This window comes from Pinus tabuliformis, chromosome Q (assembly GCF_031772625.1).
Source record: "Pinus tabuliformis cultivar Carrire ecotype Pingquan chromosome Q, CPIR1, whole genome shotgun sequence".
Lineage (NCBI taxonomy): Eukaryota > Viridiplantae > Streptophyta > Pinopsida > Pinales > Pinaceae > Pinus > Pinus tabuliformis.
In genome coordinates, this window is record NC_142296.1 from 1,125,777,771 (window position 1) to 1,125,921,949 (window position 144,179).

A 144,179-nucleotide genomic window follows, 5' to 3' on the forward strand; every position below is an offset into this window, starting at 1 on the left:
ACTGCTACAACATATTGCTTAGAGATGAGGGTAAAATCCTTCAAGTGATTTTGCCACTATTTCTCTCAAATTGGATAGCCAATTGGGCATCTAAAATTATTGTACTCAAAATTCACTACTGCATAATAATATAACCCTAATTTGCTGCATTGATTTTCCCACATTTGGTTTTTCCAAGGACAAATGTCCAAAAATAATTGTTATTTTTATGTATGTATGCTAACATTTCTCAGTTCCTACTTTTTCTTTCGCAACATTTTATTTTGTGATGCAATGTGATTAATTTGATATAAATTCAAAAGAATAATAAACTGCATAATTAATTTATTAATTAGAAGAATTATCTCCAGTTGCTGCATTTCAAGAAAATTTCACAACAAGGTGATGTTAATCTAGAAAAAATTGGGTTTATTATATGAACATTAACATAACAATATTAGAAATAAGAGGGATAACATCCTCACTTTACTATTCCCAAATGAAGCATGGTTCATTACAAGGTAATGACAACATGCTACAATGATTTCCTAATATAAAAATAAGTATATGAAAATAAAGTGCATGATGAAATCCTGACATAAAAATGATATTATACCTCTAGTCCTCCATTCAAGCTCCAAGCATATGATGTACGAATTAGGGAGAGCTCATCAATATCCAAAGTCTCAAAAACCATTACAATGGATAACAAGCTCCTCTTTCTAAAGAGAGTTTCTTCTCTCATACAATAAAAAGAAAAATGCTATCTATCTCCATGACAATTCAAACAAATACTGTAACAATGGAGTAGAAAATCTCCCGTCAATCCATGGTTGTCCACATCACAGCCTATGGACACAACCATCTCAAGGAGAATTCACCTTCCTCCAAAATAACAAGAAGATTTCACTGAGAGTCTCCAAGAGAGAGTGTGCAACTAAATTAGTCAAGATATCCAGGTCAACATGCAAAATGTCCACAAGAAATTTGCCTTTGAAGAATAGATGCATGCAAAATGTAATATAATAATGTTCAACTTGTGAGATTATGCTCAAGGGTCTATGTAATATATTTAACTTATATTAGTAACAAGTAAGGCTATGATATAATAATTATTATATAAAAAATAATAATCATTATAATAATAGTCATAAATCATTATTATGTAATTGTGAATATGTAATAATGAAAAGTTGTTCGGCCTGGAGTATGCCGTAAAACTGCTTCTGCTTGGCTAAGAGCTCGTCTTCCTCGGACGTAAGGAAACAGGTTAACGGCCCAAGACCCAGAGGCATCTGGCAGGAGTGAAAGCCTGCTCCCTTACGGACCACCAGCGGGTTATTACAGGTGGCGTGGTTTTCCTTGATAACAGTGATGAGTCAAACCGACATTGGATAGCAGCCAGAGATGGCTGTCCTCACTGTTGGTTTGACACCTGAGTTTGATAGGTTTTGCCACCTTCGAAAAAAAAATAAATAAATAAATAAAAAATGAAAAGTTGTGTCATTTTCAAAAACATGACCTATCACCCATTGCTTTTATATATATATAATTTAATAAGGGTATCATGATGTTTTCATGAAATGGAATACAATGACCTATCACCCACTGCTTGTATTTATGCATGTCTTGTATGCAATGAATAATGACTCTCATATATATATAGGTATCATGATGTTTTCATCAAGTAGACTACTATGACCTATCACCCACTACTAGTATTTATCGCCCACTACTAGTATTTATGCATGTCTGTTGTATGTAATGACTCTATGTAATCATGATGGACTACCATGTTTGGTTAAAATTCTCTAATTGTAATAAAAACTCTTACATGTGCAACCCACTTGCTCATTTTAGTAAAATATTCTTGCATAGAAATCTCACTTACAAGCTCAAAAACGTACTTCTTCATGCATTTACTTATTCGAACCAGTTTTCTTCAATACTACTCACTATGGTTGCGTGCAATTCCTAGCATTGGAACTCTTTTCTTCTCCTTGCCCTAAGATGTGAATTTTTTTCCTTTCCCCATTTGGATTTTCTATTCTTCATGCCTTGACTCTCACATTTCCCAAAATTGATTGCACTCATATCTATGCTTTTAATAACTATGTAGATGACTTTTCCCACCAAACTCCCCACATGCATTCAATGGTTTTGAAATACTCAAAAAGGCGGGTTTTAATAACTATGTAGATGACTTTTCCCACCAAACTCCCCACATGCATTCAATGGTTTTGAAATACTCAAAAAGGCGGGTTTTGAAATATTCAGAAAGGAGAATAAAAAGTTCATCATAAAAATAATTTAGAAAGATGATTTGGGATTAATAAACATCTATAATTTCTTCTTAACCCCACTTTAGCCCCCACCTCTTTTAGGAATACAACTTCTATATCTCCCCCAATGTTGTGGACCCCACTTTAAGCCAGCCTCTTATCGAAATATAACCTCCATGTCTCCCCAACATTATGGTGACTCAAAATGGCATGGTACACAATATACATCTCAACCAAGCTATACTAAGAACCCCAAAAAGAGCAGATGAAGCATATAAGACATATGCCCCCAAATGTTGTGGTGACTCCAAATGGCATCTTACACAAGGACATAAGAAATGGTCAAAGCATGTTAATTTGGTGGCTCTTTTCGCAATAAAGAAATGTTGTTCGATCAAAAAATGTAACATTCATATAGTGATATCCATGCAGGGATGAAACTCTATGAAACTTTATATAAGATAATGAGCAGGATAAGGTTTATTCAAATTGTACTATTTTTCTCGGCGTTTCATTACAAATTTAAAAAAAAACACAACCCCATGTTTGAAAAGCAAGTATTTCTCTCGAAAACCATTTGAATATCGAACTTGTTAATATTAAATTTAATAATTATTAAATTAAAATATTTAATAATAATTAAATTAATTTTTTAAATAAATGTCCTTTATTATCATAAATCCTTAGAATAAATCATTTTTATTATCATAATCTACATAAAGCTACATAAATAATTCCAAATAAGTTCCACTAAAACTGTTATACTTTGACACATTCACTCAAAGTCTCTACATATTTTCCCCATTTATAGAATTCACTCGAGTGTCAAAAATTTTAATATGAATAAGTATTATTCTAAAGCAGTGATGGACAATAAAAGTAAAAGAAACCAGCACTGTTTTAGAATGAAGCCAACACTACTTTCTGAACATGGTGAGGAAAAACAAAATTCCATTACTTTCTGAAACAAAAATCCATTAACCAAAGTGATTATGTAAGAACACACCATAATTCTTAATTTCTTACTACGTTTCTGTTTCTGTGTTATCTATCATGTAATCCCCGAATGGATACCCTCAGGGAGTCTGGCCCCAAAGGGGTTTTCCTATAAAACAGGCACTAAACCCTATCTATTGAAAATAATTAATGGGTTGAACTCAAATATCAAGCTGCTTCTGAACTTCAAAAATGGCATCTGCCGACATCTTTAGACGATGGGTTTCTTCTTCTGTCAAGTGAACGCTGGCAACGCCCAGTATTCCTCCTCTTCCCAGCTGAGCGGGCAGGCTCAGAAAGACCTCTTCTTGGATCCCGTGGAAGTCCTTGGCCATTACGGAAACTGGATGAATCCTTCTCTGATTTCGGAGCACGCTTTTCACCAAGCTTGCAGTAGAGTAACCGATTGCCCAAGAAGTGTAGCCCTTCAATTTGATAACCTCATAAGCACTGTTCACCACGGCCTGGTGAATGGCTTCCAGATGCTTTTTCTCATACGGGATTTCTTGTTTGTCCAAGAAGCTCAACACGGGGACGCCCCCCACGCTGATACTCGACCACAGAGCCACGGAGCTGTCGCCGTGCTCGCCAATGATGTACGCCTGCACGTCCTGCGCGTTCACGTCCAGATGGTCCGCTATCATGAAGCGGAAGCGCGAGGAGTCGAGGTTGGTGCCGCTGCCCATCACTTTGTTCGACGGCAAACCAGAGAGCTTCCACGCGATGTAGGTCAGTATGTCCACGGGGTTTGAGACGACCAGCAGAACAGTATCGGGGCTGTATTTCACGAGCTGCGGAACGATGGATTTGAAGAGATGGAAATTGCGCTCCACCAGATCGAGCCGCGACTCGCCTTCCCGTTGCCTGGCTCCGGCCGTGATGACGCAGATGTCGGAGCCCGCCGTGATGGCGTAGTCCGTGGCGGCCACGATGTTGGTGCGGGGCAAGAAGGCGGCGGCGTGCTGTAGATCCAGCATTTCGCCGCGCAACTTGTCGGCCTGGACGTCCACCAGGGCGAGCTCCGTTGTGAGCTCCTGCGTCAGGATCGTTTGCGCGACTGCCATGCCCACGTTGCCGACGCCGACAACGGTTATCTTTGTGTTTCGGGTGCCAGGAGAAGGCGGAGCGGAGCTGTGGATGGACCTGAAGAAACCCCCTGCCATGTCGATTGCCAGAGATGACCTTGACGATGAGTGGGCTATTGGATGTTTTTGCAGTTGATCCTCCATTATAATCTCACAAGATTTTCGATGCCTTGAGGGATTTCAGGGGGCCTGTAAATAATGGCTGAATATTGGGCAAAGGGAAAGCAGGGATTGCGGAATCCGGATGATAAGTTTGGAGAGTAAATGTTAATGGATCCCCTTTTTATTGGCAATGGTGTAGGCGACATGCCAGGATGCAAGTGGGAGTACATCGATGACTTGGTCTGCCACGTCGCCAGTGGCATGATTCATCCATGTTATTCTCCTCAAATTTCGCACTGGATGTTCTCTCAAGCGTTTCTTCCAATAAAGTCACCGCCAAAACAGAGGAAAAGAGTTCTGCTAGTCTTCTCTGCCCATCTAGAAGCTCAGACGTAGTCTTAAAAAAAAAATCCATAAATTAGCTTTAAAATAATGGAAATTTTGGTAGTATTATGATAAAATTGGTTGAATTTTTTGAAAATTTGGGTTATAGTTATCAAACTTCAAGATTTTGGGTGGTCAAAGGTTTTTTAGGAGTTGTTTTTAGTCTTATTTTTTGGAAGCTTTTCTGGTGGATTTCCAGTAAAATTTTTCTGTTTAATTTTTTTAAATCCTGCCGAAATTCATTGAAATCACAAGATTGATGGGCAAATCCTGCACAATAAAAGTGCCTTAGGGGTTTTTGGTGGTACTGAATTGATATATACAGTGGAAAAACTAGTTTAAAAAAACAAATCAAGATTTTACCTCAATTTTTTCCACCGGATTCAAGCACCGGAAACTCCAAAAAATTGCACTATAAACAACTCCCTTTTTTAGTACTTCATCTATTTCCACCATTAAAGAAAGAGTCGAATTGACCGACCACCAAAAGTGGCTGGAATCCAAGCAAAAAATTTCAAAACATTTTGTATTAGCAGTGTTTGAATGGTGTTTTTGATGGTGGTAATGGATTCAGCACTATCAAAAAAGTCTAAGACACCTTTGAAGTTTAACAACTATAACTTGGATTTACAAAAATTCTTGCCAGATTTTCTCTAAATATAAACGGAATTTCCATAACTTTCAGAAAAACTCCTCCGCTTCGCTAAAATACAAATATAAAAAAAATATACAAACACTGAATCCAATGAAAAAACTGCAAACCTAATGAATTTTGACGTCAATAAACAACGCCTATCAATTCTGCTGCAAGACTTTGAATAAGACTTTGCCCTACATGTGTGAGGTAGTTTTTCCTACACCGCCTTTGGACCCCGGAATGACGAATCTGAATAAAGGAAAAACTACTTCGAAACAGCAGCCAACAAAGACTGGCGTAACAACCGACTACTTTTCGGAGTAGGGTAACTGTCAGGAAGCGTCATAGAAGAAAAGTAGAGGCTCGAACGCAGAAAACCCATTTCTTGGCGTGCAGGTGACGCACGATACATATGCTTTGTTAAAGACTGGCATATTCTGTACAGTTGATTGTGAAATCCCCAAAATATATTAATATATTACTAGTCAAACAAGTTGGGTTTGATTTAAGCGTACCCTGATTATGGGATGTTTTCGTTTTTACGTGGATATTTTAATTTTATAATGTAATTTGTAAAATTAATTTTAAATTTATAAAGATGTTAAACTTATTTTTATATTTAAAAAAAATATTTTAAATTATTTTGGAGTTTTAATCTTTGGAATTGATCTGCAGTAGTTTCAAAATTTATAATTTTATTAAAAATTATAGTATTAAATTTCATTTTAAAAACAAAAATTCACTTGTAAAAGTAATTTTTAAATTTTAAAAAATAATAAATTTATTATGCTGAGAGGAGATGTTGTCATATAACATTACATTAAAAAAATTAATATATATATAAGGGTTAATATATGTATATGTTAGAAATGTGTATATAATGTTATTTTAAAATAATATGTAGGCAATAAATAAAATACTTTTATTTTCACTTTTATTTTACAAGGAGGAATTCAAACTACTAGTTCTCCAACTGGATATGAAACCGGAACAACTACAACTGCTGAATCAACTGGAACTGTCTATGCTTGCTTTGTTGCTTTCTCCGCTGTTGGTGCTGCTGCTTAAACTCTTGGTGCTGGAACCACTGCTCTTGCCTTTGCTATTGGTTTAGGTTATACTAATGAAACCCGGTCAACTGTTTAGGAACACTTGCAGCTGGAACTTTACTTCTAAGGACTTCATGGGATGCCGAAACTAAGCTTATAGGAACATAAGGTAATGCACACTATAAAGTAGGAACGCGTACGAATGCCGGATCAGATGCGATGCGATCATGCGACTGGGAATTGGTTCATTAAGCCCTTACCTTGGAAAGACAATCCGCCCACCAGAAAGACCTTTCTTTTGACCTGCACGAACTTCTAGACCTGGAGCCAGCCAGATATATGGAATCACGTAGTGGGTATGGAGATCCTTAGAAGCACCGGGTGTACGGGTATAGGACGGACGGATGGAACGAGGGGAAATTACCTTGCCCCCGGAGGGACAAGCGGCTTCGCACCTTAAATGCTATCAGGAATCGACTTGCCTATTGAGAATCGCCTGTTACAGATCGAGGTGGAACATGGGCGCCTCGACCCGTGCCAACAACTGGTTTTATATAGATAGAACCCTTTTTTTGTTACTCTTTACCTGCTAGAACTCACACTTTAGCCCTAGACCTGCAATCCACGTAGTTAGTCACAGACCTTAAAAGCTGCTGATGGGATGGAATGGCGGGACGGAGGGAGCTGGGTTTCATGGATGATGGATTTGTAGCCCACATAGATAGTTGAGGGCGTGGTGCTTTACCTTATGGTTAGATACTTGAACTGCGGGCGGGGATGCCTTGGGGAGATCGCTTTGGGACAGCCCACTCACCCACCTACCAGACAGAGCTTCAGGCCCCATTAGGTCTTCCAAAGGAATGCTATCAGACCTTACCTTCCCTTACTGCTATACATCCAGAAACCTGACTACTTACAATTTCAAACTCACTAGAACTTACCTATAGACACCAGTATACTTTTTAGATTCCATAGAACTTAGATGCGGAGGATGGAATCGTTGGATCGTTAGATCGGATTTTTGAATTTGCGTTTTGACATATGCGTTATTACATATATAAGAAACCTTTATTTACCTTCTTTGCACGAACCACGAACTTACACTGAGTTACTTATTATGGATGGGATGGATCAGACCCTTACCCTTCTTTTTTACTGCCGGAATCCTAGGCTAGGACGATGAAGTCACTTACCAACCCAAGAATTAGACCAGGAAGATCTTATATGTAGGGGACAGTATAAGAATCACTTACTTTGTTAAGGACTACCCACCTGGTATACATACATTCTATGGAGCAGCCCTATACCATGCTGACCAGGGAATCTAGAAGACCTTAGGAACCACAGATTGGATCGTTGGATCGGAAGTGAAATCAGTTCATTAGCCCTTACCTTGTTCATACAACCCACCTACCATCAATACATAGTTACTTAACCTATACCATTAGGGCTTTGGAGGGAATCTAGAAGACCTTTATAAGTGTCGGATCGGAGGGGTTCGTGAATGGATGGAAGGAGTTCGGAATTAGTAAATCGAAGGCGTATTTCAGCTTGTTAACGTTGGGTCGCGTCAAGCAAGGGGTATTATTTCGCTTGTCCCTTAGCATCAAGGGTAACATCAGTTTAGGTGGTGAAACCCACAACGAAGGGGAAGCCTTGAGCAATAGATTTCCCCCCCCAAGAACAAAGTCAGGTAGAGCGAAGGCATAGGCATCGTAGGTAGAGGCGAGAGAAGAAGCGTAGCTAGGACTTGAAGTCAGAGCATAAACCAAGCTTATAAGTATCAAAGGCTCAGCAGGAATCAGAACTATAATAGTGGGGAGGTGCACCGGAACTACTAATCTCGTAAAGGATCAATCGCAGCAGAATAAAACCCATGACCTTCCCTTTTACCATATTACTTGCTCTGCCTGTACTTTTCTTTTCCGGTCACTACCTTTCCTGTTCTGTATTACCGCCCCTATCTTTCCTATCCTACCGATGTATAGGTTCGACTGATCATGTAGGTTGTGCTAGGGAATGATCTGAAAGATCGTTTCTCTTTGATCCCGCGGATCCCATTGCATATCCACCTCGCCATCAGCGATAGGGGTAGCCGCAGTTCAAGATCGAGATTTAGATCTCGTGCCAGAACCCATTGATTCACCAGCAGAAGTGGTGGATGCAGATCTCGTTGCAAAGCTGCCAGTAGCAGATGCAAATCCAAATGCATAACCTATGGACCTGATCTCTCCGTTCATAGAAGGTATCACCTTATTGGGCCTTTATATCTTGACTTTATTCCCCTGTTTCATTCCATTTACGACCAACACCCGCCTTTTCTTCGTCAAGCTTCTGGTCCATTAAATTGAACTAGTGAAGCTTAAACTTGAACTTGCTCTGGGATAGGTTATGCTACCTCTCTAGTCTTTGCTCCTGGTATTGCTGGTTCAACTCCAACCTAGCCTCCGCCCCTGCTACCTTCCTTATGGGTGCCACTCCCTTTGATACTGGAGTGAAATCGAAATATGACACTATCTAAACTTAATCCACTGGTGCTTCTTCAACGGATGCTACTTAAACAGCTGCTCCTTCCTCTGCACCTGGAGGATCTCCTGGTATAGTTGCCTTTGCTCTACTTGATGTCCCCCATGATAATACTTTTGCGAAAAACCAATCCAACCACATGCTGGCATCGATGATGCACCGTACAATCCTGAATCAAACCTAACGAGCCAAATACTTAAGCCACACCTAGGCCCAGTCACCTAATCGTCGAAGTGCTAGTGGGATGTACATTGACGAGGCCATAGGTATAGGTCTCTGGTGTCCCAGCAGCTGGACCATAAAAAGTTTTGATTGGCCGGAAGGAACTAGCCGGTTGACTCAACAACCGGTTCAAAGGATGCAACTGTTAGGTAAACTTCAATGGGCGTTTCAACAGGTGCTACTTCAATTGCTTTTGGGAAAACAGGGTCATTAGCATAATCAACCGACACATTCACGGGTTCTCCCAATCAATCTGCTCGAATTGACTCAGATGCAACTAGCATTGCCGTTGGTGGTTCTGTGTGGTCTTCCGGATAAGACATAACGCTAAGCTAGACCAGAGTGACAGGGATGAGTCTCCCGGGTTGTCCACGGCTCAACCATCGACAGAGTACCGGCATATAGAGTAGTCCCAGCATCGACTCTTGGATTTCCTCTCCCTCTTGGGTTTACTTATTGGGTGGGGGGCTTATGGTCGAGCACCTGTAATTCCTTCATTGAGTTGAGATGTAATGTTTATAGTATGCTATAAATGTGTAACATGATGCAATGTATTATAAATGTTTTAACTTGGTGATAATAATAACAATAATAATAATAATAATAATAAAAACCATCCATGATTTTAAGAATTCATGGTATTGACACATGGTATTTTTGTGGAGGGGGGAATTAAACTAGCCTAAAACCATCTTAGTTTGATGTTATATTTAGATGCATAATTAGCTATAGAAAATGATGACATTGAATCCATGTGAAATATTAGGAAAAATGTAACTATTACATTTATCTAATATTTTTGCCTACTTACATCCACTTTTTACTAGGTTACATTGGATAAAATATAATACTATAATATTACATTTCCCCCAATATTTCCCTTCAACTAGTCCACTTGTTATTGTAATTTTTCTTTATATTTGAAAGTTGAAAGTAAACAAACTCATCTATAAAATTAGTAGGGGTTAGGGAAATATTGAGTAAAATGTAATATTTAGGTCGACACATGATGAGAAATATTAGGTCAAATGTAATAATATTACAATTTAATTAGTATTTCCCCACCTCTAACCACTTTTTATGAGTAAGAATGGTAATAAATATTGTAATATTATATCTTATAAAATTTCCCTTCACCCAATTTCAATAAACTTAATTCCCATATAAATCCCAGTATGGTAGAAATGTAATATTTAACATTTTAACCTGATAAAAATAAAATAATATAATATAATATAATTATAATTAATAACTAAATCAGTCTAAATTTATTTGGGTTTATCTTTTATTCTAAAAATTTTACATCTTAATTTTAATCCATATCAAATATCGAATAGATGTAAAATTAAAATAAATCTAAACTAATTTAGATATAAATAAGTCCAACCCGCATTCTACATATAAATGCTCTCTGCATCCAAGTCAAAACCTCGTTGGTTTCTATTTTCCTTTTTTATTGGAACCACTTGGCATGGCCAAATTTCTCAGCATTGTCCATCAGATATGTTAGTTGTCAAGTTGTTTGATTGCACTTGCAAACCAAATCACATTGTACACCTTGTTGACCCTTCCACGTTCAAGTCAAAACTTTCTAGACGTCCATATTGAGATTATGGGCGAGATTATGACCCCGCTTCCGAGACTAACAACTTTCGGATTCTCATCTAACCAGCTCTTCGAACGTTTACTTCGAAATTTATATGAGACGAATTTAAACGTTTTATTATTTTTTAACGGTGAATTTAAGTCGATTGTAGATTCTTGGAATATTCATATTTGACTGCTCATATCCGTCAGATTCCTAAATATTTTGGGAATTGATAGCCATTTTTTAATACAACTATTATGATCACTATCATAATCATGAATAATTCTTAATGAATTCACATTTTTATATTATTTAAATTATATATTTTTAATATATAATTTATAAACCAAAAAAATCATACTTTTAAATATATCATTAAGTAATTAGTGATAAATTTATAATTATATATGATGTCATATTTTAAATACATAAATTTATTTAATACTTTTAAAAATGTAATTCCCAATTAAATTTTAAATAAATGTATTTAAATAAAAATTTGAAAAAAGCATCACACGTCACTTTTAAAAAAACTTGAGTCATTCCCCAATTTGTTGTGAGTCATTCCCCAATTTGTTGGGATGCATACTGTACACATCCATACCAGGACAATTATATATATATAAATAAATATATAAGCCAAATCATATTTGGCTTTAATTTTACTATTAAAAATTACATTATTAAGATGATTCTAACCGCTTACCTCTTTGTTTTTTTTATTCTATGAATTACTAATTTATAAATAGTAAATAAATAATTCTATGATTTAAGTTTTAACATTGATATTGAAATTAAATTATTAATAAATAAAATTGTATCTCATTAATTTAGTATTATATTATATTATATCATTATAAATACTAATTTATTACATAAGAACATTGAAATTATAATTAAATAATTAATAAATAATCTACTATAGATTTTTTTAACTAATTCTTAATAATCTTTTTCTAATGGCTTGTTTATAAGGGCTAGTTCTAGGCAAGGCAAGGATGTTTCTCTGTTATTTAAACTTTTGAGAAGGTTGATTTTTTCGCTATTTGTCCTGAGGATAAATCACACTAGTTAATTAGAAATGTCAACCAAATCTCTACAATAAAATTAATCGAAAAAAAATTATTACTAATATTTTATATATTAAATAAAAATAAAAAATTAATAAATCATGTATTAAAAAAATATAATATATATTTCTTAATTAAATAATAATAACAGCTTTTTATAAAAGACCAAAATTTTGATTATCAATACATAATCAAAGCATTACATTTAATGTTTTAGATTGAAACATTAAATTCAATCACAACCGAAAACGTCGGAAAGTGTCAGGTTGGTCTTTTCATCGAGAAGCTCGGAGCTATTAATTCCGCTAGAAGACGTTGAAGAAGACTTCGCCCCACTTGAGATAGTTTTTCCACTCATCAATAACAATGTTTTGAGCAATATTAAACATGCCAAGTATTATGTGTGGCCATGTTTTGAGCAATATTAAACATGGCAAGTATTATGTGTGGCCATTCTACACTAGTGTAGATTTTAGAAATATTTTAGAATTAAATAGACAATAGTAGGGTTTGGAAGAGATTTTTCGGCGAAAATTACATGGAATACCATTTGTCTACGCGTTTCGAGCCAGCAAATGTGATTCATCGTCAAGACTAATTGTTTGAACTCAATGTTAAATTAAGTAGACAGCAGTACAGGACATATGCTTTGTTAAATTCTGGCATATTAGGTGCAGTCAATTGTGAAATCCTGGCAAGATACATCATTGGTCAAATAAGTTGTTTGATTTCAATCGCACAAAAGTCCAAACAGCGTTCTAGATTTACATGTTGTTGAATCCTCACCATTGTCCATCATATAATTTAAGTTAGTTGACAAGTTGTCTGATTTCACTTGCAGACCAAACCGCATTCTAGACATTCGTGTTAAAGTCAAAACCTTCTAGACTTCCATTTTCATAAGTTATTAAAACGTTAAAGTCAAAACCTTCTAGACTTCCATTTTCATAAGTTATTGGAACCATTATTGAGATTTTGACTCCCTTGCAGGGACTAACAACTTAGGTACCTTCTTCAAACCACCTGTTCAACGTTCACCACAAAATTAATGTGTATGTGAATATTTTCAATGCACGAGAATATCACACATCACTCCGGAAATGGAACTTGTACAACAGGAATAAAACAACCACATATTGAAATTATGTTGTTCAATAAAAACGCACATAACCCTTACTCTAAATTATGTTATAGGAAATAACGACAACGTGCGTAATGTAAAATTATATGGTATTCATAGTTTTGTTTTGTGACACGTAGTCTAAGGCGGGACCGGACCGACCTTTCATGACCAAAACTTAGGTAGAATTTTAATAACCTTCGATGATATTTTTTAGAAATCTGGGTTACAATTGTCAATCTCCAAGATTTTGGGTGCCATAGCTATTTTTAATGGTCATGATTTTCTTTCCACTATAAAGAAAACGATTCAAACACTTGCATGGACTCTCATGGTCAGATTAAACAAAAAAAACAAAAAAAAAACACTAGATTTCCATGCCAAGTGGCCATCCCAACAAAATTGTCACTTGAATAGACAATGTCGTTTTGTGAGGTGATTTCATATGATAATTTAAATATTATGGTTTTTTCAAGGTATATGACAATATCACTTCCTCTTTGGAACCTCGACTGTTTTGATCTTTCATGAAGAACAAATTATCTCTGCACCAATGAATTGTGCTAGACTTTTGCTTCGTCCTTTGAAGAGTTTTGTCTTCTTCTTCATCCTTTGAAGAGTTTGTGGGGATTCGCTTGTGCTAGAATTTTGCTCGGTCCTTGGAAAAGTTTTGTCTTCACTCGTTAGTTGTGTCTTTGCATTGTGTGGGATTCGCTTAGTGTTGTCACAATTATCTTTGTAGTGTGTGGGATTTGTTTACTGTTGTCATTACTATCCTTGTTCATCCATATTTTCTTGGTTCTATGGAGGTGTGGGTGTTGTTGGAATCAAATATTCATTGGGTTGTTACATGCATGCATAATAGGTGGATGTTTTTATAGTGTTATGTGGGAGTGTGAGTGTGTTGCTGGAGTTGAGGGTTCCTTGGGTTGTTGTTTCTACATTACAATTATCCTCCTTGTTGATGTCAATCTTTTGGTTCATATTGCATGGAAGAGAGAGAGTATTTTTGGATGCTTCTTAGGGATTATGGGTCGTTTTGTTGCTCTACTCATCAATGTTGTCTTTGCGTGTTGGTGTTATCCCTATGCTTGTTATTGTGTTAGAGTGTGAGGGCATTATTGAAGTCTATGGGATGTTGAATGCATGCATTATTAGTGGATTCCCTTGTATGGATATCACCCTCTTCATTAGTGATAGCCCTTGGCTTGACATTATGTGGGAGGGTGAGGGCATTGTTGGATGTTTATTATGGATTCTAAGATTTTTCTCAATGTTGTCTTTGCTCATTGGTATTTTCCTTTTACTCAATGTTGTGTGCAAGCGTGATGGAGTTGTTGGAGTCAAGGGTTTAGTGGGTAGTTTGTTTTCATGAATGGTTGGTGGATTTTTCAATGTGATTATTTTCCTCCTTCTTGGTGTTGTCCCTTTGCTCGAGATTGCATGGAGAGAAAGGGCACTATTTTTGGTTAGGTAGTCAATGAAATTCGATTTTTTTCTCTTCAAAACAATTGGTAGATGCTTATAAGAGGGTGTTGTGCAATTTGTATCATGGTGTTGACTAGGTTCTTGCGACTTCGAGGATGAGCATGTTATTGGTGACGGTTCACTTGGTTATTTCTTCTACTCTCTTGAATATGGTAGGGGAGAAATTTTGTGCAGTTATTGTTGATTTCATTCCTTATTTTATTAAATTAACAAAGGTGCTTATCTTTTTACATATTGATTTTTCTTTTCCCTTTTAATATAGGCTTTTTGTGGGCTCTTGCTTCAACTTTCTCTTGTGGAATCTAGAATCATCAATAGCAATGGTTTTGTCCTTGTGTAGAAAAAATGTTGAGTTTCATTTGTTTTCTTTATGTGTTAAATTTTTTTTTTTTTTTTCTTCTCATGTCGGAAGGATGGAATGAATTTGTGGTTGTTTGTTGGGTTTGGAAGAAAATGTAACCTTTGTTGCCGAAGGATTATAGGTGATTATTGTTTCTTTTCTCATTGCTATATTAACTATATTTGTTAGATTATACCCTAGGCTTTCACCTGTTATTGCATTTCCCATTAATGTTGTCCCTCTGCTTAGTGTTGTTTGTTTTGTTCCTCACTGGTATGTTTGTTTTATAGACTTGTTATTAGCAGTGGGTCTATTTGTGAGTGGGAATGGTGTTGGGTCTCTCATCTCATCCTTTCCATTTGTCCTTCTTTAGTCTGAGGTGACCTTTTATACTGCCACTACTAATATATGATGAGGGTGTTGTTGTTATTGCAATTCTCATGTGTGTATTCACATTCCTTGCTTGGTGAGATGTCTTCTTGTTGTGGAAATCATGGAATGAGAATGTGGTTATTCTATTGGTCCACGAAGTAAAAGCTAACTTCGATTGATGTTCTTTGCTCGAAAAACTACATTCTGGTTATGGGGCACATTCAATTATTAACTTCATTTATTTATGTGGTTGCACTTTGGCCAACCAAAGGTATGTAGTTGGTGTTTCCTTCTAGACAAGACATTTGTGTTAATAGTTGTGTTCCCATTAATTTAGTTTACCTAGAGATGTGTGCATGTTATCCAATTATATGTAAGAAAATGTATATGCTTGGTGTTGATTTGAAAAAGAAAATTGTTGTGCACTTGAATGGGTCCCATTTCTCCCCATCCATATATGTACTTTGGTTAGGTGCATGTATCCATAGGGATTTATGAAAGACTCGTTTATTGGTGTACATGCACATCACCTACCCTTTAGGAGACCCTACTATTTTTAGTATTTACTATTTATAATATGTCCATTTTTAGCAATAATTGCCATATTGTAGATGTGTGGTACTGATTGGGCATTAACTAGGTAGTGACATAGCTCTTTTTTATTCATTGATGTACACTTCCTTAAACCTATCCATATTATCCACAAGTGCTCACTTTCTTCATCTTTCTGGACACACACCTTATCCATAACCTTATCCACTTATCCCTTTATTCTAGGAAACCTTATCTCTTAAGTTTTAGTCCTATTTTTTTCTTTTATTCTATATTTCTAGAGTTAGGAATGGAATGTGTGAGTTATTTCTTCAATTCTTAGTTATTGTTGGTTCATCCTATCCTTAGTTAACTTTCTTATTGACCCTAACTATATTTTTCACTCCACAATTTTATTTTTGGGTTAGTTAACTAGAAATAAGGGAGAGTTGATTTTCTGTTGGTTTCCCGTGCACAAGAAACCAAATTTAGTGTGCATTATTCCTCTCTATGAGAGTGTTGTTTAACTATACTCAAGTCAAGCAATGTACTACATATCATTCAAATTGGTATTTCTGCTACTTAATTTATGAGAGTGTTATTTCACTCTCTTCTATCTTATTATCTTGCAATTTCTAGTGTAGTTTTTGCTACAACTAGATTCTTATGCTTGTGCTTAAAATCCTACATTCTATTAAATCAATTGAGAATTTTGTGAGGAAAATAATCATATTATTGGAGGTAATACATGATTGAACATTCCAAAGAGGATGGATCATCCTCACTATTAGTGTGACCTTGACTCTATTCAACTACTCTAAGTGGAACCTCAAGGCCCTACTTCTACTACGTAGTAAGGGACTTCATAGAATCACTCTAGTGATTGAAGTAAAGCCTATTTCAATTGTAAACAAGGCAAAGTTCACTCCAAATTCAATGATAGTTTCAAAGATGGCATATGGTTCCAGAGTTGTAGTTGGGGAGATGGATCATCTTTATAGGTTGTATTCATTATCTCATTTCATTCCAAAATCAAATCATGTTTCTCTTCTAACCCATGTAAATGAAGTAAAAAAATAAAAAGTAGATGACAAGTTTGACGAAGGTCCCTTGCATGTAGTCCAAGAGGAACCATTTGCCCCATTTTTACCTCTTCTTGAGATAGATATTCAAAATATTCTTACACGCTCTTCATATCATATTTCTAATCAAATTTCATATTTTGATTTAGGATTCCATAAGAATCCTATTGTAGATCTAGATCACAAGCCATAGAAGGCAGATCATACTTTATAGGTAACTAGCAAGCTAGTGGGTGATACTATCAAGATACAAAGAACTAGATTTTAGTTTTTTGATACTCAGTGACCACTCATTTCTATTGTAAGAAAGTACAAATCTCAACTAGCATCCAAGGACTTCACATGATGGGACAAGAAGGATTTTAGGACATATAAATGATGGGGTCGTTGATCAGCAACACCATCCTTCTTCATAGCAAAAACATAGTAGACACAATATGCATTATATTTTAAGTAGGACGGAGGGGGGGAGGGTAGTTTCTTCCCACAGGGTATTCCCCCTTAATGCCACCTATGTCATATTATGTTTTTCATAAGTTGTTTATACACTAGTAGCTAACATGATTGAAAATTGTTGAGACTCAGATTGTTATTTTGTACTTGAGTACTTAATACGGATGAAAATTTCCAAGACTCATTTATTGAGCACATACCTGTTGCAATTCGAGGGGATGTTGATGTTCATGCACATTACCAACTCTTTAGGAGGTCTTGTTGTTTTTAGTAGTTACTATTTGTAGTATGTTTATTTTTAGCGGGGACTACCAAGTAAGATGAATCATGGAAATAATTGGGCATTGAATGGGAAGTAACATGGTTATTTATTATCCATTAATCCAAAAATTTAATCCTTATCCACCTTATCCACAAATGCACACATCCTTCCTCTTTTGGAGATAAATCTTATCAGTTATCGCTTTATTCTAAACAACCTTATATCTTGAGTTCTAGTCCTATTTTGGGGATTTTCTATATTTCTTGAATAAGGAACAGAGTGTGTGATTTGTTTCTTCAATTCTCACTTATTCTTTATTCATTCTATCCTTAATCAACTTTATTTTTGACCCTAACTCTATTTTAAACCTTACAACTAAGAGAGGGTTATTTTTCTACTAATTGTGCATGCAAAAGGAACCACACTTAGTGTGCATTAGTCCTCTCAATAAAAACATTATTTAATTGTACTAAAATCAAGCAACACAATATAAGGAGTTTGAGTTGGCCTTTTAGCTAGTTAGTCTATTTGATATGTTTTCATTCTCTCTTATCTTATTACTTGGAATTTCTAATGTAGTCTTTTGTCATAAATAGATTTATTGTGCTAATGTTTAAAATAGTGTACTATTATGTATATAGAGAAATTTCCACGTTTCACTTGAATTCTTGTTACTAATTTGATTTGAATTTCCATAGTCCTTTTTTATGCATTTTAGACCTCATGAGTGTCTTGCGTTGACAATATAACACTTCATTATTCCCTTGTGTCTTGTTAATGTCTAGGCATTTCTTCGATGTTATTTTATTGCCTCTATTATCATTTAATCTCATTAGCTTCATAATGTTACGATTTAGCATTTGCTTGCCTTGTGTTATTTAAGCATTCCTTGCGTATTTTTTTTATGCCTTCCTTAGTATAGTTTTTTCTTCTTTTTTTCAATGAAAAACATATTTATATTTCATTAAAGGAATATACATATTTTAGTCATTGAGGGACTACTCAGACTCAACAACAAGGCCCAAATCCATTTCAACAAATCTCACCATTTCATTTGTAGGAGGTGAAACTAGGTGGGGAGGATTATAATCATTCCTCCCAAAAACCAAAGGTAAACATAATTGACACTTCCCTTAATATGGTTACTATTATGGTTATTGTCATTATTTTAAACTAATTTTAGTGTCATAGGATTTCACTCATTTCGTGACAAATTTTCTGTGATTACTTCACTATGCTTCATTGAGTATTATGTTATCACATTTTGTATCACATGTTTACGGGTGTTGCATATAGGACCATATTATTTACTGTTTTATTTCTTTAGCATGGATTGCTGCTCTTATTATTGAAATCCACATTCTTTTAGCATTATGTTACTATTAGTGCCATAGAAAAGTGGCATGTACTTTTATTTTTGTTTTGATAACACAAGTTTTGTGCACACTATTTCCCTTTGGTTGCTTGCCCTTTCATGGTCCATTTCAAACTTCTATAAAATAATTAACTCTTCTCAAGTATCAATATATATATATTGATTCATGAATGAGGTGCCTTGAGGAGAACGAAGTATTAAACTCCCATCACCCTCTAGTTTTTCTACCTTTCACTCATGTTATTTCACTTTTTTTTTGTATTTTGTAGTTTTTAAAATATTTTTTAAGAAAACAAAAACAAGTGGATTTAAAGTACCTTGGTTATATTCTTGCATGAATATCCCCATGCATGATTCATATGTTGTTGGGGTTCAACGACAGAGCCTCTAGAATTCATTTTTTGGGGCATTTGTTTGCATTCAGTTTTGGCAATTTTTGGCACATAATATTCACTTTTAGCAGTTTTATGACACATGGTGATCTAGTGCGTGGTTTTATAATTCCAATTAAGGAACTATAGTTTTATTCTAATCTAGGTTTAACGGATTGGGGGTTTATTGATACCACAAGGTATACATGTTGTATTGCAACATTGTAAAGAGATAATATATTGAAAGAATATTTTTGGTTTTCCTAGTTTGTGTTTTATGGTAAAAAATTATGTTAAATGTGTTTGTGCACCATTAAATTTTTTTGGTTTATATTAAAAATCTATTTGCAAAAATAACTATACAAGGTTATATCCAACATTTGGTATCAAAGCATTTTTTCTTCAAGGGGACACCTTTATGGCTAAGGGTTTGGCTTAGACCTATTGCCGCAAAATCTAGTAGACCTTGGAGAGGGGTAACCTACAAGTTTATTACCATAACAAGAGAAAACAATGGAGTGGTGGGCCACTATCACCACATCCAAAAACCTATACTTTACATATTTGCACCGATGAGAGGAGACTCGATATGTGATAAGGTCACCTAATGGATATTCTAGGTTTCATATACAAGGTGACTCAATGAGACATATGAATTGAAGGGTTCACCAAGGACATGTCACTTCCCCTTGGGGGTTGGAATCACCTAATAGGATGGCCTTTTAGCCGCTACTACCTAGGGAGGTAACATTATTACAGTTCAAATCCTTAATTTTGGAACAAAATCCTTATTTGAAGTGTCAAATTTCCTAATTTCAAGATTGTATCACTTAGATGCAAAATTGACTAAATGTGACTAATGATGTAGATGCTAACACTGGATATTTTGTGTAATTATTAGGTGGTCCCATAGTCATGGCTTGGGGAACTTAACTGGGGCCCAAGTCTCTTAAAGGAGCATATTGACACCCATAGGTGGAATGTTGAGAGCCATGGGTCTTCAAGCTATAACAAAGCATCAAACATACCATGGGCACCTCCAACACCCACAACGTTTAAGCTCTTTTACCTGAATGGATTAACTACCAATCTCTCATGATGTGTGAAGCCAATTCGGGACATGTTGGTATAGAGGAGGATGGTGTGACACCTTGAGACATGGTAGGGTTAGCACCACCTTGAAAGCCGCCAACATTAGAGCAGAGATCGACATTTTGACCACTGGGAGATCCATGAGACAACTTTTGTACCCCAAAATCCAAATCAAGGTCCATAGAGGGAGATTGATAGAGACTTAAAGGCCAACCCTTAGGATATTATTTTAGAGGAATTCTACACATCACATGACACCCCTAATCCTCAACACATGCCCTAGAAGGGCCTATGCATGGATGACATCAACATTCTTTGGTTTCTATGAATTCATTTTGACATTTGTAGCAAATCATTTGCATTTGGAGTTATTGTCTTAGATCAATGGATGGAATATTTTGCATGTTATCTTATAAGTGAACTCATTTTTTAATATTTATTTTCTCTATATATAATGCATGGGATATGTTGAATCTAGGGTTTGTTATTGTGCCCTAATTTGTTGAAAATTTATTAAATGGTATCTGGATGTCACTATTACATGAATTGATCATGAATATTATGTAAATGAATTTCCTAGTGGTGAAATTTAATTAGTTCTCCTATAAAGCTCCTTGACCAATTTTCATAGGTAATTGTTACGGTTTTTTGATGTGAGGGCATCAAGGATTTATCCTCCTTAGCAACTCTTTGGTAATTAGTTCTCCTATAAAGCTCCTTGACCAATTTTCATAGGTAATTGTTACGGTTTTTTGATGTGAGGGCATCAAGGATTTATCCTCCTTAGCAACTCTTTGGTTAATCCATCAAATCATAGACTTTATTCTCCTAGGGACCTGGACATTGACATTCCTTGTTGATGATCAAATCCATATTTTTTTTCTCTTTTCTCATGCCCTAATTAGACCCCTTTAAGGCCACGCAACCAAGCTAGGGCTTGGTTTGAATTCTTAGGGAAGAGGAACTTTCAGAGTGGTTGCCACAAGATCTCTCCTTTTCGTAGGCATTCACTTCAATTTCATCCATAAATTTATTTTCCCTAGTTATTATCCCTAACTTAACCCTAGTTTGGATTTAACTTCAACTTGGTGGCTTCTTGAGGGTTTAATGTGCCTTGTCCTTATTTAAAATCATTGTTGGAAACCCTTTCTCCATTCCTTAACCTTTTTCCACCCCAACATTCAACAAATCAATCAAGCCTTAGGTCATGTGCTCTTAACCCTATGCCTCTATGGATAAAGTGAATTGCCTCCGATTAGAGCACTAAACCTGAATTGTATCTTCCTTGTATAAGGTCTCATTGAGTTAATTTGTACCCTAAACCTACAATACCCATTAGGTGACTTTCTCACATACTGGGACTCCTCCCATCAGTGAAAATATGTAAAGAAAAGGGGGTTTTGGATGTGGTGACAATGGGCCACTAGCCCATTGTTGTCTCTTGTTCTAGTAATATCCTTGTAGTGTAACCCCCTCCAAAGGGTGCTACATTTTACAGCAACAAGGCCCATGAAAAACATTTCTATAGTGGGATACCTATGGTGTCAATTATTGTGGTTAAATGAAATGGTGAGGAGTTGAAAGATAGAAATCAAGAAATTCAATGGGCGTAATTTTGAGCTATGGAAGATATTTTGGTGGAGAAATATCAATGAATCATTATAAATCTAGGTACTACACCAATGGAGATGTTGATAAAATATTAGACCAAGTTAGATCTAAAAGCAAAGATCATTTTAAAATTGTCTCTTAAATCCAATATTGCTAAATTTTTTAGGTAAAGTCACAGTAAGGCATTGTGGAGCAATTTAGGGACTTTGTATAACCTAATTCTCTGGTGCACAAATTGTTCCTGCGGAAGAAGTTGTACAACCTAAGGATGAATGATGGAGTCTTGATGATAAAGCATATGAATGCCTTCAACACTGTGGTAATTCAACTATTATCTATTGATACTAAGATTTAAAATGAAGATAAGTGTATCAATTTGTTGTGTTATTCACCATACCCATGGGATAGTGTGGTTGTTACCATAGATAGTAATGAAACTACTTCAAGATTTGATGAAATAGTCTCATATATATTCTTGTTTGCAAATTTCTGTGGTGATTTGAATTTGAGGAATAGATTTCCTGATATTTACCCATGGTATTCATTTATACTCGATGTTTCAAGTCCAAACCAGGACCCATCATCATCATATATATTATTGGAGGAGATCAAAAGGAAAAACATGGAAATTAAAAATACAATTTCCTTATTTGTAAGATGACATTTCTAGGGTAGAAATAAAAATAAGTCCTCAAGCTGGATATCTAAATCTCCAAGAAAAATTGTAAAGGTATGTTGGAGATGTGGAAAAGAATGGCATTACAAGAAACATTGTACATCCAAAAGTGTTGAAAGAGGGAAGGCATATGATGATGCACCTTATATAAAAGAAAGAAACTCTCTAATCAAAGGAGGGGATGTGTACTTGTCTTCCTGAATCACACATGCGAAGTATGAGACATGGTTATTCAACTCAGATGCACCTTTTCACACAAGTCCTCACCAAGAGTGGTTTTGGAAGTATGAAAGTACGATGGAAGTGATGTTTTTCTAAAAGATGACTTGATGGCCAGAATCATAGGATGATGAAAAGTCAAGTTGAAGCTAATGGATGGAAGTATTAAAATGCTCCTTGGTGTTGTAGACATCTCAAGATTGACCATAAATTTTATTTCTATGAGGAAGATGGGTGATGTAGGCGTAAAAGGAATGTTTGAAAAGGAAACATGTAGGATGGTTCAAGGAGTAATAGTATTGCTAAGGAAAGTTCATATTGGAACTCTTGATAAGCTACTAGGAACCAATATTAGTGATGGGTGCAATAATTCCATTGTTCCCATAGTCTATGAGGAAAATACTCTGCTATGGCATCAAAGATTGGGACATATCAGAGGAAAGAGGCTTTAAGTACTACATGGTAAGGGTATTAATGAGGTCTATTACTTCCCTCCTCAATTGCACATTAAACTGCCTTTTCACTTAAAATTCAACCTGCCTTCTTCACCATTTTCTCATTTTACCTTGATTTCTACCACTTTTATACCACACATAATATGTTTGGATTATGTGTGAAGGAATGGTCCTTTTAATGGGAAATTAATGAAACTATATGTTCGAGTGCGTTTTAGATGGATAATGTGCGTTTTGTAGGTTCAAACATCTAATTACTTTTATGTTAGAAGAGACATTGTACAATCACATGTTAACAATTTATTGTTAAATTTTCTTATTAGCAACAATGCTTGAAGACTCTTTCACCAACATCAAGACATTCAATTAAGAATGGTAGTCTCTAAAGATTTTTTTTTGCATTGGTATAACTAGAGAAGAACAAAAATGATGTTAAGTAATAGTTTATAAGAGCAAAAAGACATGATTTCGTAAATATTTACTTTTACCATACTATCATATTAAATTGTTTTATCCATGTCATGATCCCTATGGAAATCTGTCCATGTTATTGTAAGATCATGCAATCTTCTTGGCCTGAATATAAGGAAAAATTCTCACAGTTAGTTCAAACAATTTTGTAGTTAGTAGTTGATAGTTTGTTTTGAAAGAAAAACAATTGTCTTCCTTCATGCAAGGAAAGAACTATTGGAATTCACTAAATCAGTTGCATAGAAATTAGTATTTTTTGGTATAAAATACGAAAGAGAATAACTAGAAAGAGTTTGATTGTTCTTATAACATTCTATAGTTGAATACAAAATAAATACAAGTTCATAATTCTTGTGTGAGTTGATGAGGATGTACCTCTTTGATCACGATGAATTGTGGAGCAAGGTATACTCTACAACCATGATGATTGTAATTGTCTTTTTATCTTATGTATTTATTTTGTTACATGTGCATATAATTATTTGTTGAAATGTGTACTCATTGTAACAAGCTTTTTGTTTCTTGTGCATTTAGGGCATGTTTCTTCCTAATATATATTTCTTTCTTAGGATTGTTTAATTTCAAGATAAGATGATTATTATAGTTAGTTTTTATTTTAATTGTTGTGGCTATAATTTAGTTTTTGTTTTTAACTTTAACCTAGGTTTATTATAGTTATAATTCGTTTTTATATCATGGGTTGTAGATAACTTTTGTAGCATTATCATAGTTCATTTCTTGAATTTATCTATTAGTCACTATAATATCATTTCTTGCAATTCACTAGCATTTATTTAAACTTCTATAATTAATTTATATAGCAATAGATAGTTAATTTTCTTTAGAGTTTAGTTGTCAAGTTAATAGTATAGTTTCATAATTGTACTTGTTATTTGTTTTTCTTGGTTACCCAATATAGACCATAATATCCATTTACTTTTCCATTAATTTTGTTTATAAAATATGTCCATACTATATAGTTTTTTTTGTAAGTAAATAAGGCTTAGGAATTTAGGTTATAAAACTACATATATAGTGCAAAATGTTTTTAAAGCTTACAATCCTAAATTGACATTTAAAATAGGGTTTTTCTTGTGTATTGTTTAAGCCTATCACATTTTGGTACCATTATTGGGGAAACAACAATATTTTGGGATCTTTTGTTTCATATTTTCCTTAGAGTCCATGAATAATGAATAATGATAAAGAGGTATAAGTTAAGAAGATTTCTTCTTAAAATTCCTATTGGCCTAGTTTCCAAGATAAGTGAAACTTGATCATCATTATCATCTAATATGACTTCCAACCTGATAAGTAAAAAAACATGGTCAACACACTTTTTAATGTATCTTCAATTTTTATCAATGTGGGTCCTCTCAAAAGTATGCATAATGGGTACTCGTTGGATGTGGAATTTAATTTTGCATCCAACGAGTGTCTACATTTGAAATTTGGGTAAAGCTATAAAGAGATAAGCAAGAAATACAATTAAAAAAAAATAGTTTTTTTTTTACCATCCAAAATTCGTACCTCTTATTTTATTATTTAACTATTATTTTATTATTTTTCCTTAGGATGCCACTTTTAGGCTGAAATTTCCTATAATGGAAGTAAATATATGGGAGTTACTTAAAAGGTTTAACATGAATGAATGTAAAGTAGTGTTTATTCATCTAGAACATAATGTTAAACTCTATAGTGATGATGAAACAAGAGTTGGATAGTAATTTGTATTGTCAGTCGGTCAAAAGTTAAAAATAACGCATTACAACCAAGCCAAATACAACATATTCAGTCAACATTTGTAGTCAATTCATGACCAAGCCTCATGAAAGCCAATAGAAAGTAGGAGATAGAGTCCTTTATATCTGAAAGGGACTACTATTTTTGTTAAATATATTAATGAGTTTGATATTGAGTTGGCAAGTTATTATGATTCAAATTGGCTTGGAAATATTAATGACTAAAAAACAACCACAGGATATTTATTTAGCTTTGGATTCGAGATTGTTTCATGGAGTAACAAGAAACGTCCAATTTTTTCTTTGTCATCAACTAAACCTAAGTACAAAGCCTTATGCAGTGTAGCTTGTGAGGCAGTTAGGTTGAGGAAAATTCTTGAAAGTGTGGGAGAAGAACAAAAAACATCAACAATTATCAAACATGATAATCATCAAATTAGCCAAAAATCCTATGTGTCATGCTAGATAGAAGCATACTGAGACCCATCATCAATTTATAAGGGAAAAGATATAGTCAAAGGAGATTGATATTATTTATTGTAATAAAGATGAAAATGTGACTGACATCTCTACAAAGCCTCTTGGAAAGGAAAAGTTTGAAATATGTAGAAATTAGTTAGGTGTTTTAAATAACTCATTTCTCCATTAAGGGGGAGTGTTAGAGATTTAATGGAGAAATTCATTACTAGACATTGTTAAAGCGTCATTAGGATTGCAGTCATAAGTAGTTTCCAAATACTATTTTTTAGGAGTTCGTCCAAATTTTTGAACCATATTGTACTCTTACAAATATTGGCATTGTCAATCAAATAAAGTTGTGTGAGAGTGATGGCAACATCACACTATGACAAATATCTCACCTATGGGTCGCATCTCATTGTTTCTTAGTATTATTTTTTCATTGTTTCCAAGTATTGTTTTTATTATTTTTTCTTAGTTACTAGTTTCTCGCCGCTTAGTACTTGATTTAAATTGCACTCTTCAAGCTAAAAGAGTCTAAGGAATCTCATAGATCATGATCATTTATGTAGTCACTAGTTTTCTGCTTCCAAGAAATATTGTACATATTCATTGATTTTACCCTTCCTAGTGATCTCACTCCATCTCTTACGATTTGCATGAATATGGCTCTCCTCATGTCTTCAAACATCAATGATCCACTCAATTATGGAAAAAGTAATAACAACATGGTATAAAATTAGTAATTGTTTTATACCCTAGCCCACAACCATATCATGGTACTTTTATTAAAATATTTTATAGGTGTGGGCTCCTAATAGATCTATCATTGAACTTACTCTTCAATCCCTTCGAGCAACATTCCTACCTACCAATCTCTCACTCACATCATAACAAGAATATATTCAAGTTATAACATGTATTCAATCATAAATCTCATTTATCAAATCATCCTCACCCATAATTATTCTATGGTCGATAGCAAAATAACAAGAAGGTTATGAGTGATATAAAAAGGCCCTAAGAGCTCATCTTAACAAGAAGAATAACAAGAATGTTATCAATGATATAGAAAGGCCCTAAAAGCTCATCTTACCAAGAAGAAGTGATTAGTGTTGGTCCTTGTCTTGAAAGGGGGCTTCACAAGACTTCATTTGATTACCAAATATATAACTTACTCAAAATAACTAAAATCATACATGTGCTATACATCAAGTTTCTCTTCATAAATATTATATACTAATTCACATCATGTAAAAATAAAAGTAAAAATTATCATTAGTAATGACATCTTATTATAATATATCATTATCTCAATATTAAACTTCTACACATTAAATAATATTTGACTTCTTACCGAACATAAACCATAAATAATAAAAAACACATTACTTAATTGTTAACATTAAATATTTAATTATAAATATAAACAAAACCGATCAAAATATCTCATTTAATAACCTAAAAAATAATTTACCAAAAACCCATCATCTAAATCCATGGCGTTTAATTCACCTATCCTAAGCAAAACAATGCAAATGAACCCCTATAAATATACAAGACAAAATATATATTAATGAATATATGATGCAGTGATAGAATTAGTTATTCAATCAGACTCATTTGAGAGACATGTTTATTCTAATAAATGTAACTTTACACTAATTAATTTATGTAATAAGTGTAACTTTACCCTAATTAATTTAATGTAATTTCAATTCATCGCAATGAGATTCAAAATTAGCAAATTTATGCTTGTTACATTGACCAATATCGTGTTGACGTGTTGTAAGATCTTTTATCAAAGAGGTGATCAAGAATCAACGAATTTACTAGTAATAAAATTGCAGAATGAAGAGAAATAAGTATGAATGCTGGAGCACTATTAACAACTAATTCTTGTATGTGGAAGAGATGCTTGGAGGTAACTTGGAACTGCATTTAGGGAGACATCTCGATCGGTGATGCTGGTGTCAGTGAGGATTTTGGTCTTTGATGTTTTGGTTTCAAGTTTTTTTTGGGTGAATAATATAATGTAGTATCTGTTATTCAAAAAAATTGAAAATACACTCATACAAACAAATGATTGATGTGAATCATTCAGATGTATTTTTCTTTGTTTTTTTTTAATTTATTTGTTTTGAAGGAAATATTTGAGGTGAAATTTTGATTTATATTATTTAAAATATTTTTTTCATTGTATATATGGATTCAGCAATATTAAAAACCTCTAAGGCACTTCTATTGTGCAAGATTTACCCATCAATCTTGTGATTTCAATGAATTCTTGGAAGATTTTAAATAAATTAAACTGGAAAAATATACCAGAAATCCACGAAAAAAACTTCGAAAAAATCACACTAAATACAACTTCTGTTTTCAATAAACAGCGCGTTAATGAACTCATAAATAGTGGACATTAAACACATAAAGCCTATTTCCAACCGACACTGTAAGTGGATGTTACCCGTCTATTCAAGTGCAAAAACACAACAATTTGAGATCTTTCAGTGTTCACAATATACAACTGAGTCAGCAATAATCCCTAAACTAAGAATTCTATGTTCTTTGGGATCTTGTATCAGCCTGAAAAACCAGAGTACCTTTTCCAAACATGCCCATAATATTCGTGCTTTAGCTACTGCTCGTCTTCAGAACCTGGAATTGTGAAGGCCAGAAAAACTATTTTTTCTTAGCCAGAATTATGAGACAGTACTTAATTATCAAGGGAAACATGAAGATCTCCTCCCTTGAGAGAGTTAATTAACGGAAAACACTTGTGAAAAAAAGGAGTATGTGGCAGCTAAACAAAGCAATGATGGCATTCATCTGATGGTGGAGAAAAAGGAATCTACCCACTTACCTGATCTGATGTCCTCATAAATTGTAGCTTTATTTTCCAACTGCCTCAAAACCATGGAACATATAAGATTCCACCAATACATATGAAACACGAGGAGAGTCAAAAGCAGCGTATTAAATACATAATAGATCCATATGTGATAGGGGTCTGGGAGATCTAGGCACTGAATACCATCATAACTGCAAGAGAAAATTGGAAAACCCGTAGTGTAAGTATTATTTTATATTCAATGAAGTAGCACACATTTGACCTTCAAAATAACAGTAAAACCTCATGAACTGAAAATTTGAGAAAGGATATCAGAAAACCTTAAACTCCGGAGGATCCGGAATGGGTAATATATCAAGCGGAGCAAAAACCATGAAAGGAAAAAAGCACAAAGCTCATTACAGCTGCAAAATCCTTGCCACCATGCTGAAAGAGCTTCGTTGTTTCCAATAAGAGATCACTTGTGTCATGCAAGGCAAAAATAATAGATCCGATGCGGAAAAACCTGGATTAATACATAAAGAAGAGTGACTTCTATCGAAGAATAAGCATTAAAATACTTAAATATCAGAAAAGTAATTTTCATTTGGAGATTAAGTTCCATATTTCATCCCACCTTTCATTATTAAAAGCAAGGGTTCATCTCATTGACCTTTTTCTAGATTTTCATTTTTGATTGGTTATATGGTTAGGGGAGTTTACAATTAAAAAAAAAATGAGAAAATACTTGATCATTGAATCAACACCCCTGTTTACAAAGAACATTTCCTCATACAGAGAACAAAAAGATTTAAAACTAAATCTTCTGAGTCTCTGACCTATATAAAAATTAAAATCAACGGTTAGGATAGAAGGCTTCCTAATACTGAGAACAAAAGGATTTAAAACTAAATCTTGTAACCTATATGGTATTTAAAATCAACATTTCCATAAAGAGATGCAGATATAAACAAAAAAAAATATTTGATTATTTATTTCTATAATTAAAAGTTAAATCATTTATTTATATAAGGAGCTTATAAAAAATGGTTAAATATTAAGTTTAAAAGGAAATATCATTATGTTGTTAGACATATTTATTTTGGAATAGGGTTAATTTTAATTTAATTATCAATAATTATTACTAGAGTGGCAGGAATTTAATTTCAATAGAATATTTTAGAATATTCTCAGTGATATACACAAATCAAAGACTGAAATTTATTTCCGAAATAATTATGTAATTTTTCCCTTTTAATTAAATTCATTAATTTAAAAAATATAACGATTGTTATATGAAAAGACTATAGCTTTTTGGAAGTGTTATTCATAAATAATGATACTAACAAAACCATTTAAAGATTAAGAATCTCTATAATAAAATGGAACCAATTTCATTATATATTTATTTTAAATGTATATATGTTTAACACTTATATTCATTTTTTAAGTTAATAATAAGTTTATTTTAAATGGTTGGCATGGGGTAGCTCAAGTGGCGATGGCAGTGGAATGAAGTCTCACCTAACCGGAGTCCTACCAAATATAATTATATTAATAATACTTAAAGCAAAAATATTAAATTAAAAACCTATCATTCTCCATCTCAAAATAAGGGGAGCTGTAAGGCAAACCTTTTCTATGTGGTGTTTGAGTTTCACTGGGAACTAGTTCTAATCTTGGGCTACCCTCCCTTATAGCGAGGTGAATAATAGACATGTAAACTCAAAAATAGGAAAGTCCTACCAAATATAATTATATTAATAATACTTAAAACACAAATATTAAATTAAAACCTATCATTCTCCATCTCAAAATAAGGGGAGCTGCAAGGCAGGAAACTTGTCAAAAGTCCTTCCATAGCAAACCTTTTCTATTTGGTGTTTGAGTTTCACTGACGGCTTCACCAGCATGGCCACTGTCACCACATCAACCTCTACATGTAATGCAAAGGAGAAGATTTAACACAAAATCATTTACATGTAATGCAAAGAAGAAGATTTAATACAAAATCACTTAAAGGAACTTTTCTATGTAGTGTCTGAATTTCAGTCAACCCTTCACTGGCATGACCACTGCCACCACCTCAATCTCTGCATGCTATGCACAGCAGAAGATTTAATTTGGAAATCGCTGAAAGTAACCTTTTCCACGATATCGACTTCTAACATTGTAGATATAAATTTCATGCATTATTGACAATGTTAAATAGTAAATTACATGCCGAGTATCATATGATGTAAGTAAATTGTGCAACTTGCATAATCCTCATCAACTTGGGATCGTTGATTTTATATATATATATCAATGTTAGGGAAAATATCGCTGCAAATATTAGAATATTGGGGGTTGTAAAGTTGAGAATATTGACTTCTAAATGAACCAAATATGCATCAACAGGAACACAGGTGAATATAAGTGGCAAAAACATGAATGATGATAACAAGGTTTTCAAATGGAAGAGATGGGGACCTCCGAAACATGGAACATAGATAAAGTATGCACTGAATAAGTTTTCTATATTATTTATTTTAAATGTTTTTATTAATTTTCATTTATTTCTAATTTTTTACAGAGATTTATACAAAATCATTAGAAAAATCAAAATATATTCAAAAATATAGCCAAATAACTTGCACATTAAAAGGCAGTAAAATTTGCCAAATTTTTATACTTTTAAGATAAATCTCCAAATTTCAGCGTGTAATAATAAGCTTGTGATAGCTCACTTTTACTGGAAGATTCTAGAAAGTGGGCCTAGGTTATTCCCCACTGCAGTATTCTCTATCTGGCAAGAGTTAATGGGCATACCATTGGGCATTAAATGCCCGGCTATATGCGTCTCCTATAGCTGTTTAGCGCACACCCGCGTGGTGATAGATAAATAAAAAATAAACACATGTATGTTAAACTATCAGAGGACACATGTAGCCAGACATTTAATGCCCATGCCCGTTAGCTCTTGCCTTCTCTATCCTGCCAGTGTCAGAAACTCAAACGGGTTAGATTTTATAGAGATAGAAAAGATCTTTCTATTGCCTCAATCCTATGGTTAAGGAGGAACCCTACTTTAACAGTCGTGCATAGAGGAGAAAACCTGTAGGTTCAAGCTTGGTGTCGTTCTAGAACCTTCACGGGAAGTTAGAGAAGGACTCTGTGCAAATGGACAATAACAATAAAACAAAACTCTGAGGAGACATTCTAGGATGTCCCACTTTTGTTTTGTTATGTGCAGTGGGTCCCTCATTTTTCTACTTGTTGAGCTTGTCAGGTTCCAGTGCCTTTGACAACCACACTTGACTTGTCAGGTTCCAGTGCCTTTGACAACCACACTTGTCTCATGGATGGATCACTAAGTGTGAGTTTGTCAGGCTCCAGTGCCTTTGACAGCCACACTGGTCTCATGCGTGCATCGCTAAATATTAACGGAGGGAGGTGGCGAGGGTTCGCAGTTACAGGTGTTTACCCATGCAATTTTAGATGTGGCTTGTTCTGCAATGGTGGATATGATTTGTTTTGGATGTGATTTCTTTTGTAATTTTATTTGGGATGTGGCTTGTTCTGCAATGGTGGATGTGATTTGTTTTCTAATTTCATTTTAGAGGGAAAGTTTTAGGAGTAAAATTTTTCTTGGCAATTTGTCATTTTATAAATAATTTCGTTAGAAATAATAATTACTCCTGTGAAATGCAGTTAGAAATAATAATTACTCCTGTGAAATGCAGTCCAGAGTTAGAATAATTTATATTATTTTATAAAGATATTGGCATATTTTATTACCGTTTAAAAACTAAAATATTTAGGAGTGAGATTTTATTGTAACAAAATTATATCTATATATACCCAACAAAAACATTAACTTACTTTTCTTTTTAATAATACTGAAAAGTTAAATAGACCTGTTAAAATGTATACCGTGTAATGTATGAATATACAATCAAGAGCACTGTAATCACATGATGCGACATCATGACAGTAAAGTCTTTCCTTCGAGCTTGCCGCATGAGAAGTGCAGGAATACTGTAAATATGAAATCCACACTGGCATATGTAGAAAATCTTCAGTGGAAACCTGCAAATAAGACAGAACCTACGTAAGAGAAATCCACCATATTCTACACTCCCTGTGAAGAAAAGTCCAATGTGCATAGCTGTGTCTCCTGAATTGATTAGCTAGAACAGCAAGTAAATCCAATTTGAGGATAATCATACGAGACTAATATACTTTATGTCTTCTTCCAAATTCCCCTTGCCACAAGGTAAGTATCGTGTCCAGCTATGCCAGAAGTTGCTCCTCCGAGGAATAAGCATGGGCTGGAGATTTCTGCCTATTTAGCTCTATATCACAGCCTAAGCAATAAAGATTTAGCCAAATTTCCCAATCTGATTAAAAAAACAACATAAAAATCAGAATATCATCAACCAAAAGGAGAAGGAGATGGGTGAGGCTTATCCTCTTACCAACCTATATACATCTTACTTACCTTCGAGACTTTGCATTCAAGAGTGATCTGCTTAGCCCTTCAGCAACTAAGAGAAATAAGTACGGGGATAAAGAACATCCTTACCGTAAATCCCCTGAAGGCTTAAATTAAAGAAAGGCAGAGCTGTTAGTTAGAACTGCCATCTCAACTAACGAAATGCAACCCAACATCCATCTAACACTTCTTAATGACGAACCAATCTGAAGTAACATTAAATACAATGAGGTCCAGGAGACTTGACCAAAGGCTTTAGATTCAAGTCAATTTTAATAATAGAAGGAGTACAATGTAACTTACATTGTTCAAAGTTTATTGAGAAGCCCCAACCACCTCATGAATATTCCTTCATTCAAGAAAACCAAATTGTTCCGTAGAGATAGTCCTTGGTTTGATTCTCACTGCATACACCTTTAAAATAATTTTGTAAACCATACAACATAAAGGAATTCACTTTAAGTCTCAAGGTGATCAAAATTAAGAATCAAAGCAAGAAAGTTAAATTTGATATTGCTTGGAACTCTCCCCTCCACTTGTACCTCCTCAACCACCTGCATAAGGTCCTCTCATAAAGTGACAAAGAAAGCGAGGAAGAATTCAATAATCCAACCATCTGGAATTGGACTTCTATCCTTCCAGAAGGTATGGAGAAGTGAAAGTAACTCATCTTTTGAGACCTCCTTAAACACCACCGCATTTTCCTCTTCGTCTACTAAACTGGGATATTTGCTAATCATGGTCATTATTTCTCCCACCGCATTTTCCTCTTCCTCTACTAAACTGGGATATTTGCTAATCATGGTCATTATTTCTCCAAGTGGTAAATGCTTAAGCTCCTTATAAATACTGCCAAAGTGACACACTCCCAGCTCAAATAACTGCTGAAAAGATTTCGCTTCTCTTTTATCTTCATCAAGCAACTCCCAAATTGTATTTTTAGTCCTTCAGTTAGCAAAAAAAATGAAAATATTTTGTGTTTTGATCACCGCATTCTATCCAAGTTGCACGGATTTTGATGCATCACTCCTCTTCCTACAAAAGCAACTTCGCTTTTTAGACTTTCAAAGACTTCAACTCCTGCATACTGACTTCATCCTTGAGACAAACTACAGAACCATGAAGAATCACATCTAGTTTTCCATCAATCTCTTCCAGAAGCGCTCCCTGTTGTCTGTGCTTAGTTGTTAACGACTCTGAAACCAGTTCCTTAATCAGTTTTAAAGAAAAACTGAGAACACGTAGACTCCCTACAGGTGGGATCATAAGGTTTAAATTCCTTAATCAATTTTAAAGAAAAACTGAAAATTTGTAGACTCCCTACAAGAGGGATCATAACATTTCCATAGGGAAACAACCATTTCCTTAAATTCTTCCTCATCTGGCCAGGATGGGATTAAGATTAAAGAACGTCTTTGGTTTGTCCACATTTTTTTCCACTTCTAAATAAATAGGAAAGTGATCTGAGAAACATGTATCTTCCAACCCGACTGCATAAGTTTTCATTGCACAAAAACTTGTCCAATCTCCTGGAAACTACTACTGCTCCTACTCTATTATTTACCGAAGATCTAATTTCTACTGGAGCAACGTCCACCAAACTAGCCATTTCCAAAGCAGCTATGAAGCTTGTCCTTATGAATAGTAGAACTTAATTCTCCCCCCATTATAATATTATGCACCATGAGGTAAGAAGAATTCAAAAAAAAATCCCAAGAAAAATTTTAACCTTCGTAGGGACCATAGACATTGAGGATGCTAAAGACCTTCCCCAAGATTTTGCTTTCAACTTTTATAAATAAACCTGAAAAAATGCGAAAAAGGAGTTAATTTGTCGAATAATTTCCTTCCAACCAGTGAGGATCCATCTTGAGTTACCACCTGAATCCAACGCAAGGAAATCCCATCCTTTTAACAAGGTCTTTAGGGCTGCACATAAGGGCCCTCCATTCCCCATTGTTTCCTACACCAAAATCAAGTCTAGATCAAATTAAGCAATAAGATGTTTTAGAGGCACTCTTTTGGCTTGGCTCCCAAGCCCCCTAGCTTTTAGGGATATGATCTTCATTGAGGAACAATGCAAGGCCCCAATGATTATGGATTGATGCCCTTGTTTGGCTTCTCTCGATGCTCTTTTTGGAGCATGTCTTAACTTCGACTTCCTTCCAGCGCTAGGTAACGTAGGGTACCCTCCTAAAATTCATTCATCCCTAAAGATATCATGTAACACAATGCTTACGAAGCCAAAAATCATAAGGTCTTCCACCTCGACCCCCGAAGATAGAGGAAAGGGACCCTACAAAGTTCTAAACAAAGATAGATCCTTTTGTATATTTATGAGGGAGGGTTTCCAGAATACACTCCAACCTTGTCATTGCGAACAAGATAAGGAAGAGGAAATGACTCAGGGCCACACCCCAAGGGCTTAAGATCCACTCCCATAACCCTAGTACCTAAATCTCCAAAATCCTTTAAGAAAAAACTAATTTCATCCAATGAGTGAGAAACAATGGATGATATAGAAGAAAGATATTTTAGCTTACCATTCTATGTTATATGCTTGCCCAAGGATTCCAAGTTAGCATTATCAAACTAGTTTGAAGCCTTTTTCACTTCTACAAAGAAACCTCTAACATGAATTGTGAAACTTTGCACACCATACCTATCACCTTTAATAGGCTTGATTAATGGATCAAATAATGATGACTTCCCTGAAACCATATACAGAGGAATTTCAGAAAGTGGATTAGTGATCTGAAGAGATTCTTGGTCAACACCATTTCTAATAGCAGGATCCATAGAATTTCTAGGACGTTTAACTTCTTTTCGGACCTGTTTCCTTTACACAACGGGAAACCATTATTTTCAAAATATGTGCCCAATCAAATGGAATTTAGCACAACGAAAGGACACATTTATATAATTTAGAGTTTGTACACATTTTCAATCCCCCACCACCAAATCAATGGATTCAAAGAGAACATTGCGAACATCTAACTCTACTAGGATTTGAGTAATGAAACAATGGGAAGTCATTAAAAAGATATTGTCCACCACCAAGGTCTTACCTATATTATTCCCTATTACCCACCAAAACTAGGTAACCCATTGGAGAAACTTTTTCTCCTCTTTAGACAACCAGCGAGCCAACAACCATATATGATTCAACACATAACATGATGTTGTGATCCTCCACCTATTGCACCAGTAAAATTTCTCTCCCTTTTGGCATTTCTTCTTAAAGGAAGTTGGCTCATCTATTGGTAGGTACTTTAACCATCTGGCAATCGTGTACTTTCATTTAATGTTATGAGAATATTAATGTGGATCGCGGGGAAAAACTAGATATTGACTCATCTCAATTGTATTCTTGTTCCCTTACTTCACCTGGGAGGTTAGTCTTTAAATCTAATCAAGTGGGACCTCCTGTGAGGCCTTAAGGTTTTGGAAGGGCACGATTGGGGAAGCAATGATTGATGTAGCTTGTCCAAGGAAATCCATATTTTACGTTTTCCATCTCTCCCTATTATTCATTTCCATTCTTCAGGTCGATGGTCATTGGGATTAGCACCCTTCATCCACATCCTTGAGTTTGAGCCCATAATATTGGCCCTAGAGGTTGATGCAACTAAAAGAAAGGTAAAAGCATAAGAAATCCCAAATAAAATAAAAATAAAAAAATGCAGAAGACGGTCGGGACATGCATTTAGTGCATGGGGAAAAGTCTTGCATGTGCTTTACCCCCCTCATTATCCATCACCTAGTTCCTCAAGCATTTAAAGCTACATCTAAAGAAAGGAATTCTTGAAAGTCCCAACCCTAATGAGTGATAAACCACCTCATCTGAAGGGGGTATTGGAAAATACAAAAAACAAGCTTAGGCTCCTAAGCTATGCATCTAATAACGATAAATCATAAATAAAAAAGCACACCAAAGGGGTGGAAAAAGCAAGATGAGGAAAGGGATAACTCATACCACTACAAGTGCTCCCTCCTACATCTATAAACTCAAGATGTTGGACCCCCATTAGCTGGTCACATGGTTGTGATACCTACCTTGATGTCCTTCCCACTCTGTATCTATCATTATATCACACACCTATGGATTGGTGGGCTAACCTGGGACATGTCACTCCCCTTGGAGGCCAAAAACACCTAATAGGGTTGTTTACCTGATCCTCCCTAATATAAGTAGGGTAATTTGTTTGGATGTATGATCTAGTTAGAATTTTGAAGGTGAGTTTTGTGTGAAGTTTCTTGTGCCCCTAACATTATATATGGTCCACTATGATGAATTAATATTTATTGTCACTAATTATTATTGATTTTACTTGATGTTGAGAAGTTTTTGTCAGTTGGCGTTATCACAACAGTAAAGAACCCTTGAGAGTTGGTCTTGATCCCATTCAGCAACAGTAAAGACATCATTGTATCTCATCTAGAAATCATTTTTTACCTTGATCATGTAGTGTTACCCCTCTAGAGAGTAGTTCTGACCTTGATGATGTGGTCTCTCCCCTCCATAGATGAGTGTTGGGATATGAGATAATTCTACATGGTACTTGACACTCATGTCGCAGATGCTAAAACACTCAACCATTGATGTTTTAGTGTGGTGTTTATTAATAATGTGGCTAGATGGACCCAGGATGCCCACATCTTGACCTTGACACTGTTTTATGGGTGTTTCCTACTCTAGAGCTCGGATGATGATTGGTTATCTTTGAGATGACATTGGAGAGCTTGCACATGACTTTTAGATGCCCTAGTCATCCCCTTACTCCAACAATATCCTCCTCATTGACCTTTACCTTAGAAGACTTCATCAAGCCCATTTAGGACAAGTCAATAGTCATAGAAGTGTTGGTAAACCTTCTTTATTACTAAATTTCTCCTCCTTTCTTTTTCCTATACACCTATGGTTAGGGCTAGGGTTTTATGTGGAAAATTGTTAAAAAGTAGATTGTGTTTCATGTTTTATCATTCTTAAAATCGGAAATACATTAATATATAATACAAAAGAAAATTCTAGAATTGTTGCATGTTAAACCCTTCTCTTTAGGGTTGATGTCATCACTTATTTACTAATTTCAACCATAAAACTCCATTAAAACCCCTAAATCCTTGGTATTTGTCTGAAGGTATTTCCTCCTTTATTGATTGACCATTGAAATACTTTTTCTTTAGGTTGTTATATGATGTCACGTGCCCTATCATTGAAAATATACAAAACCCTAACTTATAACAACCCTTTAATTTCTCTAAGAATAGAGTACCTGAACTTTGGCATTGAAAATTTGCGCCTTCTAGTTCATTAATACCATATCCCAATTAGTAGACCTCGTACCATTCACCTTGTTCCATTCTCTTTGAATATCCTTTAGGTGAGAATTTAGGGAAGCCTCCATTGTGGTCAAATAACACTAAAAAGAAGGAGAAAGGTTGTTGAGGTGACAATGAAAACAAATTCTCTCATTGCCTTAAGGTTTGGTTATGCTTAGTGAAGCTTTGCAGTGTTGCACTAGGCCTGCTAGATTTTTTTGGCAACATTCGCAATGGTAGTTAAACCCCAAATAGTTCACCATTCAAGTGGTAGTCTCGGGAGCTTGATCTATATTGAAAATTTTTCCATAATTGAGTCCGTTGGATTTAATAAAGGAAACAAAGGCTTAATGGAGAGAAAGGAAAAGTCCCATAACCACAAACCTTTAAGAATCTTCTCAACATCTATCTTTTCTTTGAAGGCAAAACCCAACTAGTCATGTGCTACGCTATGATAGCCTAATGTATATCCTAGAATAAACAACTAATTCACATTGATCCAATGTCCTGGAGTTTCCATCAAAATTCGTCGACCCATGAAATTTCTAAATAAAGATTTTCCATCGAGCACCATTATATCTCCTAGGTCGATGTCCTGCCCACAACTAGTGAGGTATTGCCCCTTTTTTATTTGAGGGTTTTCTTTTGCCTTTTCCAAGCAGAGATCAACTTCTTTTCAAAGCTACCTTCCAAAAGCAAAGTGTTAAGGGTGTTTCCAATCAAGCCAATAGGGTTTTCCAAAGCCTTACACAATGGACAAGTTAAATCTTTATTATTAGAAGCACCTTTTCCCAAATCCAAAGGTACACTAGAATCCTTGTCACGGAGTTGAAAGGTATTAAAACCTTCGTTAGAGATTATCTTATTATTATTAACCAAAGTCCTTTATCCCCTCAATGTGATGTTACTAACTTTAATAGATTTGAAACTTGCATTCTTCCCGCCGATATCCACATGTGGTTTCTCCTACGAGGGAGATCTCCTAAGGTTGTCACATATACTCGACGAGTTGGTACTCATGGTTTTCTAAGCGACAACTGGGTAGTGCACTGCACTTCAAAGACTATCATACACTGGAAAATGTGGCCAATCAAATCATCAATAGTGGGACCTAGGAGGTGACAGAAGATGTCTCTTTGTAAGACCAAATCTATTCATGGTTTTCTAAGCGACAACTAGGGTAGTGCACTCCACTTCAAAGACTATCATACACTGGAAAATGTGGCCAATCAAATCATCAATAGTGGGACCTATGAGGTGACAAAAGATCTCTCTTTTTAAGACCAAATCTTCTGAATAGTTTACTGGGTTTCCACAATCATCTTCATTGTCCTTCTAGATTCAACAGTATATATCCCAACCTGTACAATGTTTAATGTGTGGCTGCAAGGTACATATTGTTTTCTATGTTGGTTTGGCAAGGAAAAGGATATTAGCCAAGTTCCCAAGGGTACTTCTCTCTATAAAGTGTTACTTAAAAAAAAACATCATTTGAAAAATAATTGCCTTGGGACTCTACACTAAATGTAATACAAGTACCATGGTCTTATCATGGAGGGTTTCCTATATATTGTTGAATGAGAAATTAATGTTTTTAATTCAACTAATATGAGAAATTAATGTTTTTAATTCAACTAATATGAGAAATTAATGTTTATGATTCAATTAATAATCAGTGTGTATACCATCAAATTCATCATCAGTAACACAGATTTTTCATGAATCCAGTATCTTCCACTTAGACCAGTGAATTCATCCATTTGCCAATTTAACTTATTTAAAAGTGGGTTATTTTTGTATTTATCATCCATACATTTCATTAATCAACCAATATAATATCCAGAAACATATGAATGAATTTAAAGAAAATCAGTATCCAATATATCATACTTACTTGAAAAGCAGAATCCAATTTAGAGAAATACAACACTTACTTGATAGTTTGATCTGGCCATCCTTTAAACCATTGTTTTCTATCACCAAACCAAGGCTCCTCGTAGAGAATAATGAAAATATAAATTTGTACAGCTGTATAATATGTCAACTCCCAGATTGATTCCGTGCATTTTGTAATCTTCTCTGGTTGAATTTCCTTTGCAACAGTTTCCCTGTTTAAAAGCCAGATGGCAAGCTTCTGGAAAACATGATAGAAACTATTTTAGTAAATAGCTATGTTACAATGTACACATAAACATTAAGTGCAAGTCCACTTCAAACCACTACTGCATCATTATAGAAGATTATCCTCTCGTAAGAAACAAATATGCCAAATTCCGTATTTTATAATATGGAATAATTTTAATACACAAATGATATAGCTATTTTCCATATTCTGTGTACTAGTTGGAGATCAAGCCCAAAAAGTATATGGCCATCTATAATTAATTCCAAGAGGGGGAGGTAATCTTTTTCATGGGAATCAAAGAATTTTTTTAAGAAAGGATTGATTTCTATATGCTGTTTTCATAATTTTTAAAAAATAATTTGGAGCTATTTTATTAATGTAGATTGATTCCTAACCATGGGTTGTAAATTGATTTTTAACAACGTATTACATTTTATTTTTATATTTATTTAAGAGTGTATAAAGTGCATATTTATTACCTAAGTTATCTTTTTTTCTGGGTTATAAACGATTTATAAAAAAATTACATCACTTTATCCCATAGTGTATAACAACATTTAATATAAATTTGCTGAAATGAATAGGAATGAATAGCATCATTTTTACAGAAATTTGTTATCCAGTATTTAATCAACTTTGTAAAGCTTCTGCTTTCAAGTATTTAATCAACCTTGCAAAGCTTTCAGTGATGAGTGTAATTGAATTACACTTTTAAATATATATATATATATATATATATAAAACGGAAATCAGTTAATTGTTTTTTTTATAAATGTATGGATTTTTATTTGTGGATTTTTATGAATTATTATGTTGATAAGTGTATTTAGTTTGGAGTAAGGTTTTTAAAAGTATTTAATTAATAATAATTTTTTAGAATATTTTTAATAATAGTGATATTAAAGTTGAGATTTATTTTAAAAGTGTATTTTTAAATAAATTGATTAAATACTATATGAAATGAATTATAGTTTTTTAGAAATGTGGTATTGATAAGTCATAGTGTTGGTCCATAATATTGTAACAAGCCTTATTTACATGTTAAAATTTAATAGTAAAATGAGAATAAATCTTTATGGTTAATCTTGTTACATGTTTTCTTAAATGTATATATATATATTTAACTCATATCTTTATTATTTTCATAATTAATAACACTAATAATAATAATTTAAAATAAAATTATAATTTAGTTAATTTTATGATTTTTTAAATAATATGAAATATATCATAAAAATAAGTGTTTTGATGATTATCATGAATTAATGTTTACTAATTGTTTAATTTATGTGGTTATGTTAGTATTATCTCTCTTACCAGGTTAAATGTATAAATACCTTAACTATGTTTTAATAATATGGTTGGCCTCTATTATCATCTTTATCGAGGCAAAAAAGCTCAAGAGACTCATTAATGTGAAGATCATTTCTTTTCTTTTAATAATATAAGTGATATTTAAGTAAAACAGTGGAGATCAAAATAACCTGTTATGAAAAAAGTATCTGATTAAACGATAAAGATTAAAAAACTTGTTATAAACAAAGCACCTAATTAAAAAAATAACTTATTAATAAATAAAATTACTTTGATAGTTAAATAAGAAGAAGAACGAGTGAGAAGGAACCAACCTCAGCAATACCATATACACCCTATGAGAAAACCAACTATAATTGCCCCCATCCCGCTCATACAACACATGTATCTTGTCTTTAATATTTTATATTATGTATTCGATCGTGAGTTTTGATTGAACAATTACTAAAATTTATTGTTAATAATCAATACTTGTTATATCCTTTTGCATCTTATATGTTTTCTTTAATGTAATTATTATATATTCTTGTTAGTTTATATTCTTTCTATTATTTCCGTGGTTTGTCCACTTCTGTGATTTATTTTTTTCGATGTTTTCATGTTTCACAAGACTCTTAACAATTTAGCACTAATCACAGCCTTTGTAATATCTAAATTTAATTATATTTTCCAAATGATTTAACAATAAAGTTACCGTTTTACAAATGAAAAAAACAAAAAATTCCTCAATAAAATTTTGATGGAAAACATGCGTTGATAATCGAAACAAGGATACTCCCAAATAAACGAGACAAGATGAATGTATGGAAAACTATTCAACCTGTGAATAATAAAGGAGACAAGATGAATGTATGAAAAACCATTCAGCCTGTGAATAGGATTCTTTGTTGTTCGATAGGCAAGGGAACGAATTTATGAAGCACAATAATATAAAGCGCATAAAGGAATTATACAATTTATAATATTGTGGTCCATATGATTTGAGTAATATTATTTTCTTTACATTAGGAAAACATTATTGGTTAACTCAATCATGCTGACTGTTAGTAATTAGTAATAAACCATTTAGTTCAATTTTGTGTTTGTAAATGTTAAAGGAGAGTTCTTGTTTCGTTATAATATATTTTTATAATCAAAATAAATAATAAAATATATTTGTATTAGGTATTATGAAAGAAGTATTATGAAAAAAGTATGGTAAAGTTATTCTATATATTTTTTTAATTCGAGTTAAATATGTAATTGTTGGATGGTGAGTATATTTTTTAAAGATTTTAGAAATTTTTAAATGATGTACAATTTTATAGATATGATAAAAAAATAGCAAATCAAACTATTATTCAAATAGGTTTAATCAGGTCAATGACATTTTTAGTTGTTGGTTTCACTGATGGGGATTTGAACCTTTAAAATCATCATTTACGTTGGTTTCACTAATGGGATTTGAACCTTTAAAATCATCATTTACCTAATACTTTATAACTCAGTGACATTTTTAGTTGTTGGTTTGACTGATGGGGGATTTGAGTTGTTGGTTTGACTGGTGGGGGATTTGAACCTTTAAAATCATCATTTACATAATACTTTATAACATGATGATCATCAGTTGAACTGCCCCCAGTGGGCTAACAAGTTAGCAACATTACATCAAGCAAACATAATTAGAAAAAAATAAACAATAGATAATAATGACATAGAATAGAGTAGTATAATATAGAAAAGTAATATAATGGAGAAACCATTGATGAAATGAAATAAATTCAAGATAAAAAAATAAAAAATAACAAGATACCTTGCCTTGAGACATCTTTTTAAAGCAACCTTCTAAGACCAAAACCAAGACAACTACAAAAGAAGTAATTCACAAGGCTAATGGCATAGTCATTGTATCTCATTGCACAACAACGAACAAGCGATTGTTAGAACAAAATCATATTAAGACTCAAGCTTATACATTCAAACACACCTACAACATTACAAAACCTTATCGTAAGTCATAAAGACATTGTACAACACATTATCATTAATCTTTTAAATACAAATTATAATTATAATGTGCACTCTTGAGCACTTCTTGGATTTTAATTATGGCTTCATTATCCATATCCTACACATGAAGGCACTAGATTCATTTACTCAAGATCTCCCTTGGTTGGTTATGGGGTTGCCTGAAATATTTTAAATGGAGATCGACCTCCATAACCCACGAAAACACATGATTGCCCAAATGTGTCACTTACAAGAGCTTGAGATGGAAATGTATCGCATTTTCAGTATTGACTTATTAGAGGTCATTACTACTACCTATATCAAGATTCAAGGGGTTTCCTCTCCACTTTATTTCAATATTAGAACCATATATATGTAGATTTCATCATGAAATAACTACTCTCCACTTAGCTCAATTTTTTCTTACCCTCACTCCCCCTAAAAAAAACAAGAGGATCACCCCACACTTCTAGGTTTCCCTATCTTGTTAGAGTAACAAGATATCAATGAGGCTTAAAGCCTATTCTTGATCTCCCACCTAAGTAGCAAACCAACATCAAGACCTATGAGAAAGTATTGTGCTACAAACCATGCACCAAGAGGCAGATAAATGAACTAGCTCTAAATGGATCGAAGGGAGGGAGCCTCCTACCTATGAAACTGCACTTACAAAAAGCCCATAACAAGAAGTTGAAACTAAATTTTATAACAATGTCAAAATACCTATGGTAAAACCCTAAAATGAAACAACCTTGACCCTGACATGATTATGGCTTAGTAGGAATGCTAAGATGTCCAAAAAATGGAAACATTAGTGAAATCATTGCTTTCCACTATCTGCTCCATTTTTTGTCTTTTTTAGCTGATATAAAAAGAACATTAGAAGATTGAGTTGGTCCCTCATCATTTTCCATCGTTTCCTTGAAAATACACATAAGAATCGCTGAAAAAATGTGTTAAAAAGCCATACCTAAAAATTGTTAGTATTAGGATCATTTTTTAGACAATTGTAGATGGCCATCTAGATCAAAGATATATCATGTCCATATTTAAAGGGATCAACAAGTATGTTTTTTTACCATCAAAATAGTTGTAAGGATGCACTTATTGTTATTGGGATGTATGGAAGAGATTGTCTCAATTACTTTGTAGCTTAAGTATGTGTGCCTCCTAAAATTTGTGTCTTGTTTCATAGTAAAATTATTTGACATTATAATGTTTTTTTTATTATTATATTGGTTTTATTTCTAGTTTTTATTTCCTAGAATAAGTGGTATTAAAACAAAAACTGATTCCAATAGGAAGCATTAAAGAGAACAAGAAATTCAAGTCTTACAAGAAATTCTTTTGAAAAGGAGCAAGACAACACCAAAGAAGAGAACAATTTTATTGAGGTCAATAATTTGGAGAATGGGTTTGGTTTTATGAAATAAACTTTGGATAATGAGAAGAATATGATTGATATTAGTTTGCAAAACCAAAGTAGCTCAAGAACATCAATTGTTGGAGGAAGTACTTCTAGTAGTAGGGGAGGCATGTTGTCAAAATTTTACACATATGGCAATGGCAAATAACATAATGTACAAAAGAAGGGAGAGAGAAAGATGCTTTATGATATTATTCCAATGTGTTGATTCAAAATTGCTCACTAATTTAATGGTTCAAAACTTGCAAATAAATTTTGTGGCCTCTCAAAATTGTTCTACACATCAAGAACTTTCCAATGGTGAAAAGATCATCTTAATAGAAACGTCAAATTTAGTTGTGATGGAGCTCCTCCCATATGTAGTGGCTAGGGTTTATCCCTAACTATATGTGTTGTATCCCCCTATGTTGCCTAATCCACTCACAGTTGTATCCGACTATGGTGTTTGTTCTCCCCTTCTACCCTACACTCTCAAAGCAACATTTTTCCATGTCATTCTCCACACCTCCAATCCCTTTTGGGCTTGCAGCCTCCTCAGACTTGCCTCTTCATGACTAGTTGGCACCCAATCTCATCAATAGATGTTTAGGAAGTGTTTCCTTCAATGAAGTAGTGCCGCATCAGTATTCAACTCGCTTTTCTTCTCTTTTGGTGCCTAAAGCCCCTTCCATTTCCATCCCCCTTGGCTCTGAGGCTGATGAGGAAGAAAATTTTCTCATATTTGGTAACTTAGTTTGTCAGTTTTTTGGGTATTGACCACAACTTGCAAATATTCACGCCTGGATAGAGAAATATTATATTCCAATGATGAAACAAAATGTTTTCATCCACCCATGTGCAATGGAATTTTTTGTTGTTGAGCTTGTCAATTCTAAAGATAGGGACCCGATCCTCAACTCTAGTTCGTGGTTTTGGGGAAATGTAGGCCTGTGCTTGAATCCTTGGTCTCCATGTTTCAATCCTTTGATAGAGGCTCTAACCACAACTCCTATTTAGGTGAGGCTTCTAAATATTTTGCTACATCTTTGGGGTTTACCTCTCTTCAAGCCATTAGCTCTACTCTAGGAAAGTTCAATTTAGTTTCGCATGAAGCTCAAAGGTGAAGTTTGGCAACATATATCAAGAGCTATGTGGAAACAGATTTCGGCTCAGGGTTCCTATCTGAAATTATTTTGACTAGTAATGATTTTTCCTGGACTCATAAATTAGAAATTGGAAAGAGATGGATCCTATTGAGTGGTGGAACATGTATGGCTCCGAGGGGCCTTTGGAAAAATTGACAATTAAAGTGCTTTCACAAGTGGTTAATACTTCTTCTGCAAAGAGATGTTGGAGCACCTATAGCTTCATCCAAAATGTCAAAAGAAATTGCCTCCATGAAAACCGGGCAGAAAGCTTGGTTTATGTACACTAGAACTTGAGGTTGTTGACACATTATAGTGAGTGGGCTCAATACGATAATGCATATGTTACTTGGGACAACAACCTGGAGGAAGTCAATTTGGAGGACGAAGCCTTACATTTGGAACAATTGGAAGTGGAACTTATGAAAGGTGATGATAAAGAAACAACAACAACATCAACATCCATACCACCCCCATCATCCACTTGAAGTGCTCGAGTTGCACTAGCTTTGCCGCCACCTCTATCTATAGCCTCACGTCTAGGTCATGTACCTTCTAGTTTTGGACGCAGTCATCAAACTATGCAGGAGGAGTCTCCCAATAAAACACAAGAAAAAGAAATTAGAAATTTCTTTTGGCACGAGGAAAACGTAGTAGATAATAGATTTACTTGTCTTTTGTAGTTTATAGTACTTTTTATAAATATTGACTCTTTCATATTTATTTTGGTATTTTTTGTAAACAATATATGACAATTTAAGTTTGAAGTTGGAAATATAATTCTTTGGTAATGAACTATGAATATGATGTTTTGTGAACATTGAAACATTTCATTTCATGTTTGATATTCTTTGTTATATTTTGGTAATGGTTACAAGTACAACTTTAGTGATGACAAATGCTATATAATGAATTTTGAAACTTTGAAACTTTAAGATTCGTGAATCATGAGACTCAATATGTTGTAACACGTAACTTGTGGACATGTGGTTAATGAAGATTATAACTTCTATAGATTGATGTTATATGGTTTAATCCATGTTTTTATACTTTTTATATATAATTCATCATTCTACATGCTTTTGTTGACATATATGCATCAAAATATATAAAAATATATACTATATAAAAATTTCTTCCGACCCGGAAGCTTCTAAAAATTGTCACTCCTCGCTCCTGCTTCTGCTTCCAGTCCCACTTCCAAGCATCCTTGGTCTCCTTTGTATTATTTCATTCTATGTTTTATTTCCGCATTCATTTTTATTTTTATTACTATATGATTTTATTACTAACAACCAATGCCTCATTAGTGGATTCAAAAGAAACATACCTCACCTCCTCTAAAAATAAAGTAGCCACAACCTCGTCAAGCACCAATATCTATAAGGTGCTTCCAATGGCCATTACTAGGTTGTACCATGAATCTAACAAAGAACACAAAAGAGTGATACAATAATCCTCCTCATCCATCTTCACTCCAACTGAGTTCAACTAGATCACAATCATATTGATTGCATTCAAATGATCAGCTACAAAATCATCATCACCCATTGTCAAAGCAAACAAATTTTTGATATAAAAATCTTATTAACCACAAATTTAGCCTCATACAAATCCCCCAACTTCTTCTAGAAAAATGTTGTTATTTTTTTCTTCAGAAATGTTCAATAATACGGAATCAACCAAACAAAGTCTGGTAAGGCTTGTCCCTTTTCTCTCTAACACCGCCCACTCTTCATCTTTCATACTAGTGGGTTTGATTTTAGATATTGCAATCCATAGATCTCAATATACAAGAATATCCTCCATCTTCCACAGCTCAAAGTTAGTGCCGCTAAACTTCTCCATTTCTAATCTATTATTCTTACAGTTCCCTACAACAAGATGTCATTCCATGTAAACTCTCTCTCAAACAAATATTGAAACAAAGGACCTTGTTCCTCATATATTGGATCGGAGGCGATCAAGCTCTAATATCAAATGAAAGGAAGCAAAGATGCAAAATACGCTTCCTACACTAATAAATGAAAGAAGAATACATGGAAAAAGTTTAAAACAAAATAGTTTCAAACAAATTCAAAAAAAAACGAACCATTAACAACATGATTTCTTAAGTAAAACCCTTCCAGGAGAAAAACCACTCTCTCTATTTAAAGCACACTCAATGTAGTATTCAACACTAAATGGTTTCAATACAGAGTCTTTATCCTCTCAATAAGAGTGTTCAACAATAGCATAAGTATGTAAAAAAATTAGTAACATAATAGTAAGATAAAACGTACACACTTAACTTTCCTCCAGCCCTAGTGTTGAATAAATAGGCATAATAAAACCATAAACAATTTATGGTTTTCCATTTACACTTGCTGGAAACCACCAGCAAACTATTCCTTGCCACTGGTCTTCATTTAATCTCAGCATTGATCTGCATTTATTCCTTACTTCAGTACACCATTGCAAGGTGTATGTTGGTGCCAAGGAGGAAAAAGGAGAAAATTTTGAAATTTTGGCTAAGTATGGAGAAACCACGTGGTAAAGAGGAAATAAGGAATACCATGTGGTAAGGAGGAAATAAGGAATACCACACACAACAAAGGCTAGTGGACACCACGCAGATGTGCAATGAAAGCCACAAAGACCACGAAATAACAGAAAGATTCGACAATCGGTATCACGCTCTCCAACTATACGAGTTAGTTAGTTATGGATAAGAAGTTGGTTGTGATTTGGCCCGGTATGGTGAAGCAATAAATTGCGACTCGACACCAATGAGGACAACTCATCAAGGTGAGCTCATTAGCAAAGTTGGTTGAAGATTCCCAAGTGTGCGGTGTCGAAAACTAAGGTTATATAAAGAGTTGTTGTTGACTATGAACGATTCTGTTCGATGGTATCTCTACTGATATTATAATGTTCTATTGGTGTTTTTCTTTGTTATGTTGTTACTCCGGTATCGTTCTGTTGTTATTCCATTATGAGCATGATGATGGCTCTCTAGATAGTTACGCATAATGCTTATTCTCTATGGGACCTTTTTGAATATTGGCTCTGTTAATTGTAATAATGTTGGCTAGATAATACAATATGGATAGTGATGGTCATATTTCTCTCATTGAGGTGTATGATATCTCATTGTAATGTGTATTGTTATTAATTGCTATTAATATGAAGTCTCTAGAGGTTATGTGTCAGTTTCTCATGGCCTTATTGTATCTGCATTTTGTACTAATGGTTGGATAAATGACTGAATGACAAAGCCTTTACAGAGAGTTTGGCGAATGTCTTGTGTTAGTAGTTTGTAGTCGAAACATAATGTCAATAACCATGTCAACATATGAATGAAACTATGTTTCCCTTGTTTTTTGTTTGACTTAGCTTTGCACTTGCATATGGAATTTATGTCGAGTAATCACTTTGCTAGATAGACAATGTGTTTACCTTTGACCAATGTATGCAATAGTTTATGATGAATGTTTCCACTCATGTGGTAACGGTGTTTGACTGTATTTTTGTTTAATGGATATATTTGCAACAGATGGAAAATACTATTTTTTGGGGGTGGGTTCTTTTGAACCAAAGTTGTCTCTATTTCCCCTTTTCCCTTGCATAGCCTTCAAAGGTTCTTGCAAACACATCAGCATACCTCAATGAGACCTCACCTACTCACAAGTGTTGAAAATTATGGTATTTGAGGGGGTTTTTTTGGCTAACCTCTGAACCCCGGGTCACCCACGCTCACTAAAAAATGGTTTTGTTGTCAAGACTTGAAGTTTTGTGTCAATGAGGGGATGTGTAGACTGACCGAAGAAAAGGTAGAGCAGTGGTTGGACAATATACAACACAAGTTTGCAATGAAACAATCAAGGAACTTGTGTCTCGGTCCAAAGGAATGGATACAGAGGTACCATTTTTCTGATTTCCATGATATTTTCTTTGTGGAGTTCCCTGACATCCTGAGGGAGTGGTTGGAGAGACAGGTAGAGAAACAAGGACTCTAGAGACTACTAGAGTCATATAACCAAATATCAAATTTGCCACGAAGGGTGAACACGTTGAGAAATACAGTATCTCAAGCTATTTATTTTTGGCTAGCTAGTGTTTTAGAACGTTACATAGTAGATTTGGCAGCAGAATCTACTCAGTCTTTCAGCGCAGTGGAAAGAGATTTCTTCCAAGGAACATGGGGTCATTATTTGATAGTACTACGTATATGGATTAAGATGTTTCCAGTGAAAAAGAAGTGATGTCACTGGAGTCTAATGCGGCGAGAAACTAAATATTTGTGCAACACGAGGAAGCAAGGAGCTTATCAGAGGATGACCTAGTTTGAAGAAGGGACAAGGAATGCAACAGGAGGTAGAAAAATATATTTGTGCACAGTTGAAGAGTTGAGGATTTAGAGGAAAGGGAAGGCAAATATGTTGAAAAAAAGAGAAGTGGTGGGAGATACACTTGATTCGATGTGAGAATAGGATCTACAAAGGAGAAAAGATCTCCTAAGAGATGTAAGGGTGTCAGTGATGCAATCAATATAGAAACAGTGGAGGCATGTATTTCATCGCTGAGAGGGAGCAAGGTTAGCAACGCAGTTGGCACCCTGTGCGATGGCACCAGATATGTCCATAGTCTGGGTATAAGAAAAGGAATTGTTATGGAGCCTATCTATGATAGAAAACCCAGGAAGAAGTATCTCACACAGGATCAAAGTGTGCAAAATAGGGAAGATATAGGTCATTGGGAAGATCGAGAAGGAGAGAAAGCAGATAGTGGTGTGGAGGAGGAGTTCCTCCATCGAGAGTGTAGCATTTTCGTGGAGAGGGCCCTCCACCCAAGACAAAGGAGAGAGTTACTATGACAAATAATTCATTAGGGAAGTACACAGTCAAAGTATTAACAGATAGAAGACAAAGGAGGAAGAGTATTAGCTCAACGCAGAAGATCCGTTGCATCCCATTATCCAAGCCATGGCCATCCCCTGAATCAAACCAATGACCTCGCATGCACCTTCAGAGTAAGAGGTAAATTCTTCATCGTTTATCATATTTTTCTCAATTGACAAAGACATTTCATCATAGAAAGCTAGATCGTGAGGTTGATAGTAGGGTAGAAGGACAAGAGATTGAGGAGAAGAATAGAAAGTGCTTGTAGTAGAAGCAGCAGAAGTTGCCCCACCTACGACAAAGAAGTTGAATTGTGAACAAGAGACCATAGGATGATCAACAATGGCTGGTGTTGATCCTACACTAAGGTTTCGAGTGTTCCATGGAACTGAGATACAAGATTCTGAATAACATTGGTTCGTATATCAAGCAGTCTAGAAAGTGAAGCATATTCTAGAAGAGTGGACAAAGATTACACAATTAGAGACCACTTTTTGGAACCGCACATTGGCGTGGTATATGAAGTATAAGGCTATAGTGCCCCTAGGACAGCCTAAGACATTAGCCGATATTAAATAGGCATTGTTAAAGTTTTAGAAGACAAATTTTGAATCACAATGCATCACAAAGATCAAGGAGAAGAAGCAAAATGTTGGTGAGTCTATATGTGAATTTGACCAATGATTTAAAGTATTGATGAATAGACTAACATTTTAGATTCTCATTGCACAACACCAGGAGTGGTTTATAGCAGGGTTGTTACCACATATTAGAATTCATTAACACAACAGAAGGCGACATCCTATCCATTAGCATTGGAGATAGAAATGTGATTGGAAGATGCGCCTGCAAGTGGAGAAAGCAACGCAAACATGGAATAAGTGCAACCACAACTCGTTGTTCTAACTTTATAGTTACAGGACCTAGCGAAGGGCAAGAAAAAGCATGAGGTATGGTGTACCATATGCAGGAGAGAAGGTCACCACCAAAATTAATTCCAAATAGTGACAGACTATATGGGTATGGGAGTCACAAATCCCTTAGCCCAAAGGAGAGGATTGTGATACGAGATTTGTCAAGTATGGGGCCACTTGCCTGCTATGTGCCCCATGATGCAAAAATATCAAATTTTGATGCCGACTCCATTTTATGACTTTTGTAATTCTACTAAACACGATGTTCATTCTTACCGCACACTAGATTTGATGTGTAAGAGGATTTCGGACGCTTACCGCATGCAAGAGACGGAGGGGGATGATGGTGGTGCACAAGTATATCAAACCAGAGACTACCATGCACCTACTAGAGGACAAGGTCCACCTAGGAGAGGGAACGGCCTGCCTACATGAGGACAAGGAGGTTATGGGCGAGGCAGAGGAATTGTTATTTGCTACAATTGTGGGTAAATGAGGCATATGGCCAAATACTGTCAAAACCAATACTTAATTTGTACATACTACAAGTAGTTATACCATGCTATAGAGGATTTCCCACAGCTATTAGTAAAGTGGAAAGAGAAACAAGGACCGAATTTATAAATGACCATAATTGAACCTCGGCGTGACTGCCCTCAAGAGTGTGTGATAACGAGAGGAGAGAGTATAACATGCATGGATACTGTGAATCCACCAAAACAACCTCACCATTGGATTCAAAAGGTCATGGAGCCTCCTCCTAGGTTCGACCCTATCATAGAAAGACATGTCAAGAGGCCAAGAATGATTTTCTGGAAACTGAATGAGGCACGTAGAATTCAACACGACAACTGCAAGGGGCACTAGTTTATGATCAGTCTCCACCCATCTATGACGAGCCTCTACTTGAAGTGACTTCAATGGAGGTAGGCCCCATTCAAAATTTTCTAAAATTTTGTTTGGACTTGATGAAGGATGAGTGTGCCCTGGAGAAGCTATGCAAGATGATTGACCATTTCACATAAGAGAAGGAAGTTTTTCCTGCACGGGTTCCCCAGAGGACAGTGAAAAAAGTGTTCCATAGGAAGTGCACTAATGGAGAATTTTGGTTTAGTACAAATATTACAAAGTACAACACCAATAGTATCATATTGGATCTAGGATATGACGTGAATAAATTACCAAAGAAGACATGGGAATTGATGGGTAAGCCAAAGCTTGTATGGTCTTTAGTCACGACTTGCCAATCAATACTAGATATTTCTGATCGAGATATAAGCAGATGTTGAAGTCAACATCAGTGAAGTAAGGAGCTTGGGAAATTTGGAAGTAATTTTAATCATGGATGACATAGACCCTTATCTGGCATTGCTTGGGATCAAGTGCCCTGTTGATAATCAAGACATGATTAATCTGAAGAAAAGGAAAATGATATTCAAGTCTGGATATTTGCAAGTAATCGTGCCCTTGGATCTTAAAGAGGGGGAATACTATGTCAATCCTGTGAGAGGGGACCTCGACGCAGCAGACCTCGACAAAATTTACAATGTGACAACCTAGTGTGATGACTACATCAATCCAATAGCAAATGACAAGTTGAGTTGGCATAGTATCAATTCTTATTCGTCAAACTCAGACGAGGCATTGGAGAATAGGAAGCAACACCTTCATGAGGTTTCCATGAGGAGATGTGCACATATAACCAGTTCAGTATGATGGATTAACACAAAGGTTTGGGAACCTCCTAGGTTCGATGGGTTAACTGATGTATTTACTTTTGTCAAAGAATTTGAGATACAAGTGCCAGATCACCTCAAGCCAACAGTGCTATACATCACTTTCAAAGCCACTCCAGTGCATTGTTGGGCAACGCATAAGGAGCAAACAAGGTCTTTGAAATAGTGCAGAAACTTGTTGCAAATTAGGTTTGGATTAGATGTTGTAGGCTATGAAGAAAGATATACAGGTAAGGAATTTATGACCACTCATCTCGATAAGTGTATTGTAGGATGGAGAGAAAAATCGACAAAATCTTGAAGATTGAGTGGGTGCACCATTTTATACATACTTTGTATATTGTGCCTCAAAATTGGTATGCACAGCTGGAGCTATGATAGGGTATAGTGGATTGGACAACGATGATAGAAATTTTCATATTCACTTTTCATTATAAGTCTAACAATCCATCGACAGATGAGGCATTCCACAATATGAAAGAAAAGATATTTTTATTGGGACCAAATATTACGTAAAAGGAGGTACCACTCTGCACATTTCACTAGCATTGTCAGAATACAAATAGGTTGACAAAGTGTTACATTTTGGAAAATTGATCGATGATGATGAGGATACTAGATACCTACACATTTCAATCTGAGGGAGAGCGCGAGGTAGTTGGACAACAGATGGACTCCACTGTGCGAGATTCCACCAAGACAATCAAGATTCACAAAGTGATTATTAGCATATAGGAAAAACAAAAGTTCGTAGTAATTGGTGATTACTAGGATGAATCAATTGTCTGAAAAATCTCTGCCTTACTACGAGAATACTAGGACCTATTCCCCAACATTTTTTTGAATATGAAAGGCATAGTGGGTGAGTTAGGGGAAATAAGAATATCCTTGAAGCTAGATGTTAAACTGATGAGACAAAGACCCTACCGACTAAACCCAATATATAAGCAGAAATTCAAGGAAGATCTCGACAGGATGTTGAGGATGGTATAAAAGAATCTGTCGAGGAGTCTGAGAGGGCTAGTCCAATGGCCATACAACCAAATAAAATGGGAGAGATATGTATCTTTGTATATTTGAGGAAATTGAATGGTGGTTGTGTTCATGACCCATTCCCCACAACTCTTATAAATGAATTTTTATAAATTGTCAATGGACAGGAGGCTTATTCCTTCAAAGATGGTTTCTCAGGATATCATCATATTAAGATCGCCAAGGAGGACCACTATAACATGACATTTTCTATGGATTGGATATATTTCCAATATATTGTCATGCCTTTGGGATTGAAGAACACACCAGAAATATTTTCTTGGGTGGTGGTTGCATCTTTTAATGATTTTATACACAAATTTATGGAAGTTTACTTAGATGATTGTACCATCTTCAACCTACTCAAAAAACACATTGAGGTACTGCGACTCATGCTAGATAGGTGGAGATAGCAATGGATTTCTCTAAATCTAAATAAATGCATTTTTTGTGCACCTACGGGAATACTAATACGACATGTTGTGTGCAAGCAAGGATTGTTGGTGGATCTGGTGAAGATAACAGTGATAATGAATCTTCCACCTCCAACTTCAATCTAACAACTGCATGCAAGATTGGGGCATACTATATATTACAAAAGGTTTATGCGTGAGTATGCACAAATTATTGCACCGCTAGAAATATTACTGAAGAAAGACATCAAGTTCCAGTGGATTGAAGAGTGCTAATAGGCGCTAGATACCCTAAAGGAGAAACTGGTCACTGTGTCGATATTAGTATTCCCTAACTGGAGAAAACAGTTTCATGCTCATATGGATGCATCATTAATTGCACTAGGAGCAGTACTGGCATAACCAAGAGAGGCTGAGATGGACCACCTAATAGCTTTTTCCAATAAGAAGTTATCTTCAGCAAAGTGAAATTACACCAGAACGAAGTGAGAAGGAATGGAAATGGTCTATGCTTTATAAAAGTTCAAACACTACCTGTTGGGATCACACTTCAATTCATATACTTACCATTTTGTATTGTGCTACCTCGTTAACAAGCCAGTGTTCAGGAAGAGAATATGCAAATGGTTGTTGTTGTTCCAAAAGTACAATTTCGAGGTAATAGTAAAGCCTAGTAGGCTAAATGCAAGGTCAGATCACTTATCCAGAATACTTTCCAACAAAGATGTAAGTAATGTGAGAGATAGCATACCAGATGCATAGTTATGCAATGTCGATATGGTATATGATCACTTTGCATATATTGTCCACTTCCTTAGCATGAGAACAACACCACAGGATTACATGGTTGCACAAAAGTAATAGCTGGTAGTTAGGGAAACAGAGTATTAGTTGATTGCATGTTGCCTATACAAGATGGGTGCAAATGGTATACTCTGTTGGTGTGTAGTAGAACATCAAAGACCAACGATATTGACAGAGGCACATGAATGGGTCGTTGGAGGCCACTGTGCCAAAAAACCAACCGTACAGGCAATTTTGTCCATAGGTATTTGGTGGTCAATATTCCACCACGACACGAAGGAGTTATGTCGCAATTGTGATGTGTGTTAAAGAGTAGTAAAACCCTCGTGTCAAGATGAAATGCCAATCCATCTACATATTACACTACAACCATTTGACAAGTGGGTAGTGGATTTCATTGGGCCAATTAATCTGTCGCAAAAAAGAAGTGAAACATGTTATATCATAACTATAATGGATTATCTGACCAATGGGTTGAGGCAGCACCTATCAAGGATTGTAATGTAGAGGCGGAAATGCGATTTTTATTTGAGAATGTTGTCACTAGTTTTGGACTCCCTAAAGTTTTGAATCTTGATGAGTGACGAGGGAGCTCACTTTCTGAATCAAACTATTAAGGCCTTAATGGACGAGTTCTAGCTGCACATAAAAAGAGCACACCTTACCATCCATAGGAAAATGGAAAAGTAGAGCCCTTCAACAAAAATTATGAAGAACACACTGACAAAGGTCTGAAACGTGAACAAGGATGACTGGGACTTGCAAATTCCAACAGTGCTTTGGGCCTACTTGTTGGAAATAGCAACAAGAAATGCTATAAATAGCATTTCAGGTACCAGTGTTGGACATAGTAACAAGGAATCAAAAATGGAACTGCTAAAAATAGCATTGCTATAAATAGCATTTCGGGATAGATTCCAATTTTAGTTAGTCCCTGAACTAAAATTGAGAAGTTAAATTCGAATTTGATCTTAGCACCTGTTTGTAAAATAATTAATTAATTCATCTTGAGTTAATTAGTTGTAGAAAATCAAACATGAAGTCTATGTGAAGACATGCAACAATTTCTCCATTGATTGAGGAAGTTATCCCTTGATTAAAGGAGATCAGGATGAGTTGTAATTAGTTAGCTCAATCAACTAAGTTAAGTCCAGTTAGATTAGTTCAAATAGTTTATTGAACTAATTGTGAGTTCAGTTAGTTAATGCATGCATGCATGTAACTGCTGCACTTCAGATAACTAAATATTCTCTCATAAATAACTCATGCATGTCAGTTTAGTCAGAGACCCAGTTGAGATCAGAGGAAGGGACAGTGTACTATTAGTTGGAGGAATTTTCCTATATAGAAAACTCATCCATGCAGAAGGAATTATCTCCTTCAGGATTGCGCAGTTACTTCTAAGTTTGGTGACTTGTGCGAGAGGTGAATTCACACAGGTGGCAACATTGGACCCCAAGAGAAACTGCGCAAGGAAATAGGAGGCTTGGAGGGCAGAGGAGAAGGTTTGTGAGAAGCCTTTGACTGTCTATGAACAGCAGAGGGATTGTACTGAGAGCTAGCTAGCTTGTGAGCTAAAGATTTGTGTAATATGAACATATTTCCACTTGTATGATAATACAGAGATCGGGGTTTTTAGCTGAGGCTTTCCCCAGAGTATTCTTCTGTGTTCATGTGTGATTGCTTTCTCATTCTCAGTTATATGTGTTCTATTTGATCTTTCTCAAATTCGATTAAGCTTCCACAAGTTTGTTGTAGAAGTAGATCTTGTATTTTGCTTTAGTATATTGCATAATATGTTGATCCACAGGGAGAATTTCTACATGGTATCAGAGCAAAGGTGATCAAAGCGAAGAATTGTATACAAAGAAGGGAGAAGTTCGAAGTTTTAAGTTCCTGATTATAGAATTTGAATTCTTATCACATCTCAAATTTCACCAATGGCGTTCAACGGTTTGAGACTCGAGTATGCCCTTGATGGCAGCTTGAATTATATAGCCTGGAAGGATTGCATGGAAGCGGTATTAGAGGACAACGGTTTGAAGGACTTCATTGATCAAGAAGTCCCTAAGCTAGCAGCAGCTAATGCCCAAGAATTGGCGGAATGGAAGAAATGTGTGGCTAGAGCAAGGAGAATCCTTCTGGAGGGAGTTCGAGATCACATAGTCTAAAGTCTCCATGGGAAGGAGACACCATTTTCAATGTGGAAAACATTCAAGGATCTATATCAGAACAGCAGCGATTAGAGGAAGTCAACACTGAAAGATAAGCTTCGGAAAATCAAGTTTGAAAAGGGCGACACAATCTCTACATATCTGAACAAGCTCATGACCTGTAGGGATGAGCTTGGAAGTGTAGGGATAACGACAGCCGATGATGACATGGTGAGTCTTTCTCTCCTCAATCTTCCTAATAGCCAGCATAGCTACCAAGACTCAGTAAATGGAAGAGAGGAACTACCAGATTGGGAACAACTTTGGTTGGATCTGATGCAGGAGGAGATAAAAAGAAGCACCAGAGATGGTTCTTCATCCAAGGAGGATGCAGAAAACTGCACCTTAGCAAATAAGGCAAAGAAAGGGAAGGAGAAGGATTCTCATCCCAAATCGAGTTCTTCCCATGGTGGGAAGAAGTTTGACAAATCGAAAATGCGATGCTTTCATTGTCATGAGGTGGGCCATTTTGCAACAAATTTTCCATTGAAGAAATCCAAGATGGGATCCAAGGAAGGATCTGAAGGTGAGGCATTGGCCTCACAGTTCGAGTTGGATTTAACCCTCTTCGCATGCATGGTTTCATCCATGGTGGGATGTGGTTGGTTTCTTGACAATGGAGCTTCATTCCACATGACTGGTGATAAGAGTTTGTTCAGTACCTTGGAGGAGAAAGATCTCCAGATACTCATAGCGATGGGTAATGATGAAAAGTATAGTTTCTCAGGAGTAGGCACAGTTGTTTTTCAGAGGGAGCATGGAGCTCGTACTACCTTGACAGATGTGAAGTATGTGCCAGGACTAAAGAAAAACTTGGTATCGATCACAATGCTGGAAGACAAAGGCTATGATGTAGTCTTCAGTAAGGGAAAGGCTTTCCTTAAACACATCACCACAAGACATATGAAGCAAATCAGTTCACGAGTCAAGAACCTGTATGCTCTTGAGGTTCAAGATGCATGCAAAGCCTTGAGGAGCAAGGAAACTGTTGGAGACTTGGTGGTTGAGAGGGAGATTACATTATCTCTCAACATGCAACGCCAGAAGAAGTCTCAGACAATTGTGGAGGAACCACAATTGGAGAGGCAGCTTCAGGAGGTTGTGGAGTAGCCACAACTAGAGAAGCTGAGAGGAGACCGAGTGGAGGTATCCACTCATGCAGAGACCTCTAGTAGGGGGAAATTTCGAGCCAAGTGGACAGAGGGATCACATGCATCCATACCTCCAAGTCGAAGATGGGGCGATGTGGAGTGACAATCCCAAGAAGGCTGGAATAGGGGCAAGATCATTGAGGTACCCAACCTCTTTAATTAGACCTTGCTACGGGAGCCCGACAAGGAGTAGCAAGACTAGCTGAGTGGGTAAAGGCAGATGTGGATGGAGCAGTAGAGAGAGCTACAGTGCAGGAATCCCAAGACAATGCAGAGCTAGCAGGTTGCAACAATGCGAGAGGCACAGGAGTGTTGCACTAGTGCAGGATGGCACAGAGAGGTGTGCAACGGTGCGAGATGCATGGAGTTTTGCAGCAGCTCAGAGATCATAGAGGGAGCACTTGTATGCGGCAGAGGAAGCTTCAGCATTAGAGGGTGTTTCTAGCCCAACAGGGAGGTTAGTTGGGAGATCAGTTACTTACTTCTTAGTAACTGAGTTGCAGTGTAGTAGTGGGCAACACGATGCAACATGATGAGAGGAGATGCAGTGCGGATGTAGTGCTGGGAGATAGGACCAGTAGCAGCGCGGATGCAGTAGGAGGAATCAGTGGGATTGATGCAGTCAGAGATCAAAGTGACAGAGGCTAGAGCAGTGAGATACTGAAGAGCATAGAGGTGCAGAGTTTTCAGTCAATAGAGGCATAAGCAGTCCAAGACTTTGATCATAGAGGCATCATTCTGATTCAGGTTGGATATTTTTTGTTTCTCGAGTTGCTGGAGCAACAACACTCGAGAGAAGTGTTGCATGCAGAACATTCCAAAGGTTCAGGATTAGGTTCGAGTTGAATGCCTTTTTTGTTGAGAGGGAGTGTTGGACATAGCAACAAGAAATGCTAAAAATAGCATTGTTATAAATAGTATTTCAAGTACCAGTGTTGGACATAGCAACAAGGAATGAAAAATGGAAGTGCTAAAAATAGCATTGCTATAAATAGCATTTCGGGATAGATTCCAATTTTAGTTAGTCCCTGAACTAAAATTGAGAAGTAAAATTCGAATTTGATCTTAGCAGCTGTTTGTAAAATAATTAATTAATTCATCTTGAGTTAATTAGTTGTAGAAAAGAAAACATGAAGTCTATGTGAAGACATGCAACAGTTTATCCATTGATTGAGGAGATTATCCCTTGATTAAAAGAGATCAGGATGAGTTGTACTTTGAGTTGTAATTAGTTAGCTCAGTTAACTGAGTTAAGTCCAGTTAGATTAGTTCAAATAGTTTGTTGAACTAATTGTGAGTTCAGTTAGTTAATGCATGCATGCATGTAACTGTTGCACTTCAGATAACTAAATATTCTCTCATAAATAACTCATGCATGTCAGTTCAGTCAGAGACCCAGTTGAGATTAGAGGAAGGGACAGTGTACTATCAATTGGAGGAATTTTCATATATAGGAAACTCATCCATGTAGAAGGAATTATCTCCTTCAGGATTGCGCAATTACTTCTAAGTTTGGTGAGTTGTGTGAGAGGTGAATTCACACATGTGGCAGCATTGGACCCCAGGAGAAACTGCGCAAGGAAATAGGAGGCTTGGAGGGCAGAGGTGAAGGTTTGTGAGAAGCCTTTGACTATCTATGAGTAGCAGAGGGATTGTACTGAGAGCTAGATAGCTTGTGAGCTAAAGCTTTGTGTAATCTAAACATATTTCTACTTTTATGCTAGTGGAAAAACCTGTGAACAATTTATGAAACCAACGTTTCGAACTAGCTATGTGAGTCCATCATCAGGGCAATGAGATATGTATGATAATACAGAGATCGGGGTCTTTAGCTGAGGCTTTCCCCAAAGTATTCTTCTATGTTCATGTGTGATTGCTTTCTCATTCTCAGTTATATGTGTTCTATTTGATCTTGCTCAAATTCAATTAAGCTTCCACAAGTTTGTTGTAGAAGTAGATCTTGTATTTTGCTTTAGTATATTGCATAATTTGTTGATCTACAGTGAGAATTTTTACGCTACTCGACTACGTCAAAAAAGATTACAAGCCAAACACCATTTCGGCTAATATATGGGCAGGAGGCAATGATTCCCATGGAGTTCATAGTCCCAAATATTTGCATTATTGTTACAACAAAATTGGCACATTCCAGGAAGTAGAACAAATACTGATAGAGTTACTACAACTAGAAGAAGAAAGATTCATGGTAGGGTTCCACCAAAATGTGAAGAAGGCCAAGGAAAAGACATGGCACGATCGTCTCATTAAGTAGAAACAGTTCCAAACTAGTGCAGAAGGCCAAGGAAAATTCATGGCATGATCGTCACATTAAGCAGAAATAGTTCTAAACAGACAATCTCATGTTGTATGATAGTGAATTTTTTAAGCACCCTGCAAAGTTTCAAATGCATTGGTTGAGGTCATATTGTATCAAGTATGTCACAGATGTGCGGGTTGTCGAGCTGGAGAAATTAAATGGGGAGCCCCTCGAGGGACTTGTAAATGGGATTCAACTCAAGTACGGTCAACCCACCTCCCAAAGCTTATATTCTTTTACTTGAAAAAAAAGGTTCAAAGTCTTGTTTTAATAACTTTCTTTATGTTTGTAGGTAGAAGTAGAGAAGAAGAGAACCCCAAAGACTCCATAACCGCGGGAGAAAACATGACAGATTTGAGATAGAAGAACTTTCCTGTCATGATGAGAAGTTGACACATCACACAGTAAGAGCATCATGCAACCAGGTTAACAGGCAACCAAATGGAGCATGTGGTACTGAGAAGAACAAGAAAGGTGGACTACAGCTGGAAGTTGACAACAATAAAGGGAACCAGAATGGTGTAGACAAAGTCCATGGAAAACGTGTGTGCCCCGCACATGGATTGGACATCATGGAACTTTATTGAAAACAACATTAAAGTTATTAAAGGAAAAAGGTGTTTCAGACTCGTGACTTCGAAAGACAGGTTGTTGACATGATTTCTAGTGTGGTCAGGTCCACAAAATGAAGTTCCCACCTATAGAACCATCCCGTGTGAGATCGACGATATTATTATGGGATTGTGCCAGAATCACCCAAAGCTATTGCACCAGAAAGGCATGTAGGGCACGTCAGTAGCCATTATTTCATCCATCTTGACTTTCCTTGTGTGTATTTGCAATTGTAAAGCCAAAGTCTAAGCGCAAACCAAAGAGACTAGCAAGTCTTGATACTAGAGAGAAGTAAGCATTGCGAAAGGTCTTTTAGCTATCAGACACAGAACTTTAGCCTTTCATCGGTACCCAAGAAGGTGAGGACCAAGGGAAATGGTGTTGTGCCACCTCCACAACTAGCTCCAAAATCCAAAGCTCAACCACCTAAATAGTTGAAGTATAAAATGTTCACATCTCTAATTCCACTAGGAGTCATCAAAGAAGGTGACATGCTTAGCACGGTAGATAAACTAAAGTACAATGACCATGATGTGAAAGACTTGAAGAAGTTCCCATAATTTTCAGAGAATAAGTATGTCAGGATGATCGAGCAACCAAGCCAACTAGTGGTCGTTGAGGTTCGGCAGTGGGCCGTAGGATTGGAAAAGTTGGGCATACTCAATTTATTGGATATCCTGCACTTTGGTAGGAACGCAAAGGTCAAAATTTGCGTTAAATTGTTGTCAAGCTATGTGCATGGCATATTCTTATGGCTAGATGAGCCAATTGAGATCGAAACTCGCCTCATCTCTCAGATTACAAGGCTCCCCATTGACGACGAAGATCCAGATCCCCTGTTCGAAAAAAAAAAGAACGAGAAGGCAATCACAAAGGAAGTTGAAGAAAAATACTTGATTTTTCGCGGATAGCAGGGGTAAAAATATCCACTATAGATGAAGATCTTGTGTGGTTCACCACACAACTTATGGCCTGCAAACTATTGAGGAAATGCAAGAAGGATCAGTGCCATGCATGTGCAATCATATCCATTGCAAAGTATGTCGAAGGTGTTCAGATGAAGTGGGTGACAAATCAAGACTTAAACAAGAACACAACAAATTACAGAGATAACCATAAACACAAATATGCAGCGGAAATAATACTTCATTTCATTAATGTAAAACACTGAAATATGCTTACAAACAGTAATGGAAATAAACCAGCTAGGGCGATGGTAGCTTATCTCTAAGAAGAGATGTGGTGGCTACATGCCTCTGAACTGTGTTACAATGAGGCTCGAAGGCCTATTTATTGTTGAGAAACAATGGAAAACCCTTAACATTCCAAAACCTAACCCTAGAAGATGAAACGCCAAATTGTGGGCCCCGTTTGGGTAAATTGGTACATCAATTTCCCGGGGTCGTAACTTTGGCATACGATTTCTGTTTGACGCGTACAATAGCTCGTTAGAAAGATCTATCCGAGCACTACCACTTTGGGAAGGGCAACATCGGTCCATGGATGGACCGATGTTGCCCCCAGATTTCCCAAAAAATGTTGTTTAGGGCCTCAAAACGGCTCCAAAAGTTCAGGACCCGAAAAACTACTAAAAATAGCAAATTGTGCTACAATTTAGGAAACTGAAAAGACTGAAAGAGACAGTTGTAGGGGTCCAAATGGGATAGGTGGGTGGCCACCAACATCCACCTGGATCATTCCTCCCCCCTTAGGAAGAAATGGTCCCCATTGTGTTGAGTTCCTCTCTGAGATGAGGAAGCTTATGTTGAGCTGGGTCTCTGGTGAGTTGTTCTGCAATCTCTGATGTGTCCAGAAATGGTGGAAAGCATGGTCGACGATGGTCCACATTGAACACCCGGTGCAAGCGAAGGAATGGAGGAATGCTGTGCTTCAAAGCATTGTTGCCCGTAGCCTTGGTACTGGTGTAAGGACCATGTCGGAGTGGTCTGAGTTTCTGATGGGTTCTGGTAAGGCGTTCTCTCTGCAGATGCATCCAAACTTTATCGCCCACCTGAAACTTGTGTGGTATCCCTGTGGGTGAGGAGAAGTTGTTCCTGTATTCTGTCATGACCATATCCCTTTGCTGCTGCTACTACGTGGAGGAACCCTTTGCAGGGGTCATGGATGTAGCAACGATCTTCCCCTTACTTTGGGAGCGAACCAGATAGAAAATAAATTTCCTAGTTTGTGAGATGAGCTTGCTGCCTTTCTTAGCAGTGATCAAAGAGGTGGCAGTAGGTGGGGCTACCTCCAGTATCCTGTATAATGAATTATCCAAAGAAATAATGACAGCGCGAGGCCTTGACTCATACACAGCATGTTTCCTCCACAAGTATGGTTGGCCTAATAGTCCATCACAAACATCCAGAGGTGTAACATCACACAATACCTCGTCTATGAAGGGCTTGATGCTGTAGGGAAGGTGGCACTGCTGGCGAAATTTGAGATCTCGCCCTTCATGAAGCCACCTGATACTGTATGGCTGCGGGTGTGGTGTAGTCGGTAGGCCCAACCGCTTCACGACCTCTGCTGAAACGAGGTTCTTTTGGCTGCCACTATCAACAATGAATTGCAGTGGCAAACCCTTCACCCACATCTGTGAGTGGAAAAGACGCTCCCCTTCCTCTGGATTTTCGGGCTCATTCTTCTGGATCTTGGCGGTGGCAACAGTGGCGTTGGGATCCGCATCAATGATCTGCTTCCCTTTGCCATTCCACTTGTCGGGTTCTGGCTCAGGGTCGGAACATGCATCTAATTCAAAACCTTCAATTCGGCCACCAGCGACTGCTTGGTCCGACACTCACTTTTGTTGTGAGTGGGGCTCTTATGGAACTCACACCACTTTCCTGTGTCCTTCTTCGGTTTTGTGGTGTTGTTCTTTTCTGGTGGCTTCGAGGGGTTGTCTTGGGTCACCCCGCCTTGGCTTTGTCCTTTGGGCTTTGGATTTGCAGATCCAAAGTCTCGCTTCTTCTGTTTGAACTTTTGCTCGATTTTGACAGCGTATCAGTACGCCCTGCCGAGCGAGGAGATGTTCAGGAACTCCATCTCTTCCTGGATGTATCTACGTAGGCAGTCGCGGTATTTGACCAGATGCAGCTCAGAATCTTTGATACCTAACTGTGTGCGAAGGGTATGAAAAATGTTTGTGAACTCCGGCACATCTTGGTCTCATCCCTGCCGCAGTGTGGTCCATTTGATGTATTTGTCCTCATAGCTTTTGACAGGGTAATACAGCTCCTTGATGGCATCCTGGAAGTCATTCCAAATGGGTGCGGCTGAAAATAGTGAGCCTGTACTTTCATCCTTCTACTCGCAGTCGGTTTCCCACCAATCCTTGACGTGGGGGGCTGCTTTGAGAAGAGCGAAAACAATCTTTTCCCGACTTGAAAATTCGTGAATAGAAAAATACCCATCTAGCAGATTTAACCATTTATCTACGGCATCTGCATCTATTTGACCCTCGAAGATGGGGATTTCAAAATTAACGTGTACCTTAAATGGTGTGGCATTTCCAGAGTAGCTATTGGAAGCCGATGCATCGCCTCTAGGTAGCCGCTGAAGGATCTACGCAAAGCTGTCCATCATCGTGTTCCTTTGTCGCTCGAGGGCTTCTTCGAGCAAGATTTTAATAGGATCTCCTACCCCCTCGCCTTTCTTCTCATCCGCCATGGGAGGACGTCGGGATTTGCGAGGCTGGTCTTGCAAAGGTTCGACCAGTTCAAGCCCTAACTCCTTATATCCTGACCTCGTTGGGGACATGCAAAGAAAAACAGAGAAAAAGCAGACCGCTCTGATACCACTGATCCAGACTTAAACAGGAATGCAACAAATTACAGAGATAACCATAAACACAGATATGCAGCGGAAATAATACTTCATTTCATTAATGTAAAATATTGAAATATGCTTACAAACAGTAATGGAAATAAACCAGCTAGGGCGATGGTATCTTATCTCTGAGAAGAGATGTGGTGGCTACATGCCTCTGAACTGTGTTACAATGAGGCTCGAAGGCCTATTTATTGTTGAGAAACAATGGAAAACCCTTAACATTGCAAAACCTAACCCTAGAAGATGAAACGCCAAATTGTGGGCCCCGTTTGGGTAAATTGGTACATCAATTTCCCGGAGTCGTAACTTTGGCATACAATCTCCGTTTAACGCATACAATAGCTCGCTAGAAAGATCTATGTTGCCCTCAGATTTCCCAGAAAACGTCATTTAGGGCCTCAAAATAGCTCCGGAAGTTCAGGACCCGAAAAACTGTTAAAAATAGTAAACTGTGCTACAATCTAGGAAACTGAAAAGACTGAAAGAGATAGTTGTAGGGGTCCAAATGGAATAGGTGGGTGGCCACCAACATCCACCTAGATCAGTGACATTCTTATTGACCCAGTTTATGCAATATTTTCTCAAGGCACATGACAAGAATGCAAAGTTTCACTATTCCTGGCTTCTGACTCTGATAGCCCTCACAACTTGGAAAATTTTGAAGGATATCTTGTTTCCACTACCGTAGAAGCTACAGTTTGTCACACTAAGGTTTGGGTTTTTCTGGTATACCATGAACAAACATCAACAATAGGACAATAATGTTGTATTCTACATCTAGAAGGAGTTCATTAACCATGTTATTAAAAGGTACCTCATATCCCTATCCAAACTAATGAAGCTTACAAAGTCATGGCAATATTTTGCGCCACACCACATTCCATGTATGTTCAAGACCGTGTAGACCCAAACAACCAATGGCTGACGTGTCGATACAATATCGATGAGCTAACAATGTTGTAGATCTTAAATGATTAGCTTGTCGAATGGCACATATTTTCCAATTAACAACAACAAGAGGCACAAATTATTGATAGTGGAAAGGACAAGGAGCACCAAGATCCTCAACAGGAAGGGTCATCTACACCATAATAAGAAGAATGCACAAAACCCCCACCATAGGTACCTGAATAAGAGCAACCCAGTGCATTGCAATCAGAATCTACAGAAGAGGAAGCCACACTAGGAGGTGAAAAGAGGCCACTAAAGAGTCACAAACAAGGCGTGAGGAAGAAACGAAAGGCTAAGAAGTCGATCAATCTAGAGACACCTCTGTTGGAGGAATTAAAAAAATTCGCTGAGCAAATCAAAAGGGTGACAAAGTCGGGAACTACTCCTCTCGTCATGGTCATTCAAAAAACAACACAAGAGAAAAGGGAACTATAGGACTGAATGTAGAAGCAGTTGGAACAACTGCATCTCCCGATTGAGTCACCAAGGACAACCACTCCTATGCCAAGTGCAATGGATCCAGTTACTACAACAGAGGCGACCAATGCACCTCCTGCACTAGAGATTCGACCAAAGAAGCCACATCCATTGCCTACCTCAATGGAACTTCGCACCCTAACTATTCCCCTAGTTATAGTGTACTTTACAGACATTGATATTCAACAACGAGCCCAGACATTTCCCCAGGTATATTTCGTTATATCACAATTGCCTATGAATATTTTACATCTTTTACAACAATCCATTACATAGGAAGTCCAGTTCATAGCACAATTGACTTTGATGAACCTGGTCCAGCGCACAAGCGAGCATGAATCCCTGCATGTCACATCCATGAGTCGTGCGGGTGATGTGCGACGAGATGGGGCGACGTGTCCTTGGTTAAACGTGACGAGCTAGCATGCGACGAGTCGGTGGGCGATGAGCCAGTGCGACAAGTAGGAGAGCAGCGAGTCAGTTGCGACATTCGGACAAGTTGGCGTGTGACGAGCCAACGAAAGTGGAAAATTGGCTAAGTGTCAAGACTTGTGGGAAGGCGGCCTTATACAATGTGTGGTTAGGCGAGTGGACCCGGCAGGGCGACATGGTGGGCGAGCCGACCTTGAGTGGGGGCACAAACAACCGAATTAGGAGGTTGGCCTGGGCAGGCCGACCCACGTTGAAACCATGGCGTTCGGTATAAGTAAATGGATGCATGGGTGGAGATCAATCAAACTCACAATAAGCATTCACAAGGCGATTTGGAGGTGCAAGTGAGTGGCCATATGGAGGAGGCCGAGGTGCAGGCAGTGTGAGGCCGAAGTACTGAGGCAAGGCGGAGAGCGAACTTGACCGCAGGTTGGATGAGCCGTAGTTTGGGCGAACCGGGCGAGCCGCAGGTCGGGCGAACCGCAGTGTGGGTGTGCCCGCGGGTGGATGCAAGCAAGTGAACCGGGCGGAGGCGAGTCGGGTAGGTGGATGGGTGGATGAGTCGATGAGCAGACTGACGAGTGGGTAGGCGAGCTGGCGCGGTTGGAGAGTTGGTGAAGTTTGGCGAGCGGGCAGGGCGCACGGCACGACAGCGACGAGCTGGGCGGGCAACCCGAGCTTGGGCAAAGTTGCACGACCGCTGAATGGTGAGAATAGGAGTGTGACCGGTGGGAGGTTGGCACGGGCGCCGGGTGACATGACCCACGACCGGGAAAACGTGGGTGTCGAGCAACATAACGGTTGAATGGTGTAGCTACACGGTAGCTGAGCGACACGATATTTGTTGAACAGTGGGCAAGGCTGCATGAAGAGCGCGCCGCCTCGGGGCAAGGCTGCACAACAGTGCGGGTAGGCTGAACAGTGGTTCAAGGTGATTTTTCCAGAATTGTAGTTTGGCCTTGTTTGGTCAAGGATATTTTGGGGTTGCCTTGGAGAGGTTGTTTGTATATGAATTTGTAAAATATATTGTTATATATTGTGGGCAAGCTCTTACCAGGGAGTTGCCCCTCCCTTTAAAAAGACTAAGTGTACTTGTATACTTGTGCATATGAATGAAGATTAAAATGAATGTTTCCACTGTGTATTATAACTTATGAATGCCTAGTAAAGTGAAAATATTCCAAGTATTGGATGTTAGGCATAGTCTACACTTGAAAGTATTAGTGAAAAGAAATCGGGTGGTGGTGCTACACCTGCCTATGAGCGGTTGAAAGACTACCACCAAGATAGGAGCGTGACACTACAAGTGGCACACACACAACTAGTAGAAGCGCAACCACAAGCCAAAGGGAGAGAGTGAACCCTAAGACAGGGTGTGAAAGAAGTTTACCGTAAGTTGTTGGGTGTTCTAATGGAGATCGATACTTCGACAAAAGGAATGCTATCAAAACTTGAGGAGGTTGTTCGAGGCTTGAAAGCAAAGGTGGAAGAGTTTTAACTACATGTCAAGCCCGCCACTCCCTCAAAAGAGTTGCAAAGAAGAGAAAAGGTGAATGATGCCTCCGCATCATTCGAGATTATTTGAGGCTGTAACACAAAATGCGGTCGATTGTGCGAGGCAAGCTTGGACATATGGAATAAGTTACAAGACAGCGCCGAGTCAAAGGATTTTGAAAATCAAATTCAGATTGCGCATCATAGGAGCGAAGTCATTCGTAGCAGTTTGACAACTCTGTCACAACCCAAACGACGACTGGCTATGGCAGAGAGCGCAACTTTGAGTAAGAAGATTAATCAGTTAAGGGTAGGTCAACAGGAGTTGGCTCAAAGATAATTGACAGCATCATAGAGGCACAAAACACAGTAATGGAGATAATTGAACGGAATCAGATTTTGCTCTTAACACCCATGCTTGTCGAAGTTGTGGAACAAATCCTTAATCAGGAAGAGGAAGCAAAACAGTAGGTAACGCCATCAAAATAGAGTTTTGAACGGTTTTTTTCAAAGACCAAGCAGGTACTCCCTTCACTCGGCATGTCAGAAGAACAGGGTGGCTCGCGGCAAGCCATGAATAGTGTTGGGGGCTTGTTTGGGCCAAGGAGGAAAAAAGAGAAAATTTTGAAAAATTGGCCAAGAATAGAGAAACCATGCGGTAAGAAGGAAATAAGGTATACTGTGCGCAGAAGAGGTTGGTGGACGCTGTGCAGATGTCCGACAGATTGCACAAATGTGGAATAGAAGCCACAAAGACCGTGACATAAACAAAAAGATTCGGCGGTCAGTATCGTACTCTCGGGCTATATGAGTTAGTTAGTTATGAGTAAGTTCTTGGTTGTGATTTGGCCCGATATGGTCAAGCAGTCAGTTGCGGCTCAACATGAACGAGGACAGCTCATCATGGTGAGCTCGCTGGGTGTTTTGGCTGAACATTCCCAGGAGTGCCACATTGAAGACTATGGTTATATAAAGGCTGCTCTCGACTATGGAAGGTTTTGTTCGATGTTGTCTCTACTATTTCGATGTTCTACTGGCGTTTTTCTTTGTTAAGTTGTTACTCTGCTATTATTCTACTGTTAGTCCATTATGAGCGTGATGATGATTCTCTGGATATTGTGTTTGGGTTAATGTTGTTTTGTTTAATGCTTATTCTCTATGGGACCTTTTTGAATATTGATTATGCTAATTGTACTGGTGTTGGATGGATAATACAATATGGATAGCGATGGTTATATTTCGGGTGTACGATATTCCGTTGTAATGTGTATTGTTGTTAATTGACGTTAATATGAAGTCTATGGAAGTTTTGTGTTAGTTTCTCATGGTCTTATTGTATCTACATTTATGTACTAATGGTTGGATAAATGAATGAATGATGGAGCCTTTGCAGAGTGTTTAGCGAATGTCCAGTGTTGGTAGTTTGTAGTCGAAGCATAATGTCAATAACCATGTCAATATATGAATGAAGCTATGTTTCCCCCGTTTTGCAGCGGAGATAGCTTTGTGTTTGCATATGGAATTTATGTTGAATAATCGTTTTTCTAGTTAGACAACATGTTTACCTTTAACCGATGTATGCCATAATTTATAAGGAAAGTTTCCACTCGTGTTGTAACGTTGTTTGATTGTAATTTTGTTTAATGGATAATTCTGCCACAGAGGATAAACACCATAGTTTGGGGTGAGTTATTTTGAAGCAAAGTCGTTTCTATTTCTCTTTTTCTCTTGCACAACCTTCAAAAGTTCTTGCAAACCCATCAGCATACTTCAGGTGAGACCTCACCTACTCGCAAGTGTGGAAAATGCCAATATAGGAGGGGTTTCATTGGCTAAACTCTAAACCCTGGGTCACCCTGCAGGCCAACAGTGTATGACACATATCAATACAAATTTTCACTACTTTCATGCACTATTCAATCTTCCTAATCAAGGAATCCATCATTCTCAGTAAGGCCATCACCATTCCAATCAAACTTTCCATGTTTTCAATAAAAACACAATCCGCTAGCCAAACATCTTTGCCAAAATGCAAGGGACTAGTTGCAACCACTAGTCACCAAATCCCCAAAAACCTAAAGTACACACTTTGAGTTGAGGTTATTCCACCCACTTGTATCATGAGTAGTGTATGCATTCATTTCAAGCCAAGGGTCATATAAGACAAACATTATGAACTTGGAGTCGTGATTATTCCACTAGCTCTTGTCGTGATTATTAGATGCATTCATTTCAACTCAAGTCTCATGTGAGACAAACATTATATAATAGTAGCAATACGTGTATGATAAAAACCTGAAATTTGATTTGATGATATTATAATGAGATTATTTTTCGAATTAATCATATCATGGATATTTGACGGAGGATTCATACCATCTAATGTGGTTGATAATATGTATTTCAACATATTTTGCATTAATAAATTTAATATTGATAGCTTATTATTACCATCATAACTTCTCAGATAATAAAGTAAAACTTTTTTTTTAATAATTCCTCAATTGCTTAGTCTTAAAATAGAAAACTTTTTATCATCTTTAAATGGTAAAGTACAACATTTCTAACTTTTCAACTTTCCCAGTTACCTTCAACTAGAAATCTAACTTCTTATCATTTTTGAATAATATATTATATCATCTAATTTTTTTTATTTTCAAACAATACAATATATTATTGAGCCAAGAGGCTCATTCTACAACCTAAAATGATGTGTAAAAAAAAAAAATTGAAATAACTATATAAAACATCTAAATAATATCTTATCATAAAAAAATATGCACGTGAAGAAATTGGATCCCTCTAAACTCATATTAAATCTGTATTTAAAATAAATATATGTTGATATATTGTACAACTCTTATGAGCTCATATTGTAAAACCTATCTTTAAAAAGATATTGAGAAAGTACAAAAAAATGATTAAAAAAAATATACACCACATCATATATTCCTCACCTTCCAAATACAAAAAGCGATCAACATTTTCTTTATTCGCTAGTAAAACAAAACCATATTCAACCAATCTAGAATTCCTTTCTCTTGTTCTTCCATAAGTTTCATAATTAAATCTGCCTCAGCAATACCAATATAACCATTCAACCTCTGAACTTATTAACATGATTGGTCTAATCCCTTTCGGCCGAAAGGGTAACTCTCACTTCTATTTTATTTTCATTCTTTTCCTAGGTCTTCTCTCATAACATAATGTCTTGTATTATTTCTTTTATATTTTTATTTTCATTTTGATTCAATATAAAAAATTATTTATTATTTCCATTGGTTTAAGAATAATATGTGTTGACTGCATTGTTAAGGATACGATTGAGGATATTTTGCCTACACCTAAGGCTTAATTCTAGGAGATTAGATTCTAGGAATATTTGTATATAGTTTCCTTCTAATTCTCCTCTAATTGATTTGTAATTATTCTGTCATTATTTTGTATTATAAATAATATACACTCACCACGATTGAACGTGTGGTGGTTTGATACAACCTTCTCATGGTATCAGAGCTTCCCATCGGATTAAACATCCTCTCCTCGATCCTGTGAGACACCCATGGCCACCGAAACCTCCTCCAATCTTCTTCCTTTCAATACCTTAATCCACATGATCACAATCAAGCTTTCCTCCACCAACTATCTCCTCTGGAAGAGTCAATTGCTTCCCCTTCTTGAGAGTCAAAATCTTTTTGTGCATGCTGATGGCACCATCATCCCTCCCCCTCAATTTGATTATGCCACTCCTCAAACACCCAGTGACAAACACTTGGCGTGGAAAGCTGCTGATCAGAAAATCCTCTGCCTCCTTCGTTCCTCTCTCACCGAAGAAGCCATGGCAGAGGTTGTTGGGCTTACCACAGCACGAGAGGTCTGGCTTACCTTGGAGAATACCTTCAATCACCGATCGAAGGCTCGAGAAATTCATCTCAAAGATGAACTTCAATTGATGAAACGCGGTACCAGACCTGTTGTTGAATATGCCCACTCTTTCAAGGCTCTCTATGACCAACTCCATGCAATTGGTCGGCCTGTGGATGACACCAACAAAATCCACTGGTTTCTCCGTGGTCTTGGCACTGATTTCTCGGGTTTCTCCACTGCGCAGATGGCGCTCACCCCTCTTCCTTGCTTTGCCGATCTGGTTTCCAAGGCTGAGAGTTTTGAACTCTTTCAGAAATCACTTGAACCCACTGCCCCTCCCGCTGCAGCCTTCACTGCCGCAAATCGAGGTTCTGGCCGATTCTCTGCAACTCGTGGCCGCAACTCCGAGGGCCATAGCACTGGCCATGGCCACACCTCCTCTGCAACTCGTGGCCGCAACTCCGAGGGCCGTAGCACTGGCCATGGCCGCACCTCCTCTGCAACTCGTGGCCGCCCCTCCTCTGGTTCAAGTCACCGTCCTCCTCACTGCCAGATATGCCGTCTAGATGGTCACTATGCCAATCGGTGCAACCAGAGGTATGCCCGAACTGAGAATAGCGCCCATCTTGCTGAAGCTTTTGCAAGCTCCTGTTCTCTCAACGACTCAGCAGGCCCTGATTGGTTCTTGGACACTGGAGCTTCGGCCCACATGTCTACAAAACCATCTATTTTGGATCAGCCCACTCAGTACACTGGTAAGGATTCTGTAATTGTGGGCAATGGTGCCTCTTTACCCATTACTCATATCGGTACAGTCTCTCCTACCCCAAATATTCATTTATTGGATGTTTTAGTTGTTCCCCATCTCACCAAAAATCTCCTTTCAATTAGTAAATTAACGTCTAATTTTCCTTTATCCATTACATTTACTAATAACCTTTTCTCTATTCAGAATCGTCAAACGGGAAGGGTGGTGGCAACTGGTAAGCGTGATGGCGGCTTATATGTGCTGGAGCGTGGCAACTCTACTCTTATTTCTATCCTTAAAAATAAGAATTTACATGCTTCCTATGATTTATGGCATGCTCGTGTTGGACATGTAAATCTCTCTATTATTTCTTATTTAAATAAAACAGGACATCTTTATCTTACATCTTTATTGCTCTCTCCTACACTGTGTAGTACATGTCAACTTGCGAAAAATCATCATTTACCCTATTCACGTAATGAACATAGATCATCACATGTATTAGATCTTATTCATTGCGATATATGGGGTCCTTCCCCGGTCAAATCAAATTCAGGATTTACCTACTATGTTATCTTCATTGATGATTACTCACGATTCACTTGGCTTTATCCCTTGAAATTCAAATCTGATTTTTATGATGTTTTCACTAATTTTCAAAAATTTGTGGAAAATCAATATTCTGCTCGTATAAAGATTTTTCAAAGTGATGGCGGAGGTGAATTCACTAGCACTTTCTTTCAAGCTCATCTTCGTACTTCCGACATTCACCATCAGCTTTCCTGCCCCTATACACCTGCCCAGAATGGTCGCGCTGAACGCAAACACCATCATGTGACTGAAACTAGCCTTGCTCTTCTTTTTCATTCTCACCTTCCTCCTCGTTTTTGGGTTGACGCTTTCAGCACTGCAGCTTACATCATCAACCGTTTGCCCACACCACTTCTTGGAGGTAAGTCACCTTTTGAGCTTTTGTATGGTTCTTCTCCAAATTATGAAAATTTTCATCCCTTTGGCTGTCGTGTTTATCCTTGTTTGCGTGATTATATGCCTAACAAATTGTCTCCACGCAGTATTCCCTGCATTTTTTTGGGTTACAGTCCCTCTTATAAAGGGTTCTGTTGCTTTGACCCCATCACCTCTCGCCTCTACATCACCCGACATGCTCAGTTTGATGAAAACCATTTCCCTTTTCTCGATTCCTCTCAGGCTCAGCCCCTTTCTTCTCTAACCTTTTCCAATTTTCTGGAACCCGATCTGTTACATACCGACCCTCCTTCCCCGTCCCCTGCACCATCTTCTCCACATATTACTCAATCTGATCCATGTGCTATCTGTACTGATCCAGTGGATGAGTCCTTGCAGGCTACTGATTCTTTTGTAGGTCCCTCTTCATTGCCTCCGAGCTCGCCTCTCATTGAGGCACGGACCTCTCCTCCTGTTCCTGCTCCTGCAATTTCGCTCGGCTCTCACCCTATGGTCACGCGAGCTAAAGCTGGTATTTTCAAGACCCGCCATCCAGCGAATCTTGGTGTCTTGGGCTCCTCTAGACTTCTTTCTGCTCTTCTTGTCTCCACTGAGCCTAAAGGATTCAAATCGGCTACTAAGAATCCTGCCTAGCTTGCCGCCATGGATGAAGAAGTTCAGGCTCTGCAAAACAATCGCACCTGGATTTTGGTCCCTCGGCCAGCAAACACCAACATTGTGGGCTCAAAATGGGTGTTTCGGACCAAATATCTTCCTAATGGATCCGTTGAGCGACTCAAAGCTCGACTTGTTGCCAAAGGATATACCCAGGTTCCCGGTCTTGATTACACCGACACCTTCAGTCCTGTTATCAAGGCCACTACCGTCCGTGTTGTTCTTTCTCTTGCTGTTACCAACAAATGGCCTCTTCGTCAACTTGACGTCAAGAATGCATTCCTCAATGGTACTCTCACTGAAAATGTTTATATGGAACAGCCGCCTGGGTACATTGATCCTCGCTTCCCTAATCATGTATGCCTGTTAAAGAAAGCTCTCTATGGTCTCAAGCAAGCTCCTCGTGCCTGGTTCCAGCGCTTCAGCTCTTTTCTCCTTCGACTTGGTTTCTCTTGCAGCCGCGCTGACACTTCTCTATTTGTCTTTCATAAGAACTCTGATGTTATCTATTTGCTTCTTTATGTTGATGACATTATTGTTACTGGCAACAACTCATCTCTTCTTGACAGCTTTACTCTTAAACTCAATTCTGAGTTTGCCACTAAAGATTTGGGCTCTCTCAGCTACTTTCTTGGTCTTGAAGCATCGCCAACTGCAGATGGTCTTTTTCTCAGTCAGCTGAAATATGCACGGGATATTCTTACTCGCGCTCAGTTACTTGACAGCAAACCTATCCATACTCCCATGATTGTCTCTCAACACTTGTCTGCTAATGGCCCTCTGTTTTCAGATCCTACTCTTTACCAGTTTCTTGTTGGTGCACTTCAATACTTGACCATCACACGCCCAGACATTGCTCATGCTGTCAACTCTGTTAGTCAATTTCTGCATGCTCCAACTGAGGATCATTTTATTGTTGTTAAGCGTATTCTTCGCTATGTCAAAGGCACCCTCCATTTTGGTCTTTCCTTTCGCCCCTCTGCTACTCCTGATGCTCTGGTTGCTTACTCTGATGCTGACTGGGCCGGTTGTCCAGACACTCGTCGCTCTACTTCTGGTTACTCTATTTATCTTGGTGACAATTTGGTCTCTTGGAGTGCCAAAAAGCAACCTACTGTCTCTTGTTCCAGTTGTGAATCTGAGTATCGTGGTCTTGCAAACACTGCTGCTGAACTTCTTTGGCTTACGCATCTCCTTCGTGACCTCCAGGTCCCCATTCCCCAGAAGCCTCTTCTCTTATGTGACAACAAAAGTGCAATTTTTTTGAGCTCCAATCCGGTTTCTCACAAGCGAGCCAAGCATGTTGAATTAGACTATCATTTTCTTCGCGAACTTGTTGTCGCTGGCAAACTTCACATGCAATATGTGCCATCTCATCTACAAGTTGCTGACATCTTCACCAAAAGTCTTCCTCGACCCCTTTTTGAGTTTTTTTGGACCAAGCTTCACGTTCAATCCAATCCGATGCTCAGCTTGCGGGGGGGTGTTAAGGATACGGTTGAGGATATTTTGCCTACACCTAAGGCTTGATTCTAGGAGATTAGCTGACCCTTGATTCTAGGAATATTTGTATATAGTTTCCTTCTAATTCTCCTCTAATTGATTTGTAATTATTCTGTCATTATTTTGTATTATAAATAATATACACTCACCACGATTGAACGTGTGGTGGTTTGATACAACCTTCTCATGCATGTCTCTCCTTTGCTTTGAGTTGTCAACCTTGGAAAACTGAATGCTTCATCGAAAATAATTCTCTGAAATTTCTTTTGGAGCCTTCAAACATTGTTGGATGATATTTGTTACAAGAATTTACACAAACATCAAAAGTGTCTGAAGATAGAATGGAGGGGTTCAAAAGAGAGAGATATAAAAATTTATTTATTATTTCCATTGGTTTAAGAATACTCTGTGGTGACTGCATGTCTCTCCTTTGCTTTGAGTTGTCAACCTTGGAAAACTGAATGCTTCATCGAAAATAATTCTGTGAAATTTCTTTTGGAACCTTCAAACATTGTTGGATGATATTTGTTACAAGAATTTACACAAACATCAAAAGTGTCTGAATATAGGATGGAGGGGTTCAAAAGAGAGAAATTTGATCAACTTGCATAATGATTCCATTTTAAACTGATAGCAGGGCTTCCATATTCCCTTCTGGGGTTTCAATATATCATAATTTCATAATTTCTGGTGTGTATCTTTTACGAACTTCCTAATCATTGCAGTCGGCATTTGCCTTCAAATAAAGTATTTAATGTTGTGACAACGATCTAGACTTCAGAGAAAGCTGTTTGGGTTATACAACCCAAGACGGTATTTTATTTCGCTGGGCGCAATTGTGACCATGGGGAAAGTACTTTTACATCAAGCAGATGGTAGAGCTCTCGGGCAGATACTTATACATGATTCACATGCTAGAGATCGTAATTGACATTTTGGGAAGGATAAAACCTGCAAGTTGACAAGGATAAGCAACAGAATATTGGCGAATACCAATGTTTGCAAGTAATAATAACCTTATACGGATACTGCGTTGGGTGGTTTATGAAAGGTCATTTTTTTTGGTTGGTTGCAGATTTTAAAGATATTTTAAAATGCTTTAAAATGTGATAGACAAGAGAGAATTATTGTCAAATTTCAAAAATTTCTAGGGTACTTCGATTATGTAGGCGTTACTCATCAAACTTGTAATTTCAATAAATTATATGTAAAAATCAAATTAAATTAAATTTTCACCGGAATTCACCAAAATCTGGCAATGTAATTTCAAGATCTTTTGTTGTTTAAAATACATTTTTGAATGCATAAATCGATTCAGCACCTTGAAAAAACCTGGGCACCCAAATTATGCACATTAAACAATTTAAATTCAAGTTTTTAAATAGGATTTTGATTAAAATTAGAAAAAATATTGTGAAAATGGTCATTTCTTTTATAAGTTAGACTACGAGGCTAGAGTATGTATGCCTTAGTAGACTTAGCAGTCAAATCGCTGAGTAGAGGTAGATCCCTTGTCTCACAAACAAAAGATTCCATACACCAATTTGATGTCTAGCTTGGCAATAACCTTAAAATTAAATAATAATAATAATAATAATAATATTATATTATAAATTATATGTATAAATTAAATTAAATTATATATAAAAAAGATAACGGTAAAGCGAGATTGTAGGCGGTTGACCTGAACGGCACTCCAATTCCGACTGCTAACGTATTCCGATTTCAGGCGTATGATTATTTTAGGGCTATGTAGGTCGTGAAGCAGCATATCGACTTTCACTACAGTCATACTCTGATTTTTTTTCGGATAAGGCTTACGATTCTCTTTGCGCAAGCAAGACTCCAGGAATCTTATAGAGTTTATCAGGGCACTGATATGCTAAGGTCGAGCCATGCTTCTGCCAAAGAAATTAATATTAAACTCATTGCTTATAATCAATCAATGTAGCTCTTGAGTATAACAAGGCTAGGGCAAAAGGGCATGCCCATGCCAAAAATCTTCAGATCTTGACCTATATTAAACTATAGATTTGAACAACACATTCTCACAGTTATGAGAATTCAATAAATTTCAGCGAATTCCCCTTTAAAAGAATGAAATTACTGGCAATCTAATTGCCAAATTATGAAAATGAAATTAAGCCGAATATAAAGGGAGTAATTCGCCCTCTCATGAGATTCTACGAATTTCATGGATAAAAAGTAGCCGAACCCGGTGACTAGGTTTATGCAACGTTTCGCATTTACTATTTTTCACTATTTTTTCCAGAGGAAAAAAATATCATGGATTTATATTAAGGAAATATAAAGATCTGCAATATATTACATTTTTTTGGGCTATGAGATGTCCAAAACCAGATACTATATAATGGAACAGATTTATCCAATTCACGGAACCCTGAAGCAAAACCTTATCCATATCTTTTTAACAGATTAGATTCAGTACATTCAGCAGCAGAAGTAAAAAGACACTAAGGAAAACTTGATAAGTCACATTCATATAGAACTGAAGCTCAAAGAACTCGCTTGCCTTACTATGGGGAGGAGTCACATTCCGTTGATACTGAAATCCTGAATAAGAATGGAGATTCCATCCTGCATCATTAATAAAGAACATAGACCTGGCGGCATGCCAAGACCATCCTTAGAAAGGAGATCAGCCTGGACGTTCCTGGAACAGAGGATATGCTGAAAAGATATTCCGTTTCGCATTTACTATACGCAATCCATCATTGACAGAAATCAGGATTTTCTAAAATTCGAGCGAACAGTTGAAGATGTTAGGGAGATGACTTCAATTTAGTCTGATACTAACCGGAGTAGTTATTCGGATTGTCTGGCAACGGGCCAATGAGATATGATGCTGTTGTAATATAACGCTCCAGTACATAGATGTAATATTATATATTTAGAGATTTCTATTGTGTATGTAGATATCCGATGCATATGTATGATTAGAGACTAGATTAGCTATAAGTTTAAGATTAGAAAAAATGAGTCACTGTTGTAGTTGGAGTCTTTCAGTGGCCCGGCTTTGCTCGTCTATTTGTGCATATATTAATGTATTTGTGAAGAAAGAATGGTGATGTATTTGTGTATATTTCTTCTTGTATTGTTACGTTCCTTAATGAGATATCAAAGCGGGACTTTGTGCGAGCCCTTTTAAGTTTTAAGTGTCCAGGAAGATGGAGGCATGTAAGATTTAGTCCTCCTGAGGATAGATAGGAATAGAATAGATTAGAAAAAATTTCTCTGTTAAGAGTATGTGGGTTTAGAGTATAGTATGTAGGTGTAGAAGATAGGTAGTTTGAGTTTAGAAAGTGTAGATTCTGTGGGAAAGGAGTGCAGGGTTGGTTTGAAAGAGTGTTTTTTATGTGAAGAGGTGAGTCTTGTTAGAGGGTTTTTTTAGATTTAGATTTAATGTCTCTACTTTTTCTCGGATGAAGTTCTTTATTTCCTAATCTCTGGATGGACTTGAGCACGGGATGTTTCTCTTTATATCTGTTTGCATGGTGCCCTGTATCATCATATTTTCACTTTTCTCTGGATCGCTGGAGGCTTTCAGATCCACGTATTAGTTTTGTATGAATGACCATCTTTCATCTCTGTTGATTTTTTTGTCTGGGAGAATCTCTTTTTTGTGCTAATGGATCATTGCAGGGCTTTCAAAGCAGTGAAGTTTCCCTGTTTCTCTGTTACATCTAGGACTAAAGTTTGGACTGAATTTCTGTCGGGGAGAATCTCTTTTCTGTGCTAATGGATCATTGCAGGGCTTTCAAAGCAGTGAAGTTTCCATGTTTCTCTGTTACATCTACGACTAAAGTTTCTCTGATTAACATACTCTGTTTTCAGTCAAAACGCTGATACAAGTTTTCTGTTGTAATCATTTTTTTTATTATTAATAGAAAGAGTTTTTTCTGATTGGAAAAAAAGAGTTGGTTTTTTCCTATGTTGCATGAGTTTGTGGAACATGGGAACTTGGGTACGGTGTCGGGAACGGCTAGAGGTTTCTCCAAATTTAATATTATATAATAAAAAAATTAAAAATTAAAAAATTAAAAATATATAATTATATAATAATCAAAATTAATATTAATCAAAATATTCAAATATTAAAATCAATTGAAATATATAATCGCTCTTATATATAAATATTTTCTCTAGGTGTCTCTCTTCCTAAGTCTCTCCCTTTTATATATATAAAATATTAAAATGTCAAGTTCATTATCAGTTCTCTCACACATGACGAGTATTTGAAACAATCTCCCTTAAAAATACAAAGGAACAATTTTACCTATGTTTCTCTAGTTATTCTTATGAGAAAAAGTAAAGCGACTCTAATTGTAAAGACCTGCAGTCCTTGCACGCATTCCGGCTTGAAGGGCGAGCTCACGACTTCATGTGCGACGGGTTATAATGCGCACAAGGGAGGAGAGCGCGTTGTTATATATAAGCGTGGGAGCTTGGTTGAACACCCACGGGCCGACCAGCAAGCGAAGGCAAGCCGACTTGACTTGGGAGCATTTGGAGGATGGCCGACGAACGTTTAGTAGCATATGCGATGGAGTTTGAGGGTGTGGGCAGGTCGGCTAGGCAGCCACGACCTTGCCTTACCGCCCGTATAAACTAGCAAGACGCAAAGCTCATTTGGACAACTTCGCTCATCATTCAACAAGAAGAAGTACGCAAGACTTGGTGCAGCCGCAGCGAAGGAGAAAGGCGCAGATTAGTAATGCGCCCGTTCTTGGGCGAGGCCACACGGAAGTAGTACGCTGTCTTGGTTACTGGGTGAGGGCGCGAGTAGGCGTGCACGACCAGCGGCCGGGTGAGGGCGTCCGTGCAGGCGTGCACAACAGGGCGACCGAGTAGGGCATCCGCTGAACGGACAAACCGAAGTGTTGAACAGCGACCCGGGTAGGGCGCGCCATGCACGAAGGTGAGTTGGTTGACACGGTGAGGGCGTGCGGATGGGTGGTCGGGTGAGGGCGCACTGTGCACGACGGAACGGTGGAGACGAAGGTTGGAACCGGAGGTCGTAGAGTTGGGCAGGCAGTACTACGTGCTGTTTCACACGATTTGGGCGTTTGCCAAGGGTTGGCAAGTGGGACTGCGTGTGGGCAGGTATACACAGTTTGGGCGTTTGCGGACCAAACGGAGAGCGAACCGGTGAAGACGTGCAACAAGGTGAACGAAGGGTTGGTGAGTCATGCGGCGACCGTGCGGAGGTGCCGACGAGCTGGGCAACCGAGTTTGCCGAAGTTGGAAATTTGGCTAAGTATAAATTTGGGGTTTCCCAAGGACTTAGCCTATACTTTGTAAAAGTGGAAAGATTGTATAATATATTGATTCGGGCAGACTCATATTACAGGGAGTTGCCCCTCCCTTTATACTATTGTGCATTTCTCTTGTATAATGTTGTTTATGTGAATGTTATGGGCTTTCACTTGTATAAAGGATAAACGAAATAATACTTGGTAACAGAAAAATAAACTAAGTATGGAATGTTAAGCGTAGTCTACAATCGTAAGTATTGGTGAAAAGAAAACAATTGGTAGTGCCGCACCTCGCTATAAGCGGTTGAAAGACTACCGCAGGTGTAGGGGCATGATAGGTGGTATCAGAGCTGATTCAGGTGGAGTGCAGATGAAGGAAGTTGATTCTACAAAGGCTGAAGACTTGAAAGGGAGTTCAAGTTTTGCAGGTAACAGGTTGAATCAAGAGTTGGTTCAATTTTGTAGGGAGAACCTGGTGAACGGTGAAGATTCAAGAAGGATGTCTATCTTGCAAGAAATGGGTTTTGCAACCTTCAAGGAATTTGAAGGGAGTCTACTTGAAGAATCAAGGGAGGTTGAACAAAGATTTGCAGAATGGGGCAAAGGCTTGTTCAAAGCAAAGGATGCTCTTCGTGCCTTGGTCAAAGAAGGGATTTCTGACGGGAATAGGGACGAAGCCTATCGACTTGCGAAGGAGGTGGACTTGTTTGATGCAGAACTCAAGGAATTGAAGATAAGGCAGGTTTTGATTCGAGAGAAGTGGAAATGGCTAACTCTTGAGGAGAAGCATTCCATAGCTTTGGCTCATAAGGAGAAAGCTTCAGAATGCGATGATAAGGAAGAGGAAGCCGTGATAGTTGAAGATGTTGTAGATGTGACAACGATGGAGGATGAACTTGAGGTTGATTAAGTTGGACCAGGATCGTGCAGTTTGCAGACATGGTTGGATGAGGATACTCACATGGAGGAGTCTCATGATGATGATGAAGTAAGTATTGATACTTGTGTTTCACTTGAGCATTTGGTAGATGGACCATATGCAGGGAAGAGCAAAGCTAGTTTGTCGATGCAAGGGAGCATCTTACCATGGATGTCTATGATGAGACCTTGTATGGAGAAGCAAGGATCGTTGACTGTTGCGGGACTTGTTGGGGTTGTTTGGGACCTTATGGTAGAAGGTGCAAAGGCCCGTGACAAGGGAGGAACACGATGATCATTGTGGAGGATTGGGTCATGCTTTAGCCACATGGAGAATTGGCTAAGTGCCCGGCATGACTCATGGACAGATTGGAGGGCACACACTTGAGTATGATAATGCTTGGGTGAACTTCTCATGGCCGAGACCAAGAGCAAGTCTTGGTGGAACCTTGAGTGGGGGAGCTATGATGGAAGGGACTCATGATGCGATGATGACATGGTTGGGTGATCGAGTTCACTAGACCGAAGATTGCAGACTTAGATGAGGATGACTGATTGTTGTGATGGGTCTACTTGGTTGGACTACATGGGAAACTTAGTCATGGACATCAGGTTGGAGACATGGAGCATGGTAGTCTTATGCAGGGACGTTGTGCAAGAGCACTTATATAGGTGTCATATGGGCATCCAATGAGGAGTGCCAAGGCAGAGATGTTGTGCAGGTGGATTTGCTGATGTGACATGGAGATGTTTTATGTTTGAGCCGATGGAGAGGTTGTGCACTCTTGTACAACAAGGCCATGGACTTGGATAGAGTTGTGAGCAGACTATGGAGCATTCCTACTACATGGAGAGCTGAGGCATCTTGCAGAGACCTTTGGGCTGAGACTTGTATGCTTGCTGAGATGTTGGTTGGAGATGACTCATGGAGCTCATGATGACATGAGGTTGTGACTTTTGGGGACTTCATATATGGTGGACTTAGAGGATCTGATGCATTAAGGAGCTGAGGTCAGAGACTTTGATGCGGGATGGGGTGCATACTTTCAAGTACATGTATGGGAATGGCTTGAAAGAGTGACTTGATGTGGAGGATCGATATGAGACACTTTGGAGTGATGGAGTTACGACGATGATGATGGCTTGGTGGCAACACTTGGGCATGGGTTGAGCCGAGACTTAACCACTTTGACACATGGGAGCTGATTGATCTATGATCATGGGCATCATGTGGATAGATGAGACATGTACATACTTGTTTCTATGGTAGACTTGAGGGATGGCACATTACGGATATGATGGAGGTTGCTTCATGGACCTGGATGTGGCACATCGAGAGTCGGTTCGATGAGATCGTCTCTTCATGTTGAGGAGGCACACATATGGATGATGATGTTGGGATAGGTGCGGCTGATTTCATGCAGCACATTAGTACCAAACATCATGGATAGCATGTTGCAGATGAGATGAGGGTTACTTCATGGACCTGAGCATGGCTTACACTTATATGGAGATGGATTCTTGATCGAGTTGAGGATGTGACGGGATGTTCTGAGAAACGACTGATAATGGCATGAGGATGTGCATTCTCATGGTTTGAGCGGGACAGTTGGATTAGCTACCCAACTAGTTTAGACATGAGGGCTAGCGATGTACAGAGATGTGTTAGCATTGTGTCAGAGTATCATGGCAGCAGTTCACACATGATGAGGTTGACACGAGATGTTGCAGGAAGCATGTAGCTTGAGATGGAGGGACCAGCCTTCCACGATAGGGAGCAGCATGTGGCGATTGTGATGAGATGGTCAATGGTCATGGATTGAGATGATTTCCGATGTATGACATATCGATAGGGTGTATACCTTGGTATGGTGATCTTGGTGACAGATGGTTGCCGAGACGAGACATGATGGAGACGATGGGTCTACATGTGTTGCAGAGATGGTTGCAGTATGTGGAGGAGTTGACATCATGGATGAGACAGACATTGATGATGGTCTTGGTGGATGGCTACCAGGATGGTATGTTGTCGAGGACAACAACGACTTCAGGTGGAGGAGGATGTAAGGACCTGTGGTCCTTGCACGCGTTCCGGCTTGAAGGGTGAGCTCACGACTTCATGTGCGACGGGTTATAATGCGCACAAGGGAGGAGAGCGAGCTGTTATATATAAGCATGGGAGCTTGGTTGAACACCCACGGGCCGACCAGCAAGCGAAGGCAAACCGACTTGACTTGGGAGCATTTGGAGGATGTCCGACGAACGTTTAGTAGCATATGCGATGGAGTTTGAAGGCGTGGGCAGGTCGGCTAGGCAGCCACGACCTTGCCTTACCGCCCGTATAAACTAGCAAGGCGCAGAGCTCATTTGGACAACTTCGCTCATCATCCAACAAGAAGAAGTACGCAAGACTTGGTGCAACCGCAGTAAAGGAGAAAGGCGCAGATTAGTAATGCGCTCGTTCTTAGGCGAGGCCACACGGAAGTAGTACGTTGTCTTGGTTACTGGGTGAGGGCGTGGGTAGGCATGCATGGCAGGCAGCCGGGTGAGGGCATCCGTGTAGGCGTGCACGACAGGGCGACCGAGTAGGGCGTCCGCTGAACGGACAAACCGAAGTGCTGAATGGGCGACCCGGGTAGGGTGCGCCATGCACGAAGGTGAGTTGGTTGACACGGTGAGGGTGTGCGGACGGGCGGCTGGGTGAGGGTGCGCCGTGCACGAAGGAACGGTGGAGACGAACGTTGGAACCGAAGGTCGTAGAGTTAGGCAGGCAGTACTACGTGTTGTTTCACACGATTTTGGCGTTTGCCAAGGGTTGGCAAGTGGGACTGCGTGTGGGCAGGTATACATGTTGGCATTATGATTCTGGTATGGCTCTATGTTTCAGATGTTGTACTTGATGGCAACACCCTCAAGTGGCAATGCTCTGATCAGGATCTCAAAATGTTGAAAATTAAGAAGTATGCAGGAGAATAGTTCAGAAAATGCATACACGCAGGTACACCATGAAGGAACTGTGGCCACTCACGCAGGTCACCCGTTCAGAGGGTGCGTAACCCTAGTTTCACTTACTTCAAGGTAGAAGCGCGTTCACGTGGGGTTTCCTATGTTTGGCCCATGGTATTTAGCCCGCCGCTCTTGATTCTATGGTTTTGGCCCGTGGTATTGTTTTATATTATTATTATTATTGAGCCCCATGTTTTTGGGCCCCTGGTATTGGTTATCTATGGTATTGATCCATGATTTTAGGAGGAGCTTGCCTATATAAAGCAAAGGAGATCACTTGGCTAAGTATCTTTTGAAAATTGAATATCTTAAGATCTGAAATATTGGGTTATTGTTTTAAAAAGCTTGATCTATATGAAAGTGAAGTTGAAAGTGAATCTGTGAAGGGTGATCTCTTGAGCGCATGATCAGATCTGGGCATCTGACTATCTGTGGCACACTGGTGGACTGCCAATTCGGCCCTAATCAGAGGTACACAGGTGATTAACCGTGCAAGTACGTGGGTACGCAGAGCAGAAACAGGAGAGCTGCGTGGGTACGCAAAGCAGAAGAAGGAGAACTGTGTGGGTACGCAGAGCAGAAGAAGGAGAACTGCGTGGGTACGCAGCGCAACAGAGTTGCAGGTGCGTACGCACAGTAAAAGTACGCAGCGCGATAGTATTTGTGAGTGTGTGGCTACAGTAGCAGTACGCGGCGCGATAGTGTCTGTGGGTGCGTACCTACAGTAACAGTGCGCAGCGCGATTGAAGAACCAGTGCGTGGGTACGCGGTGAAGCAGAAGGCTCTCTGCGGGTATACGCAGGGGAGCAGAAGGTGGAGTGCGTAGCGACGCAGACCAGTGAAAGAAAAACTACGTATCTGTCTTAAGATCTTCTGTTGACTGAATTTTTCTGTTGATAAGGTGTTCTAGGTTTAGTTCTGTTATTGTTGATCTGGTTATTGCAGTTGACTGTGTAATTTACATGTACTTGATGATCATTTGATGTTTATGGATCCAGTTTGAAGATTTATGAAAAGTGGTCCTTGAAAGAAAGGAAGTAGGGGGTTGTAGCTCCCTTCCAGGAGAGACTGGAAAACGAGAGAGAGTTGTAGCTCTCTGCAGGTTGCAGCCTGCGTACTGGTAAAGGACTGCACCAGTACAAAATCATTGTAAAAGGAGTTTCTAATTTGAAAGAAGATACAGACATATTGTAGCAGGTGGTTTTCACCCACATTGGGTTTCCACCTTATATCTGGTGTTCTTTGGTGTGACTATCTATTTTTCTTGTTCATGCTCATTATTTTATAGTACTGATATGCAAAAATAATTCAAAGTATAAATAAGGAAGATTTGTTAAAAGAACTTGATAATACTGATTCACCCCCCCTCTCAGTATTATTTCCAACAATTGGTATCAGAGCCAGGTCCTTCAGAGAAGCTTGATCGCTTGAAGGAAGATCACTCATCATGAGCAACTACGAGAGGGAAGCATCAATCAGGCCACCGATTTTTGATGGGACAAACTTCAATTATTGGAAGGTAAGAGTTACTGCCTATCTTCAATCTCTTGGTACAGAAGTTTGGGATATCATAGATACAGGCTACACCTTTCCTTCAGCTACTCCTACAGATTCGGCCGAAAAGAAGAAATATGAAACAAATGCTAAAGCAGTCAATACTTTGCTAGGATGCTTATCTCAAACAAAATTCGTGAAGGTTATGCAATATAAATCCGCAAAAGAAATATGGGACAAGATTGTCTTGAGCTACAAAGGAGATGAACAGGTAAAGCGTGCTAAACTTCAAACCCTCAGGATTCAGTATGAGAATCTCAGAATGTATAATGATGAAAGTGTGGCTAACTATTTTCTTCGGGTAGATGAGATTGTTAATTGCATGAAAAATTTGGGTGAAGAAATAAAAGAGGCTATTGTGGTTGAAAAGGTTCTAAGATCATTGTCCCCCAAGTTTGAATCTAAAGTGTCTGCAATAGAAGAAAAGGAAAATCTACGAATTCTTACTATGTCTCAACTACACGGAATTCTAACTGCTTATGAAATGAGAAAGGGAGGTCCATCAGACAGAAGAGAAGCTGCTTTCAAGGCTTCAGGCAAAGGAGACTATTATGAAGCAAGTCACGTGCCAGAAGAAGAAGAAGAAGAATCAAATTTTGTCAGAAATCTTCAAAGGGGTTCTGGAAGGTTCAGAGGTAAGTTACCTTTTAAATGCTTTGCTTGTGGAAGAGTAGGTCACTATGCTCCGAAATGTCCTCATAAGGATAAAGGAAAGGAACCGGCTAGATGGAACAAGAAACAGATTGCAAATAAGAAAAGCTACTACACTCATGAAGATAGTGATGGTCTATCAAATAGTGATGAAGATGAACGAGGTAATGACTATAAACTTTTAATGGCATTTGAAGATGATGATTACATGGATGCTATAGATGTGGATAACTTTTGTGAAGAAATTTCTAGACTCAAGACATGTATAGAAGAAAAGAATAAGATCATTGATACTCTACAACTTCAAATTGATGAAAAAGAAAAATATCTTGAAAAGTTAGAAGGTGAAATTGTTGGTCTTAGAAAAGAGATTGAGAAAACAAAGGCTATTAATCTTAAGTTTGTTAAAGGATCTGAAACTCTGGATGAGATCATCAATGTACAACGTTCTCCTCTAAATAAGACAGGTCTGGGCTATAATGGAGAAACTTCTCAAGCATCCACCTCAAAGAGTTATCTTGATGCAGCAAGAAGGAATGAGCAAAAGCACAATGGAGATCACCAGGTAAAGCAGGGATCAATTACAAACAAAGACTATCAGGCAAATCAGGGGCAATCCGTCTTAAGGATGAACAAAAGCTACAACCAGCCACAGGTAAAATCCTCTCAATTTGCTTCAAGAATGAATGACAATAGAAATTACAATCGTTTGGCTGGAAGATTTGATAACCGCAGAAGTTTCTTCAATGGACAATGCTTTTCTTGCCATAACTTTGGTCACAAGGCAGCTCAATGTGTTGCATATAAAACGATCATGACTAGAGAAGCTCAAAAACAAAGAAGTATGACCGGGATTACAAAAAGGACCTATAACAACTTTTCGGTTCTTGAAAATGAAGTTGAATGTTCTATTTGCAATAATTTTGGTCATGAAGATTCTGAATGCAGGAGCAGGTTTCAGCAGACAAAGGAACAAGCATTAAGCACCAAAACATGGAGAATAAAGGAACCACAAACAGAAAGATGTGGGATAGCATTTTATGCAGAGGGACAGGAAAATCTATGGTACATTGACAGTGGATGTTCGAAGCATATGACAGGTGATAAAGAAAAACTTGAATCATATTCTGCTCTAGAAAAAGGAAAGAAAGTTTCTTTTGGAAATGATACTCCTGCAACTATAAAAGGTAAAGGCATTGCTCAGTTAAAAGAAAAGGTCAAAGCTGGAAATGTTTTGTATGTTGATGGATTGAAACATAATCTTCTAAGTGTCAGCCAGATGTGTGATCAAGGAACCGAGGTGATATTTAGAACAAATGGATGTCTTGTTCGTGATCTTGATACAGGTAAAACGGTGATCAAAGGTAAAAGAACTCCAAATAATCTATACATATTTGAAGAAGGACAACAACAATGTTATCTAAGCAAGGATGATGAACACTGGCTATGGCATCGGAGGTTGGGGCATCTAAGTTTTTCACAAATAAGGAAAGCATGCAAATATCAGGCAGTTCGCGATCTTCCAGATATCAAAATTCCAGACAACACCATATGCAAATCATGTCAGTTTGGAAAGCAAACCAGAACTAACTTTCCAGAGAAGGAAGGATCAGCTAGCATGCCTCTTGAGTTAGTACATACAGATACATGTGGACCATTCACGAAAAGGACACCTCGAGGAGAAGAATACTTGATATTATTCATTGACGATTTCTCCAGGTTTGTCTGGTTAGGACTTATGAAGCACAAAGATGAAGCATTCGAAAAATTCAAATCCTTCAAAGCCTTGGTTGAAAATGAATTAGGATACAAAATTAAGTGCCTCAGATCCTACAGAGGTGGGGAGTTTACCTCAAATGAATTTTTCGATTTCTGTGAAGAACATGGGATAAGAAGAGAATTCTCTACAGCTAGAACTCCTCAGCAAAATGGAGTTGTGGAAAGAATGAACAGAACAGTCCAACAAATGGCTCCTGCTATGCTTGATGAGTCGGGAACTCCCGCAACTTTCTGGGGTGAAGCTGCACATGCTGCGGTTGTTATTCTCAACAAAACAAATGTCCGGGTGAACAGCACTCAAACCCCTCATGAGCTCTGGTGTGGTGAGACTCCTTCGGTAAAGCACTTCAAAATCTTTGGGAGCAAATGTTATATTAAGAATATTGATGAGCAACTTGGCAAACTTGAACCTAGAGCAGATGAAGGCATTCTTCTTGGTTACTCTCCACATAGCAAAGCATACAAGTGCTACAATAAAAGACTTGGCAGAATTGTTGACAGCATTGATGTAGTGGTTGATGAGAAGGGATACATTCCTAGGCAAGTACATCATGAAGACATCGAAGAAGATGAAGGCTACCCTCAAAGACAGAATGATGAAGAAGAAGAACCTCAAGAAGAACCAGAGGAGCAGACAAGAATAGAAGAGAAGACTCCATCCAGATATGTTCAGAAGAATCATCCAGAATCTCAGATTGTGGGGCAGAAAGAAGCAGGTGTACAAACAAGAAGAACAATTGCAGAAGCTTCAAGCTATTTGGCATTACTCTCTTCCACTGAACCACAAAATGTGAAAGAGGCATGCAAAGATGAATGTTGGGTCAAAGCAATGGATGAAGAACTTGAGAAGATCGAAAAGAACAACACTTGGGAGTTGGTTCCTAGACCAAAAGATAAGAATGTTATAGGGACAAAATGGGTCTTCAAAAATAAATTGAATGAAAATGGAGAAGTAATTAGAAACAAGGCCAGACTTGTTTGTAAAGGGTATGCGCAGCAAGAAGGAATAGATTTTGAAGAAACCTTTGCTCCTGTTGCAAGACTTGAGGCCATCCGAATGTTCCTTGCTCTCTCAAGCTTTCAAAACTTCAAAGTATTTCAAATGGACGTGAAATCAGCCTTTCTGAATGGAGACTTAGAAGAAGAAGTATACATTGAGCAGCCAGATGGTTTCATTCTTGGGAATGATCCAAATCTTGTATGCAGATTGAAAAAGGCTCTCTATGGTCTCAAACAAGCTCCAAGGGCTTGGTACTATCGTTTGGACAAATATCTTCATCAACAAGGTTTTTCAAAAGGATCAGCAGATAGCAATCTTTATATAAAAGTTGAAAATGACAAATTGCTAATACTTGTTGTGTATGTAGATGACATTATCTTTGGCAGCAATGAAGAAGCTATGAGTCAAAGCTTTGCCTTGGTGATGCAGAAAGAATTCGAAATGTCCTTGCTGGGAGAACTGACATATTTTCTTGGTTTGCAAATCCAACAAAAAGAAGGAGGGATCTTTTTGTCTCAAACCAAGTATCTCAAACAGATTTTGAAGAAATATGGCATGGAAGATGCAAAACCAGTATGTACACCCATGGTCACAGGATGTAGCCTCAGTGCAAATGATGAATCTGCAACAGTGCATCAACCAACCTACAGATCTATGATTGGAAGTTTACTTTATTTGACAGGTACCCGACCGGACATCATGCATGCAGTTGGAATAGTTGGAAGATTTCAGGCAAATCCGAAGGAGACTCATCTTCAGGCAGTGAAGAGAATTTTCAAATATCTTCAAGGGAATCAAAATTATGGCTTATGGTATCCTAGAGATACAGATCTCACACTTCATGCGTATACAGATGCAGATTGGGCCGGAAGCGTGGATGACAGGAAAAGCACAAGTGGTGGTGCGTTCTTTATGGGTTTCAGACTAGTATCTTGGTTCAGCAAGAAACAAAGTTCGATTGCCTTGTCTACAGCCGAAGCGGAATATGTTGATGTTGCATCTTGCTACACTCAACTCCTTTGGATGATGCAGACTTTGCAGGATTTTCAAATCACTTGTACACCACCTATCCCCATCTTATGTGATAACACAAGTGCAATCAGCATCTCAAAGAATCCTGTCATGCATTCAAAAACCAAGCACATACCAATCAAATATCATTTTCTCCGGGAACAAGTACTTAAACAGAAGGTCAAGTTGGAGTATGTTCCTTCTAAGGAACAAGTTGCTGATATACTCACCAAACCATTGCCCAGGGAGACTTTTGAATACCTCAGGCAAAAGCTGGGGGTAGTTGATGCATCATCTTATTGTTGAAACTCTTCTGATTGATGGTTGTACGCATGGTTCATCTCGGGTATATGCGTACATATTCTGGGGTTGCGGATTGGTTGAAGATTGAATGGCACAGGTTCAGGGGGAGCATATAATGCATTTTTGGCATTATGGAGGATGTACAGAAGGAGATCATGGATGCTGGTCTGATTATAGCTGCAATATGTCTCTATCTCTTTCATGGTCATTTATGGTGTTTGGTGGATTATGGTTCTTCTTTGCAGATCTGGTTCATATTCAGGGGGAGCATGTTCTTAGGGGGAGCATAACCCTTTGCCCTTGATGTCAAAGGGGGAGAATGAAGCTAAAGATTTTGAGGTTGCCATCAAGTCCAAAGGGGGAGATTGTTGGCATTATGATTCTGGTATGGCTCTATGTTTCAGATGTTGTACTTGATGGCAACACCCTCAAGTGGCAATGCTCTGATCAGGATCTCAAAATGTTGAAAATTAAGAAGTACGCAGGAGAATAGTTCAGAAAATGCGTACACGCAGGTACACCGTGAAGGAACTGCGGCCACTCACGCAGGTCACCCGTTCAGAGGGTGCGTACCCCCAGTTTCACTTACTTCAAGGCAGAGAAGCGCGTTCACATGGGGTTTCCTATGTTTGGCCCGTGGTATTTAGCCCACCGCTCTTGATTCTATGGTTTTGGCCCGTGGTATTGTTTTATATTATTATTATTATTGAGCCCCATGTTTTTGGGCCCCTGGTATTGGTTATCTATGGTATTGATCCATGATTTTAGGAGGAGCTTGCCTATATAAAGCAAAGGAGATCACTTGGCTAAGTATCTTTTGAAAATTGAATATCTTAAGATCTGAAATATTGGGTTATTGTTTTAAAAGCTTGATCTATATGAAAGTGAAGTTGAAAGCGAATCTGTGAAGGGTGATCTCTTGAGCGCATGATCAGATCTGGGCATCTGACTATCTGTGGCACACTGGTGGACTGCCAATTCGGCCCTAATCAGAGGTACGCAGGTGATTAACCGTGCAAGTGCGTGGGTACGCAGAGCAGAAACAGGAGAGCTGCGTGGGTACGCAGAGCAGAAGAAGGAGAACTGCGTGGGTACGCAGAGCAGAAGAAGGAGAACTGCGTGGGTACGCAGCGCGACAGAGTTTCAGGTGCGTACGCACAGTAAAAGTACGCGGCGCGATAGTATTTGTGAGTGCGTGGCTACAGTAGCAGTACGCGGCGCGATAGTGTCTGTGGGTGCGTACCTACAGTAACAGTACGCAGCGCGATTGAAGAACCAGTGCGTGGGTACGCGGTGAAGCAGAAGGCTCTCTGCGGGTATATGCAGGGGAGCAGAAGGTGGAGTGCGTAGCGACGCAGGCCAGTGAAAGAAAAACTGCGTATCTGTCTTAAGATCTTCTGTTGACTGAATTTTTCTGTTGATAAGGTGTTCTGGGTTTAGTTCTGTTATTGTTGATCTGGTTACTGCAGTTGACTGTGTAATTTACATGTACTTGATGATCATTTGATGTTTATGGATCCACTTTGAAGATTTATGAAAAGTGGTCCTTGAAAGAAAGGAAGTAGGGGGTTGTAGCTCCCTTCCAGGAGAGACTTGAAAACGAGAGAGAGTTGTAGCTCTCTACAGGTTGCAGCCTGCGTACTGGTAAAGGGCTGCACCAGTACAAAATCATTGTAAAAGGAGTTTCTAATTTGAAAGAAGATAGAGACATATTGCAGCAGGTGGTTGTCACCCACATTGGGTTTCCACCTTATATCTGGTGTTCTTTGGTGTGACTATCTGTTTTTCTTGTTCATGCTCATTATTTTATGGTACTGATATGCAAAAATAATTCAAAGTATAAATAAGGAAGATTTGTTAAAAGAACTTGATAATACTGATTCACCCCCCCTCTCAGTATTATTTCCAACAATACACAGTTTGGGCGTTTGCGAACCAAACGGAGAGCGAACTGGTGAAGACGTGCAACAAGGTGAACGAAAGGTTGGTGAGTCGTGCAGCCACTGTGCGGAGGTGCCAACGAGTTGGGCAACCGAGTTTGCCGAAGTTGGAAATTTGGCTAAGTATAAATTTGGGGTTTCCCAAGGACTTAGCCTATACTTGTAAAAGTGGAAAGATTGTATAATATATTGATTCGGGCAGACTCATATTATAAGGAGTTGCCCCTCCCTTTATACTATGGTGCATTTCTCTTGTATAATGTTGTTTATGTGAATGTTATGAGCTTTCACTTGTATAAAGGATAAACGAAATAATACTTGGTAACAAAAAAATAAACTAAGTATGGAATGTTAGGCGTAGTCTACAATCGTAAGTATTGGTGAAAAGAAAACGATTTGTAGTGCCGCACCTCGCTATAAGCGGTTGAAAGACTATCGCAGGTGTAGGGGCATGACACTAATGGTTAAGCATTCGCTGCCACATACAATATGCACACAATCTTCTGCGATACATATACATAAAAAAAAAATACTCATTAGCATGACATCCCAGATATCACCCTTACATTGAGGTGTCACACGCTTCCTTAACCCATCAAGAGATTGCTCCAGTTTCTCAATTAAGGATATCAGTGTTAAGGATGTCTTTGGTCTTTCTTCCTACCAAGGTTTCAACAAAGCCTCATGCCTTGTGGGCAGTTCAACATATTTGTCTACATGCTTTGTATTCCCCAACCCCGTCTTTGGCCTTTCTTCCTGCGAAGGTTTCAACAAAGCCTCATGTTTTGTAGGCAGTTCAACATATTTGTCTACATGCTTTGTATTCCCCAACCCCAAGGAACGCGGGAACTCCAAAAAAACAGTCTTCAAAGCTCCCGGAACTTTCCCAAGCTCCCATTGTAGCTCCCACAAAAAAGGGAACGTTCCCATACAGTTCCAAAGTTTCCGGGAGTGCGGGAACCACTGGAACGGGTTTCCCACCTCTAGGGAGTGGTTCCTTGTAACAGAGGTTTTTTCCAATGCTGGCTTTCCCAAGGAGTTAGCTATTGTGAGTTGTAAGTTTATATAAAGATTTGCAAGATTACATTTGGATTTGCATCTGCCCAATTGTTATAGTTATTTGTAATCTAACACCGAATCTCTTTTATAATGAAATTCATTTTCTTCTATATACTTTTACAGGCGATTAGTCCACATGATTTATTCCTAACAAAATAGACTTGAAAATCCAACAAACCTGTCCATAGTGTACAAGCTGCCATGATTTATTCCTAACAAAATAGACTTGAAAATCCAACAACCCTGTCCATAGTGTACAAGCTGCCATTGCCAAAAGAACCGATTAGACAGACTGGAAAGGATGACTGACAGAACCATGGCCCCTGGTGTGGCTGCTGGACACTGGAGAGAAGAAGACAACAAGCTCACTGTAGAAAAGCGTTCTGCCAGGAACATGCAAACGCTGGAGACGTTTGCTAGCAGTTCGGCATCACGAAAACAGAATCTAGCCCTTGTGTTGTTGAGCAACGCTTTTCTTGGGGGTTTGAATGGCGCGGCTGTAACAGTCACTGAGGCTCGGGACATGAGAATTCCCTCTCGAGATTTTCAATTTACGGAAAAGCGTGGGGTCAAAGGGTCGCCCAAGGTTCAATCCGTGGACGAAGACGATAAAGTGAGCTTTTCGGCGAGTATTGACAACGGAAGAAATGGTCGGGTGAGAGAAGTTGTTCAAAATCAGAGGAGGTTGTGACAGAGTAAGATAGGTTTGTACCTAGATCGAGCGCAAGTTGTTTTGACCACATGGTAACAAGATTGCTGCGGCTGGTAACATATGTGCAATTGGGTGGCAGATTGTTTTCTTGAATATAATTTTCAATCAGTTGCAGAGCATTTTTTGAAGGATGTCAGAATTATCCAATGTTTTTCGGAAGATGGTGATTCAGAGGCCAAAGAGGGAATCTGAGATTTTGATCAATATATATTGCTTTTCGATCATTTAGGAAAATTTGAATTCTGGGCCACCGGGAGGTAGATTTCAGAAACTTTGGAAGTTGGAACTATACATATATAAAGAGAATGACACAACTTCGTGGAGTTTTGTATCACTAGGATTTCAAAATTCTTTTTTTTTAATCACGGTGAATTATTAAGTTAGTAAGTTATGGTGTAATTCAGGCATGCCTAAGATTAAACCCTGGGTTGCTATTATAAAATCAAAATCAAGAGTATATCCAATAAATAAAATCAAAACTACAGACTGCCACTATAAAACCAAGAGTATATCCAATAGCTTGTAAGCCAAATATACTAGGAATTTATGACTTGGCAAGAGCCTAAACTCAATGGCTGTTGGAGAGCATCATAATGGGCTAAAGATATCCCCATAGGTTTTGAAATGGAGTATGAGATCCCCTTGTTTGTGGGACAAGATTTACCACTTGCCAAGAGCCTAAACTCAATGGCTGTTGGAGAGCATCATAATGGGCTATAATGGGGTAAAGATATCCCCATAGGCTTTGAAACTGAGTATGAGACCACCTTGTTTGTGGGACAAGGGACCCACCTCTAGTAACGATTTGACTGCTAAGTCTACTAGGAATTTATGACTTGGCAAGAGCCTAAACTCAATGGCTCTTGGAGAGCATCATAATGGGCTAAAATGGGCTAAGGATATCCCCATAGGCTTTGAAACAGAGTATGAGACCCCTTATTTGTGGGACAAGGTTTATGACTTGGCAAGAGCCTAAACTCAATGGCTGCTGGAGAGCATCATAATGGCTATAATGGGCTAAAGGTATCCCCATACGCTTTGAATCTACTAGGAATTTATGACTTGGCAAGAGCCTAAACTCAATGGCTGTTGGAGAGCATCATAATGGGCTAAAGATATCCCCATAGGCTTTGAGTCTACTAGGAATTTATGACTTGGCAAGAGCCTAAACTCAATGGCTGCTGGAGAGAATCATAATGGGCTATAATGGGCTAAATATATCCCCATAGGCTTTGAAACTGAGTATGAGACCCCTTGTGTGTGGGACAAGGGACCCACTTCCAAATAACGATTTAACTGCTAAGTCTACTAAAGCATACATAGCCTACCCTATTTAGTTTTGAACCTATAACTTTCTAGAAAAAAGGGACATAGGCTTTGACACTAAGTATGAGACCCCCTTGTTTGTGGGACAAGGGACCCACTTCCAAATAAAAATCTACTAAAGCATACATAGTCTACCCTATTTAGTTTTGAACCTATAACTTTCTAGAAAAAAACACATACTCTTAATCTCTTAATCATTAGACCTACTCAAATTATATATGATTAAGACCTACTCAAATTATATATATATATATATATTATGATTAAGACCTACTCAAATTATATATATATATATATGATATATATATGAAAAAAACAAAGGCCAATATATTTATTTGTATCTCTTCTGGTGTTGATGTATCTGTTAATTTTATCAGATGCTAGCTGAAGTGAGTTTGCTCTTAACAACAAAACAATTGTAACCCTGGTCATTACTCTGCAACTGTACTACTGGTTACGATAGTTTACTGACCACTGTAATTGTGGGAACTCGGGGCATCACATAAAAGCATTGACCTTGATCTAAGAGTATCAATATAAATTCAAATTAAAGAACGTAATTTAAATTAAAGAAAGGCCATTGGGTTTTGCAGATCAATTCCCATCGAAGTTCCCAGTGGAAGTAAACTGACCTAGTACAGAGCAATGTTCAGAAGAAAATGGATGGCAAAACACGCAAACGCGGCGTAGATCGCCAGATAGAACGTAATTTAAATTAAAGAAAGGCCATTGGGTTTTGCAGATCAATTCCCATCGAAGTTCCCAGTGGAAATAAACTGACCTGGTACAGAGCAATGTTCAGAAGAAAATGGATGGAAAAACACGCAAACGCGGCGTAGATCGCCAGATAGAAGTCTTTCGTCTCTGGTGAACCTTCCCATCTCCAAATCGCCTCCATTGAACACCAGCAAAAGACGCTCTGTCTCACTGAATTACCAGGAAAAGAAAATGCATTTTCAATTTGAATCCCCTCGAAACCGTTAAAATGGCATAGCTGATGGACTGCATTTGCTGAGAAGGCCTGAGCCTGGACTTAATTATAATGCCGTCTCTACGAGCAGTAATTTGAACCTTTGAAAATGGGTATCCTTCAGAAACGGAAAACTTTGTTATTCTTCCTTTCAAATTGATGAGTCATCTTTCAAAAGGGCAAACTTTCGGTATTTTTCATTCAAATTCTGGGCGGGAGATAATTTTGTGAAATTTGGTACTTTTTAATTCCAATTCTGGTCGGAGGAGAATATTTTGCATTTTACTCTGGTCGGAAGAGAATTTTGTGCACTTTACTGTAAAGATTTGTTTTTTAAAATTAAAAAGGATATCGAAGTAGAGGAATTGTTAGAATAGTTAAAACTAATCGGAATTTAAGTAAAAAAAAATTCAAAAAATCTTACCACAACAGTGTTTGAATTATATTTTAAATAACATAAATAAATTCAACACTATCAAAAACTTCTATAATATTCAAAATTTTAAAGTTTAACAACTTTAATTTAAATTTACAAAAATCCCTACCTAATTTTAGCAAAATCTTACCAAAAATTCTAACAATCTGTTTTTTTTTTTCAGAGAGAAAATCGTCATAGTATTATATTAAGAAAATATAATGAGCATTACAAGAGAACCATTACATGTCAGCATTCAGAACTGAAAATGCAGGAAAAGTATCGCTGAAGCGTGGCTCAAGCTAAAATCTGGGTCATTGTCGATAGAGATCAGAAACAAATTCTTATGAGAAGACCCAGAATATCAAAACAAACAGGTTCTCTTCCAAAAAAGAAAAGGAGGAGCTGTAGAAAAGGATCAGCATAGTACAGAGAAAGAAAATTCTAACAATCTGTTTAACTACGGCTTTTTGAATTTCATTAACATCTATGATAATGGGCACGCGAGTGCATGGATCATTGGTTGGGGCGGTCGGCGGCCACACACCCCACCAACGATCGAACCCGATATGTAACGTTGCGCAGCAGCATATATATGCTTCTATGTGGTTGTAATGTGAATGTTTCGATGTGACGACTGTCAGCTTGTTCTGACAGGTATATGTACAAAAAGAGGGTCCATAAATGCTTCTAAAGGGAACTAGCCCGACCCATTTGGGCATGTTTATACATTATAAGGTAGCACAAGCACGTCATATGTCACTCTTTTTCAAAATGGAAGTGCATACATCAGGTTAGCGTTAGGCTATATCACTTTCTGGAATATATGTATTATGTTAGCGCTACGTGGGCTTTTTAGTTGTTTTTTTAATGCAATAATCAAGATAGGAAACTCCTATTTCATAGACCATAGAAAAGTAAATGCTGCCTGACATGCAAGGTAGATAGCTTTCGCCCTCTCTCTCCAGGCTGCTATCTCAATTCGCGTGCTGTCACTCAAAGGGCAAAAGCTATCTGAGATTGCGTGTTGTCACTCAAAGGGCGAAAGCTATCTGCCTCGCATGTCAGGCAGCATTTACTTTTCTATGGTCTATGAAATAGGAGTTTCCATCAAGATAGAGTATTTGTGTAATGATTTGTATGTGATCCATTAATAGAAATGCTTCTTCATGTGTCCATGTTCTCTATATCACATTTATGGAGCAAACTCATGTTTTTTTAATGTCATATGTAGATTGGATTAGTGTTATATTTTCATCAAATTTGTTTTTAAATTTCAAATAGAATTGTTTAATTGGGTAGATGTTTAATGTTGTAATATAAAATGGTAGATTTCTCATCAATTTCAGAATTTTGATTAAATTTTTAAAGATATGACACAATTCAAAATTTGGTTAATGGTTAAATTTGCAATTTTTTTATTTTTCTATTTTTTATTATATTGTGACTATTTTTATTATGATTATGATAATATATAAATTTAATGGTAAAAGAATTAAATTAATTTTTTAAAAATATGAAATTTGTATTATATTTGTAATTGGAAAAAAGAAAATAAAAATTTCACAAATTATAAAATTAGCTTACTCCATCTTGAAATTATCTAAGAAGGAATTTTTGTACTTATAACAATTCATCTAAAAACCAAATAATTTATCCAAAAAATAAAACAATTCATCAAATGCATTTGATTACACAAACAAAACTTTCGACTGATTGAATGTTTTGGCTAGGGATATGTACCATGCAAATATCTCGTCATTAACATAAGACTATACCTCTAACATTTTTGAACATTGACCTTGACAACTACTTTAACAACCATGATCCACCATAACCACTAAAATGATGGAATGTTTTGGTGAGGCATATGCACCATGCAAGTCCCTCATCATCAACCCAAGACTATATCTATAACACTATCAAGCATTGGCCTTCATAGCTACTTTGACAACCACCATCCATCTTAACCACCATTGTCATTATTTGCTTCATCCACCCTCCCTATCATAAAATTCCACAATGTACTTAGGGCCCCGACAGATCTTCTATGTGTGTTGATACTCTATGGAGACATCAAAATGGTTGTTTCATGTTCAAGGATTGGTTTAGGAGATGGAAAAGGGGACAAGACCAATGACTTTGTGAGGAACAACCATCCTAATGTCTCCATAGGTGTGTGTGTGTGTGTGTGTGTGTGTGTGTGTGTGTGTGTGTGTGTGTGTGTATATATATATATATAGAGAGAGAGAGAGAGAGAGAGGCATGGAACTAATGCCTTTATGGGCATCAACCCTCCTAATGTCTTTGTGAGAGTATAAATAAATAAACACAAATAAGATTAGTTGGGACTCTAACCAAGCAATGGTGGTAAGTGTAGAAAGAGTGAACATAATAGGTAATGGTGCTAGTGGTTTATGGCAAAGGGGGATTGTCAAAGTTGTGTCAAGGTCGTTGTTTAGTAGTGTGAAAGGCATAACCTTAGGTGGGTGATGAGGGATTTTCATGGTGCAAATCCCTTGTCATTTTTCAATTTCCAACCATGCTCATCATTAAGAAGAACGTATTAATTATTAAACATAGGCCTCTAAACTATCAAACATGTTTTCCCTCCATCACACAAGGTATGGCCATTAGCCTTGTTCCATCCATGGCATTCTTTGATAACTACTCTCTAACATCAAACTTCTCCATCACTATCTTTGTTATCATAGTACAATCCGTGTTTAATCCTTACATAAGGACTAGCCAACTTTCTTTACTACTCCAAGTCATTATCGATTCATCCAATGCCACCATCACCCTATTGTCTCCCTTGCAAATTTCCAAGGCCCTACTAGCAACTTTCATCACTCATTATGCTCCTCAATGGTTGTTTTACAGAGTGGTGTTCATCAAAGCTTATGTCACATTGTGACGTTCCTCAAGGGTTATGTTGGAGTGTGATGCTTCCCAATTATTACATCACTTTGTGACATTCTTCTACATTTTGTAATGTTGAATTACAACCCTCCATAATGGTTACATCACATTACAATGTTCATAAAAGATCATGACACCTTCATATTTGTGGTATATTAAAATATCAATATAATCAATATTTGTGGCCATGGTTGAATTTGGTTAACCATGTTTCATTTACTATAGTTTCCCATGGTTGATTATGTTTAAAAACTTTTATTTATGGTTGGCCACAATTTAATTTTATAAGCCATAGCTGCTTATGCAACTATGTTTGAATATGACTGACTTTGGTCAACCATGGTTAAATATGGTGGAATTTGGTTGACCATGTTAAACTATTGTTAACCATGGTTGAATTTGGTTGACCATGTTTGAGTATGGTTAACTATGTGTGACCATGTTGACAATGGTTAACCATGTTTATTATGGTGGACTATGGGTGACTATTGTTGACCATGTTTTATTGTACTCATCTTTGGTTAACCATGGTTATCTATGGTAGACTTTAGTTTCGCTGTGGTTGACCATGTTTATATATGGTTTAATATGGTTGACCATAATTGATCATTGTTAACTTTATTTGAACTTGGTTGACTTTGGTTAACTTCATTTTACTATGGTTGACCATAATTGACCATGATTGACCAAGGTTAACTTTGTTTGGGTTTAATTTACTATGATTTATCTACTTTTGGTTGACTTTAGTTTACTATGGTTGACTTTGGTTTATGTTTGGTTCACTATGATTGACCTTAGTTGACTTTGGTTTATTATGGATTCACTATGGTTGACTATGTTCAACAATATTTGACTATGGCTGACTCAGGCTAACTAATATTTAATTTGGCTAGAAATGGTTAACACAGTTGATTATGGTTGGCCATGGTTGGACATGGTCAACATGGTTGACAATAGTTGACTATGTTGATTATATTTAACCATGGTTTAATATGGTAATGTCACATTGTGATACAACTCATGGTCGAATAATGTTGATGATATGTTCTTAATGGTTGTGTTGCAATGCAACATCCATCAAGGGTTATGTCACATTGGTACATTCCTCAAGGTTTATGTTGGATTCAGACGTTTTTTATTGATTATGTCACATTGCAACATCTTATTCATTGTGAAATGTTGATATTTTACTTCCTCAATGATTGCATCACATTGTGACATTCATAAAGAGTTATGTCACCTTATGATTTAGGTGGATATCGGTGGCCACCTACCTCTTCCACTGATTGAATGATTCTCTATCTTCTTCGCAGCTTTTCTATGGCTTTTCAGGTCCCAAACTTCTAAGATCAGTTTTAGGCCCTCACTTATGTTTATTGGCCATTTGGGGGTGGGGAGTGGCACTAAGGGTTTTCATGGCATACCTTGGCCCCAACTAAAAGCTGTAATTCTTGAATACTTCTTTCCAACAAGCCATTGTGTACCCCAAATGGAGATTGTATGAAAAAATTGTGTCTCATAAAGTTGACATACCAACTAACCACCTTCGGGCCCACAAATATTTTGAAACTTCCTCTTTTAGGGTTAGGGTTTTGGAACTTTAGGATTCTTTATATGTTAAAAGGTCATTATTTCAACCTCTTATAATAGCTCTCATGAATGATCATAGCCACCATATATCTTTCTTTATAGATAAGCTATCACCATTCTAGCCAGTTTGTATTCTGTAGTATTCTAATAGTAAATGTTGACACCTAATCATAGGGATTGGGTGAACAATTGTAATTAATATAAATAAATAATAGAAAAGATGGAGAGTCACCGGGAGATGAACTGAACAATCAATCCCTCTTGTATATAATAATGAACAACCTGAATGAATAACATGATTTGATTTGAGGAGTTACCTCCTGGTCTGACATGGTATCAGAGCCAGCGCCATTTTTGGCTTCCCTTTGCTTTGTAACTCCCTTCTGCCTATTCTGCCTATGTTCTGCATCTTTTGCAGGCTGACATCTCTGTCAAATCCCTGCAAAATCTCATTCATTGTTTAATACATTCGTTGAAGTGCATTACTGCATGTCGTATTCAACAGTAATCTTAGTGTTGAAGGAGTCGATTCGTTGCATTGGAGCTAGTTGTTGCGTCGAATGGTGCACTGAAGCCAAAGGTGCTATGGTGTATGGTATTGCTTCGTGGAGGTGCTAAGGTGACTTGGATTTCTTCCTGTGCAAATGGTATTATGTTAGAACACTGTTATTTTCGAGCACCGAATAGAGTTAAACATCGAGTTGTATGTATATTGTGATTGTATTACGCAGTGGTATATACCCTTTCGTTGTGAGTTCCATCCGCTCTCCATACCATTCAATACACCTAAATATGCTCTTCGATACACCTTGACCCTGCATGTTGCATAAAATATATAATGTGGCCTCTCCACAATGCTACCTCTCCATCCGCTCTCCATACCATTCAATACACCTAAATCTGCTGGTTATGGCATAATATGCATACACTGCTCCTGATATGCATATGTTGCTGCTCTGTTGTGCCCATGTATAACGTTGTCCCCGCTACTTTGGTAAGGTTGGTATGAGGCATTTCCACAAGCTGAGGAACCATTATCACTGTCTTATCATTAATATTGACAAGTTGTGGTCTCTGGTACCCAAGGACGTCAAGGCCACCCCCGACAGTGCTCCTTTAATAGATGTCACTCAGTTTGTTGTTTTTTTAAGGTATTGGGTAAGGGTGAGCTGCCCTCGCAACCCATCATCATGAAGGCCAAGCTTATTTCTAAGTTGGCTGAGAAGAAGATCAAAGAGGCAGGTGGGGTAGTCATGCTGACTGCCTGATTGAAGTTTTAGGGTTTTTGCCTTTGATATCAGAATTTTTACCTATTTTGTTATTATTTCAACTGCGTTTCCATAATACCTATGTCTTCATAAATCAGAATCAGATTTTTTTTAGGAGTAAAATTTTGCAGCAGAAGTATTTTTTTCCACAGTACACAGATTTTACAATGCATTCAATCATATCTATTGTGGGAGTAGTTCTCACTGGCAAGGAGAACTATCCTGAGTGGTCCCGGAAGATAAAACACACCCTCATTTTCAATGAGTTGTGGAAAGGAGTGTATGTTGGAGACGGAGACAAAGAACCAGAACAACCTACCTCAGACAAGGAGTTCGCCATTTGGGAAAATAAGAACAACAAGGCCTATGCATTGATTGCAGCATCAGTAAATGAAGAGGTGAGTCGACATATTTCGCCATTTTCAAATGCTTTCAAAGCCTTACAAAAACCGAAGGAACTCTATGACTCATACTCTGCACTTGAATTTGTTCAACTCATGATTAAACTCTTCACCCTTGAATGAAAAAATAATGATCCTCTTGCTCTTACATCAGAAGAAAAATCTATAATGCATGATATCAAAGCCACTAATGTTGAACTGGATATTCCTCTGATAGCTTTTCTCAAGGCACTTTATCCCACTTACTCAAATTATCTTGAGTCATTGCAAGCAAATGGAAACCTCAAAGATATTACCTTTGACTCCCTTGTGAAAAAAATTTGTTGAAAGAGAGAAAGCTTTTGGCAAGAAGACAGCTCCTGAGTCTTCTGAAGAGGCTATGTGCCTTGCTCATAGAGAATAGAATCTTGCTCAAAATTCTTCCATAGGAAGAGGTGGTCGAATAGGAAGAGGAAGAAATTTCAGAGGCAGGGGGGGCAAACACTCTCAAGGAGAAAAGTCAGATTTGCACTACATACGCTGCAAAAGAGACGGATCACATGATGCATCCACATGCAAGTTACCTTGGACAGAATTGAGTAGGAAAGAAATCAACCCAAAGGTAAAACTAATGACAAAGACAAAGGTCAAGCACCTGAATCCGCTCACTATGTTATGGCACACTGTAATATTGGAGTAAATGAAGGCTTATTTAATACTTCCCTTGCTTCTTGGAAAAATGATTAGGTTCTTGATTCAGGAGAAACTTGCCACATGAATTTTAGAAGAGATTTTTTTGAAGACTTTACTGACAATGTTGATGTAGCATTATACTTTACAGACAAATCAAAACTCAGGTCATCAGGGCTTGGCACAATCAGGCTTAAATTTCCTAGTCTTCCAGACTTTCTTCTGCATCATGTTCTATATCTTCCACAGCTGAGGAGAAACTTGTTGTCCTTGGTCCACATCCGCCAGCAAGGACACTCCATTCATATGTTTGATTGCAAGCTTGAAGTGAGAAAAGCATCAGACCACTCACTTGTCATGACGGGTATAGAAGAAGAAAGGCTTCTCAAGCTGCATGGTACCTCTGCTCATGCACAAAATTTCTCATACAATTCTCATTATGAAGAAGGTACATTTCCATCAAGTTTATTATGGAATGCTATATTTGAACACTTTAACTATGACAGCCTCCGCTTGTTGAAGAAAAATGGTGTTACTAGTTTGCCTACAATTTCTAGGAAACTCAAGCAATGTGATGCTTGCATTCTAGGAAAGCATAGAAAACAGTCTTTTCATGATTCACGTTCAAGAGCACATAGAAAACATGAACTCATTCATTCAGATTTATGTGGTCCCATGCCTGTTCCTTCTACAAATGGAAATAAATATATGATAACATTTATTGATGACTACACCAGAATGTGTTGGATTTATTTATTGAAGAACAAATCTGATGCTTTTCAAACATTCAAGAACTTTCATACATGGATTGAAAATGATGCACAATCTCATATTGGCTCTATTCGCACTGATAATGGAAAAGAATACACTTCAAATGAATTTGAAAACTATCTTCGCCAACATGGGATCAAACATCAAACAACTGTGCCTTATAATCCCCAACAAAATGGTGTAGCTGAAAGAATGAATACGACAATCTTAAATATGGTGTGCTCCATGATGTTTTTCAAAAATGTAAAATTGATGTTTTGGGTTGATGCAATTCTATGTGTTGTATATGTAAAGAATAGATGTACATCTAATGCTATTAGAAACAAGACTCCTTATGGAATGTGGTATGCGCACATTCCTTCAGTAAAGCATCTCAGGGTCTTTGGTTCCACATGTTATGCCTTGATACCAAAGGTACATAGAAACAAACTTGGTGCAAGAAGTCGTAAGTGTATCTTCCTGGGGTATTCAAACACCTCCAAAGCATACCATCTCTATGATGAAGTCAATAAAAAGTTTGTTGTATCTAGAGATGTAATCTTTCTTAAATCATCCAAAACTGACAATGTTGTTGAGCGGCAAATTGATCGCTTGGATAGATTCGAAAATGCAAAAACATTTCAAGAATTTGATAATCAAATTCCACATCTTGAAGGGGGATTCTTATACTAGATTCAACCTGTGGAATCTTCTTCTAAAGCACTCTCTCCCTAGCATGAAACTCCAATAACGGATGATACTTTGAGTGATGTAATTGACAGAATTGGGAGACTCAATCTTGAATCAGTCCCAACTCAATCAACAGAGCAACATCGACCATCTGAGAAAGGTCCTCCAAAGTGGCTGACAAAGACACTTGAAAGTGTTCATCTTGATGAGGTTGGAAAGACAGGAACTAGAAATTCAAACCTGCACAATGGAGGTGATGTAGATGACTCTGCTTCACCTGTTGATATGGATGTTTCTTATGATTGTGAATTGAATTTGTCTACATATTTTGAATCAACTTCCTTCAAAGAAGCCGCTTCTCATGATGAATGGAAAGAAGTGATGCAACAGGAGTATGATGCCCTGATAAAGAATGGAACTTGGAAGCTGGTTGATCCTCCATTGGGAACCAAACCAATTGGTTGCAAGTGGGTCTACAAAAACAAGTATAAAGCTAATGTCTCACTTGACAAGCACAAAGCCAGGCTTGTGGCAAAAGGTTTTGCACAGAAGGAAGGGGTTGATTATGAGGAGACTTTTTCCCCCACAAAAAAATGGGCTACCATCCGAACACTCTTTGCCCTAGCAGCTCAGAACGGTTGGAAAGTCCATCAAATGGATGTAAAAACTGATTTCTTGAATGTAGATATAAAAGAGAATGTTTTTATGTCCCAGCCTGAAGGATTTGTTGTGAAAGGACATGAACATAAAGTATTCAAACTTGTGAAATACTTGTATGGACTCAAACAAGCACCATGAGTCTGGTATGAAAAAATAATTGAGCATCTTCAGAAACTCAATTTCAAACATTATGATCTTGATGATGCAACTTTGTTTGTTAAGAAGGTTGGAAAAATAGTTGTATAGCTTGTGGTATATGTAGATGATATTTTGATGACAGGGAACAATGAAAGCTACATTGCATCCATAAAGAAGGAATTGAGGAAAGGTTTTGAAATGATTGATTTGGGCTATGTTCATTACTATCTTGGCATTGAAGTAACTCAACATCCGAAGTCCATATTCCTTTCTCAAAAGAAGTACATTGGAGATCTGTTGAATAGGTTTGGCATGACTGAATGCAATCCTATGACTACTCCAATGGAACAAAACTTAAAGCTCACATCCATTGAAGGAAAATAATTTGAGGATGCAACAAAGTATAGACAGCTTGTAGGAAGTCTCAACTACCTAACTACTACCAGACCAGACATTTTGTTTTTTGTTGGAATCCTCTCCAGGTTTATGCAAAAGCCTTGTGAGGGACATTGGTCTACTGCAAAAAGAGTTCTAAAGTACTTGAAGGGAACTCAAGACTTTGGAATCAAATATACACAGGTGGGCGACTTTAGCTTGATTGGATACTCTGATTCAAACTTCAATGGAGACAAAGAAACTGGGGTATCTACTTCAGGTTATGCTATGAGTCTTGGATCAGGAGCTGTCTCCTGGAGATCACACAAACAATCAGTTCCAGAAAATTCCACAACAAAGGAAAAATATGTGGCAACAGTTGAGGCAACAAAATAAATTGTGTGACTCAGGAAAATTCTTGAAGTTTGCATGTAAAACAAGTACAATCGACTCCACTCATGATTGACAATACCTAGGTAATAAAGTTGGCCAAGTTCCATGATCGAACGAAGCACATCAATACTAAATATCATCTGATTCGACATCATGTTGAGGCCAAAACAATCCATCTCCGCCATTGTTCCACTAATGAGAAAATTGCAAATATCTTCACCAAAGCGCTTGGAAGAGAAAATCTTGAAAGATTCAGAACGATGCTTGGACTTACCAACATCCCTTCAGATTAAGGGGGGTGGGGAATGTTGACACCTAATCATAGGGATTGGGTGAACAACTGTAATTAATGTAAATAAATAATAGAAAAGATGGAGAGTCACTGGGAGATGAACTGAATAGTCACTCCCTCTTGTATATAATAATGAACAACCTGAATGAATAACATGATTTGATTTCAGAAGTCACCTCCTGGTCTGACAGTAATCACTATATTATCATGCTCTCTAGTATATTTATCTTTGTGTGTTCCATTTCCTTTCCTTCATTTCTTTTTCTTCCTTGCACAAGTCACATCAATAGTATTGGAGCAATTTACTACTTGTTATTTCTCAGTGTATGTCCCTGATGAGGTTAGGGTATAAAGAGTTGGGTCTCGAACTAGTTTCATTTTGGAATGATCACCCTCACTAACCCAAGTAACCTCTAATGGCAGAAGAAAATAGAGACGATAGAGTAAGAGATTTTATCATGGTATTTCTCAAGGAAGAACTCATATGACAAAGGAACGAGATGATGGACATTTTTTCTCATATCCTTCGACGCCTACCAATGGTGATCAAGATACATTCAGCAAGAAACATTTTTTTAAGTGTGACACCTTTCAAGGTGCAAGTTAAAATTGGTATCCCTTTATTTGAAGTAAAATTAGATGTAGATTCTTTGAAAAAATGTTTATATTTGTAAGAGGGATATTATTTTGTCCCAAAAAAATTAACAATGAAAAAGTCACCTTGCACTCCTAAAAGCCCTTTCCCATGTCAATGATTGGTGGGAATGTCATTAGGAGAGACACAAAAAATATGAGTCTGTAATATTCAAGGAAAGACCCACTTGGGTAACCTTTGTTGATGCTCTCAAGGAGGAATTCTATTGCGATGATGCCTCCCCTCATATCTACCCACTTTCACTGGCTTACTATGTGATGAGGGGCTACTATGACAAGAATCAACCTCGTAGGTGACCTTAAGGAAGTGGAATTGATGGAAACCCACAACATAGACCTTTTATATCTGCTACAAGACTCCCATAATCCTTCCCAGTCATCCCCATGATCAGTCCCTAGGTCCTAATGAGTTTTAGACCATTAAACCCCTGCACTTTCTCTTAATATGGACAAAGGTGCGACTGAAAACCTTTAGACGCACACATAGCATGGGTATGCATGCGTCTATGAAATTTTCTCCTCAGAGCTCTGCCCATGACTCCGAGATTTGTAACACTTTTCAAGACCATAATCCAGATCACTGCCCAGAAACCCCTGTAGCATTCAAAATCTATAATTTACATGATGAAAAGACTTACAAATCAAAAGCTGACTCCAGGACTAGGCCTGACCATCCTTAACCTTGACTAACATTGTGTCAAACACTTGACATCAATGAAATCTACAGGAAATGAATACAAGACAAAGCATAAATGACTAATAACTCATATGAGACTTGACAAGAAGGATCACCACTCTCTTCCCTTAACTGTTTTGACATCAATTAGGTCTTGCATCCATTATCCTTTCAATTACAAGTAAATGCATGAAATAACCATGACCTGTTCATATAACCATGCCTATAACCAACATTAAACCATGTAAATAACAAATAAGACAACAACCATTAAGGCCACATAATAACAAGTACAAAGCAAGATAACTTAGCTTTTATTAAACATAGGCAAGAGCCAATTAGGTTCAGGACTTCCACGTACCACCTGACCATAGACATGGTTGAACCAAATCTTTCTTTAAGCTAGTCACCCCCATGCCATATTCCAACCATGAATGTGGGATCTCATGGATAAACCAATCCATAAACCACCAAGGGAATCCAAAGGTCAAACCACCTCCACCCTCACCAAACCATGATATCACGAAAGCAGCACTGAGATCACAAAACCGAACTGAGCTTGGAATGCCTCCAGAATCCATCACTATCCTTGAGGAATTTTCCATCTCCTTGTCTCTTAGGCTTTACTGCAATCCACATTAGATCACTAGGCTCTAAATTGAGACACCACCCTTAGGATTTATTGTTTATCCCGTCAAAACTGGTCAAGGGATTCCTAGGCCTTTGGGAATTTTCCTGAGACCACCTTCGCCTTGGATTCCAAAACCATTTGGAAATTCCAAAGATCAAAATCGAGAATAAATCCCATCACACCATGGTTATCTAGAAAAAACAAAGGAAAGGCTGGAAACCGCTGTCATAACCTGACAAAACCATGCCACCGACAACAAGAGAACCATATACCAACATGCAAAGCCATGCATGTCAAAACCAGCTAGGAAATCAAACATGCAATATGTTACCTACAAGTATTCCTGCTGAAGTTGTCTTATCCTACTCCTCCTTGCTTAATCTTTTCTTTCCTTTCCTCATCCTTCCTTTTCTTTATTTTCCCTTCCTTGCTCCAAAGCTAGAATTCTCCACGAAAAATCTAAGTGTCCAAGAGTGAGAGAGAGAGAATAATGAGAGAGCTCCAAAACTGAATGGACCAAAAGCCATGAACTAATCCTCATAAGCATTTTTATTAATGATGCCTCTATTTTCTTCATTTTCCATTATTTTACTTCAATTTCCTCCTCACATGCAACCTGTGACCTTTCACCTTATTTTTCTCCTATTTTCCTTTATTTTCATAAATAAATGTGCCAAAATACCTTTTTACCTTTTTAATGCCTTATCCATTTCCTTTGCCAATTTCCCTTAGCCATAAACACATCTAGTGATTCCCACTGGGATATCTTTTCCCAACATTCAGCTTGGAATAAGTGTCCCTTAACGGTAGTCTTATATTTCCTTTATTAACTTTATTGCCTGAACTTTTAACCAGGGGTTGTTAAATACCCCTCCCCCTTAGGGAACACTATCCTTGGTGTTAAACCACACCAAGACCTCAACAAAACCATTGAAAGGAAAGCATACTTCCCATAGATCTTTATAACTTAGCTCGTTGTAGTATTTACAATGAATGACCTGCTCAAAAAAAAAAAACATCATGACAACATGACAAGATAACAACCATACCGCTTGTTGGAGATTTATAACTTAGCTCATGGAGGTATCTACATCCATAAACATGTGTACATATACCAAAACATCAGCAAACATATGCCAAACATATACCAAACATCATACCAAAATTGCTTTACCTCCACCGGCACGAAAAGAAGGATACATGGCCCACATCTGATCTGCCATCGCCCGTGTAGCTTCTTCCGGCCCAAATTGCTTCTACCGCACTTTAAATTTCTCTATGGCTCTGTTCCTGAGCATGAGTTGCTTCCGCTGCAATATGTGCTAAGGCTCCGACTGGAATTCTCCATCTTTCTCCACCTGCAATACATACCAATGAATAACATGATCAAAATCCTTTATATACCTCTTGGAATGAAACATGGAAAACATCATGGAATTTCACTATTGGAGGCAGTGCAAGTCGATAGGCCACTAGTCCAATCCTCTCAAGGATCCCAAAAGGCCCGCAATACCGTGGTGCCAACCTTGCACATGATCCAATCCTCAAAGAGCTCTTCTTGGGCTTGATGCGCAAATACACATGCTCCCCAACCTGAAATTCCTTGAGTTCCCTATGCTGGTCCGCATAACTCTTCTATCTATCATGTGTTGCTTTTAGATTCTTCTTTAAAACCTGCATTTCTTATTCCATGTATGTCAACATATCTAGTCCAATAAGTACCCTGTTAACTAGATCGCTCCAGTTGATGGGAATATTACAACTCCCCCCATATAGTGCCCTGAAAGGAATGATCCTCAATGACTCTTGGTAACCATTGTTGTATGTAAAGTCAACCAATGGAAGATATTTCTCACATCTTATCTATTTGTTCATCACGTACATCCTCAACATATCCTCCAAGATCATGTTGAACCTCTCAATCTGTCCATCTATCTACGAATGATAGGCTATACTGAAGGCCAACTCTATACCCAAACCTGGAAATCACTCCTTCCAAAACTTGGAAGTGAACTTCGCATCCCTGTCTGACAGAATCTTCTTTGGAACACCATGTAATCTCACAATCTCCATGATTAAAACCTGTGCCACCTCACTAGTTGAATATGTAGTCTTTGTGAAAATTCGAGAAGCCCCGAATCACTACTGCGACAACTAATTATATTTCTCCTACTAAATAAACTTATTTACAGTATTATACGGTAAACATCGAAATAAATACAACTACAACTTTCACAACTTAAATAATATGAGGAAACAAGAATCTAAGCAAGAAAGAAATAACACACACAAGTGACACCGTTTGGACCAATGTCCCCGGAAAAACCCAATGTGGCAAAACCGGTGCAACAACTGAGGGTTTGTATTATTAAGAAATAATTTTTTAGTACAATTTTATGGATGCCCAAACTGGCAATCCTATACAGAGATCTAATTGGCCAGAAATATAGTGAGATGATCTCACCTTGTCACTGGGAAATCCGACACTAATATGCAATGGAGATGAGCCTTTGCGTTGTCTCTATGCAGTCTTTGTGCAGTACTTTGTCACACCCACGCAGTTACTGCATCACTGCTATTGGGACTATGTTTCACCTCCTATCGATCCTCTGCTCGCTGGAAACTTCAGCCCTCTAGCCTCATGGTCTTACAACTCGGCTTCGGCACTAGATCCTGACTGTTCCCCAGTAGAAATATAGACTCTCCCTGAAGCTCTGCACTACCACAATGTAGCTCTACGATGCCTCTGCATGGCCCAATGTTGCCTCTCTCAACTACTCTCTTCCCTCTCTGCCTTGCACTCCCTGGATTAGGAAAACTTCCTTCGGAAAATTATCCCTGCCCCTCACTGCAAGAAATATCCTCGATCACCTTCTCCGACAACTGTTGCGCTGCTCTCTTGAGAAAATCTATCTTTGATCTCTCACCCGATGTATTTTCCAAATGCCCACCAAGCCTCTTCTTATAATTTTCTGATTGATCAGTCAACGACCCATATTATATTCTAATCAATAGTTCATATCATTTTGGCTTGGTCCTCATTTTCTTCTAGAAGTTTCACCCTCAGCTTAATTAATACCCTTTAATTATTTTAATTTCCTAAGTTTAGACTTATGTATCCATTAAAAATAATTAATTATTTTAATAAAACCTTCTCCGGGTGGAATTTCTCAAAACGATTTCTAGGTATTCTAGAATACATGTGTCCTAGCCTCCCTACAAATTTTGAGGCTTAGAGAACATTCGATGCTACCATAAATCAACACTCACTCTTAGCGAGGAATGTGCTCTAGTAATGAAACCTACTAAAGCATCACCTTTCTCTGTAACATCTCCCTCTGGGCTACTGATGTTTGACATCGTTTCCCACCAACTACTGCGCAAATGTTGTATCTGTGTTGTTGATATCCCTGCCACTACCAACACTGCATCTGCACTGCAACCCTCTCCTACTGTTGTTGCTACTACAACAACAATTGAGAAGCATCCAAAATATTGAACCAAGGTGGTTCAGCATGGTGCATCTGCTTCTGGAGTTCTGACTACTGCTAGTCTCTACGCTGTTACTAAAGCCATTGCATTGTTGTTCACTCTGCTCTATGCCAACTGCATTGATACCAACACTAGCTTTGCGATGTTCATATTCTGGCACTCCTAACCATTGAAACTATCACTCTGACACTCCTATGCACCAAATGACCCTGGTCCATCCTACTACTTTTTATATGGGCTCCCATAGCAAGGTATTGATCCAAGAGGTGGACTCCTCAAGGATCCTACCCATATGCAGTTCTTTCAAGCTATAGTACTAGATCATCCCACCTCTCCCATGGAGGTATCTCGACAATCATGGTGAAATCCTCTTCCTCGATCTTTTGGGTTGTAGCCTGTAGATCATGTTTATCTTCCTTGTCCTTCTTCTTGATAGGACATTGCATAGCGTAGTGACCAAATTCACCACACCAAAAACATTTGATATTTGAGACATCTTTTTCTTCTTTCACTGCTCTTGTTTCCCCTTTGATGCAAGGGCCGCATTCTCTTCCTCCTCCTTGGTCTTTGTCCCACTTTTGTTGCTTCCATCAAGTTTGCACTTGACTAAGTCTTGCCTCATCTCTTCCTGTTGAAGAGAGGCCCACATTCCCTCCCAATCCAGAAATTTCTCTCTGCCTAGGATAATCTGGACAAATACTTGCCATTATTCTGAGACTGAATTCAGGGCCAACCTCACCATTTATGTAGGTTGATGTGTTGATTCTACAGCTACCAACTAATCCCGAACTTCCTGAAGCTTTGATAAGAACGAATCAATGTGTTCCCCTTTCTCCACCCTTGTTGATCTTAGCTTCTCCTCCAAGTACATCTTTTGTTGCTCGGAAGATCCTTGATATAGAGTAGCCAAGGCATCCCACATCTCTTTGGTCGTCCCTTTTCTAGCAATGTGACATACAACGTGATCCCTCACTTTGTCAAGGATCAACCACTTGGCCTTCGCCATCTCATCCTTGTACTTCTTGAGTGGATCGGCATCAGTGGGTACTACTACCACATTATAGACATACATCTTGAGATCATGCTCATCTAGAAGGCATGAGATCCTAGCCTTCGAGATCGCATAGTTTGATGCTCCATCCAACTGATCTTGATCTCTCAACCGGCTAGCTTCCATATTTGCCAACAAAATGTTGAAATGCCTCCTCTCTCCTCTGTGTTGTTGTTGGGCTGGCCTACACACTCCCTGCTGGAATTCTACTCCTCTCTACTTCTACTCAACTAATATGAAATCAAATTTCTTGGCTAGGAATTCTCTGAGGAGAAAATTCCCTCAAGTTGTGTTTCCTTCCCTCTTCTGACGTTTTTCTACCCAACAACTACTACAGAAAAATGTGTCTCACCATAAAAATTCTCTGCGTTGAATCTATTGTTGTGCTACTCCCTCTACCACTAACAAATCTTGATCTGGAAATATTACCTCTCTATCAACTCACTCAGAGAGAGATATTCCTTGAGAATATTTCCCTCCTTTCTTGGACTGTGTAATCCCTTTGGGGATTCAATCTGTCTCCTACGCAACACTTCGATCTCCCTCCTTCTCTTCAGCATTGGGCTCTTCCAGTCTGCTCTCTTACTTCACCTGCACTCAGATACTATGTGAAAATTCGAGAAGCCCTGGATCACTACTGCAGCAACTGATTATATTTCTCCTACTAAATCAAGTTATTTGTAGTATTGTAGAGTAAACATCGAAATAAATACAACTGCAACCTTCACAACTTAAATAATATATAGAAACAAGAATCTGAGCAAGAAATTAATTACACACGCAAGTGACACCATTATTTTTGGACCAATGTCCCCGAAAAAACCTAATGTGGGAAAATCAGTTCAACAGTTGAGGGTTTGTATTATTAAGCAGTAATTTCCAGTACAATTCTTCGAATGCCCAAACTGGAAATCCTATACAGAGATCTAACTAGACAGAAAGATAATGAGATGATCTCACCTTGTCACTAGGAAATTCAAGACTGATCTGCACTGGAGATGAGCCTCTCAGCTGTCTCTACGTAACACTGTGTCACAACCACGTAGTTACTGCGTCACTACTGTTTAGATTGCGATGCACCTCCTCTTGATCCTCTATTCATTGGAAACTTTGACCCTCTAGCCTACCGGTCTCATACCCCTGCTCCGGCACTAGATCCCAACTATTCCCCAGTAGAAATACAGACTCCCTCTGAAGCTCTGCGCTGCCACAACGTAGCTCTACGCTGCCTCTGTGTGGCCCAATGTTGTATCTCCAGACTACTCTCTACCCTCTCTACCTTGAACTCTCTAGATTAGGAAAAAATACTTGGAAAATTATCCTTGCCCCTCACTGCAAGAAATCTCCTCGATCATCTTCTCCGGCAAACGTTGCGCTGCTCTCTTCCGCAAATTGATCCCTAAACTCTCACCCAATGTATTTTCCAAATGCCTATCAAGCCTCTTCTTATAATCTTCTTGTTGATCAATAAACAACCTAGATTAGATTCTAATCAATGGCTCAAATCATTTTGGCTTGATCCTCGTCTTCTTCTAGAAGTTTCACCCTCAGTTTAATTAATATCCTTGAATTCTTTTATTTACTAAGTTTAGACTTAGGCATCCATTAAAAATAATTAATTATTTTAATAAAACCTTCTTCAGGTGGAATTTTACAAAATAATTTATGGGTATTTTGAAATACATGTGTCCTAGCCTCCCTACAAATTTTGTGGCTTAGGGCACATCCGATGCTAACAAAAATCAACAGTCTTCACTGGAATGAAGTGAGCTACATTGTTCAACTTGTCGACCATGACCATAATAGAATCATGTTGTCTTACTGTCCTTGGAAGACCTGTAATGAAATCCATGGAAATTACCTCCCATTTCCATTCCGAAATTGGAATAGGATGTAGTAGACCACCTGGATGCTTACATTCTGCCTTTACCTACTAACAATCTAAACATCTAGCCATGGACTTTGCCACTTCCTTCTTTGGATTCGGCCAATAGTAGAAATTCTTCATCGTCATCAATGTCTTATGATATCTTGAGTGACCTGAGTATGTCTTGACGTGAAACTCCCTCAAAATAAGCTTCTTGAGCTCACTACAATCTCGCACATAGATCTTGTCCATGAATCTCACCAAAACATCTGTTGTGAGATGATAGTCGACATCCTGATCACCTGTACCTGTACTTATAGCTTCTCATGTACATGTACATGTGTCTATACATGTTCTCTGTTGTAACCTGTGCATAAACTCCATATATTATCAGGTGCTAAAAAAATAGCTCAAAATTCAAAGTTGTCAAATTGGTGTGGAACATGAACGACCCCGTACTTTTTGTCATCTTGAATCTGACGCAACTTGTTTTGCGCAAAACGGACACCATATGCTCCCAGAATCATGTTCTGTTCGCTTTCCCAAATAGGTGAATTTTTGCAAAATGTGATAGCCCAGTCAATAGTCCATAGTGCTAACATGGCCCTGACTGTGTAGGCTGAGGTGGCAGGTTTGAATGGTCAATGGTCTCTCAGTGAATCATGCTGTGCCAAGTGGCATGATCTCATTGGGTGCAGTTAGCAGTTTTGATTGGGTGGTTGGTCGCCAACCACGGGTTGACACGTGGCCTAGCTAGAGGCTACCATGTGGCAACTCGAGGGCCACCAAAATTTTGGGTCAAGTTTAGAGCAGCAGCAGTGGGGGTTGAACTCGTGACCACTAAGCAATGAGACAAGCCGCATACCAACACGCCATCCGATGAGTCTTAACATATATTGGCTTCAACTTATATTTAAATGTAATATGCGTGCCATTCCAGGGAAAGGGCCAGCCCTTGGGCATGCAACACCAACGTGACCACCACCAGAGGGGGTGCCAGGGCCCAACCGGTGGGGGTAGGCCATTGGCCTTAGCCCTGGTCATGTGGCCCCCATGTGCCCTAAATTTTCGGATATAAGGCGATAGAGGCTAAGTAAAGCATTTGACAATTTCACCCGAAAATTGGTGAAATTGGCACTCCATTAACACAATTTGGGGTGAATTTGTAGGATGGTGCCGTATTTTGAGGAAACTGTGGTGCAATTAGCAAAAATACTTGGGAAAGCCATAAATTCTTCTGTTTTTTACCAAATCAGGAGCATAAATAAGCTACACAGACATTTTTGGGCATTCTGCAGCCATTGGAACAGGTTTCAGAACTATCTAAGCATTGTAAATTGATGTATTCACAGTTTTGAGCATAATAGAGAGGGCCAAACCATTGGAATCTAGACCAAGGAGCTGTATCCCAGGAGGGGTGAATTCCTTCATCATGTGTTTCTATGATACCATTTTTGGTGATGTTCATGTATGTTATATGTTGTTGTTCAGTCATTTGTTTATGTTAATTTATACATTAAATTTACATAAAAACACTCAAAAACTCATGTTTTAAACTTTCAATTAACCTCATGAATCCTTAAGCATTCTTAACATATTCGAAAAAGGAATTTAGCACAACAAAACTAATTTTCCCAATCAGATCAAGTTTGGTATTAGAGCTCTTGGTTTTATTTGTGCAAGAAGGATTTAACTGTTTTTAGGTGAATGTCATGCTTACAAGGTTGAAGCTCAAGAGAGGACAAGGGAATCTAGTTGAAAGCCCTGAAGTTGGGTCAAGGAGAGGGAGTGAAAGGTTGCCACAATCTCCACTACCGGTTCTTCCTCAAGTTGCAGTTGAGACTTCAGTGAGCATGTCTCATGGAGGAGAGCCTACAAACATGACAGATGATGAGAAGGTCTTTAGGAAGTCTTTCTTTGATATGACAGAGATGGTGAAGGTCCTCTATGAATAAAGGAATACTAGACTGCAAGGTGAAAACTCCAAGCCTCTCAAAGGAGAAGAGTCTTCAGGAGGAGGAGGTAATGGGAATGAAGGTAAACCTCCACTCTCTCCACCATCTTCTTCATCTTCATCTTCACATGCATCTTCACCCTCTTCCACTAATACAACCATTACTAATACTCATCAACATACCTCAAAAGGAATTGGAAAAACACCCTTGTTAAAACTTGATGTTAAATTTGAACTGCCCATGTATAATGGTGAAGTGAATGCAGAGAAGCTTGAAAATTGGGTTTGTTAGTTGGAGGTCTATTGTGGAATTCAAAACCTTCAATATGATGACATAAATATTCAGTTAGCTTCCTTGAGGTTGGAGGGCACAACACTACTATGGTGGGAATCAAAGACACAAGAAGAGATAAAAAAACACGGTAAGATCTCAATTTCTTGGTCTGATTTTATTGATGCAATTAAAAGACAGTTTTACCCTCTAGAATATATGCAGAAATCCATCATGAATTGGCAGAAATTTAGACAACTTAAAGATCAAAATGTGCAAGATTACACCTAAGAATTTAGAAAAATGTCTCTAATGTTAGGTGTAGATTTGCAATCACAAGACACATTGTTGAAATACATAAAGGGTTTACACAGTTACCTTAGGCATACTATCCTTATGTTTAATCCCAATAATCTAGATGAGGTGTGTGTGAAAGCCACTCATCTTGAGGCAAGAGGAAAAAATACTCTAGAAGAGGGTAGTAAAAATCCATTTAAGGGTAAAGGAAAGGAAAAGGGTTTCAAAGGGAAGGGAAATAAAAATACATCCATTAAGAAGGAAGGAGAGAAATTAATATGCAAGCATTGTTCCTAAGAGGGTCCTGATGAAGCTCATTGTTGGAAGCTTCATCCCAAGATGAAACCAAAGAAATCCAACAACAAGGGAAAACAAAAACCAATTGCAACCACTCAAAAAGATTTGGGATCCAATTCAGGGGATGAAACTAAAATTACATCCATGGGTATGAAAGGAAAAGAATCCATTGTTAGCACTAGTACTTCAAATTTACATAATGAAACTCCAAATGAAAAGAAGAGGATAGAACTTTTTCACATAAGGGTAATCTCAAAACATAGAAAAATTGATACTCTTTTCGATAGTGGTTCTCAAACCAATCTCATCTTTGAAAACATTGTCAAAATTTTAAACATGGAAACCATTCCACATCATAAACCATATCCATTAGGATGGGTGTGTAACAATGCACAATTGCAAGTAACTAGAAAGTGTAAACTGAAATTTTCCATTACTGCAAATTTCATAGATGAAGTGGAGCTTGATGTTGTGCCATTAGACATATGTGGTATAGTTTTGGGCAGCCTGTATCTCTATGAAAGAAAAGATATATTCCATAGACATGAAAACAAATACCATTTATTCAAATATGGAGTAGAATATATTGTGAGAGCCCATAGCAAGAAACTAAATCTTTCACTTGTTAATGCGGGGCAAATGAAAAGACTTGTGAATTCTAGCAAGAATTTTGTGCTTCTAATGATCAAACCCAAGAATGATATTTATAATGAAGCTTTTCAAGGTTGTGACTCAAGATTGAAATATGAATTGGTTGGTGTTGTTAACCAATATGATGAGATGTTTCAGGAGCCAAAAGGATTGCCTCCTAAGAGAGGAATCCAACATGAGATACAGTTGCATCAAGATAGTCCTCTTCCTAACATTGGCACGTACAAGATGTCAGTGATGGAAAGTGTAGAAATTAAAAAGAAAATTCAAGATTTGTTGGATAAGGGGATCATCAGGCCAATTTCTTTGCCATGTGGGTCACCTATTTTTTTGGTGCCAAAGAAGGATTGAACATGGCACATGTTTGTAGACTTCCGTGCATTGAACAATATTATGGTAAAGAATTGTTACATGCTGCCTAGAATAGATGATTTACTTGATCAATTGAAAGATGAAAAGTATTTTACTAAGTTGGACTTAAGGAGTGGCTACCATCAAATTAGAATTGTTGAAGGAGACATTTGGAAGACAACATTCAAAACAAAACAAGGTTTGTTTGAATGGCTAGTTATGCCTTTTGGTTTATGTAATGCTCCTACTACCTTCATGCGTGTGATGAATGATGTGTTGAGGCCATTTATTGATGAGTTTGTTATAGTCTACTTAGATGACATCTTAATTTTCAGTAAATCTCGTGATGAACATGTCATGCATGTGAGAAAAGTACTTGATGTCTTAAAGAAAGAACAATTGTATTTAAAGATGTCAAAATGTGAGTTTGGAAAAACTTCTTTAGTTTACTTGGGTCATACTGTTGGAGGAGGTGAGTTGAAAATAGATCCCTCCAAGGTTGATGTCATTTTGAATTGGCCAAGGCCCAAGACAGTTACTGAGGTAAGAAGTTTTTTGGGAGCAACCCAATATTGGAGGAAATTCATTGCTAACTTTTCTTCTATAGCAGCTCCTTTGCATGCAATGACTAGTTTAAAAAAGGTTTTTCAGTGGGGAGGCAAATAACAAAATGCCTTTGATGCATTGAAGGAAAATATCAGTTTAGCTCCAGTACTTGCACTTCCAGACTTGAGACAATCATTTGAGTTCCAGACTGATGCTAGTGACTATGCCATGGGTGCAGTCCTCATGCAACATGGTAAGCTTATATGTTTTCATTTGGAAACTTTCAATGGTGCAATGATTAATTATCCTACATTTGACAAAGAATTATATGCATTGGTGCGAAGTGTGAAAAAGTGGAAACACTACTTGATGGGTAAGGAAACAATTAATCACATTGATTATCAGTCATTGCAATACTTGCAATCTCAATCTAAGTTGCAGCAATCACAACACTTCTGATGGATGGGTTTTCTTCAACAATTCCACTTGGTAATAAGGTATAAGAAATGTATCTACAATAAAGTTGTTGATATTCTTTCTAGGCCTATTATTAGTGTAGATACTTTACTCAAGCATAATTATGTTTTGCATGAAAGGTATATTGAGAAATATGCATTAGACAATGAATTTCAGGATGTTTATGCAAGCTTGAGTCAAGGTAACCAAGTAGAGGAATTGGATTATCATTTGCATGATAATTTGTTGTACCATCTTGGTAAGATTTGTATTCCATGGGGAGAAAGAGTCAACATCATAAGACAAGCACCTACTTCTCTTACTATTGGTCATTTCGGTGTAAGTAAGATGGCGGCACATCTACAGAGGTATTTTTATTGGCCTCGTATTCTTGAAAGCGTGTCACATTTTATTAAAGGATGTTCATTATGTGAAGTCAGTAAGCCTAGAAATAGGAATTTAGGATTGTACACACCACTTTTAGTCCCTTCACAACCATGGGAGAGTATTTCTATGGATTTTGTAGGAGGTCTTCCATTGTCAAAAATATGTCATGATTATTTGTATGTAGTTGTGGATAGGTTCAACAAAATGTGTATTTTCATGCCATGTAAAAAGAAAATTACAGTTGAACAAACTGCTCAGTTATTCTTTAAGAATGTATGGGTACATTTTGGATTTCCCACATCCATTGTTAGTGATCGAGATTCTCACTTTGTTGGGAATTTTTGGTCAAGATTGTTGGGATTCATGGACACCAAATTGAAAAAGAGTACAACATCTCATCCACAAAAAGATGGTCAAACAGAGGTGGTGAATAGGACAATGATACATCTTCTTCGTGGGTATTGCAACAAGCATCCTAAGTTGTGGGATGAACATTTGCACTACATTCAACATGCTTACAACCAGGCCAAGCAATATTCAACTCAAACATCACCTTTTGAAGCATGTTTGGGATACTTTCCTAAGTCTCCTTTGGATTTCATTTTTGGAAAGGATGTTTCTATTGATGGCCATAGTGACATAGACAAAGCAATAAGGTTCATTGAACAAATCCAATTGGTACACCAAAGAGTTCAAGAACAGCTGGAAAAGAGCCAAGGCAAGTACAAAGTAAGGCACGACAAGCATCATGTAGATCACAAGTTCCAAGTCGGTGATGAAGTTTGGCTTCATATTAGAAAAGAGAGACTCCAACGAGAAGGTAAAAAGCTAAAACGAATTAGATATGGTCCATTCATAATTCTAGAAAATATTGGTGACAATTCCTTCGGGATGGATTTGCCTTCATATATGCAAATTTATGTTGTTGCTAATGTTGAGAACTTAAGGTTGTATGACCCTCCTTTGATTGAAGATCAAGGAGAAAATGTCCAAATTCCTTCCATTGAGGATTTTTCTCCTAAATACCTTGATGAACTACAACAATACACCATTCTTGACAGAATAACAAGGTCTTCAAAATGAGGGCATGTGGATTACCTTCGAGTGAGGCTCAAAGGAACAAGTCCTTCAAAATCCAAATGGATCGAGATTGGAAAGGTGAGGGAACTGTACCCTCACTTGCTAGACAACTGAAAGTCATATTTTGGGTTCCAAAAGGCTTCCAATGGGGAGGAATGATCAGGTGCTCAAAAAATAGCTCATAATTAAAAGTTGTTGGATCGATGTGGAAACTAAATGACCACGTAGTGCTCATCATCTTGAATCTAGAACAACTCGTTTCACACGAAACAAACACAGTATGCTCCTAAAATCATGTTCTATTCGCTTTCTCAAATAAGAGAATTTTTTCAAAATGTGATAGCCGAGTCAACATTTCGTATAGCTAATGTGGCACTGACTATGTAGGCTGAAGTGGCAGGTTTGACTGGTCAACGAGCTTTTGACAAATCATTTTGTGCCAAGTGGCACGATCTCATTGGGTGCAGTTGGCGGTTTTTGATTGGGTGGTTGGTGGCCAACCATGGGCTAACACGTAGCCCAACTAGAGGTCGCCACGTGACAGCCTGGAGGCCACCAAAATTTTAGGTCAAGGTCTGGGCAGCAACAACGAGGGTCGAACCCGCAGCCACCAAGCACCGAGACAAGCCATATACCAACACACCATCCGATGAGCCTTAATATATATTGGTTTTGACTTATATTTAAATGTAATGTGCGCACCATTCCAGGGAAGAGGCCAGCCCTTGGGCACGCACCACCAACGTGACCAACACCAGAGGGGGAGTGGGGGCTCGATCGGCGGGGGCGAGTCATTGGTCTTAGCCTAAGGCACATGGCCCCCATTGCCCAGGATTTTTAGATATAAGGTGTTAGAGGCTAATTAAAGCATCTGACAATTTCACCCGAAAATCGATGAAATTGGCGCTTCGTTAGCACAATTTGGGGCGAATCTGTAGGATGGTGCCATATTTTGAGGAATTTGCAGTGCGATTAGCAGAAAGACTTGGGAAAACCATAAATTCTTCATTTTTTGACCAAATTAGGAGTAGAAAGAGGGTACACATGCATTTTTGGGCATTCTAGAGCCATTGGAACAGGTTTTAGAGCTTTCTAAACATTTTAAATTGATGTATTCACACTTTTGAGCATAATAGAGAGGGCAAAGCCATTGGAAGCTGGACCAAGGAAATGTAGCCCAGGAGGGGTGAACGCCTTCATCATGTGCTGCTATGATATTGTTTTTGGTGATGTTCATGTTTGTTATATTTTGTTGTTCAGTCATTTTTTGTGTTAATTTGTACATTAAATTTACATAAAAACACTCAAAATATCATGTTTTAAACTTGTAATAATCTCATGAATCCTTAAGAACCTTAAACATATTCTGAAAATGAATTTAGCACAACAAAACTAATTTTCCCAATCAGATCAATATACCTGTCATCCCGTTGTCCTGCCTTCAAGATCCTATCTTGTAAATCTATCCCATAAGATCTCATAATTGCTATATGATTCATCGGTACCTTCCTGCTAAGAGCATCTGCAACCCGGTTCCACTTTCCCTTAATGTATCTGATCTCGAAATCAAACTCACTAAGGGTAGCCAACCATCTAAATTTCCTGACATTTAGATTCGATTGGTCAAACAAGTATCTCAACCCACTGTGATCGCTCATCAATACAAATCTCCTTCCAAGAAGATAATGCCTCCACATCTTCAAGGTGTGAATAATAGCTGCCAACTCAAGATCATGAGTCATGTAGTTTTTCTCGTGCTCGTTCAAATTCTTAGACTCATAGCACACCACCTATCCCTCTTCAATAAGGAATCCACAAAGTCCTATTTTACATGCATCTGTACACACTACAAACTCTTTTTCTGGATCTGCAATCTTAAGGACTGGAGCATTGGTCAACAACTACTTCAGCTGTTCAAAACTAGGTGCACGTTCTTTTGTCCATTTGAACTTCTTATCTTTCCTTTGCAAGGATGTCATAGGATATGCAATGCTTGAGAAGTTCATGTTGAACCTCTTGTAGTAACCTACCAATCCCATGAATGATCTCACCTCATCCACATTCTTAGGAGTTTCCCACTCCATGATGGCCCTTATCTTTTCTAGATCTATTGTTATGCCTTCCTTGGAAATAACATGTCCCAAGTAATGCACCTCTGTATGAAATAACCTACACTTTATAAGCTTGGAATACAACTGATGCTCTCTTAGCAATCTCAACACTACTACTAAATACTCAACATTCTCTTCTTCATTCTTGGATTATATCGATATGTCATTGATCTAGGTGGATATTGGTGGCCACCCGCTAAGTCCACTTGGACCCCCACCATTGTTTCTTTCAGCTTTTCAGTTTCCTTAGTTGTAGCACAGTTTACTATTTTTAGTAGTTTTCCGGGTCCTAAACTTCTAGAGCCGTTTTGAGGCCCTAAACGACATTTTTTGGAAAAACTGGGAGCAACATGGGGCCATGGACCGATGTCACTCTTCCCAAAGTTGTAGTTCTTGGATAGAGCTTTCTAACGAGGTATTGTATGCGTCAAACGGAGATCGTATGCCAAAGTTACGACCCCGGGAAGTTGATGTACCAATTTACCCAAATGGGGCCCACAGTTTGGCGTTTCATCTTCTAGGGTTAGGCTTTTGGATGTTTAGGGTTTTCGATTATTTCTCAACAATAAATAGGCCTTCGAGCCTCATTATAACACAATTCAGAGGCATGTAGCCACCACATCTCTTCTCAGAGATAAGCTACCATCGCCCTAGCTGCTTATTTCCATTTTCTGTTTGTAAGCATATCTCAGTATTTTACATTAATGAAATGAAGTATTATTTCCGCTGCATCTTTGTGTTTATGGTTATCTCTGTAATTTGTTGCGTTCCTGTTTAAATCTGGATCAGTGGTATCAGAGCGGTCTGCTTTTTCTTTGTTTTTCTTTGCATGTCCCCAACGAGGTCGAGATATAAGGAGTTAGGGCTTGAACTGGTCGAACCTTTGCAAGACCAACCTCGCAAAACCCAACGGCCTCCCATGGCGAATGAAAAGAAAGACGAGGGAGCAGGAGATCCTATCAAAATCTTGCTCGAAGAAGCCCTCGAGCGACAAAGGAATGCGATGATGGACAACTTTGCCCAGATCCTTCAGTAGCTACCCAGGGGCGACGTATCAGCTTCCCACAGCTACTTTGGAAATGCCACACCATTTAAGGTACAAGTTAATTTTGAAATCCCCATTTTCGAGGGTTAGATAGATGCAAATGCCGTCGATAAATGGTTAAATCTACTAGAGGGTTATTTTTCTGTTCATGATTTTTCCAAAAGATTATTTTTGCTTTTCTCAAAGCAGCTCCCCATGTCAAGGACTGGTGGGAAACCTACTGCGAGTAGAAGGATGAAAGTACCGGCTCACTATTTTCAGCTGCACCCACCTGGAATTCATTCTGGGATGCCATCAAGGAATAGTACTACCCTGTCGGAAGCTATGAGGATCAATACATAAAGTGGACCACGCTGCAGCAGGGAAGGGACCAAGACGTGCCAGAGTTTACCAATATTTTCCATACCATTCGCACAAAGTTGGGTATCAAGGATTTGGAGCAGAATTTGATACTCAAATACCGCGGCTACCTGCGTAAGTACATCCAGGAAGAAATAGAATTCCTAAACACCTCCTCACTCGGCACGGCATATCGATATGTCGTCAAGGTCGAGCAAAAGTTTAAACAGAAGAAGCGAGACTTTTGATCTGAACAAAGCAAGATAAAGGTGCCCTCAAACCACAGAACAAAGGACAAAGCCAAGGCAGGGTGGCCCAAGACAACCCACCAAAGTTGTAAGCAAAGAACAGCGCCGCGAAGCTGAAAAAGGACATGGGAAAATGGTGTGAGTTCCATAAGAGCTCCACTCACAACACAAGTGAGTGTCAGGCCAACCAGTCACTGGTGGCTAAGCTAAAGGTTTTAGAATTAGATGCATGTTCCGACTTTGAGTCAGAACCTGACAAGCGGAATGACAAAGGGAAGCAGATTATTGATGCAGAGCCCAACGCCACCGTTGCCACCACAAAGATCCAAAAGGAGGAACCCGAAGATCCAGAGGAGGAAGAGCATCTCTTCCACTCCCAGATGTGGGTAAAGGGATCCCCGCTACAGTTCACTGTTGACAGCGGGAGCCAAAAGAACCTCATTTTGGCAGAGATTGTGAAGCGGCTAGGCTTACCGACCATAGCACATCCAAAACCATACACCATTGGGTGGCTTCACCAAGGATGGGATCTTCGCATGAGCCAACAGTGTTGCCTTCCATACAACATCAAGCCCTTCACGGATGAGGTATTATGTGACATTTCTCCCCTTGAAGTTTGTGATGTATTATTAGGACAACCATACTTGTGGAAGCGACATGCTGTGTATGAATCATGGCCCCATGCTGTTATTATTACTTTGGGAAATAAGCTGTACAGGATACCGGAGGTAGCACCGCCTACTGCTATCTCTTTGGTTACTGCAAAATAATGCAATAAGCTCATTTCCAAAACCAGGAAATTTGTTTTCTTGATGATACGCCCTCAAGGAAAGAAGAAGACGGTGGCCACGACCTCCAGATAGGGCCCCTCCGCACGACAACTATAGATGGACAAGGTCGTGGAGGAGTATGAGGACATCTTCACCTCCCCTGCAGGGGTTCCTCTACACTGTCAGGTCAAGCACTCCATTAATCTAACCCCAGGTGCACCATTGCCTAATGGACCAATCTATCGGCGCTCTGTTCTATAGAACGATGAAATCAAGAGGCAGATTCAAGAGTTGCTATAGAAAGGTCACATCCATCTGAGTTCATCGCCCTGTGGGAGCATGATCATGTTGGTAAAGAAGAAGGATGGGACTTGGAGACTCTGTATTGACTATCGAGCACTGAACAAGATCACTGTCTGTAATAGGTACCCGATCCCATAGATCGATGACCTCCTGGACCAACTGAAGGGGGAAAAATGTTTAAGCAAGATTGATTGGAAGTCAGGATATCACCAGGTACCAATTGAACCCTCCGATGTGTGGAAGACTACCTTCAAAGCCAAGGAGGACCTTTTCGAATGGTTGGTTATGCCTTTCGGATTGATGAATGCTCCTGCAACCTTCATGAGGCTAATGGATGACATCTTGCGACCATTCACCAACTCATTTGTAGTGTTATACTTTGATGACATCCTGATCTTCAGCCAGAGTTGGGAAGAGAACCTCCAACACATCCAACAGGTTCTCCAAACACTGTGGCAACACAAGTTATGTGCCAATTTGGAGAAATGCACTTTTGGCATGACCCAGGTTCAGTATTTGGGATACATTATTGATGAACAGGGGGTGCATGTGGATCCAGCCAAGATCCAAGTCATTCAGGATTGGCCCTCTCCAACCACTCTAATGGAGCTCTGCAACTTTCTAGGTCTTGCCAACTTCTACCGCAGGTTTGTGTTGGGATTTTCTCATATCACTTGGCCCTTGAGTCAAGTCACCAAGGGAGGAGTGAAAGAAAAATTCTTTTAGTCTGAATCTCAACAGAAGGCATTCACAGAGTTGAAAGACTGCCTCTTCTCGGCACCAATGCTCGCATTTCCAGACTTGCAACAACCATTTGAGGTCGAGACATATGCCTCTGACTATGATATTAGGGCAGTCCTTACTCAACATGGGCATCCAATGGCATATCACAGTGAGACACTTTCAGACACAGTCCGGAAGTATCTCACTTATGACAAAGAGATGTATTCCATTGTGTAGGCCTGCTGACAATGGAAACACTATATTTTGGGGAAGGAAACGGTCATCCACATAGACCACTGACCTCTCCAGTTCATATAGACCCAAGGGAAATTACAGAATGATCGCCATCAGAAGTGGTCCACATACCTGCAATAGTTCCATTTGAATATCAAGTATAAGAAGGGCAGCACCAATAATGTTGCAGATTGCCTCAGTCGACCATCGACCATGTCATTAACCACCGTGCTCAACTCTTGTGGGCACGAGACTTCTGATTGGCCACTTCTCTACAAAAGCGACCCAAACTTTGGCCACACATACTAGACACTCTTAGAGGGTTGGCGTGTTCTAGATTTTCACCTCCAAGATGCCCTGTTATGCCACCTGGGTCACCTTTGTGTTCCTTCAAGCGAGCATACCAAGATGATTTTGGAAGCACACTACAGTCGGTTTGCTGGGCATTTTGGGGTCGAGAAAATGGTGGCAGTACTACAGAAGTATTTCTATTGGCCAAATCTTCGACAGGATGTCGAGAAGTACATCAGGTCATGCACTGCCTGCGCCATTGCCAAACCAATAGTCAAAAAGCAAGGCCTCTATACCCCGCTGCCTACCCCTAGTTGACCTTGGGAATCCATCTCCATGGATTACATGTCAGGCCTTCCTTCCACTAAGCATGGAAACGACTGTGTTTTTGTGGTCGTCGACAGGTTCTTGAAGATGGCCATTATGGCAGCCTACAAGAAGAATATCATAGCAGAAGCCACTGCTAAACTATTCTTTGAACGAGTGTGGGTGCACTTTGGGATCCCATAGTCTATCATCTCAGACCGGGATAGCAGGTTCCTTAGTACATTTTGGTCCAGTCTCTGGTCGATGCTGGACACCAAACTCACTAAGTCCACAGCCTTCCATCCTCAAACTGATGGCTAGATAGAGGTTGTCAACAGGATGATTGTACACATTCTACACATGTAAAACTCAAAGAATCCACGCACATGGGATAAGAGCCTCCCCTATGTTCAGCGCAACTACAACTGGGCTCTCCACAGCTCGACTGGCCGTAGCCCTTTTCAGGTGGGCTTGGGATTCCAGCCACTATGTCACATTGATGTGGCCATGCCATTTTCAGCTACTCATGCAAGTTCAGCTCATGTCCAGTCCGAAACAGATAAGGCAAATAGCTTCATTGAGCACATCCAACATATTCACCAACAAGTCCATGACATTCTGGAGAAATCAAATGCCAAGTACAAGCAGCGACAGGATCAACATCGGGTGCCACACAAGTTTCAGGTGGGTGACAAAGTCTGGTTGCATTTGCAAAAGGAACGCCTTACCGGAGCCTATAGGAAACTCAGACCACTCTGATATGGTCCTTACACCATTACTAAGGCTATGGGAGACAATGCATTTGAGCTAAACATTCCCCCATTCCTTGGCTTGCACCCAGTGTTCAATGCGGACCGCCTTCGGCCATACTTTCCACCATTACTAGACACATCCGACATTGCAGAACAACTCACACCCACAGAGTTAAATCCAGATTGCATGGAACAAGCTACAACTGATCGAATCATGGACACACAGATCAAGCACACTCGCCAGCAAAACATCCAACTGTATCGAGTTGTCAAAGCAGGCCAACTCCTTCACTAGGGCAAGTGGCTCACCAGGGACCAAGTTCAGCAAAAGTTTCCTCATCTCACGGAGGAACTGAACGCAATGGGGACCATTGCTTCCTAAGAGGGGAGGAATGATCCAGGTGGATATTGGTGGCCACCCGTTAAGTCCACTTGGACCCCCACCATTGTTTCTTTCAACTTTTCAGTTTCCTTAATTGTAGCATAGTTTACTATTTTTAGCAGTTTTTCAAGTCCTAAACTTCTGGAGCCGTTTGAGGCCCTAAACGACGTTTTTTGGGAAAACTGGGAGCAGCATGGGTCCATGGATAGATGTTTTTCATCCCAGAGTTGTAGTTCTCAGATAGATCTTTCTAACGAGATATTGTATGCATCAAACAGAGATCGTATGCCAAAGTTACAACCCCGGGAAGTTGATGTACCAATTTACCCAAAGGGGGCCCACAATTTGGCGTTTCATCTTCTGGGGTTAGGTTTTTGGATGTTTAGGGTTTTCCATTGTTTCTCAACAATAAATAGGCCTTCGAGCCTCATTGTAACATAGTTCAGAGGCATGTAGCCACCACATCTCTTCTCAGAGATAAGCTACCATCGCTCTAGTTGTTTATTTCCATTTTCTGTTTGTAAGCATATCTCAGTATTTTACATTAATGAAATGAAGTATTATTTCTATTGCATCTTTGTGTTTATGGTTATCTCTATAATTTGTTACGTTCCTGTTTAAATCCGGATCAGTCATCAATGAATACAATAACAAACTTGTCCAGATAAGGATGCAACACATTATTCATCAAAGACATAAATATAGCTAAGGCATTAGTCAAACCAAATGGAACTACAAAAAGCTCATAATGCCCATACTTGGTCCTGAAGGTGGTCTTGTAGATATCCTCTTCCTTGATGCATACTTGATGGCGTCCTGATCTCAAGTTGATCTTAGAGAACATTGTTTCTCCCTTCAACTGATTAAACAAATCATCAATCCTCGACAATGGGTACCTATTCTTGATCATCACCTTTTTTAGCTACTTGTAATCAATGCACAATATGAGAGTACCATCTTGATTCTTTATGAAAAACACTGGAACACCCCAAGGTGATACACTTGTCCTAATGTATCCCTTGTTAAGCATCTCCTTTAACTGCAATTTCAACTCTACTAGCTTTGGGGTAGTCATCCTGTAAGGTGCCTTCAATGTTGGTGCTACCCCTGACACCAACTCAATAGAGAAATATACTTCCCTATGAGGAGGTAACTCTGGAATCTCTACTGGAAACACATCCTGATACTGCTGCAATATAGGGTACCTCTTGAAGATTTTTGCATCCTCAACATCTTTACCCTTGTCACTAGATATATGCACTGCAAACATCACATAACCTTTTTAGTAACTATGCTTAGCCTGCATAGTGGTAACCATCCTCATTGATGTAGGCTTCTTCTTTCCTTACAAAATTCGCTTTTCCCCATTATCATCCATGCACTCAATGTCCTTGTCAAATAAATATATTTTGGTCGTATGAAGGTACAACCAATATGTCCCCAAAAGCATGTTATATAATCCCAATGGTGGTACATTCAAATGTGTTGTTGTAGGCATACCATTTAACTCAAATGCACAAGATCTTACCCAATGGTGAACTCTCTTCTTTGTACCAGTAGCCAACTGTACCAATCAAGATTCTGCATGCACATCTTTTCTCAAACCACACTTATCCACCAGGTCAGGATTAATATAACTATATTTAGATCTAGGATCAATCAAAATAGAAAGAGCTTAATCAAAAAGCTTATTGTCCATCTCAATGATAGATTACTGATGATCCACTTGCCTGTTGTACACAAATGCATAAATATGAGGAATGATATGATCAACATCCCCAATTGTATGCTCCTCTTGAGCATTATATATCTGGGGTCTACCACCCTGATACTGCATACAATCCTTGTTATGACAATCCTTGCCACATATAGAACATTGCAATTGTGCTCTACCATTGCCTCTAATCTGATGCTCTCCATGTCCCTTATCAAATGTATTGAAATTCTTGTAAGGGATCACATTTTCTTTTTCACCTGCATCTTGAGGTCTTCCCCGCTTTCGTGGTCATTTTCCTTTCAAGTCATGCTTAGGCTCAAATTTACACTTCGGTTTCTCATAATAATGTTTCATCTTTCAGATGACCTCCTCCAATGATCTAGGCTCATCAAACTCAATCGGGTCTCTGTATGCTACTGGAAGTCCACTGATGAATCTCTGAACCTTGGCCTTCTCCTCCTTAAGGTAAGGCACATATCTCAACAACTCTAAGAGCCTGCTAGTATACTCATCATCTATCATGGAACCCATTTGCAACTCATAAAAATCCTTAGCTCTTCCATAATAGTACCTTTCTGACAAATACTTCTTCGTGAAGAGCCTCTGAAACTCATTCCAAGTCAATTCATCCTCCCGAATACCTTTAACATTCTTCACTTCCTCCCACCAGATATTTTCTTTCCCTTTAAGACTAAAAGTGGGTATCTTTCTTTTCATGTTCTCTGTATAGCTATGCAATCCAAAGAATTTATTCAACCCATGCAACCATGCCTCAAGATCTTTTGACTTCTTCATCACTCCATCGAATGTAGGCGGCTTGACTTTCTTAAACTCCTCAGGAAAGTACTCACCCTTCTTGTAACGATGATGATGATGATGATGACGACGACTAAGGTAATGTTTCCCAAAAGAGGAACTAGAATGATGCCCACACATACCAGTCGTCATGTCAGGTGTGTCCAATGATCTGCCACCTCTAACCATGTCCCCTCTATCCAACCTATGTCCGGGACGAGACTTGCTACCATAGGCTCCATTGGAATTTTCTTCCTACTCCTAATTAATCCTCATTTGTCCTTGTTTCTATGACTCTGACAAGCTCTGAAGGATAGTTGCATTAACCTCTATCTTCTTTTCATGAGCCCTTGCAAGTATTTCCTGAGCCTCAACCAACTTGTCATTATCTTCCTATCAATTTCTAATTTCAACCCTCAAGCTCCTTAATGTATCTGCCATACTAGGAGAATGTTTATCTCCTTGTTGCCCAACTGATCTGTAACGAGAGTCGTGAGATATATAATCTACCATTTTTATCATTATCCTTGATTATCTTCTTCCTGCAATCATATCACATCAAAAAAACCAAATAGATACCAAAATAAAATCCATACCTTATTGTTGTTTAGGGGAGGCTTATCTCATCTACAATATCAATCCACATTAGCATGTATATGTATAAACATAATCATATATGGAGATGTAACATTATCAACACATAACATCATGCATGACCATAACAACAGTATACCCTAATCCCATGCATGACGACAATGCCCTTGACAACATCAGACTTTTCCCATAGAGAGCGCAACCCACTCTGATACCACCCTATAACGACGCCTCCACTCATATCTACCCACTTTCACTGGCTTTCCCGCAGTAAACATGAGATGAGGGGCTACTATGACAAGACTCGACCTCCTAGGTGACCTTAAGGAAGTGGAATTGATGGAAACCAACAAAACAAACCTTCTATACCTACTACAGTACTCCGAGAAGCCTTCCCAGTCATCCCCATTACCAATCCCTATGTCTCACTGAGTTTAAGACCATTAAACCCCTGGTTTCTCCCTTGATATGGACAAAGGTGCGACTGAAAACCTCCATACGCACACACAACATGGGTAAGCATGCATTTGAATGTTGAAGCTGACTAAATGAAAAATAAGGCAGTGAAATTGGCATAAGGAGAATATTGGAAAGACGAGAATTTGGGCCATAAATGCATCCCTTAATCAATTTAATGATTAATATAAATTAAAAAAATAGTTGCAATCATTTGCAAATCAGTCAAGATGTTTTATCTTCTTGTTTGCATGATTTTGAAGTGAAGGCAGAAAAGAGGTCAATTGGACGCCTGCGTGAAGTTCTCGACATTCCTAACAGTTTGGAGGATGTGGAGCCATGCAAGAAGGAGAACGCTATGGATCCAATTGAAGCTAGTTCCTCTCAAGTTATATTGTGTACTAGTTCACGTGATCACGCAAGTGTTGAAAATCTTGCTCCTAGTCCAGATGTTCCTATTGTTTGAATTTAGTGTCGTGTCAACTTTTTATTTGTTTTAGTAAATAATGAAGTGCCAACATATTAAGTTTTTGGACATATTTTGGCATCAATACAATTATGGTTGGATACTATATATAGAAGTAGACAATAGTATGTGATGTCTTAGAGTTTTTTAGATTTTGTTGGGGGCAAGAGAAGAAGAAATAACATTAGCTGTAAAAGGACCTAGCCCTCAAACCAATTTGAATTAATGCAAAATACTCATCCTTTAAAAAAAATAAAAATTAGTTTGGATAAATTTCATAGGATAAAATATTTAATGTTAAAATCACAAAAAATTAGTAGAGGCTATAGAAAAACAATAGAAACTTGAATATTTTTATAAGTATATTACTAAACCTTTTATATTTTGGATATTAGGGACTAGTAATATTTCTCAAAGTTTCTACACTTTATGATAAAATTTCAATCCTTAAAATTTTTTGTATTCCTTAGAAAACTTGTGTTAGTTATTTTTGATGATATATTTATCTATTCAAAATATTGGGAAGAGCACATACGGCATGTTGACAGGGTCCTAAAATTATTGGAAGAGAAACAACTATATGAAAAGCCTTCCAAATGTGCCTTTGGAGTTCAATAAGTGGAATATTTGGGTCATAATGTAGCGCATTAAGGTTTCAAAGTGGACCCAGGTAAAAGTAGAGCTATGATGGAATGACCAATTCCCAAAATTTTAAAATATATTAGAGGATTATTAGGATTGAGAGGTTATTAGCACAAGTTTGTTGAGAACCAATGCCAAAGGATGGCACTTATAACAAAGTTATTAAAGGATGCATTTTCTTGGATTCAAGAAGAAATTGAAAACTTTGAAAAACTTAAGAAGGCTATATGTACAACTCTTATCTTGGACACACATGACATCACAATTTTTTTTTATGGAGTGTGATGCTTCAAGATGTCTAGTCATGGCATTGGCATAGTTTTAATGCAAGAATAAAGGTCCCATGCCTATGAAAGCATAAAAATTAAAGGAGATAACTTACTCAAACCAATTTATGAAAATGAAATGTTATGAAACCAGCTCACAAAAAGATAGAAAAGAGAGATCCACGCCTTAGAATTCAGCCTCTTCGAGGGGGCAACCTCCTTTACATTACATAAATGAACAATTCTTGGATGATACAAATGAAAAGACCTCCTTTCTATATATAGGAGTCTAAGGGGTTATAACATAATCAGATCCGACATAAAAATAATAATGTAAGGGCACAATAATAACAATAGTGGGCTTCTATGTGGCACAATAGTAACAATATGGGCACTACATGGGTACATCAATATAATAAGTGGGTTATACTAACAACAATAGGGGTTACACTAGTAGTATAGGGGCCTAACATGCCCCTCTCCTTCAAAAAGCGTTGTCCTCAACGCTTGAGTAGTTCTTGATGCTTCTGTATAAAATTCTTGTCCTCCCATGTGGAATATTTAGCGGGTAAGTTCTTCCACTTGATGAAATACTCTGAAATTGATCGATTTCGTAGCTGTCGGGTTCTTGTTTCTGTGACTGCTCCAGGTTCCAATATGATTTTTCCTTCCTCTTCAATTTCTAACAATATTGCTTGAATTGGGATCTTTTGCAACTTTTGAATAAGTGGCCATACTTCTTCGTCCTTCTTCCATTCATCCCTTGCTTCGTTTATCCAATTTGGTTGGATAATATAAATAGCAAAAAACAATGCTTCCACATCCTCATCCTTGAAGAGTATTCTCATTCGGTAAGGTCGCCATTTTTTAAGTGCATGTAGTATTGTCAACATTTCCTTCTCATAAATAGCTTGCTTGAGATGTAGCATTAAAAATACCCAATCACCTACATCAAAACATTTTTCACTACGATGTTGATCTACCTGTTGTTTCGTTTGATTTTGCACCGAAGTGGCGTTATCCTTTAAAAGTTGGAGAACTTGCTGTTGATGCTTGATGTGATCTTTCTTTGCTTGAACCTTTTCTTCTTGATATGTCCTTCTATCTTTTGAGGAGTGGTAATTTCTTCCCGTCCTTTACAAGATATGGTCGGATTCATTTCTTGATGCTCAATGTGATCTTTCACTTCTTGAACATTTTTCTTCTTGATGTGTCCTTCTATCTTGATAGTTTGAGGGGTGGTAATTTCGTCCATTGAATTACAAGATATGGTTGGATTCATTTCTTCTTTCTCGATGTGATCTCTCACTACTTGCACCTTTTTCTTCTTGATATGTCCTTCTATCTTGAGATTTTGAGGAGTGGTAATTCTTTCCAATGCTTTACAAGATATGGTCTGATTCATTTCTTCTTTCTCTGGGGTGGTGTCCTGGCGTATATCCTCTTATTTTGATGTTTCTTGATCCTTTTCTTCCTCCTCTTCATATTCTATGTAAAATAATTTCTTCTCAACACACCTATGACCTTTAGTGCATTTGCTATCACAATTGTAACAAAGCCCTTTTTCTCTTTTTTCTTCCAATTGTTGTGGTGTAACCCTTGTAGGTTGTGGAAGGCTGGGAGAAACAACACTTCCATATTTATAGTTGTGAGGGGTATGCTTCCTGGTTTCCATAATTTTTCTTTCCATTATGTCACAAAGCCCTTTTACTCTTTCCAATTGTTGTGGTGTTGCTCTAAAGAAGGTGTTGCTCTTTGTATCCTCATAATGTGCTATCATTTCCTCCGTGAAAATTGACCACGTAACAAGTTTTTTACGAGAACAAAGCCCTTCATACCATAAAAATTGATCTGGTTCTAAATATGAAGATGCAATACATACCTTTTGTAACAGTTGTACACCATGTAGATCAAAATATTGCTCCATTTGAAGTATCCAATTTACCGGATCCTTTCCATCAAACTTCCTCATCTTGCTTTTTCTTGATTTTAGGAGCTCGACCTTGAAACGACTGTAACTCTGTACTTTTCAATCACCTAGTTCTGAATTTGTGACCTACAGTAGTCCTCTGTGTCCTCTTTCCAATGCCACAAGTCTGACCCAAATTGGATTCTCCAAGGAAGAGTTATGCGAAATCTCCCACAGTGACTTGATTATAGACTAGTTCAGTAGAGCGAACTTGTACGATGTGCCACGAGTCACTGTTTCGACCTTTGGATCTGAAAAACACCCACAAGAAACTACAGTCCGTCCTCTTTCTGTACCTTCTTACGAAACTTCAATCCGATCCCCAGAGAGAAAGTTATGACGATTTTCCCCAGGTCACCTGTTTTGAATGTAATTCAGGAGTCTGCAAAAAGACAAACTTTCTCAAATCATATCTCCGCAAATATCGTGCGAAAAGCTCTGAAATTGGGACACAAGGTTCAACGCGATTTCTTCTCAAATGGGTCTTTTTTCGACTTCTGAAACGTCACAGAAAAAAAAGTTATAGCGAAAATGCCACGATGACCTGTTTGGAGCAGCGAAACCCTAGAATCCAAAGCTCCGATACCAAATGTTATGAAACCAGCTCACAAAAAGATAGAAAAGAGAGATCCACGCCTTAGAATTCAGCCTCTTCGAGGGGGCAACCTCCTTTACATTACATAAATGAACAATTCTTGGATGATACAAATGAAAAGAGATCCTTTCTATATATAGGAGTCTAAGGGGTTATAACATAATCAGAGCCGACATAACAATAATAATGTAAGGGCACAATAATAACAATAGTGGGCTTCTATGTGGCACAATAGTAACAATATGGGCACTACATGGGTACATCAATATAATAAGTGGGTTATACTAACAACAATAGGGGGTTACACTAGTAGTATAGGGGCCTAACATGAAATGTTGGAATAATACATGTAGTTAAGAAATGCCACCCTTACGTAATAGGAATGAACTACAAAGTAAAAATAAATCATGATGGCTTAAAGTACTTATTTAATAATAATGATCTTTAGAAGGGGAATGAAAACAGGTTAATATGCTATATTATGACTCTGAAACTATCAAAAAAAAGAAAAAAAAATCTTTTGGAAAATGCACTTTCAAGGAAAGAGGATTACACAAAAAGTTTGTTATGTTCTATTTCCATCCCAAAGTTGGAATAGGTGATAGAAGCAATGATAGAATGGAATTGAGATTAGAGGGTTTGCAAGATCATTCAAAAATTATAGGAGGATCCTAGTGCATTAGATTAATATATGTGGAATAATTATTTGTTATATTATTAATATCACCTATATTTATGAAAAAATTATCAATTCAAGCAAAAGGTCCTTTTGGAATTGCACATTTCTCATATAGGAGGACATTTAGGGTTCTGTTGATGGTGTTGGACCTGCCAACATGTTAGGGGATCTCCCTGGTAAGAAGTCCCAATTAGATTTGAGACCATTTGGTGTAGGAGTCCTAGCAATGGGTCGTATGGTATCGCCTTGATCGCGGTTTCGCACAAAGGCAAGTAAGATGTCCCTGTTGGTAGCAAGGGTGTGACCTATGTGGCAAGTCAAGGAAGGTGCATGATCGGTTCTTACGCATGGAAAGTGGGGTAAGTACGCCCCTTGGAAGCCTGTAATAGCACGTGGCTTCGAAGGGAACACAAGAGCGAAGATGCATCACAAATTGGAAAGCAAGTTAGTGAGAAATCCAAAGTGATGGTTAAACCAATAACACATTTAAGTAAGATTCATACATACTTATATAGAATAGTCCATACATGCATGCGCAAGAAAACAAATACACATATCATTTAGAGTAAACAAGATAGTTGGAATATAATATGAAACATGCATGAAATGTACTAGCTTTGTTATATTAAGAAGTGTAAGTTCCAGTCATACAGTACATCCATGTCCAACCACTAGTTCGGACAACGGAACTTTACAGTCACAACCGCCTACTCCTCCAAAGAGATATACTAACTCTGCACAGTGGACAAGCCAAGGCTCATTACAATACTATCCAAGCTCTCTCTGAGATACTCCTATCAGAAGCTTGGATGACCAAAAGCCTATACAATGAGTTATGAGGGACTATTTATAGAAAAGCGTGGGGTGGCCCTTGACATTCCCCTTTGTGACAGTTCATCTACCCTCATGACTCTTCATCTACTCTATGACTATTACATCCAACTATCGATACTTGAGCTTACACTTGACATGACATTACATACAATCTGCACATGTACCCATGTGAGACAAAATAGGCTTGAGCAAGCCATGCAATACATCACTATGACTTAGACAACTGCGAGAAGAATAGCTCTTCGACATCCTCACGGTGGTCTACAATAGTGAACTAATGCCAAGCTCGATAGTTTGCGATGATGTCCGTGTACCCTAAGGTGACATCATTCTGGAAACGAACTCTTGCCTCCATGGTGTTACAGGGAAAAGTGTCTATATAGAACTGCTCTATCCCACTAAGGTGTGACAGCTTCCTTAGAAACAAACAGAGTAAAGCTACTTTCATTTTTCCTTTATGAATTATAGATAGAGAGGAACAGAAAGACCAACCTCTATCTTGCGCTAATCTCCTGGTTTGATTCCTCTCTTCCTTGATAGTCTTTCACTACTTTTTCCCTTGCATGCCCAGATTCACAAAGTACCTGTAAGATCACAGTAGCATAGCACTATACAAAGACATGGATCTATAATCATAAACAATCTAGGATCAGATATAAATTGACCATACAAATGCAGCAAATATCAATGACACAAGAGCATGGAGGAAAACTTGAATAGCTTTTATTGATAAACAAGAAAGAGCCAGGAGGAGTTACAACCAGTTGTTTTGACCCAGCATCAACCTCTCAGCAAGGAAGCCCCTCTTCACCTCATACAAAGCTTAGATCACCCAACAATCTGATGTTTGTCTCAAGAAACCAACAGAAATTCCTTACAATATGCAAAATTCCAGCCTCTGGATCTCTGGGATGAGGGATCCATATATAGATATCTGTAATGGAGATGATTCAGCTTATGATTTGATTAGTGTCTTCCCTTTGATAGTTCTTGCTTCCACTTGGAGATTGATGATCTCTTACTCATCCTTGGTCGAATTCAGAGAGGCAAGTGTCACAGGAGAAGTTTCTGGAAGCTTCCATTGCCTCTCCACCTCGCGGAATGACACTGCCATTTGTCATTTCTCACCCATCGCACCCCATAGAAGGGATTTTTGAAATGCAATGCACCAACACAGTGTATTTAGGTGAGATGCAACGCACTTGGCCAGTGGAGCAGCTGAAATGATCCTGTTTTGACGAATTCTGAGAGTTTTTCATGGAGAACTTCTGGGAGAAGCTGTAATCTGTTGACTTTGTTCCTTTAGGGGTTAGAACAACACTTTTAGGGACTTAGGAGCCCTTGATTTATGGACATTTCATGCTTGGGGTTGTAGTGCCCAAAAATGTCTATAACAGTTGCCCCCTAAAGCATGAGGTCGTTAATCTTTTGATGTCGGGTGAAATGCTTTATTATGAGGATCCGAAGTTCTTTCAAGCTGGGAGGAGACCTGTAATAAGATACAATACAATACATTATCCTCATAACATTTTCATGATCTAGCTGAGGCGGGCATTCCCATGCTCAGTTTTATAAATTCATTTTTATGTACATAGGACAGACAATCGTCTGAGTGTAGACTGATGATTCTGGTAGAGCCATCATCCCTTTGATTGGATGATTATCTGTGCAACAATGATGTACATTTGATGTCTTTATTTCCCTGAATATATATCGAAGCCCAGATGGATGAAACTAGATCCGGGGTCTTCAATCTCGTTCGATCTTCACTCGAAGTACAAGTCTATCCATGTGAGAAATGTTCTGAAGTCAAACATGGAAAGACATCGCTTGATTACCAGCCAATGATGTAAGCTGTTAACAAGCGCGAGAGGAATCACCGATAATGATAATGACCCTCAAGGTATTGCAGTACAATTCACGTGGTGTGAATAAAGGACTTGGCGTTGAACACCACGCAAAATCTTTCGGTCGAAGGTCATTGATGTAAACCTGTTGCCGAAAGTGAGAAACTTGCCATTGAGGCATGCAAGCTTTAAAGTACTTAATGGGGTGTTCCTAGATCAACTTCTTGGATAATGAGCTGACCTCGACAAGAAGCGATCTGTCATAGGAGGGCCTTAATGAATCCCACATCAATGACACGGAACGGAGCAAATGATTTTAATGGAGGTGAAAACGATCTGGTGATATAAGGTTCAGGGTGGCGGTCATGAAAGAATGGAGTATAAATGTTTGGTAGTGGGTGAGACACAGGTGAATTCTCTGAATGACTTCTCTTGAACATATCGGTGACACTGATGTGATGGATTGGTAGCATTAACCCCAAATGTGGATGGTATGATGGGACAATGGTGATGTGACCGGTGAATGAAACAACCCAACCCGACTCGGACGCGGAGTGGAAGTGTCATGTTTAAGAGCGACTTGCTACCAACAAAGTTTCTTCAAGTTTTCTTCTCAATTTTCCCCCATCATTGCTGACTAGTACCTCTTTATTTTTGTCAAGCTTGAGGAGAATAACATATGCTTGTTCTATAATTTGCCCTTCGGGCAAACCCATCGCTATGTTTTAATGGGCCTAGCGATAGTGAAACTCGTTCTCGTCTATAGACAAGTTTGTCGCTATTAAAATTTTAACGAGTTTAACGACAAAGATAACTCGGTCCTTTTCAATTTTAGAGAGACTGAAAAGGAACGTAAAGGAAACTCCAAAATTCCTTTTTCGTCATCTAATCCCTTAAGTTCGAAAAAGTATAAAACAAAACAGAAGGGATGAATTTTTGATACTTTTAACGAGCCGAAAAAAACAAGCGCTCGATCTTTTTGTGTAATAATCTCTCAGGTCCAAAAAGATTAAAATTTAGAGGAGAGATAGCACTTCTGGTCCCTTTAACGAGCTGGAGAGGCCAATGGCTCGGAAATCTTTTCATATTTTACGAGTCAGTTGAAAAGAGCTTAAAGGAGACTCGTCTTTTGAGGAATGAGTGATAAAATGGGTAGCAACTGATTCCAGGTAAGGTTTGGAATTTCCCAATCACGGCAGTGTTACAAGGATGGCTAGTGAGATCACTCTTCGCAGCTGTTCCTCAAAATGGGTAAACAATCAAATGGAGGTGAATGATTGGCCAATGCAAAAGTGGAGGTGACGGTGCAAACACGACCAAGGCTTTAATGGCTGAAGTACTACATTCACGATGGTTATTTACCGGGGAATAGTTCATTTTTTAATGAGCTTAAACGCAGGGGGAAACATTTTCTCATGTCTTAT

The 144,179-nt window shown here is 38.2% G+C and overlaps 2 pseudogenes across 1 annotated transcript; both read right to left on the reverse strand.

The window, feature by feature from the left end:
- Window positions 1–3,195: 3,195 nt before the first annotated feature.
- On the reverse strand, window positions 3,196–4,611 carry LOC149223483 (L-lactate dehydrogenase B pseudogene; annotated as a pseudogene).
- Window positions 4,612–28,677: 24,066 nt separating this feature from the next.
- LOC149223484 (ceramide synthase LOH2-like) lies at window positions 28,678–99,249 on the reverse strand (annotated as a pseudogene). Its single transcript, XR_016249682.1, has 6 exons — window positions 98,979–99,249; window positions 40,603–40,802; window positions 32,785–32,940; window positions 29,211–29,395; window positions 28,903–29,081; window positions 28,678–28,697 (listed from the first exon to the last, which is right to left on the reverse strand). The product of XR_016249682.1 is annotated as a ceramide synthase LOH2-like (transcript).
- Between the last annotated feature and the right edge of the window lie 44,930 nt (window positions 99,250–144,179).